This window comes from Poecilia mexicana, unplaced genomic scaffold (assembly GCF_051168715.1).
Source record: "Poecilia mexicana isolate PSO_F unplaced genomic scaffold, ASM5116871v1 scaffold_12, whole genome shotgun sequence".
In the NCBI taxonomy this organism is placed as follows: domain Eukaryota; kingdom Metazoa; phylum Chordata; class Actinopteri; order Cyprinodontiformes; family Poeciliidae; genus Poecilia; species Poecilia mexicana.
The window spans coordinates 24,348,382-24,492,041 of record NW_028263381.1 but is presented as its reverse complement, the minus strand read 5'-3'; the positions used below and the strand labels follow the sequence as shown (position 1 = coordinate 24,492,041).

Sequence of the window (143,660 nt, the reverse complement as noted above, 5' to 3'; positions counted from 1 at the left end):
ATTGTGGTAAGATCATGTACATTTTTCTTAAATCCATAAAAACTCAGTAACTTGGTGAACAAACTGTCAAACTTGTGCCTAATTTCACATTATAGTCCATAAACTAAGCCTGGGATCAAAAAATGTATAGAAGATATCAGGAACAGAGACAAATGGTTCTACTGAGACTTGAACTCAGATCACTGGATTCAGAGTCCAGAGTGCTAACCATTACACCATAGAACCACCAAGTGGCATTTTGAGTAAAGTAGCCTCGATTTCAAAGATGCCTGCAGTGAAGTCGATTGGCAAATGAACAATCACGAAAAAACAAGACTCTTGTATCACAAACACCCTGTGAAAAGCACAACGTACAAAAGCTGTTTCTGTCTGGTTTCGAACCAGAGACCTTTTGCGTGTTAAGCAAACGTGATAACCACTACACTACAGAAACTGAACTTCTCTGCTTTGTTTCAGTTGGAGGATCCAAATCTGAAGATGTCAGATGCAACGCATCAAGTATCCACAGAGGTTTGCACTCAGATGCCTGGATTCAGAGGACACACCGCTACACCATAGAATCCTTGCTGACCTTTAACTTTGCATAACCTTGCATATGGCCGGGTAGCTCAGCTAGTCACAGCGTGCTGTTTGTAATGCCAAGGTTGTGGGTTCAATCAACACTTGAAAATGAGAAAGGGTGGTAAATGATAAAAACACTTCAAAATTAAAAAGGTTGTAAAATAAAATGAATACTTGAAAATACCAAACTGTTTTAAAGTTAAATCAACATTTCAAAAATAAAAGAAAGATGGAAAATATACCTCTATGCAAGGTGATTGTGAAAAACATTAGAATATGAGGGCTTTTTTTCAAACCTTCAGTGGTAAAATCATGTACGTTTATCTTAAATCCATGGAAACTTAAAATTCTGTGTGGCTGGTTAGCTCAGCTGGTCAGAGCGTGGTGCTAATAACGCTGAGGTCATGGGTTCAATTCCCGTGCTGGGTTGTCAAAACATGAATTTACTCATATAATGAACTTCAACATAGCAAGAGGATTTAAGTTAAACCTTTTCATACATCGATTTTGAAAGACAGGAATACGAGCTCTTTTATCAAATCTTCATTGTGGTAAAATCATGTAAGTTCTTCTTAATTCCATGCAAACTCAAAATTCTGTGTGGCTGGTTAGCTCAGCTGGTCAGAGCGTGGTGCTAATATCGCTGAGGTCATGGGTTCAATTCCCATACTGGTCTGTTGAAACATAAATTGATTCAGATAATCAACTTCAAAGTAACAAGTGGATTTAACTTAAACATTTTCACACATTGAAAAACAGGAATATGAGCACTTTTATCAAATCTTCAATGTGGTAAAATCATGTAAGTTCTTCTTAAATCCATGGAAACTCAAACATTTTTAAGGTAGGTCAGCTCAGCAGGTTGGAGCGTAGGACTGTTACCGCCGAGGTCATGGGTTCAAACCCAGTACGGGTCATTTCATATCTAAAGTCTTTCAGACAATCAACACTTCAAAATATAAAAAGGGTGAAAATTAAAATCAACACTTCTAAATACAAAAAGGTTGAAATATAAAAGGGTGAAAACTAAAATCAACACTTCAAAATATAAAAAGGGTGAACAATAAAATATAAAAAGGGTGAAAATTAAAATCAACACTTCAAAATATAAAAAGGGTGACAAATAAAATCAAAACTTCTAAATAACAAGCAACACTTTAAAATCTCTGGAAAATAAAATATTATGCATGTTGATTTTGAAAAATATTAGAATAGAAACACTTTTCTCAAATTCCTTGTGTTAAGATTATGTAAGTTGTTCTTTAATCCGTGGAAACTCATCATTATCATCATTATTATTAGTGTGGTACTATTAATCCTGAGGTCATGGGTTCAGTCCACATACTGGCCAATTCAAATATAAAAGCTGTTAAGATCATGTACGTTTTTCTTAAATCCATGGAAACTTAAAATTCTGTGTGGCTGGTTAGCTCAGCTGGTCAGAGTGAGGAGCTAATAATCCTGAGGTCACGGGTTCAATCCCCATACTTGCCAGTTGAAACATAAACTGTTTCAGACCATTAGGACTTTAAAGTCTCAAAAGGACTTAAGTTAAACCATTCCACATACTGATTAAGAAACATTAGGATACCAGCACTCTTCTCAAATTTTTATTGTGGTAAGATCATGTACATTTTTCTTAAATCCATAAAAACTCAGTAACTTGGTGAACAAACTGTCAAACTTGTGCCTAATTTCACATTATAGTCCATAAACTAAGCCTGGGATCAAAAAATGTATAGAAGATATCAGGAACAGAGACAAATGGCTCTACTGAGACTTGAACTCAGATCACTGGATTCAGAGTCCAGAGTGCTAACCATTACACCATAGAACCACCAAGTGGCATTTTGAGTAAAGTAGCCTCGATTTCAAAGATGCCTGCAGTGAAGTCGATTGGCAAATGAACAATCACGAAAAAACAAGACTCTTGTTGTATCACAAACACCCTGTGAAAAGCACAACGTACAAAAGCTGTTTCTGTCTGGTTTCGAACCAGAGACCTTTTGCGTGTTAAGCAAACGTGAGAACCACTACACTACAGAAACTGAACTTCTCTGCTTTGTTTCAGTTGGAGGATCCAAATCTGAAGATGTCAGATGCAACGCATCAAGTATCCACAGAGGTTTGCACTCAGATGCCTGGATTCAGAGGACACACCGCTACACCATAGAATCCTTGCTGACCTTTAACTTTGCATAACCTTGCATATGGCCGGGTAGCTCAGCTAGTCACAGCGTGCTGTTCGTAATGCCAAGGTTGTGGGTTCAATCAACACTTGAAAATGAGAAAGGGTGGTAAATGATAAAAACACTTCAAAATTAAAAAGGTTGTAAAATAAAATGAATACTTGAAAATACCAAACTGTTTTAAAGTTAAATCAACATTTCAAAAATAAAAGAAAGATGGAAAATATACCTCTATGCAAGGTGATTGTGAAAAACATTAGAATATGAGGGCTTTTTTTCAAACCTTCAGTGGTAAAATCATGTACGTTTATCTTAAATCCATGGAAACTTAAAATTCTGTGTGGCTGGTTAGCTCAGCTGGTCAGAGCATGGTGCTAATAACGCTGAGGTCATGGGTTCAATTCCCGTGCTGGGTTGTCAAAACATAAATTTACTCATATAATGAACTTCAACATAGCAAGAGGATTTAAGTTAAACCTTTTCATACATCGATTTTGAAAGACAGGAATACGAGCTCTTTTATCAAATCTTCATTGTGGTAAAATCATGTAAGTTCTTCTTAATTCCATGCAAACTCAAAATTCTGTGTGGCTGGTTAGCTCAGCTGGTCAGAGCATGGTGCTAATATCGCTGAGGTCATGGTTTCAATTCCCATACTGGTCTGTTGAAACATAAATTGATTCAGATAATCAACTTCAAAGTAACAAGTGGATTTAACTTAAACATTTTCACACATTGAAAAACAGGAATATGAGCACTTTTATCAAATCTTCAATGTGGTAAAATCATGTAAGTTCTTCTTAAATCCATGGAAACTCAAACATTTTTAAGGTAGGTCAGCTCAGCAGGTTGGAGCGTAGGACTGTTACCGCCGAGGTCATGGGTTCAAACCCAGTACAGGTCATTTCATATCTAAAGTCTTTCAGACAATCAACACTTCAAAATATAAAAAGGGTGAAAATTAAAATCAACACTTCTAAATACAAAAAGGTTGAAAAATAAAATATAAAAGGGTGAAAACTAAAATCAACACTTCAAAATATAAAAAGGGTGAACAATAAAATATAAAAAGGGTGAAAATTAAAATCAACACTTCAAAATATAAAAAGGGTGACAAATAAAATCAAAACTTCTAAATAACAAGCAACACTTTAAAATCTCTGGAAAATAAAATATTATGCATGTTGATTTTGAAAAATATTAGAATAGAAACACTTTTCTCAAATTCCTTGTGTTAAGATTATGTAAGTTGTTCTTTAATCCGTGGAAACTCATCATTATCATCATTATTATTAGTGTGGTACTATTAATCCTGAGGTCATGGGTTCAGTCCACATACTGGCCAATTCAAATATAAAAGCTGTTAAGATCATGTACGTTTTTCTTAAATCCATGGAAACTTAAAATTCTGTGTGGCTGGTTAGCTCAGCTGGTCAGAGTGAGGAGCTAATAATCCTGAGGTCACAGGTTCAATCCCCATACTTGCCAGTTGAAACATAAACTGTTTAAGACCATTAGGACTTTAAAGTCTCAAAAGGACTTAAGTTAAACCATTCCACATACTGATTAAGAAACATTAGGATACCAGCACTCTTCTCAAATTTTTATTGTGGTAAGATCATGTACATTTTTCTTAAATCCATAAAAACTCAGTAACTTGGTGAACAAACTGTCAAACTTGTGCCTAATTTCACATTATAGTCCATAAACTAAGCCTGGGATCAAAAAATGTATAGAAGATATCAGGAACAGAGACAAATGGTTCTACTGAGACTTGAACTCAGATCACTGGATTCAGAGTCCAGAGTGCTAACCATTACACCATAGAACCACCAAGTGGCATTTTGAGTAAAGTAGCCTCGATTTCAAAGATGCCTGCAGTGAAGTCGATTGGCAAATGAACAATCACGAAAAAACAAGACTCTTGTTGTATCACAAACACCCTGTGAAAAGCACAACGTACAAAAGCTGTTTCTGTCTGGTTTCGAACCAGAGACCTTTTGCGTGTTAAGCAAACGTGATAACCACTACACTACAGAAACTGAACTTCTCTGCTTTGTTTCAGTTGGAGGATCCAAATCTGAAGATGTCAGATGCAACGCATCAAGTATCCACAGAGGTTTGCACTCAGATGCCTGGATTCAGAGGACACACCGCTACACCATAGAATCCTTGCTGACCTTTAACTTTGCATAACCTTGCATATGGCCGGGTAGCTCAGCTAGTCACAGCGTGCTGTTCGTAATGCCAAGGTTGTGGGTTCAATCAACACTTGAAAATGAGAAAGGGTGGTAAATGATAAAAACACTTCAAAATTAAAAAGGTTGTAAAATAAAATGAATACTTGAAAATACCAAACTGTTTTAAAGTTAAATCAACATTTCAAAAATAAAAGAAAGATGGAAAATATACCTCTATGCAAGGTGATTGTGAAAAACATTAGAATATGAGGGCTTTTTTTCAAACCTTCAGTGGTAAAATCATGTACGTTTATCTTAAATCCATGGAAACTTAAAATTCTGTGTGGCTGGTTAGCTCAGCTGGTCAGAGCGTGGTGCTAATAACGCTGAGGTCATGGGTTCAATTCCCGTGCTGGGTTGTCAAAACATGAATTTACTCATATAATGAACTTCAACATAGCAAGAGGATTTAAGTTAAACCTTTTCATACATCGATTTTGAAAGACAGGAATACGAGCTCTTTTATCAAATCTTCATTGTGGTAAAATCATGTAAGTTCTTCTTAATTCCATGCAAACTCAAAATTCTGTGTGGCTGGTTAGCTCAGCTGGTCAGAGCATGGTGCTAATATCGCTGAGGTCATGGTTTCAATTCCCATACTGGTCTGTTGAAACATAAATTGATTCAGATAATCAACTTCAAAGTAACAAGTGGATTTAACTTAAACATTTTCACACATTGAAAAACAGGAATATGAGCACTTTTATCAAATCTTCAATGTGGTAAAATCATGTAAGTTCTTCTTAAATCCATGGAAACTCAAACATTTTTAAGGTAGGTCAGCTCAGCAGGTTGGAGCGTAGGACTGTTACCGCCGAGGTCATGGGTTCAAACCCAGTACAGGTCATTTCATATCTAAAGTCTTTCAGACAATCAACACTTCAAAATATAAAAAGGGTGAAAATTAAAATCAACACTTCTAAATACAAAAAGGTTGAAAAATAAAATATAAAAGGGTGAAAACTAAAATCAACACTTCAAAATATAAAAAGGGTGAACAATAAAATATAAAAAGCGTGAAAATTAAAATCAACACTTCAAAATATAAAAAGGGTGACAAATAAAATCAAAACTTCTAAATAACAAGCAACACTTTAAAATCTCTGGAAAATAAAATATTATGCATGTTGATTTTGAAAAATATTAGAATAGAAACACTTTTCTCAAATTCCTTGTGTTAAGATTATGTAAGTTGTTCTTTAATCCGTGGAAACTCATCATTATCATCATTATTATTAGTGTGGTACTATTAATCCTGAGGTCATGGGTTCAGTCCACATACTGGCCAATTCAAATATAAAAGCTGTTAAGATCATGTACGTTTTTCTTAAATCCATGGAAACTTAAAATTCTGTGTGGCTGGTTAGCTCAGCTGGTCAGAGTGAGGAGCTAATAATCCTGAGGTCACAGGTTCAATCCCCATACTTGCCAGTTGAAACATAAACTGTTTAAGACCATTAGGACTTTAAAGTCTCAAAAGGACTTAAGTTAAACCATTCCACATACTGATTAAGAAACATTAGGATACCAGCACTCTTCTCAAATTTTTATTGTGGTAAGATCATGTACATTTTTCTTAAATCCATAAAAACTCAGTAACTTGGTGAACAAACTGTCAAACTTGTGCCTAATTTCACATTATAGTCCATAAACTAAGCCTGGGATCAAAAAATGTATAGAAGATATCAGGAACAGAGACAAATGGTTCTACTGAGACTTGAACTCAGATCACTGGATTCAGAGTCCAGAGTGCTAACCATTACACCATAGAACCACCAAGTGGCATTTTGAGTAAAGTAGCCTCGATTTCAAAGATGCCTGCAGTGAAGTCGATTGGCAAATGAACAATCACGAAAAAACAAGACTCTTGTTGTATCACAAACACCCTGTGAAAAGCACAACGTACAAAAGCTGTTTCTGTCTGGTTTCGAACCAGAGACCTTTTGCGTGTTAAGCAAACGTGATAACCACTACACTACAGAAACTGAACTTCTCTGCTTTGTTTCAGTTGGAGGATCCAAATCTGAAGATGTCAGATGCAACGCATCAAGTATCCACAGAGGTTTGCACTCAGATGCCTGGATTCAGAGGACACACCGCTACACCATAGAATCCTTGCTGACCTTTAACTTTGCATAACCTTGCATATGGCCGGGTAGCTCAGCTAGTCACAGCGTGCTGTTCGTAATGCCAAGGTTGTGGGTTCAATCAACACTTGAAAATGAGAAAGGGTGGTAAATGATAAAAACACTTCAAAATTAAAAAGGTTGTAAAATAAAATGAATACTTGAAAATACCAAACTGTTTTAAAGTTAAATCAACATTTCAAAAATAAAAGAAAGATGGAAAATATACCTCTATGCAAGGTGATTGTGAAAAACATTAGAATATGAGGGCTTTTTTTCAAACCTTCAGTGGTAAAATCATGTACGTTTATCTTAAATCCATGGAAACTTAAAATTCTGTGTGGCTGGTTAGCTCAGCTGGTCAGAGCGTGGTGCTAATAACGCTGAGGTCATGGGTTCAATTCCCGTGCTGGGTTGTCAAAACATGAATTTACTCATATAATGAACTTCAACATAGCAAGAGGATTTAAGTTAAACCTTTTCATACATCGATTTTGAAAGACAGGAATACGAGCTCTTTTATCAAATCTTCATTGTGGTAAAATCATGTAAGTTCTTCTTAATTCCATGCAAACTCAAAATTCTGTGTGGCTGGTTAGCTCAGCTGGTCAGAGCGTGGTGCTAATATCGCTGAGGTCATGGGTTCAATTCCCATACTGGTCTGTTGAAACATAAATTGATTCAGATAATCAACTTCAAAGTAACAAGTGGATTTAACTTAAACATTTTCACACATTGAAAAACAGGAATATGAGCACTTTTATCAAATCTTCAATGTGGTAAAATCATGTAAGTTCTTCTTAAATCCATGGAAACTCAAACATTTTTAAGGTAGGTCAGCTCAGCAGGTTGGAGCGTAGGACTGTTACCGCCGAGGTCATGGGTTCAAACCCAGTACGGGTCATTTCATATCTAAAGTCTTTCAGACAATCAACACTTCAAAATATAAAAAGGGTGAAAATTAAAATCAACACTTCTAAATACAAAAAGGTTGAAATATAAAAGGGTGAAAACTAAAATCAACACTTCAAAATATAAAAAGGGTGAACAATAAAATATAAAAAGGGTGAAAATTAAAATCAACACTTCAAAATATAAAAAGGGTGACAAATAAAATCAAAACTTCTAAATAACAAGCAACACTTTAAAATCTCTGGAAAATAAAATATTATGCATGTTGATTTTGAAAAATATTAGAATAGAAACACTTTTCTCAAATTCCTTGTGTTAAGATTATGTAAGTTGTTCTTTAATCCGTGGAAACTCATCATTATCATCATTATTATTAGTGTGGTACTATTAATCCTGAGGTCATGGGTTCAGTCCACATACTGGCCAATTCAAATATAAAAGCTGTTAAGATCATGTACGTTTTTCTTAAATCCATGGAAACTTAAAATTCTGTGTGGCTGGTTAGCTCAGCTGGTCAGAGTGAGGAGCTAATAATCCTGAGGTCACGGGTTCAATCCCCATACTTGCCAGTTGAAACATAAACTGTTTCAGACCATTAGGACTTTAAAGTCTCAAAAGGACTTAAGTTAAACCATTCCACATACTGATTAAGAAACATTAGGATACCAGCACTCTTCTCAAATTTTTATTGTGGTAAGATCATGTACATTTTTCTTAAATCCATAAAAACTCAGTAACTTGGTGAACAAACTGTCAAACTTGTGCCTAATTTCACATTATAGTCCATAAACTAAGCCTGGGATCAAAAAATGTATAGAAGATATCAGGAACAGAGACAAATGGCTCTACTGAGACTTGAACTCAGATCACTGGATTCAGAGTCCAGAGTGCTAACCATTACACCATAGAACCACCAAGTGGCATTTTGAGTAAAGTAGCCTCGATTTCAAAGATGCCTGCAGTGAAGTCGATTGGCAAATGAACAATCACGAAAAAACAAGACTCTTGTTGTATCACAAACACCCTGTGAAAAGCACAACGTACAAAAGCTGTTTCTGTCTGGTTTCGAACCAGAGACCTTTTGCGTGTTAAGCAAACGTGATAACCACTACACTACAGAAACTGAACTTCTCTGCTTTGTTTCAGTTGGAGGATCCAAATCTGAAGATGTCAGATGCAACGCATCAAGTATCCACAGAGGTTTGCACTCAGATGCCTGGATTCAGAGGACACACCGCTACACCATAGAATCCTTGCTGACCTTTAACTTTGCATAACCTTGCATATGGCCGGGTAGCTCAGCTAGTCACAGCGTGCTGTTCGTAATGCCAAGGTTGTGGGTTCAATCAACACTTGAAAATGAGAAAGGGTGGTAAATGATAAAAACACTTCAAAATTAAAAAGGTTGTAAAATAAAATGAATACTTGAAAATACCAAACTGTTTTAAAGTTAAATCAACATTTCAAAAATAAAAGAAAGATGGAAAATATACCTCTATGCAAGGTGATTGTGAAAAACATTAGAATATGAGGGCTTTTTTTCAAACCTTCAGTGGTAAAATCATGTACGTTTATCTTAAATCCATGGAAACTTAAAATTCTGTGTGGCTGGTTAGCTCAGCTGGTCAGAGCGTGGTGCTAATAACACTGAGGTCATGGGTTCAATTCCCGTGCTGGGTTGTCAAAACATGAATTTACTCATATAATGAACTTCAACATAGCAAGAGGATTTAAGTTAAACCTTTTCATACATCGATTTTGAAAGACAGGAATACGAGCTCTTTTATCAAATCTTCATTGTGGTAAAATCATGTAAGTTCTTCTTAATTCCATGCAAACTCAAAATTCTGTGTGGCTGGTTAGCTCAGCTGGTCAGAGCGTGGTGCTAATATCGCTGAGGTCATGGGTTCAATTCCCATACTGGTCTGTTGAAGCATAAATTGATTCAGATAATCAACTTCAAAGTAACAAGTGGATTTAACTTAAACATTTTCACACATTGAAAAACAGGAATATGAGCACTTTTATCAAATCTTCAATGTGGTAAAATCATGTAAGTTCTTCTTAAATCCATGGAAACTCAAACATTTTTAAGGTAGGTCAGCTCAGCAGGTTGGAGCGTAGGACTGTTACCGCCGAGGTCATGGGTTCAAACCCAGTACGGGTCATTTCATATCTAAAGTCTTTCAGACAATCAACACTTCAAAATATAAAAAGGGTGAAAATTAAAATCAACACTTCTAAATACAAAAAGGTTGAAATATAAAAGGGTGAAAACTAAAATCAACACTTCAAAATATAAAAAGGGTGAACAATAAAATATAAAAAGGGTGAAAATTAAAATCAACACTTCAAAATATAAAAAGGGTGACAAATAAAATCAAAACTTCTAAATAACAAGCAACACTTTAAAATCTCTGGAAAATAGAATATTATGCATGTTGATTTTGAAAAATATTAGAATAGAAACACTTTTCTCAAATTCCTTGTGTTAAGATTATGTAAGTTGTTCTTTAATCCGTGGAAACTCATCATTATCATTATTATTAGTGTGGTACTATTAATCCTGAGGTCATGGGTTCAGTCCACATACTGGCCAATTCAAATATAAAAGCTGTTAAGATCATGTACGTTTTTCTTAAATCCATGGAAACTTAAAATTCTGTGTGGCTGGTTAGCTCAGCTGGTCAGAGTGAGGAGCTAATAATCCTGAGGTCACGGGTTCAATCCCCATACTTGCCAGTTGAAACATAAACTGTTTAAGACCATTAGGACTTTAAAGTCTCAAAAGGACTTAAGTTAAACCATTCCACATACTGATTAAGAAACATTAGGATACCAGCACTCTTCTCAAATTTTTATTGTGGTAAGATCATGTACATTTTTCTTAAATCCATAAAAACTCAGTAACTTGGTGAACAAACTGTCAAACTTGTGCCTAATTTCACATTATAGTCCATAAACTAAGCCTGGGATCAAAAAATGTATAGAAGATATCAGGAACAGAGACAAATGGTTCTACTGAGACTTGAACTCAGATCACTGGATTCAGAGTCCAGAGTGCTAACCATTACACCATAGAACCACCAAGTGGCATTTTGAGTAAAGTAGCCTCGATTTCAAAGATGCCTGCAGTGAAGTCGATTGGCAAATGAACAATCACGAAAAAACAAGACTCTTGTATCACAAACACCCTGTGAAAAGCACAACGTACAAAAGCTGTTTCTGTCTGGTTTCGAACCAGAGACCTTTTGCATGTTAAGCAAACGTGATAACCACTACACTACAGAAACTGAACTTCTCTGCTTTGTTTCAGTTGGAGGATCCAAATCTGAAGATGTCAGATGCAACGCATCAAGTATCCACAGAGGTTTGCACTCAGATGCCTGGATTCAGAGGACACACCGCTACACCATAGAATCCTTGCTGACCTTTAACTTTGCATAACCTTGCATATGGCCGGGTAGCTCAGCTAGTCACAGCGTGCTGTTCGTAATGCCAAGGTTGTGGGTTCAATCAACACTTGAAAATGAGAAAGGGTGGTAAATGATAAAAACACTTCAAAATTAAAAAGGTTGTAAAATAAAATGAATACTTGAAAATACCAAACTGTTTTAAAGTTAAATCAACATTTCAAAAATAAAAGAAAGATGGAAAATATACCTCTATGCAAGGTGATTGTGAAAAACATTAGAATATGAGGGCTTTTTTTCAAACCTTCAGTGGTAAAATCATGTACGTTTATCTTAAATCCATGGAAACTTAAAATTCTGTGTGGCTGGTTAGCTCAGCTGGTCAGAGCGTGGTGCTAATAACGCTGAGGTCATGGGTTCAATTCCCGTGCTGGGTTGTCAAAACATGAATTTACTCATATAATGAACTTCAACATAGCAAGAGGATTTAAGTTAAACCTTTTCATACATCGATTTTGAAAGACAGGAATACGAGCTCTTTTATCAAATCTTCATTGTGGTAAAATCATGTAAGTTCTTCTTAATTCCATGCAAACTCAAAATTCTGTGTGGCTGGTTAGCTCAGCTGGTCAGAGCGTGGTGCTAATATCGCTGAGGTCATGGGTTCAATTCCCATACTGGTCTGTTGAAACATAAATTGATTCAGATAATCAACTTCAAAGTAACAAGTGGATTTAACTTAAACATTTTCACACATTGAAAAACAGGAATATGAGCACTTTTATCAAATCTTCAATGTGGTAAAATCATGTAAGTTCTTCTTAAATCCATGGAAACTCAAACATTTTTAAGGTAGGTCAGCTCAGCAGGTTGGAGCGTAGGACTGTTACCGCCGAGGTCATGGGTTCAAACCCAGTACGGGTCATTTCATATCTAAAGTCTTTCAGACAATCAACACTTCAAAATATAAAAAGGGTGAAAATTAAAATCAACACTTCTAAATACAAAAAGGTTGAAATATAAAAGGGTGAAAACTAAAATCAACACTTCAAAATATAAAAAGGGTGAACAATAAAATATAAAAAGGGTGAAAATTAAAATCAACACTTCAAAATATAAAAAGGGTGACAAATAAAATCAAAACTTCTAAATAACAAGCAACACTTTAAAATCTCTGGAAAATAAAATATTATGCATGTTGATTTTGAAAAATATTAGAATAGAAACACTTTTCTCAAATTCCTTGTGTTAAGATTATGTAAGTTGTTCTTTAATCCGTGGAAACTCATCATTATCATCATTATTATTAGTGTGGTACTATTAATCCTGAGGTCATGGGTTCAGTCCACATACTGGCCAATTCAAATATAAAAGCTGTTAAGATCATGTACGTTTTTCTTAAATCCATGGAAACTTAAAATTCTGTGTGGCTGGTTAGCTCAGCTGGTCAGAGTGAGGAGCTAATAATCCTGAGGTCACGGGTTCAATCCCCATACTTGCCAGTTGAAACATAAACTGTTTCAGACCATTAGGGCTTTAAAGTCTCAAAAGGACTTAAGTTAAACCATTCCACATACTGATTAAGAAACATTAGGATACCAGCACTCTTCTCAAATTTTTATTGTGGTAAGATCATGTACATTTTTCTTAAATCCATAAAAACTCAGTAACTTGGTGAACAAACTGTCAAACTTGTGCCTAATTTCACATTATAGTCCATAAACTAAGCCTGGGATCAAAAAATGTATAGAAGATATCAGGAACAGAGACAAATGGTTCTACTGAGACTTGAACTCAGATCACTGGATTCAGAGTCCAGAGTGCTAACCATTACACCATAGAACCACCAAGTGGCATTTTGAGTAAAGTAGCCTCGATTTCAAAGATGCCTGCAGTGAAGTCGATTGGCAAATGAACAATCACGAAAAAACAAGACTCTTGTATCACAAACACCCTGTGAAAAGCACAACGTACAAAAGCTGTTTCTGTCTGGTTTCGAACCAGAGACCTTTTGCATGTTAAGCAAACGTGATAACCACTACACTACAGAAACTGAACTTCTCTGCTTTGTTTCAGTTGGAGGATCCAAATCTGAAGATGTCAGATGCAACGCATCAAGTATCCACAGAGGTTTGCACTCAGATGCCTGGATTCAGAGGACACACCGCTACACCATAGAATCCTTGCTGACCTTTAACTTTGCATAACCTTGCATATGGCCGGGTAGCTCAGCTAGTCACAGCGTGCTGTTCGTAATGCCAAGGTTGTGGGTTCAATCAACACTTGAAAATGAGAAAGGGTGGTAAATGATAAAAACACTTCAAAATTAAAAAGGTTGTAAAATAAAATGAATACTTGAAAATACCAAACTGTTTTAAAGTTAAATCAACATTTCAAAAATAAAAGAAAGATGGAAAATATACCTCTATGCAAGGTGATTGTGAAAAACATTAGAATATGAGGGCTTTTTTTCAAACCTTCAGTGGTAAAATCATGTACGTTTATCTTAAATCCATGGAAACTTAAAATTCTGTGTGGCTGGTTAGCTCAGCTGGTCAGAGCGTGGTGCTAATAACGCTGAGGTCATGGGTTCAATTCCCGTGCTGGGTTGTCAAAACATGAATTTACTCATATAATGAACTTCAACATAGCAAGAGGATTTAAGTTAAACCTTTTCATACATCGATTTTGAAAGACAGGAATACGAGCTCTTTTATCAAATCTTCATTGTGGTAAAATCATGTAAGTTCTTCTTAATTCCATGCAAACTCAAAATTCTGTGTGGCTGGTTAGCTCAGCTGGTCAGAGCGTGGTGCTAATATCGCTGAGGTCATGGGTTCAATTCCCATACTGGTCTGTTGAAACATAAATTGATTCAGATAATCAACTTCAAAGTAACAAGTGGATTTAACTTAAACATTTTCACACATTGAAAAACAGGAATATGAGCACTTTTATCAAATCTTCAATGTGGTAAAATCATGTAAGTTCTTCTTAAATCCATGGAAACTCAAACATTTTTAAGGTAGGTCAGCTCAGCAGGTTGGAGCGTAGGACTGTTACCGCCGAGGTCATGGGTTCAAACCCAGTACGGGTCATTTCATATCTAAAGTCTTTCAGACAATCAACACTTCAAAATATAAAAAGGGTGAAAATTAAAATCAACACTTCTAAATACAAAAAGGTTGAAATATAAAAGGGTGAAAACTAAAATCAACACTTCAAAATATAAAAAGGGTGAACAATAAAATATAAAAAGGGTGAAAATTAAAATCAACACTTCAAAATATAAAAAGGGTGACAAATAAAATCAAAACTTCTAAATAACAAGCAACACTTTAAAATCTCTGGAAAATAAAATATTATGCATGTTGATTTTGAAAAATATTAGAATAGAAACACTTTTCTCAAATTCCTTGTGTTAAGATTATGTAAGTTGTTCTTTAATCCGTGGAAACTCATCATTATCATCATTATTATTAGTGTGGTACTATTAATCCTGAGGTCATGGGTTCAGTCCACATACTGGCCAATTCAAATATAAAAGCTGTTAAGATCATGTACGTTTTTCTTAAATCCATGGAAACTTAAAATTCTGTGTGGCTGGTTAGCTCAGCTGGTCAGAGTGAGGAGCTAATAATCCTGAGGTCACGGGTTCAATCCCCATACTTGCCAGTTGAAACATAAACTGTTTCAGACCATTAGGACTTTAAAGTCTCAAAAGGACTTAAGTTAAACCATTCCACATACTGATTAAGAAACATTAGGATACCAGCACTCTTCTCAAATTTTTATTGTGGTAAGATCATGTACATTTTTCTTAAATCCATAAAAACTCAGTAACTTGGTGAACAAACTGTCAAACTTGTGCCTAATTTCACATTATAGTCCATAAACTAAGCCTGGGATCAAAAAATGTATAGAAGATATCAGGAACAGAGACAAATGGCTCTACTGAGACTTGAACTCAGATCACTGGATTCAGAGTCCAGAGTGCTAACCATTACACCATAGAACCACCAAGTGGCATTTTGAGTAAAGTAGCCTCGATTTCAAAGATGCCTGCAGTGAAGTCGATTGGCAAATGAACAATCACGAAAAAACAAGACTCTTGTTGTATCACAAACACCCTGTGAAAAGCACAACGTACAAAAGCTGTTTCTGTCTGGTTTCGAACCAGAGACCTTTTGCGTGTTAAGCAAACGTGATAACCACTACACTACAGAAACTGAACTTCTCTGCTTTGTTTCAGTTGGAGGATCCAAATCTGAAGATGTCAGATGCAACGCATCAAGTATCCACAGAGGTTTGCACTCAGATGCCTGGATTCAGAGGACACACCGCTACACCATAGAATCCTTGCTGACCTTTAACTTTGCATAACCTTGCATATGGCCGGGTAGCTCAGCTAGTCACAGCGTGCTGTTCGTAATGCCAAGGTTGTGGGTTCAATCAACACTTGAAAATGAGAAAGGGTGGTAAATGATAAAAACACTTCAAAATTAAAAAGGTTGTAAAATAAAATGAATACTTGAAAATACCAAACTGTTTTAAAGTTAAATCAACATTTCAAAAATAAAAGAAAGATGGAAAATATACCTCTATGCAAGGTGATTGTGAAAAACATTAGAATATGAGGGCTTTTTTTCAAACCTTCAGTGGTAAAATCATGTACGTTTATCTTAAATCCATGGAAACTTAAAATTCTGTGTGGCTGGTTAGCTCAGCTGGTCAGAGCGTGGTGCTAATAACACTGAGGTCATGGGTTCAATTCCCGTGCTGGGTTGTCAAAACATGAATTTACTCATATAATGAACTTCAACATAGCAAGAGGATTTAAGTTAAACCTTTTCATACATCGATTTTGAAAGACAGGAATACGAGCTCTTTTATCAAATCTTCATTGTGGTAAAATCATGTAAGTTCTTCTTAATTCCATGCAAACTCAAAATTCTGTGTGGCTGGTTAGCTCAGCTGGTCAGAGCGTGGTGCTAATATCGCTGAGGTCATGGGTTCAATTCCCATACTGGTCTGTTGAAACATAAATTGATTCAGATAATCAACTTCAAAGTAACAAGTGGATTTAACTTAAACATTTTCACACATTGAAAAACAGGAATATGAGCACTTTTATCAAATCTTCAATGTGGTAAAATCATGTAAGTTCTTCTTAAATCCATGGAAACTCAAACATTTTTAAGGTAGGTCAGCTCAGCAGGTTGGAGCGTAGGACTGTTACCGCCGAGGTCATGGGTTCAAACCCAGTACGGGTCATTTCATATCTAAAGTCTTTCAGACAATCAACACTTCAAAATATAAAAAGGGTGAAAATTAAAATCAACACTTCTAAATACAAAAAGGTTGAAATATAAAAGGGTGAAAACTAAAATCAACACTTCAAAATATAAAAAGGGTGAACAATAAAATATAAAAAGGGTGAAAATTAAAATCAACACTTCAAAATATAAAAAGGGTGACAAATAAAATCAAAACTTCTAAATAACAAGCAACACTTTAAAATCTCTGGAAAATAAAATATTATGCATGTTGATTTTGAAAAATATTAGAATAGAAACACTTTTCTCAAATTCCTTGTGTTAAGATTATGTAAGTTGTTCTTTAATCCGTGGAAACTCATCATTATCATCATTATTATTAGTGTGGTACTATTAATCCTGAGGTCATGGGTTCAGTCCACATACTGGCCAATTCAAATATAAAAGCTGTTAAGATCATGTACGTTTTTCTTAAATCCATGGAAACTTAAAATTCTGTGTGGCTGGTTAGCTCAGCTGGTCAGAGTGAGGAGCTAATAATCCTGAGGTCACGGGTTCAATCCCCATACTTGCCAGTTGAAACATAAACTGTTTCAGACCATTAGGACTTTAAAGTCTCAAAAGGACTTAAGTTAAACCATTCCACATACTGATTAAGAAACATTAGGATACCAGCACTCTTCTCAAATTTTTATTGTGGTAAGATCATGTACATTTTTCTTAAATCCATAAAAACTCAGTAACTTGGTGAACAAACTGTCAAACTTGTGCCTAATTTCACATTATAGTCCATAAACTAAGCCTGGGATCAAAAAATGTATAGAAGATATCAGGAACAGAGACAAATGGCTCTACTGAGACTTGAACTCAGATCACTGGATTCAGAGTCCAGAGTGCTAACCATTACACCATAGAACCACCAAGTGGCATTTTGAGTAAAGTAGCCTCGATTTCAAAGATGCCTGCAGTGAAGTCGATTGGCAAATGAACAATCACGAAAAAACAAGACTCTTGTTGTATCACAAACACCCTGTGAAAAGCACAACGTACAAAAGCTGTTTCTGTCTGGTTTCGAACCAGAGACCTTTTGCGTGTTAAGCAAACGTGATAACCACTACACTACAGAAACTGAACTTCTCTGCTTTGTTTCAGTTGGAGGATCCAAATCTGAAGATGTCAGATGCAACGCATCAAGTATCCACAGAGGTTTGCACTCAGATGCCTGGATTCAGAGGACACACCGCTACACCATAGAATCCTTGCTGACCTTTAACTTTGCATAACCTTGCATATGGCCGGGTAGCTCAGCTAGTCACAGCGTGCTGTTCGTAATGCCAAGGTTGTGGGTTCAATCAACACTTGAAAATGAGAAAGGGTGGTAAATGATAAAAACACTTCAAAATTAAAAAGGTTGTAAAATAAAATGAATACTTGAAAATACCAAACTGTTTTAAAGTTAAATCAACATTTCAAAAATAAAAGAAAGATGGAAAATATACCTCTATGCAAGGTGATTGTGAAAAACATTAGAATATGAGGGCTTTTTTTCAAACCTTCAGTGGTAAAATCATGTACGTTTATCTTAAATCCATGGAAACTTAAAATTCTGTGTGGCTGGTTAGCTCAGCTGGTCAGAGCGTGGTGCTAATAACACTGAGGTCATGGGTTCAATTCCCGTGCTGGGTTGTCAAAACATGAATTTACTCATATAATGAACTTCAACATAGCAAGAGGATTTAAGTTAAACCTTTTCATACATCGATTTTGAAAGACAGGAATACGAGCTCTTTTATCAAATCTTCATTGTGGTAAAATCATGTAAGTTCTTCTTAATTCCATGCAAACTCAAAATTCTGTGTGGCTGGTTAGCTCAGCTGGTCAGAGCGTGGTGCTAATATCGCTGAGGTCATGGGTTCAATTCCCATACTGGTCTGTTGAAACATAAATTGATTCAGATAATCAACTTCAAAGTAACAAGTGGATTTAACTTAAACATTTTCACACATTGAAAAACAGGAATATGAGCACTTTTATCAAATCTTCAATGTGGTAAAATCATGTAAGTTCTTCTTAAATCCATGGAAACTCAAACATTTTTAAGGTAGGTCAGCTCAGCAGGTTGGAGCGTAGGACTGTTACCGCCGAGGTCATGGGTTCAAACCCAGTACGGGTCATTTCATATCTAAAGTCTTTCAGACAATCAACACTTCAAAATATAAAAAGGGTGAAAATTAAAATCAACACTTCTAAATACAAAAAGGTTGAAATATAAAAGGGTGAAAACTAAAATCAACACTTCAAAATATAAAAAGGGTGAACAATAAAATATAAAAAGGGTGAAAATTAAAATCAACACTTCAAAATATAAAAAGGGTGACAAATAAAATCAAAACTTCTAAATAACAAGCAACACTTTAAAATCTCTGGAAAATAGAATATTATGCATGTTGATTTTGAAAAATATTAGAATAGAAACACTTTTCTCAAATTCCTTGTGTTAAGATTATGTAAGTTGTTCTTTAATCCGTGGAAACTCATCATTATCATCATTATTATTAGTGTGGTACTATTAATCCTGAGGTCATGGGTTCAGTCCACATACTGGCCAATTCAAATATAAAAGCTGTTAAGATCATGTACGTTTTTCTTAAATCCATGGAAACTTAAAATTCTGTGTGGCTGGTTAGCTCAGCTGGTCAGAGTGAGGAGCTAATAATCCTGAGGTCACAGGTTCAATCCCCATACTTGCCAGTTGAAACATAAACTGTTTAAGACCATTAGGACTTTAAAGTCTCAAAAGGACTTAAGTTAAACCATTCCACATACTGATTAAGAAACATTAGGATACCAGCACTCTTCTCAAATTTTTATTGTGGTAAGATCATGTACATTTTTCTTAAATCCATAAAAACTCAGTAACTTGGTGAACAAACTGTCAAACTTGTGCCTAATTTCACATTATAGTCCATAAACTAAGCCTGGGATCAAAAAATGTATAGAAGATATCAGGAACAGAGACAAATGGTTCTACTGAGACCTGAACTCAGATCACTGGATTCAGAGTCCAGAGTGCTAACCATTACACCATAGAACCACCAAGTGGCATTTTGAGTAAAGTAGCCTCGATTTCAAAGATGCCTGCAGTGAAGTCGATTGGCAAATGAACAATCACGAAAAAACAAGACTCTTGTTGTATCACAAACACCCTGTGAAAAGCACAACGTACAAAAGCTGTTTCTGTCTGGTTTCGAACCAGAGACCTTTTGCGTGTTAAGCAAACATGATAACCACTACACTACAGAAACTGAACTTCTCTGCTTTGTTTCAGTTGGAGGATCCAAATCTGAAGATGTCAGATGCAACGCATCAAGTATCCACAGAGGTTTGCACTCAGATGCCTGGATTCAGAGGACACACCGCTACACCATAGAATCCTTGCTGACCTTTAACTTTGCATAACCTTGCATATGGCCGGGTAGCTCAGCTAGTCACAGCGTGCTGTTCGTAATGCCAAGGTTGTGGGTTCAATCAACACTTGAAAATGAGAAAGGGTGGTAAATGATAAAAACACTTCAAAATTAAAAAGGTTGTAAAATAAAATGAATACTTGAAAATACCAAACTGTTTTAAAGTTAAATCAACATTTCAAAAATAAAAGAAAGATGGAAAATATACCTCTATGCAAGGTGATTGTGAAAAACATTAGAATATGAGGGCTTTTTTTCAAACCTTCAGTGGTAAAATCATGTACGTTTATCTTAAATCCATGGAAACTTAAAATTCTGTGTGGCTGGTTAGCTCAGCTGGTCAGAGCGTGGTGCTAATAACACTGAGGTCATGGGTTCAATTCCCGTGCTGGGTTGTCAAAACATGAATTTACTCATATAATGAACTTCAACATAGCAAGAGGATTTAAGTTAAACCTTTTCATACATCGATTTTGAAAGACAGGAATACGAGCTCTTTTATCAAATCTTCATTGTGGTAAAATCATGTAAGTTCTTCTTAATTCCATGCAAACTCAAAATTCTGTGTGGCTGGTTAGCTCAGCTGGTCAGAGCGTGGTGCTAATATCGCTGAGGTCATGGGTTCAATTCCCATACTGGTCTGTTGAAACATAAATTGATTCAGATAATCAACTTCAAAGTAACAAGTGGATTTAACTTAAACATTTTCACACATTGAAAAACAGGAATATGAGCACTTTTATCAAATCTTCAATGTGGTAAAATCATGTAAGTTCTTCTTAAATCCATGGAAACTCAAACATTTTTAAGGTAGGTCAGCTCAGCAGGTTGGAGCGTAGGACTGTTACCGCCGAGGTCATGGGTTCAAACCCAGTACGGGTCATTTCATATCTAAAGTCTTTCAGACAATCAACACTTCAAAATATAAAAAGGGTGAAAATTAAAATCAACACTTCTAAATACAAAAAGGTTGAAATATAAAAGGGTGAAAACTAAAATCAACACTTCAAAATATAAAAAGGGTGAACAATAAAATATAAAAAGGGTGAAAATTAAAATCAACACTTCAAAATATAAAAAGGGTGACAAATAAAATCAAAACTTCTAAATAACAAGCAACACTTTAAAATCTCTGGAAAATAAAATATTATGCATGTTGATTTTGAAAAATATTAGAATAGAAACACTTTTCTCAAATTCCTTGTGTTAAGATTATGTAAGTTGTTCTTTAATCCGTGGAAACTCATCATTATCATCATTATTATTAGTGTGGTACTATTAATCCTGAGGTCATGGGTTCAGTCCACATACTGGCCAATTCAAATATAAAAGCTGTTAAGATCATGTACGTTTTTCTTAAATCCATGGAAACTTAAAATTCTGTGTGGCTGGTTAGCTCAGCTGGTCAGAGTGAGGAGCTAATAATCCTGAGGTCACGGGTTCAATCCCCATACTTGCCAGTTGAAACATAAACTGTTTCAGACCATTAGGACTTTAAAGTCTCAAAAGGACTTAAGTTAAACCATTCCACATACTGATTAAGAAACATTAGGATACCAGCACTCTTCTCAAATTTTTATTGTGGTAAGATCATGTACATTTTTCTTAAATCCATAAAAACTCAGTAACTTGGTGAACAAACTGTCAAACTTGTGCCTAATTTCACATTATAGTCCATAAACTAAGCCTGGGATCAAAAAATGTATAGAAGATATCAGGAACAGAGACAAATGGCTCTACTGAGACTTGAACTCAGATCACTGGATTCAGAGTCCAGAGTGCTAACCATTACACCATAGAACCACCAAGTGGCATTTTGAGTAAAGTAGCCTCGATTTCAAAGATGCCTGCAGTGAAGTCGATTGGCAAATGAACAATCACGAAAAAACAAGACTCTTGTTGTATCACAAACACCCTGTGAAAAGCACAACGTACAAAAGCTGTTTCTGTCTGGTTTCGAACCAGAGACCTTTTGCGTGTTAAGCAAACGTGATAACCACTACACTACAGAAACTGAACTTCTCTGCTTTGTTTCAGTTGGAGGATCCAAATCTGAAGATGTCAGATGCAACGCATCAAGTATCCACAGAGGTTTGCACTCAGATGCCTGGATTCAGAGGACACACCGCTACACCATAGAATCCTTGCTGACCTTTAACTTTGCATAACCTTGCATATGGCCGGGTAGCTCAGCTAGTCACAGCGTGCTGTTCGTAATGCCAAGGTTGTGGGTTCAATCAACACTTGAAAATGAGAAAGGGTGGTAAATGATAAAAACACTTCAAAATTAAAAAGGTTGTAAAATAAAATGAATACTTGAAAATACCAAACTGTTTTAAAGTTAAATCAACATTTCAAAAATAAAAGAAAGATGGAAAATATACCTCTATGCAAGGTGATTGTGAAAAACATTAGAATATGAGGGCTTTTTTTCAAACCTTCAGTGGTAAAATCATGTACGTTTATCTTAAATCCATGGAAACTTAAAATTCTGTGTGGCTGGTTAGCTCAGCTGGTCAGAGCGTGGTGCTAATAACGCTGAGGTCATGGGTTCAATTCCCGTGCTGGGTTGTCAAAACATGAATTTACTCATATAATGAACTTCAACATAGCAAGAGGATTTAAGTTAAACCTTTTCATACATCGATTTTGAAAGACAGGAATACGAGCTCTTTTATCAAATCTTCATTGTGGTAAAATCATGTAAGTTCTTCTTAATTCCATGCAAACTCAAAATTCTGTGTGGCTGGTTAGCTCAGCTGGTCAGAGCGTGGTGCTAATATCGCTGAGGTCATGGGTTCAATTCCCATACTGGTCTGTTGAAACATAAATTGATTCAGATAATCAACTTCAAAGTAACAAGTGGATTTAACTTAAACATTTTCACACATTGAAAAACAGGAATATGAGCACTTTTATCAAATCTTCAATGTGGTAAAATCATGTAAGTTCTTCTTAAATCCATGGAAACTCAAACATTTTTAAGGTAGGTCAGCTCAGCAGGTTGGAGCGTAGGACTGTTACCGCCGAGGTCATGGGTTCAAACCCAGTACGGGTCATTTCATATCTAAAGTCTTTCAGACAATCAACACTTCAAAATATAAAAAGGGTGAAAATTAAAATCAACACTTCTAAATACAAAAAGGTTGAAATATAAAAGGGTGAAAACTAAAATCAACACTTCAAAATATAAAAAGGGTGAACAATAAAATATAAAAAGGGTGAAAATTAAAATCAACACTTCAAAATATAAAAAGGGTGACAAATAAAATCAAAACTTCTAAATAACAAGCAACACTTTAAAATCTCTGGAAAATAGAATATTATGCATGTTGATTTTGAAAAATATTAGAATAGAAACACTTTTCTCAAATTCCTTGTGTTAAGATTATGTAAGTTGTTCTTTAATCCGTGGAAACTCATCATTATCATTATTATTAGTGTGGTACTATTAATCCTGAGGTCATGGGTTCAGTCCACATACTGGCCAATTCAAATATAAAAGCTGTTAAGATCATGTACGTTTTTCTTAAATCCATGGAAACTTAAAATTCTGTGTGGCTGGTTAGCTCAGCTGGTCAGAGTGAGGAGCTAATAATCCTGAGGTCACAGGTTCAATCCCCATACTTGCCAGTTGAAACATAAACTGTTTAAGACCATTAGGACTTTAAAGTCTCAAAAGGACTTAAGTTAAACCATTCCACATACTGATTAAGAAACATTAGGATACCAGCACTCTTCTCAAATTTTTATTGTGGTAAGATCATGTACATTTTTCTTAAATCCATAAAAACTCAGTAACTTGGTGAACAAACTGTCAAACTTGTGCCTAATTTCACATTATAGTCCATAAACTAAGCCTGGGATCAAAAAATGTATAGAAGATATCAGGAACAGAGACAAATGGTTCTACTGAGACCTGAACTCAGATCACTGGATTCAGAGTCCAGAGTGCTAACCATTACACCATAGAACCACCAAGTGGCATTTTGAGTAAAGTAGCCTCGATTTCAAAGATGCCTGCAGTGAAGTCGATTGGCAAATGAACAATCACGAAAAAACAAGACTCTTGTTGTATCACAAACACCCTGTGAAAAGCACAACGTACAAAAGCTGTTTCTGTCTGGTTTCGAACCAGAGACCTTTTGCGTGTTAAGCAAACGTGAGAACCACTACACTACAGAAACTGAACTTCTCTGCTTTGTTTCAGTTGGAGGATCCAAATCTGAAGATGTCAGATGCAACGCATCAAGTATCCACAGAGGTTTGCACTCAGATGCCTGGATTCAGAGGACACACCGCTACACCATAGAATCCTTGCTGACCTTTAACTTTGCATAACCTTGCATATGGCCGGGTAGCTCAGCTAGTCACAGCGTGCTGTTCGTAATGCCAAGGTTGTGGGTTCAATCAACACTTGAAAATGAGAAAGGGTGGTAAATGATAAAAACACTTCAAAATTAAAAAGGTTGTAAAATAAAATGAATACTTGAAAATACCAAACTGTTTTAAAGTTAAATCAACATTTCAAAAATAAAAGAAAGATGGAAAATATACCTCTATGCAAGGTGATTGTGAAAAACATTAGAATATGAGGGCTTTTTTTCAAACCTTCAGTGGTAAAATCATGTACGTTTATCTTAAATCCATGGAAACTTAAAATTCTGTGTGGCTGGTTAGCTCAGCTGGTCAGAGCGTGGTGCTAATAACGCTGAGGTCATGGGTTCAATTCCCGTGCTGGGTTGTCAAAACATGAATTTACTCATATAATGAACTTCAACATAGCAAGAGGATTTAAGTTAAACCTTTTCATACATCGATTTTGAAAGACAGGAATACGAGCTCTTTTATCAAATCTTCATTGTGGTAAAATCATGTAAGTTCTTCTTAATTCCATGCAAACTCAAAATTCTGTGTGGCTGGTTAGCTCAGCTGGTCAGAGCGTGGTGCTAATATCGCTGAGGTCATGGGTTCAATTCCCATACTGGTCTGTTGAAACATAAATTGATTCAGATAATCAACTTCAAAGTAACAAGTGGATTTAACTTAAACATTTTCACACATTGAAAAACAGGAATATGAGCACTTTTATCAAATCTTCAATGTGGTAAAATCATGTAAGTTCTTCTTAAATCCATGGAAACTCAAACATTTTTAAGGTAGGTCAGCTCAGCAGGTTGGAGCGTAGGACTGTTACCGCCGAGGTCATGGGTTCAAACCCAGTACGGGTCATTTCATATCTAAAGTCTTTCAGACAATCAACACTTCAAAATATAAAAAGGGTGAAAATTAAAATCAACACTTCTAAATACAAAAAGGTTGAAATATAAAAGGGTGAAAACTAAAATCAACACTTCAAAATATAAAAAGGGTGAACAATAAAATATAAAAAGGGTGAAAATTAAAATCAACACTTCAAAATATAAAAAGGGTGACAAATAAAATCAAAACTTCTAAATAACAAGCAACACTTTAAAATCTCTGGAAAATAGAATATTATGCATGTTGATTTTGAAAAATATTAGAATAGAAACACTTTTCTCAAATTCCTTGTGTTAAGATTATGTAAGTTGTTCTTTAATCCGTGGAAACTCATCATTATCATTATTATTAGTGTGGTACTATTAATCCTGAGGTCATGGGTTCAGTCCACATACTGGCCAATTCAAATATAAAAGCTGTTAAGATCATGTACGTTTTTCTTAAATCCATGGAAACTTAAAATTCTGTGTGGCTGGTTAGCTCAGCTGGTCAGAGTGAGGAGCTAATAATCCTGAGGTCACGGGTTCAATCCCCATACTTGCCAGTTGAAACATAAACTGTTTAAGACCATTAGGACTTTAAAGTCTCAAAAGGACTTAAGTTAAACCATTCCACATACTGATTAAGAAACATTAGGATACCAGCACTCTTCTCAAATTTTTATTGTGGTAAGATCATGTACATTTTTCTTAAATCCATAAAAACTCAGTAACTTGGTGAACAAACTGTCAAACTTGTGCCTAATTTCACATTATAGTCCATAAACTAAGCCTGGGATCAAAAAATGTATAGAAGATATCAGGAACAGAGACAAATGGTTCTACTGAGACCTGAACTCAGATCACTGGATTCAGAGTCCAGAGTGCTAACCATTACACCATAGAACCACCAAGTGGCATTTTGAGTAAAGTAGCCTCGATTTCAAAGATGCCTGCAGTGAAGTCGATTGGCAAATGAACAATCACGAAAAAACAAGACTCTTGTTGTATCACAAACACCCTGTGAAAAGCACAACGTACAAAAGCTGTTTCTGTCTGGTTTCGAACCAGAGACCTTTTGCGTGTTAAGCAAACGTGATAACCACTACACTACAGAAACTGAACTTCTCTGCTTTGTTTCAGTTGGAGGATCCAAATCTGAAGATGTCAGATGCAACGCATCAAGTATCCACAGAGGTTTGCACTCAGATGCCTGGATTCAGAGGACACACCGCTACACCATAGAATCCTTGCTGACCTTTAACTTTGCATAACCTTGCATATGGCCGGGTAGCTCAGCTAGTCACAGCGTGCTGTTCGTAATGCCAAGGTTGTGGGTTCAATCAACACTTGAAAATGAGAAAGGGTGGTAAATGATAAAAACACTTCAAAATTAAAAAGGTTGTAAAATAAAATGAATACTTGAAAATACCAAACTGTTTTAAAGTTAAATCAACATTTCAAAAATAAAAGAAAGATGGAAAATATACCTCTATGCAAGGTGATTGTGAAAAACATTAGAATATGAGGGCTTTTTTTCAAACCTTCAGTGGTAAAATCATGTACGTTTATCTTAAATCCATGGAAACTTAAAATTCTGTGTGGCTGGTTAGCTCAGCTGGTCAGAGCGTGGTGCTAATAACGCTGAGGTCATGGGTTCAATTCCCGTGCTGGGTTGTCAAAACATGAATTTACTCATATAATGAACTTCAACATAGCAAGAGGATTTAAGTTAAACCTTTTCATACATCGATTTTGAAAGACAGGAATACGAGCTCTTTTATCAAATCTTCATTGTGGTAAAATCATGTAAGTTCTTCTTAATTCCATGCAAACTCAAAATTCTGTGTGGCTGGTTAGCTCAGCTGGTCAGAGCGTGGTGCTAATATCGCTGAGGTCATGGGTTCAATTCCCATACTGGTCTGTTGAAACATAAATTGATTCAGATAATCAACTTCAAAGTAACAAGTGGATTTAACTTAAACATTTTCACACATTGAAAAACAGGAATATGAGCACTTTTATCAAATCTTCAATGTGGTAAAATCATGTAAGTTCTTCTTAAATCCATGGAAACTCAAACATTTTTAAGGTAGGTCAGCTCAGCAGGTTGGAGCGTAGGACTGTTACCGCCGAGGTCATGGGTTCAAACCCAGTACGGGTCATTTCATATCTAAAGTCTTTCAGACAATCAACACTTCAAAATATAAAAAGGGTGAAAATTAAAATCAACACTTCTAAATACAAAAAGGTTGAAATATAAAAGGGTGAAAACTAAAATCAACACTTCAAAATATAAAAAGGGTGAACAATAAAATATAAAAAGGGTGAAAATTAAAATCAACACTTCAAAATATAAAAAGGGTGACAAATAAAATCAAAACTTCTAAATAACAAGCAACACTTTAAAATCTCTGGAAAATAAAATATTATGCATGTTGATTTTGAAAAATATTAGAATAGAAACACTTTTCTCAAATTCCTTGTGTTAAGATTATGTAAGTTGTTCTTTAATCCGTGGAAACTCATCATTATCATCATTATTATTAGTGTGGTACTATTAATCCTGAGGTCATGGGTTCAGTCCACATACTGGCCAATTCAAATATAAAAGCTGTTAAGATCATGTACGTTTTTCTTAAATCCATGGGAACTTAAAATTCTGTGTGGCTGGTTAGCTCAGCTGGTCAGAGTGAGGAGCTAATAATCCTGAGGTCACGGTTCAATCCCCATACTTGCCAGTTGAAACATAAACTGTTTCAGACCATTAGGACTTTAAAGTCTCAAAAGGACTTAAGTTAAACCATTCCACATACTGATTAAGAAACATTAGGATACCAGCACTCTTCTCAAATTTTTATTGTGGTAAGATCATGTACATTTTTCTTAAATCCATAAAAACTCAGTAACTTGGTGAACAAACTGTCAAACTTGTGCCTAATTTCACATTATAGTCCATAAACTAAGCCTGGGATCAAAAAATGTATAGAAGATATCAGGAACAGAGACAAATGGTTCTACTGAGACTTGAACTCAGATCACTGGATTCAGAGTCCAGAGTGCTAACCATTACACCATAGAACCACCAAGTGGCATTTTGAGTAAAGTAGCCTCGATTTCAAAGATGCCTGCAGTGAAGTCGATTGGCAAATGAACAATCACGAAAAAACAAGACTCTTGTTGTATCACAAACACCCTGTGAAAAGCACAACGTACAAAAGCTGTTTCTGTCTGGTTTCGAACCAGAGACCTTTTGCGTGTTAAGCAAACGTGATAACCACTACACTACAGAAACTGAACTTCTCTGCTTTGTTTCAGTTGGAGGATCCAAATCTGAAGATGTCAGATGCAACGCATCAAGTATCCACAGAGGTTTGCACTCAGATGCCTGGATTCAGAGGACACACCGCTACACCATAGAATCCTTGCTGACCTTTAACTTTGCATAACCTTGCATATGGCCGGGTAGCTCAGCTAGTCACAGCGTGCTGTTCGTAATGCCAAGGTTGTGGGTTCAATCAACACTTGAAAATGAGAAAGGGTGGTAAATGATAAAAACACTTCAAAATTAAAAAGGTTGTAAAATAAAATGAATACTTGAAAATACCAAACTGTTTTAAAGTTAAATCAACATTTCAAAAATAAAAGAAAGATGGAAAATATACCTCTATGCAAGGTGATTGTGAAAAACATTAGAATATGAGGGCTTTTTTTCAAACCTTCAGTGGTAAAATCATGTACGTTTATCTTAAATCCATGGAAACTTAAAATTCTGTGTGGCTGGTTAGCTCAGCTGGTCAGAGCGTGGTGCTAATAACGCTGAGGTCATGGGTTCAATTCCCGTGCTGGGTTGTCAAAACATGAATTTACTCATATAATGAACTTCAACATAGCAAGAGGATTTAAGTTAAACCTTTTCATACATCGATTTTGAAAGACAGGAATACGAGCTCTTTTATCAAATCTTCATTGTGGTAAAATCATGTAAGTTCTTCTTAATTCCATGCAAACTCAAAATTCTGTGTGGCTGGTTAGCTCAGCTGGTCAGAGCATGGTGCTAATATCGCTGAGGTCATGGGTTCAATTCCCATACTGGTCTGTTGAAACATAAATTGATTCAGATAATCAACTTCAAAGTAACAAGTGGATTTAACTTAAACATTTTCACACATTGAAAAACAGGAATATGAGCACTTTTATCAAATCTTCAATGTGGTAAAATCATGTAAGTTCTTCTTAAATCCATGGAAACTCAAACATTTTTAAGGTAGGTCAGCTCAGCAGGTTGGAGCGTAGGACTGTTACCGCCGAGGTCATGGGTTCAAACCCAGTACGGGTCATTTCATATCTAAAGTCTTTCAGACAATCAACACTTCAAAATATAAAAAGGGTGAAAATTAAAATCAACACTTCTAAATACAAAAAGGTTGAAAAATAAAATATAAAAGGGTGAAAACTAAAATCAACACTTCAAAATATAAAAAGGGTGAACAATAAAATATAAAAAGGGTGAAAATTAAAATCAACACTTCAAAATATAAAAAGGGTGACAAATAAAATCAAAACTTCTAAATAACAAGCAACACTTTAAAATCTCTGGAAAATAAAATATTATGCATGTTGATTTTGAAAAATATTAGAATAGAAACACTTTTCTCAAATTCCTTGTGTTAAGATTATGTAAGTTGTTCTTTAATCCGTGGAAACTCATCATTATCATTATTATTAGTGTGGTACTATTAATCCTGAGGTCATGGGTTCAGTCCACATACTGGCCAATTCAAATATAAAAGCTGTTAAGATCATGTACGTTTTTCTTAAATCCATGGAAACTTAAAATTCTGTGTGGCTGGTTAGCTCAGCTGGTCAGAGTGAGGAGCTAATAATCCTGAGGTCACGGGTTCAATCCCCATACTTGCCAGTTGAAACATAAACTGTTTCAGACCATTAGGACTTTAAAGTCTCAAAAGGACTTAAGTTAAACCATTCCACATACTGATTAAGAAACATTAGGATACCAGCACTCTTCTCAAATTTTTATTGTGGTAAGATCATGTACATTTTTCTTAAATCCATAAAAACTCAGTAACTTGGTGAACAAACTGTCAAACTTGTGCCTAATTTCACATTATAGTCCATAAACTAAGCCTGGGATCAAAAAATGTATAGAAGATATCAGGAACAGAGACAAATGGTTCTACTGAGACTTGAACTCAGATCACTGGATTCAGAGTGCAGAGTGCTAACCATTACACCATAGAACCACCAAGTGGCATTTTGAGTAAAGTAGCCTCGATTTCAAAGATGCCTGCAGTGAAGTCGATTGGCAAATGAACAATCACGAAAAAACAAGACTCTTGTTGTATCACAAACACCCTGTGAAAAGCACAACGTACAAAAGCTGTTTCTGTCTGGTTTCGAACCAGAGACCTTTTGCGTGTTAAGCAAACGTGATAACCACTACACTACAGAAACTGAACTTCTCTGCTTTGTTTCAGTTGGAGGATCCAAATCTGAAGATGTCAGATGCAACGCATCAAGTATCCACAGAGGTTTGCACTCAGATGCCTGGATTCAGAGGACACACCGCTACACCATAGAATCCTTGCTGACCTTTAACTTTGCATAACCTTGCATATGGCCGGGTAGCTCAGCTAGTCACAGCGTGCTGTTCGTAATGCCAAGGTTGTGGGTTCAATCAACACTTGAAAATGAGAAAGGGTGGTAAATGATAAAAACACTTCAAAATTAAAAAGGTTGTAAAATAAAATGAATACTTGAAAATACCAAACTGTTTTAAAGTTAAATCAACATTTCAAAAATAAAAGAAAGATGGAAAATATACCTCTATGCAAGGTGATTGTGAAAAACATTAGAATATGAGGGCTTTTTTTCAAACCTTCAGTGGTAAAATCATGTACGTTTATCTTAAATCCATGGAAACTTAAAATTCTGTGTGGCTGGTTAGCTCAGCTGGTCAGAGCGTGGTGCTAATAACGCTGAGGTCATGGGTTCAATTCCCGTGCTGGGTTGTCAAAACATGAATTTACTCATATAATGAACTTCAACATAGCAAGAGGATTTAAGTTAAACCTTTTCATACATCGATTTTGAAAGACAGGAATACGAGCTCTTTTATCAAATCTTCATTGTGGTAAAATCATGTAAGTTCTTCTTAATTCCATGCAAACTCAAAATTCTGTGTGGCTGGTTAGCTCAGCTGGTCAGAGCATGGTGCTAATATCGCTGAGGTCATGGGTTCAATTCCCATACTGGTCTGTTGAAACATAAATTGATTCAGATAATCAACTTCAAAGTAACAAGTGGATTTAACTTAAACATTTTCACACATTGAAAAACAGGAATATGAGCACTTTTATCAAATCTTCAATGTGGTAAAATCATGTAAGTTCTTCTTAAATCCATGGAAACTCAAACATTTTTAAGGTAGGTCAGCTCAGCAGGTTGGAGCGTAGGACTGTTACCGCCGAGGTCATGGGTTCAAACCCAGTACGGGTCATTTCATATCTAAAGTCTTTCAGACAATCAACACTTCAAAATATAAAAAGGGTGAAAATTAAAATCAACACTTCTAAATACAAAAAGGTTGAAAAATAAAATATAAAAGGGTGAAAACTAAAATCAACACTTCAAAATATAAAAAGGGTGAACAATAAAATATAAAAAGGGTGAAAATTAAAATCAACACTTCAAAATATAAAAAGGGTGACAAATAAAATCAAAACTTCTAAATAACAAGCAACACTTTAAAATCTCTGGAAAATAAAATATTATGCATGTTGATTTTGAAAAATATTAGAATAGAAACACTTTTCTCAAATTCCTTGTGTTAAGATTATGTAAGTTGTTCTTTAATCCGTGGAAACTCATCATTATCATTATTATTAGTGTGGTACTATTAATCCTGAGGTCATGGGTTCAGTCCACATACTGGCCAATTCAAATATAAAAGCTGTTAAGATCATGTACGTTTTTCTTAAATCCATGGAAACTTAAAATTCTGTGTGGCTGGTTAGCTCAGCTGGTCAGAGTGAGGAGCTAATAATCCTGAGGTCACGGGTTCAATCCCCATACTTGCCAGTTGAAACATAAACTGTTTCAGACCATTAGGACTTTAAAGTCTCAAAAGGACTTAAGTTAAACCATTCCACATACTGATTAAGAAACATTAGGATACCAGCACTCTTCTCAAATTTTTATTGTGGTAAGATCATGTACATTTTTCTTAAATCCATAAAAACTCAGTAACTTGGTGAACAAACTGTCAAACTTGTGCCTAATTTCACATTATAGTCCATAAACTAAGCCTGGGATCAAAAAATGTATAGAAGATATCAGGAACAGAGACAAATGGTTCTACTGAGACTTGAACTCAGATCACTGGATTCAGAGTGCAGAGTGCTAACCATTACACCATAGAACCACCAAGTGGCATTTTGAGTAAAGTAGCCTCGATTTCAAAGATGCCTGCAGTGAAGTCGATTGGCAAATGAACAATCACGAAAAAACAAGACTCTTGTTGTATCACAAACACCCTGTGAAAAGCACAACGTACAAAAGCTGTTTCTGTCTGGTTTCAAACCAGAGACCTTTTGCGTGTTAAGCAAACGTGATAACCACTACACTACAGAAACTGAACTTCTCTGCTTTGTTTCAGTTGGAGGATCCAAATCTGAAGATGTCAGATGCAACGCATCAAGTATCCACAGAGGTTTGCACTCAGATGCCTGGATTCAGAGGACACACCGCTACACCATAGAATCCTTGCTGACCTTTAACTTTGCATAACCTTGCATATGGCCGGGTAGCTCAGCTAGTCACAGCGTGCTGTTTGTAATGCCAAGGTTGTGGGTTCAATCTCCATACCACCCCATCAGACAATTGACACTTGAAAATGAGAAAGGGTGGTAAATGAAGATACACTTCAATATTAATAAGGTTGTAAATTAAAATTAGTACTTCAAAATACAAAACTATTTTAAAGTTAAATCAACATTTCAAAAATAAAAGAAAGCTAGAATATATACCTCCACGCATGTTGATATTGAAACACATTAGAATATTAGGGCTTTTTTTCAAATTGTCATTGTGGTAAAATCATGTACGTTTTTCTTAAATCCATGGAAACTTAAAATTCTGTGTGGCTGGTTAGCTCAGCTGGTCAGAGTGTGGTGCTAATAACGCTGAGGTCATGGGTTCAATTCCCATGCTGGGTTGTTGAAACATGAATTTACTCATATAATGAACTTCAACATAGCAAGAGGATTTAAGTTAAACCTTTTCATACATCGATTTTGAAAAACAGTAATATGAGCACTTTTATCAAATCTTCAGTGGTAAAATCATGTAAGTTCTTCTTTAATCCATGGAAACTCAAACATTTGTAAGGTAGGTCAGCTCAGGAGGTTGGAGCGTAGGGCTTTTACCACCAAGGTCATGGGTTCAAACCCCATACGGGTCAATTCATATCTAAAGTCTTTCAGACAATCAACACTTCAAAAATATAAAATGGGTGAAAATTAAAATCAACACTTTAAAATAAAAAATGGCTCTGAAATACAACCTACACTTGAAAATACAAAAGCTCTGGAAAATAAAATATTATGGATGGATCGTTGGATGGACATATGGATCCATCAGAATCCAGTTTAAATATCCCTTAAAAATGAAAATCTGTTTTGTGATTATTTTTTATGAAAACCACATTTCTACATAAATCTAAGATTTTTTTGTATTTTGACTGAAAATTAGAATTTTGAGCAAAAAAGGGTTTTTTTTGTTATCAGGCCCTTATGTTCTTCCGTAGCTCTGCCACCAGTGCTAGGCTAATGACTAATGACGGCTCATTTTTAATGACTCAACCAGCCGAGGTTCATGAAACATCAAGATTTATTTTGACTCCCTCTGTGACAAACATTTCTCTCTAATAAAGTCATTCTGCAAATTAAATTATTTTCCTTCAGAAGCCAAACAGATTACATTTTCAAAGACGTTTTACATGCAAATTACAGCAGATATCTACAACAAACACCAACGCTGTAAATCTATCACACGTCATCACAAAGAAAATGAAAAAGTGATTTGAAATAATGGAACTTGGCATGTTTTGTCTGTTTGCTGTGACACGTTTTTATTTCAGCAGTGTGATGGGCGCGTGGCGATGAGCTGTCTTTGATGATCAAAACAGAAATCAGAGCTCGTTATGTTGATGATGATCCGCCATCTTGTTCTGTTTCATGATAGTGATGATCAGCAGCTTCTCTCTGGGAATTTTATGAGTTTACCAGGAGCGCAACATGTTAGGACCCCATATTATGACAATTGTACAAAGAAAAAAAACTATATATTTCCACCAAACACTGAAATATCTAAGTCTGAAATGTAGAAAATTTACTAGAAAAAAAGTCAGACATATTGAGATTAAGCTAAGAAATCTTCTAGAAAAAAACTTGGAAATGTCTGAGTATAAAAAGTAAAAAAAAATTGCTAGAAAAGACTCAGAAAAGGTCATTTAAGATTTTTTCTAGAATTTTTTTCTTTAAATTCCTGTTTCAAAAGTCAAAAATGTCCTGGGAAAAAACCCAAAATTTGGAGATTAATCCCAGAAATTTTTGAGAAAAAAATGGAAATTTTTGATCTGGAAAGTCAGATTTGCTAGAAAAAACTAAGAGTTTTTTAGATTAATATCAGAAAAGTTTGAGAAAACACGGTTTAAGAAGTCAAAAAATTGCTTGAAAAAGCTGAAAATATTCCTAGTTACAAAAATAAAAAATTCACGACTTCTGAAACTCTGAAAATTTCAAATTTTTGTCTCAATTTCTGACATTAAACTAAAAATTCTTGAGATTTTTTTGTTTTTGGAGCAAATGTTTGGCTGTTCAAATTCAGAAATTTAAAGAGGAAAAAAATAAAAAAAACAATTATTTTGACTATTTTCTCAAAATTCTGTCAAAAAACTAAAGTTAGAATTCTCCTTTTTCAGTTAGAAATTTCTAATTTTTTTCTTGAAAATGTCAGATTCATCTAAAAATTTCTGAAATTTTCAAGCATTTTTCGACTTTCCAAGTGTTTTCCAGATTTTGTTTCTGTTTTTTATATATTACTGTTTTGTTTTAATTAATTTGAGAAGATGTTTTGACAGAAACGTACTCCTCTAATTTCTCTGCCACATGGAAATCATCCTGCAGTCTGTCTGCCTTCGCTCTGTGAGGTAATTAGTAGCTTCTGCTGTCAGGATTGAGGCTCCTGTTTATCTTTGTCACAGATTGTCCATTAAACCGTCGTTAGTCGACTAAATTCTGCAGGACTTCGCCCGTTCGCAGAGTTACTGCCAAATATCGGTCTCATCTTGTAATTGATGGCTCCGGTTTGCTCAGGCGGATCTGTTTTTTCTGAGGTTAATGCAAACTACAGAAACAGGAGGACACTGAGGGTCCGTCCACATGAAAGCAGGACGAAGCGAGACATAAATCCTCGCTGCTCATCTGCTCTGAATCCGGAGCTTTTTAGGATCTAATAATCTGTGAGGCCTGGGGTCGTTTTATGTTTGCTTCTTTTCATTATTCATCATTCGGCGTCTGAGGCTCGGACTGCAGCAGGACTGTAAATCTATAGACGACCATGCAGGTTATCTGAGCCTAATGCTAACTTTGGCACGGCGTCAAACTGCAAATGTTGATGCTAGCATGCTGAGGTTTATGGGAGGCTGTTAGTAGTTACACTGTCAAAAATCAACAGTAATAATTTGGATTATTTAGCCTGTCATAAAAAAAATGAGGTTAATTTATCACCATTTATTTAATTCATTTTGTAAATGTCAGTTGTTGGCAAACAAAATGTTTTGTAGTTAAATAATTTACTTGTTAACAATACCTAGTTTGAAGCAAAAATATTAGCTTTAATCTAGGTATTCATTTTGGAGCTAAATATTTCATTTTCTAAACAAATACTTGTATGTAGTTTCCTTACTAAACAAACATTTTGTTTGGAGTTAAATATTACCTTTGTTAACTAAATTGCTAAGGGATTTTGCTAACTAAATATTTAGTTTGAATCTACCTTGCTAGATACATATATTATCTGGCTAACTATTTTGTTTGAAGCTAGCTTGCTAACTAAATATGTAGACAGAAGCAAAAGTTTATACTTAGCATGTTAAATTGTGTGATTTGAAAACTAGCTTGCAAACTAACTATTGAATTTGGAGCTACATATTTTGCTTGTAAACTAAATCTTTCACTTGTAGCTAGTCTTGCTAAGTACTAGCTACAAGCTAGCTACCTAAGTATCACTTTGAAAAATTAACCCTCATTTTGTTCTCTGACAGGCTCAGTAACTCAAACTATTGTTAATTTCTGACTGTGTATCTTTACAACTGGAACCCCTTAGCAGTAAGATTAGCATTTCCCCATACTGCTAGCTGTTGTGATTTTGTGTTTCTTTCCTGTTTTCTCAGCCCAGAGCAGACAAAGGCTGGTTCTGAGCCTGGCTTTGGTGCTTTTGTAAGTTTTTCCTTGTAGAAATGGAGTGGTTCCTTCCTATTGTCAGCCAACGACTCGGTTAAATCGGTTGTGATTTGACTTCGTCTGGTTTTCACAGATAACTGTCTGTTAGTTCTGTCTCACCAGAACCTGCTGGTGTTTCTCGTAAATACCTGGAAACTCCGCAGATGTGCTGGGATCCAAACGTCTTCCTGTTTCAGCGTTTTACAGTCCGTTTTATTGCCTCACTCCGCTGCAGCTCGGGTTGTTCTGGAACAGGTTCTGCTCCCTGAACAGATGCAAACATGCTGCAGCATTACTGCTGGTTTACCAAATGATAAAATGCAAAACCAGAACGTTAAACATGACGTTCAGGAGGTCAAAGATCCATTCATTAGGGAATTGCCATTGGTAGGCACATTTCAGCTAAAGCACTAATAGCAGAGCTAAGTTTTTGTTTAGCATTTTAGCTAACTTTGAAAACATTAGCACAGAGCTTCCCCTAAAATAACTTATTCCTGATCATTTCTACATTTCTCATTTACTCAGTTATTTTGTAAACTTTCAGGTTAATAAGTTGCAACAACTGTGTTGAAGTTTTGGTTATAAACTGTAAAAAATTCTCCAAGTAGTGAGACGTTTAAATTCATGCACTTATTTTGAAGTCTGTTTACACAGCAGTTTTGTTTCCTCTCCTCATTTTCTCTCTTTCCCCCCCAATAACTTTATTTAAAATAAGAAACATACATATGGAGGGCCAGAACTGACATAATTAATAAATAAAACACAGACAGTAGAAAACAAAAATACAATGTTTAAGGAAAATATAGAACACATAAACTATGATGTCAAAATTAAATTGGTGCTTGACGGTTGAAGTCTTTAAGGGGAGATATAACTTGAATTAAAGTTAGTGCTTTAGCATTAGCTTCAGCTAACTACCATGTTGATGTGACGCTTTAGCGGTAGCTTCCGCCAAATACTGTGTTAGCATTAGAGGAAGAAACATCAATGACCAGTGTTTTAGGATTAGCATAATTGGCTTTGTAGCTAGCGGTGAATTTTTGAGTTTCGAAAATTCATGTGTTTTTTTTTTATTCCTGTGTTAAAAAAAACACAGGAATTTTAATTTCAGAAATTTCCAGAAAAAAATTGGAAATTTGAGTTTCAAAAAACCAAAATTTTTGAGAAAAATGTCAGAAATTTTCTAGAAAAATACTGCAATTCTTTTATTTTAAAAGTTGAAAATGTGTAAGAAAAAATCTCAGAAATTTTCTGGAAAAACTTGGAAATTTCTGCATTTCAGAAGTTGAAATTTGCTAAGACACAGAAAATTTCTATAAGTCAAAAATGTTCTACTTTATTACATGAAAAAATGTCCATGTCTTTTGTAGAAAATACATGAAATCAATCTTAAAATTTCTGACTAGCATACCTTTATGCTCTGATTCCATGGCTGCTTTGGAAGAGGAATGTTCCTGAAATGATGATCTTGTGTTAGCAACAGCAGGCATCAAAACATCCAAGAAACAGCCGTTAAAAAGAGTTTCAGCTGCAGAGAAGAAAGGCTCAGGACATCCAAGAGTCTCTTTGTCCATAAAAATGATCAATTTGGCTGAAATTACATGTACATTTTGTTCTTTTATCCTTATTTTATCTCATCTTAAGTTCATATATTTTACTTGATATCTGTTGACGCCTTAAAAACTGAGCCAAATTCCTCTTTTGTGCATCACAGTCTTGGCAAATAGAGCTGCATCTCCTTCTTTTCTGTGATGGATCCTCCCTTTGATTGATTGAGACGTGGAAAACCCCTAAAAGGAAACAAGTGTGTAGCTATCAGAACCAGAAGTTTGACCAGACAGAAGAAAAACTGGAAAATATTTACTCTGTGGATAAATCTGCTGGGAACTGATATCCTACATCTTTAACCATTACTATAGAATGATGCAAGATGCACAATTAACATTCATCAGCATGAATTCTCCTGTTTTTTGGCATGAATTGTCCCCATACGACTGTATCATGCATACAGGTGATGATTACATATTTTCCTGCAGACATGAATCAGTCTAAAGAGGATTATCTGTTGTAATAAAAGCAGCGAGGTTCATCCAGACTCTCCTTCCTGCTCATCATGAATCAACTCGGTTTGATTTGGTTTTGCTCCTGGGTCAGAAATTTGATTTTAGCTTTAAGTTAAAAAAAGCATCGATATATTGACTTTCCACACATTTCAAAGGGGTCAAATAAAGGTTTCATAGAGATGGCGGGATGTACTAATGGTGCCTGAAAATGTAGTGATTAATAAACAGCCATCAGAGGTCGCCTTGCTACACTGTAAAAAATGTTTTCTTGGTTCAACTTAAAAAAATTGAGGCTGCAATTTCCACTCAGCTTTTTAAGTTACCAACATTTCCTGTTATTAAAGACAACCTATTATTGTTTGAACATGTTACATTTTTACACAAAATCCTTCTTAGATAATGAGATTTTAGTCTGTTCAGTTCAGAATGAGATGTTTTAGGGCGTCTTGTCACTTAAATCCAATCCAAATCCAAACCCAGCTCTACGTTTACACTCGCATGTGAAAATGGATCCAAACAGATACACAATTACATCTTTGAAAAGCAAAAGTGGCGCCTCCTGCACAGCCAACAAGAATACAGTGAGAACAATTTGGGAATTTCCAAGTTTCAAAAAGTCAAAATAATTTGGACTTTTTTTTTGCTTGCAAATTTTTGACTTTTCAAGCTCAGATATTGTGTAGTTTTTTTTTCTAGAAAATGTCTGAGATTAACCAAATTTTTTTTGGTGAAATTTACTCTACAATGGTCCTATTGTTGTAGTTAGTGCTGCTGCTTCGTCCCTCTAACAAAAAAAGTAGACACGCTCCTGTTTGTAATCTCATTTTTAGAAAAGAAAATGAAAAAAAAAATTCAAATCAGAAATCAGATGAGTGAGGAAAAAAATTTTTCCTAACACATCTGGAGGTCAGTTCATGGTCTGGAAGGGAAATAAAACCTCCTGTCTGACTGTAAAAAGACCTGCAGGAAGATTCTGCAGCTGCACCTGTGCAAATATCAGCTTCACAAGAGCAACAAGAAGGAAACCTTTGTTTTTGACCTCGCCGCGGCTTTCAGCAGCAGAATGGACAGACTGGGTGTTTGTAGATATTCTCATGTGCAAACGTTAAACCGAATCCCTCAGGACAAGCAAAGCCTCAGCAGAGCGTCCTGCAGACTCTCAGCTTGTGTTCGGACATTTTTCCGCGTCGGGAGCTCGCGCCGCCCTTTCTGTCTGACATTCCTCATCTTCATTAGCGTCTGTGTTTTTATTACCGGGCTAATTAGCATAGCTTTACAGTGACACCTGGCTCTGTTTCCCATGCTGCACTACATACAGTACCAGGCGGTCTGGCTGCTGTCAGATGTTCACATGGTGTAACAGATGAGAAACAGAGATCCATTTGTCAACTGGTACCATTAAACAGCCACCGTTCCCAGTGTCCCAGACCGCTCAATGCCACAAAGTCATGTGAAAAAATCCCCTGAAATATTCAGTGTCTTTATTAATAAATGCTGATACAGATGTATTATCCTTTTCTTACTTATCTGAAAAAGAACATAATCTAAAAAGAAGAAAAAAACACAGAAATTAACATTTTTAGTCATTAATACAAAAAAAAATCAACCAAAAAAATCAACAAAAATTTTATTTTAAAGGAAACCTAAAATGAAAACGTTATATTTTGCACGTTTTATACTTTCATTTTGGTCTCACCTGTTTCTAAAAACAGTCCAATCACTTAAAAAAATGTATGAGTTTCTTTTGGCAATAAGTTAATGAGCCGTTTCAAAAAACTTCTTAATGTTGGGTTACATTCAACTGGCAACGCGCCGTTACCTAGCAACCAAAGCTGAGCCCCATCACATTTTGCTACCTGGTTTTCTTTCTGTTTGCTGTACAATGGCTGCTGGAATATATAATTATTTTGTTGACTTACCATCAAGAAACCAACTAAACTCTGGGTATCTGCAGGTTTCAGCAGGTCAAATTTAAGACTTTTAGACTTTTTAAGAGCTGTTTTAACGCCGCCTTTAATTAAATTTAAGACTATATATATATATATATATATATATATATATATATATATATATATATATATATATATATATATATATAGGGAATGGTTGGGGCATCCTGCTGTATCAAGCATAGCAAAAACAGTGAAACTTATGGGGTCTTTTTGTTGTTATTAATAGTAGCTTTGTGCTTTTTACTCTGTAAATATTTATCTACAGTTTTTACCTCCCTAGTCCCTAGCTTAAACGTTTTTTTACGTAGTATCTCAGATGGGTTGGCAACAGAAGTGAATCAGTAGCAAAAACAAACGCCGTCCAGGCAAATGGTGATAAATTTGCTTTCATTCATAATAGATGCCAAAAAGCTAGCCAGCTACCAAGGCTATATTAGCAGCTAGTTAGAGGTAGCCTCAACCACTGACTTAAACTTTTGCCTGACAGAAAAATCCTGCGAGGAAAAAAAACCTACATAGAATATTTGAGATTAAATAGTGATGGAACGACATAATTTAAGACTTTTGATTAACATATTTAAGGCCGACATACAGTTTTTTCAACAATTTAAGACATTTTAAGGCCTTAGTTTTAATTTTACTCATTCAGACATCCCCAAACGAACTGGACTAAACTGGTGGGAATGCAGCCTTACAGCCAAACAATCATGGCTGCTGATAAATGCGATAGTTTCACCGAGTCAGGACGATTAGCTCAGCATGGCTGTGGGCCTCTCTGGTTTCCTTACATGGTGTTAAATTGTCATGTGAACTTCTAACCTTTGGAATGGAAATATTAAAGTGCATGGCATTAAATGGCATTAAAAATAATTTCTGTTCTGTCTGGAGGTTAAATCAGATGGAACGTCGGGTTTGCAGATGTTTTCAATGACTTTATCCTCAGACATCTGGAATTATCTGGAAATGCTAACGTGTGGAGTCACTGTTGACTCATTTGACTGTCTAGGGATGTGGACGCTTTAAAAATCTAATGAAAGTAGATTTAATAACCAAATAAAGCCTTTTATTCATCTACTTAATCTTCAGATGAGTTGGAGTCTGCGGTGGTGGCATAAAGTTTCCGGCTGCTGGTTCCTGCAGAGCCGCTCCTGGCTAATAATTCAAGCTCACCGTGGAGTGAAAGGGAATATTTGCTTTGGCTTTCAACGTGTGGAGAGAAAAACAGCAAAGAATGTCAAAGCCTGCAGTAACACATGGACACATTACACTTGATGAGAGGATCGAAGTGAGCTGGAAGGAACAGAGAGAAACCATGCGGGTTCAGGCCTCTGGACGGTTAGCATGTAGCTAAGGTCAAGGTTCAACCTCATCATAGTGCTTCCCTCTGCTGAGCAGACAGCTGTGTTATTCAAGATGCTAATGTCCAGATGTACCAGCATAGGAAAGGAAACCAAAAATTTCAGAGCAGACTGCAGTTTGTTTAGCACTTTAGCGTGTTAGCATTTTGCTAGCTTAATTTTTCCAGCCAAATCCTAAAGCGCTAATTTACTTGGCCGTTTTGTAACCTTTCAGTTAAATAAATTTCAGTTGTAGTTTTGGTTGTCAGCTTTTAAGAATACTGCAGGTAGTTAGATGTTTATGTAAATGCTCTTATTTTGAAAGGGGTGAAGACTGTTTACGTAGCAGTTCATTTCCTTTCGTTGTCTCTCTATTTCCCCCCACTTTATTTAAAACATAGAGTCATATTATTACGACTTTATTCTCATATTATTTTGACATTGTCATTATTTCAACTACATTCTTGTAATATTATAACTTTATTTTTAAATTTAAATTTTTTCTTAAGACTGTCCTAATACTTTGTTGTAACAAGATGCTCAAGAATCCTCATGGTAATTTTTTTTTACACTTTTGTGTTAGAGTTTTCATGAAGTTACTACTTTATTTTCCTAATATTCAGATGATATTCTCATTATTTAAAAAATGCTATTTTAGTTTGACCCAAAGAAACAAGATGGCCGCCACGGGCGCACTGACATCACTTTGAACTTTAGTAAACCAAGGATAAAAAAGTGATTTTCCAAAACGTTTACAGAGGTTCTATAAAAAGTCTTTGCTTTTTCAATGTTGATTTAAAAACTCATATTTGACTTAAAGACTGAATATTAAGTCCATTCACACATTGGTGCTTCCAGTGAAGAAAAAAGGTTTTGCTTTTATCTGACCAAGGAATAAAAGCCAAAGATGGCGCTGGTGCATTGTCAGGCTGAAGACATAATGAGATTTTTCTGAGTCAGCCGCTGAGAGTTTCTTCCAGCAAACGTCCGGGGCCAGCCACAGGTCAAGCCTCTCTTTGTGATTTATGGTTTTCTTTATCAGGCATAATGATTGCTCTCACAATTAGCTGGAGACACGCTATCAGAGCCCAGCTCTGGCTCAGGGCTGACCCTCGCAGACGCAGCTGCCTCTTAACGACAGCAGAATCGGGGTTTTTGGTTTTAATGGCCGGAAATCGAGGCTTCAAGCGCTCGTTTCGCCACCTCAGAGGAACGGCTTTACCTCGTCACCGCAGAGCAACGGCGGTGATTTCTGCACGTGTCACGCTGCGCCCTTTGAGGTTTTTAGTGGCCCAGTAAATCGTCGTTCTTAGTACTTCCTTGCTGCTTTTAGGTTTCGGTGAAGGTGAATTTTTAAAGCTTGAGATAAATTATAGGCGCCATGAGTCAGGGTGAAATGTAAAGTAGCAACACAGGCAGGAAAAAGGAGTGAAAATATGGCCTTACTTACTTTTAGAATTAAAATTCACCTTAAGGGAACATTTGAGAAGTTTCTCTTGAGGGTTAGACAGAACACAACCTTCAGAGAAAGTTCAGGCAAGCCTCTCTGAAGGCTGCAGGTTTTATGACCTTTAGGTAAAGATATCACAAACCCAACGGTGCATATAACAGTCAGGTAACCTTACACTGATTCTGAAATAGCAGTTTTTTATGCAACAAATGGGAAACATTCACTAATGTTTAGTGTAAAGTTTCCTGAAGAAACAGTGAATCATTTGATAAGCATTACAGGAATGTCAGCTGCAAACTTTGTTGACATGAGAACATGTCTGGGGAATGTTAGCTTCTGCAAAACCAATGAAACATTCGCTAAACGTTACAGAAAGGTGAACATTTTACCAAAACTTTACATGTAAAAATCAATGTTTGGTAAACAGCCACTACAATCTGCAGCCTGAGTGTTTTCAGAGCTGCAGCTAATGTTCTGTCAGCAAAACAATTTGGTTAAGTGATGTTTGCTAAAGACTACCGAAAACTTAACTGCAGCTTTCAGAAAATTGTTTCCAAACATGTTGACTTAAAAAAAGGCGAGGAAATGTCTGGGAAAAGGTTGCTGGAAGGTTAGTGTCAGAGTCTAGCAAACTGTTTCCAAATAGACATGTTTACTAAAACTTACCAGATGATTCACTAACGGCGTCCAAACAGGAAAATATTCTGGTTCGGCTAAGATTCTGCTAACACAAACTTGCTAAACGCTGATGGACAGTTAGTGTTTAGAGCATCAAGCAAGCCTTTTGTAGAAACTGTTGGCATAAAATATAAAAATTAGGTGAGCAGTTTGGAAACATTAGCTGAAACTTACTCAAAATAAAGTCTTTAGGAAATGTTTCAGAATTCATAGTGGTTGGAAAACAAAAAAACAAAAACTAAAGTTCAGGCGATGAAACATCTGGAAAATTGGCTAAAAGCCGCAAGAAATTTACCTGGAAACGTTTTGTATTTACTTAGTGGACATAAAAAAGATTAAGATTGAGTAATGTCCTGTAAAGGAGTTCACTTAGCAAACCTCAGTTGTTTTCATAAAAAGGTAAGATGAAAAACTGGCAAATTTGGCTAAAAGAGAAGAAACATTTCCCAAATGCTTACTGGACATAAAGAATAAAAGTCAGGCAAATGTTTAGGAAAGTTTGATAAAGATTACTAAGAATGTAACTGCAAAGCTTTGGGTACACTCAGTAAAAAAGTTAGGTAAACATTACCAGAAATTTATTTACGACATTTAGCTAACCTTTAAAAAATGGTCAATTGATATAAAAAAAATTAAAGTTAATAAGAACTGTTAGCCAGAAGCTAGCTCTCAGCAAAAGATCTCTGAACTGGGCATTAAAAAGATAATCTGATCTGGGCACTGACTGCTGACAGTTACTTACTTTTTGGCTGCAACCTTAACAAAATTTCAGTTAAAAATAAAATGTACCGATATTTTCAAAGGAAATTGTAATAAACCCTCAGGAGAACCTCACAGCGGACGCTAACTGAAGATCTCCAGCCACAGCACAACTAACATTTAGTGAATGTTTACAAAACAAGTAAACAAAAAACATTAAAGAAATAAACTGACAGAAGACGTAGGAAGATGGTTAGTGTGATTATATATTGGAAAAGCACAGCCGTTCTCCAAGCTGCAGCTTCTACTATCTGCTGCAGAAAACACTAATAGCCCTCAGCCCCACTGAGTTTTGAAATAATTACCGATGATCATGTTGTTGCAGAGCAGCCGTCTCCTGGAGTTCATGTAGACGTTGCTTTGACATGACCTGAAAGATCCCGGAGCTAAACGCTGGAGAACATCGAGCCGCTTCTGCACAACAAGGGGAAGGTTATTAGCATTACAAACAGGATTTTAATATTGTGGCAAATTCATGTCAATTATTTAATGAAAGGCAGTTTCTCTTAGTCATAATTTAACAAAACGATGCCCTCATGTCAGATCGAATCCCCAACATCTAGAAATAAAAAATTTAACTACACAATAATGATTAAGTACGAGGTTGCAGAAGCACTGCAGCTGAGAAAAAGAGATGTTTCAATTCACAGTGCAAAGAATTTTAATCAGTGTTAAAAGCCTGATGGGAAAGCTAATGCTGAACAGCAGAACAGAGTCCTATAATAAGTTAGAAAACAGGTTTATAGCCTCACTGTGAGGCATTTCATTGGCTTATCTGTGCAGAGATCGCCTTACAAAGATTCATTTCAGTTTCATCTTTCCCTGTAAATGCAACATGAGCTTGTTTTAATGTTCCTCCATGAAAAATTGCAGTTGGAGGAGTATATTTTTCGATCCAAAAAGAAAAATACACCATCACGATGCATTTAATTTAGTTAGAATGAAAACTAATCTGTTTAAAAGCCTCTTTTTTTGTGCACTTCATGTATTGTTTCGGCTGAGCTAATTAATATCCCCCAGCCTCGGGCTCCCAGCATGCATCGCAGCATGTTGCCCACTCAGCCAGACATCCTGGCAAATTGGGACTACACACTGTCACAAGTCGTGTCCACACAAACAAAAGCTTTTAGTGGCGCGTCGAGCCGCTGAGGACAGATGTTTACCCTGCGAGTCCTCTGCAGAAAACCACAGACATCAAGCGGAGAAAAGCAGCTTGAATACTACAGATTATTTAAAAGGTAATTTGTCAGATTCAGAGATTATTCCAGGCATTTCTATGTACTTTGTCCTCTTGTGTAGCTTTTCAACCTTCATTAGCTTGATGTTATCAAAGGATACATATGTTTTTTATTAAAATTCTTAGATATTTGTAGTGGTGGACACTGCTAGATAAAAAACTATCTGCGTTACCCAAAAATGTACATTGATGTATGTTTAAATTTTTTTTAAAAAGCTTAAATATGAGCAATGATGGACAATGTTAGCCAAAATGTTAGCTTAACTACCCAAAAATGTGCATCTACATATATCTTTTTAAAAACCTGCTTAAATATTTGCAGTGGTGATCAAGGCTAGCTAAGAAGCTACCTGCACGACCCAAAAATGTACAATTATATATGTTTTCTTTTTTGTTTATTTGTTTTTAAAATCCTTATATATTTGCAGTAGTGGGAAGTACTAGCTAAAAAGCTAGCACACATGTTTTTTTAATTCTTAGATATTTGGAGTGGTAGAAACTGATAGGTAAGAAGCTAGCTGTGCTAAATCTAAAGCATTAATCATAAACAATTCTGCTAACATGCTACATCTACACAGTATCTGGCAGAAGCTAATGCTAAAGCGCTAAGCAACAACAGCTTTTACCATGACACAGTACAATGTAGTATATTGCCCTCAACAGGATTAAATTTATAATTAAACACTTGCAAGAAATGAAACTTTCACTTTTCTGACAACAAAATGGATTGTTACATTTTGAAATCTACCAATGGTTTTACTTTAATTTATTTTTATCCACAGCAATGGCTTCTGCTTAGATAAAGCCTTTAACATATTCTAATGACTGGAGTGTCAGTAGAACAAGAGTTAATTTATTTCAGTAAGTCAGATAGGCTTTGATAACAGAAATGAACTTAAGCTAATTTATCTGTTAAATTGATAATTCTTGTTTAAAATCAACGAAAATCTAAAATTCTGTTTCTCAGATTTTTTTTACATCAAGTGAAGCCAATTAAAAACAGATTGTTCAGACAGAAATGTACTGACAGAAAAGTGGGCACTAGATGTCGGTCCTTCATTCTTCATGGACCAGTTGGATGGTTTCCTATTTAACAAGCGTTTTAGTCGTTTTATCGCAGTAAAAACAAATGAAATAAAAATCCAAACCACTGTTGGTCCAACACAAAGACCAAACTCTGTTTAATAGTTGAGCTTGTAAAAACATGCAGACGCTGCCAGTCAGATAATTGGTGTTTGTCCTTTTTCATTAAATTTGCATTAGTTGGTCCTCCCAATTGCCGGCCATTGATTTCTAAAGACCAGACTGAACATAGAAGCATATTTCCTTTTTGCCTGCACGCTGTGGGCTTGGTTGTCAACTTAAATATTATTTGAAAATCTCAGCACAATGAGTCATTGTGCTGAGATTTTCCACTTATAGTCCCGTTCTTCAGTGACATTCACAGACCCCTGCCATAAGCCACTGGATCTCTAAACAACATGTAACTAAACTGCATTTACAAAAGGTTCAAATCCCCATGAAACCACACAGTCAGTGTTTCCATTTAACATTAGCAGAAGATGTAATTCTATATGCATCTCTGTAGAGTTTCATACCAGCAATATTAGCAGAAGTTTGCTTATTTTTTCCTTCTGCAGACCGTTTTACCCAACAAAACCAGAGCAAACTCTTCAGAAAACACAAACAGCAGCCAGGACACAAAAGAATAAACATTAGTTTGGTTTCCAAAGTGGGAAGTTCACATTGTAAGAAGAATAAAACAAAGATGAACAACAAAAATCTCCCAAAAAGACCACAAAAAGGGAATTGCTGCAAAAATATTCATGGAAGCCCAAATGTGACTGTTTACATAGGAAAGCTTCCTATGTAAATGTGTCTTTTTTTCCAGACAATTTATGAAATTAGTCTAAATATTTCAGATTTTATCTTGCAAATTGTTGACTTTTGAAACAGGAAAAGTTTTTTTCTTGTACATTTCTGAAATTAATCTAAGATTTTTGGCAGAAATTTACTTTTTTTGTCTTATCAACACAATGGAAAATGAGTTTAAGCACTTTGAATTGCTTTGTTGTTGAAAAAGTGCAATATAAATAAAACTTCTTTTTCTTCTTTCCATTTTGCTCATTAACTCTTTTTCGGACAGACCAAAAACCACATAAAACTGTTTTTGACATGCTGATTTTATGACAAACATAAAATCCCATTTTGTGGTTTTTTTTGGGAGATTTTTGTTGTTCATCTTTGTTTTGTTCAAAATCATTTTCTTTTAACCCAGAAAAGGATTTAGATCAGTCACTCTTTAGCTTATTTTATCAGAAACTGTAGAGTTTCACTGTTTAGAAATGGAATTAAATATTTATCAACGCTGAACAGGAGCATTTAGTTTAGAACAACATTAAATTAGTTTTCTTTCCTTTGGTTTGTTATTTTGTTTGTATTTCCCTTTAACTCATGTAAAGCACTTTGAATTGTCTTGTTGCTGAAAATGTGCTATATAAATAAAATTATCTTACCTTTTGAGGATGAAACTTTAAATGTTGCCTTTTCAATCAATACATCAAATTCACATAAAGGAAACGTTGAGAGAAGGAAGCAGCATCTCATTGTTCTGTGTAAACGCAGAAACGAGGCATCAGTAGACAGGACTCCTTGTTGCAAATGTGAGTTTCTGAAGTCGAGTCACCAATCGGCCATGTGGACATGAGGACATGTGGACATGAGGACATGTGGACATGTGGACATGAGGACATGAGGAACGTTGTTGGTCCAGTTACTGTACCAGTTTGTCTCAGCAGCGGCGGTGTGTGTTTGTGTTGTTATGTGTGTGTGTTGTTATGTGTGTGTGTGTTATGTGTGTGTGTGTTGTTGTATGTGTGTGTTATGTGTGTGTGTGTTGTATGTGTGTTGTTATATGTGTGTCTATGTTGTTGTATGTGTGTGTTGTTATGTGTGTGTTATGTGTGTGTGTGTTGTTATATGTGTGTGTGTGTTGTTGTGTGTGTGTTGTTGTATGTGTGTTGTTATGTATGTGTGTGTTGTTATATGTGTGTCTATGTTGTTGTATGTGTGTGTTGTTATGTGTGTGTGTGTTGTTATGTGTGTGTGTGTTGTTATATGTGTGTGTTTATATGTGTGTGTTGTGGAGTTGCCCCGTCTGTGAGCCGGCTCCTGGGACGCCGCGCCGCCACATGGCTGGTGTACTTCCATGCTGTTTGTGTTTGTGGGAGCCAGGTGGCCCCCGGTACCCCGGGCGGAGCGAACACCTGCCACTGCTGTCCCAGGAGCCTCAGCTTGTTGTTGTGTAACAGTTACTGTAACGCGCTGAGGGCTGAACGCTGCAGCTGCTGCATTGATCAGCACATCCTCCGTTTTTATCACTTTTATCGTCACCAAACTCCATGTTTCATGCTGAGGCTGCAGTTTCCATTCTAAACATGCTGTAAATACACAATGAACAGCCTGCAGTTGTCGCTGTGCTACACATGAATGTAAAAAGAGTTAAACAATTCAACAAGAGTTTTCTCCTAATTAAACACAAAACGCCATGAAGTTCATGTCAGTTTGAACTGAATGAGTTCGTTGTCCTGTTGGAACGACTTCCTCACAGAGACATTTTCTCCCAGGTTCTCCTCTTTGACGCCATCTTGTCCTCCACATGCAGCAGGTTTCCTGTCTCCAGGGAAGACAAACTGTCCCACAGCATCACTGAGCCAACACCATGCTTCTCTGTAGTAATTATGTTTGATTACAGCATAAAATCTCCTGATTTACTGCTGGTCAAAGTTTGAGTTTTCAGATGGATGAACAGATAAATGAATGGATGAACAGATGGATGAATGAACAGATGGATGAATGGATGAACAGATGAATGAACAGATGGATGAATGGATGAACAGATGAATGAACAGATGGATGAATGGATGAACAGATGGATGAATGGATTAACAGATGAATGAACAGATGGATGAATGGATGAACAGATGAATGAACAGATGGATGAATGGATGAACAGATGAATGAACAGATGGATGAATGGATTAACAGATGAATGAACAGATGGATGAATGGATGAACAGATGAATGAACAGATGGATGAATGGATGAACAGATGAATGAATGGATTAACAGATGAATGAACAGATGGATGAATGGATGAACAGATGAATGAACAGATGGATGAATGGATGAACAGATGAATGAACATATGGATGAATGGATTAACAGATGGATGAATGGATGAACAGATGAATGAATGGATGAATAGTTGGATGTATTTAACCTATAACCAGGTGAATAAAATTAACCAATCAGCTGGTGGTTTCCACCTCCCAGCTCATTTTGTCGCCCCTCCCCGCCCTGTTTCTGTGCAGTTGTTGGATGTAATCTGCTGGACTCGGCGTCTTCTGCTCCATCAGCAGATCCTCGCTCTGTATTTTTAGCTGAGCAGACTTACAGATGGCCTACATAAAACTGAATAGCGCTTCATTATGGCAGCGGGCAGAAATGGCCGCCGTGCCATTGTGTGGTCTCTATTATGGGAATACGGGGGAGTTCAGTAACACAGCCGCTCTCCTCTGATGATTTCTGAAATGAGTTTATCCTCTGGGTTTCCGAAGGTCGTCAGCTCAACTTATAGCATTTGGCTGCTGGTTCAAACCAGAGGAAAAACAATTCATTTACCTCGACCCGTCGCTCCGTTCCATCTGCTGGGGGATCAGATGGACGCAGAGGACATGGAGGAAGGTTTGGGAAATAAAGTGGAGGGGCGTTTCTCCCCAAATTAACACGAGACGTTCTGAAGACCAGAACCAGAGGAAAACTGATCAGAAAGCATCAAACCTGGAAACCACTCAGCTTAGATGTCGGTGGGGGATATTTCCCTCAGATCTGGATTTATTTAAACCCAGAACTTAAACCTGTACAAGGAGATTAATCCTACATTAAAGAAAATGTATGGAAAACAGTAACGTCCTGCTGTTTTCTAATCTGAATTTATCCAACTTTGCAAAAATGTTAGATTTTTAAAACTAAATTTGGATCTCAACTTTAGCAAATTTTGAGATATTTCACAACATTTGTGATAAAAAAAACATAAAAGTTTTAAATATTTTTAGACAGAAATTTTAAGCAAACATATTATTTGTATTACTTCCCCTCAGGAAATGAGAAGAGCTTCAGTATTTTCAAGAATAGCTGGAGGTGCTACATTCCCAGTATGTCTCAGAATGGCCTAGTCAAAGTTAACACCCAAAGTCCAATTGAGAGCATGTTATGGTTACAGCAAAGTTATCCTTACAGATATTCTCCATCCAGTCTGACTGGACTTGGAAAATATTTTAGTGTGTTTTAAACCAGATTTGAAACTGAATATTTAGCTTACTAACTAAATATGTAGTTTGGTAACTAAGTTTTTCATTTGTTAACTAAATATTTAGTTAGATATTAAGGTTTTGTTTGCTAACCAAATATTTGATTTGACACAATGTTTTGCTTGTTAACTAAATATTTAATTTGCTAGACAAATATTTAGTTAGCAACCTGAATATTTAGTTAGCAACCTGAATATCCAGCTCCAAACTAAGTATTTAGTAAGCAAATTAAATATTTAGCTCCAACATAATAGCAAATTAAATATTTAGCTAGCAAACGTAATACTTAGTTAGCATGTTAGATATTTGATGCTAAACGTTTACAAACATATAGTTTCTAAACTAAATGTTTAGTTTGAAACTGTGACATTTATGAATGAATGAATAATATGGTGAAAGTATGAGCCCTTGTTTTTATCTCATAGGCTAAATAATATAAATTATTGCTGTCCATTTTTGACTGTAATTTTACAAACAGCACCTCATATATTCTGAAATTTGGGTAAGAAAAAGTAAGAAATAATTGTTAGAAAATGGGGCGATTGTCTGTGTAACATTATATTAAACTGTGCTGCAGTATCAATAGCAATTTAACAGTCCTGCCTCTGCTGCTAATTTACCTCCCGCTGAAACGTCTTCCTTTGAAACCGAAGCCTGTTGTCCAGAAACGGGATAATTTGTGTTCAGCTGCATGAATGCAACACAGCAGTAACCCCAGACCAAACAAACATGTGGGAATATTTCACAGCGGTCCCTGCTGGATAATCAGCAGCTGCTTGAGTCTCTGGTTGATCTTTGCATCGGCAGCAGACGCTTTTGTCACAGAGAACACGCTCCAGGATTTACAGAAGAAGATCTGCGTCTTCGCGGCTGATTGTGACGAGGAGATACAGGTGTTTGGGAAACGAGAGGGAAAAGAGGCGGACAGATTTATTTTCTCAGACCCTGAGAGCTGCAGATAACAGGAGGCTGGTTATCAGTGGGAAGTCCAGGAGGAGACGTTCCCACAGTTCTCCACCTGACAGCATGGAGCACAAGCTCTACCGGAGCCAAAACACAGGAATAGATGCATGTTCATGTGCAGGTCTGTAGGTGGCACTGAATTTGGGTTTTTTGACTCTTACTGTAGAAAAACAGGTTTTTTAGACAAATAAGATTTTACAAACTTTTTCTTGGTTTGTCTGTTCTTCATTTACATTTGCAGACAAATTGTTGCAGATTTTGACAATACATCAATTTGTTTTTGGCTATATTTACCCAGAATGCCTTGAGCTACAGTCCACAAGTGGTTGCTGGTCTGCTTGGCATTCACATATGCATTCAAACCACACTAGAGTTCACTTCAGCCAAACCGAGACCAAGGTTTGAAGGCTGATCTTTGTTTGTTTGTTTTTTGTCCAAACTAAAGTTAAATTATGCGTTCACACATCCCCAAACGAACAGGACTTTCTGGGCAAACAAAGCAGAGTTTGATTAAAGCGGACTAAGCAGGGCTGGTGTGAACGCACATTTAAGGTATTTTCTTACTCCTGATATTCCGGTAAACTCAGTTGTTGGGGACCAAAATTACAACCTCTGTTACATTTTCAGCTAGCGACCTGTTCCCCTCCAGGCCTGTGGGGGCGCTGTACCAAGAACCACTGAAGGAAACATGAAAACCTCTGAAAAACACACTTTCGTCTTTATGAAATGCAAACAAAAATGGAGTAGTGTCAGATGCTGTAGGATTTCTCGTTTTAGTTGTATTTACCCAGAATGCCCTGCGCTGCAGTCCGCTTCCTGCCGTTGCAGCGGCCTCCAGTTCTCTTGGTGTTCACATATGCATTCAAACCGAACCAGAGTTCACTTCAACCAGAAGGTTGATGCTATTAGTTGTCTTTTTATTAGCTTCCTTTGTCTTATGATTTTGTAACAATAAACACCTCCGTCCATTTCTATTTTCAGAAACAGAGTGCTGATGTTTGACATCAGTGTTCTTCTTACATGCATGCGGGTCACTTTGGGGTTGTGCACCGTTCACACAAAAGTCCAATTGTGGTCACATTTAATTAGTAGTATGAAGGCCTTGCACAAAAAGGGTCTCGGCAAAAAAAAAATAAAATCACAATGCAGCATAAAGACCTGAGGTGTAAACGTATCAATGTTCAATATGGTCCACGATCCTGCTAGCTGCTCCTTTCAGTGGAGAGCACTGCCTGATGATTTGTCATCATATTTGTGTTGATCCTTGTTAAACACAATCCCATCTTTAAGTACGTGCAGCCGGTTACAGCAGGGAGGAACGAGGAGGTCTGACACAGAAAACGCAGGTGAAAAATTGAAGCCGACAGCAGAGGAGGCAGACCGGAGCGAGGAGCAACAAAACCGCGTGAGATGGCGTTTTCTTGGCAGAACTCCCCGAAGCGCTGCACATTCCCGCAAGATTAATTCAAGCCACTTCTGTTTTTGTTATTCCAGTCTGCAAATTACCCCCAGATTACAGGGGAACAGCTGTACAGCCACTTCAACCCCCAGACCCAACCAAGACAAACATCACACTCTCTGGACGTTTTTCCACTTCGCAACCTGGCACTCAACAGCAAGATTAATGAAACAGATCAGACACCGCAATTACAACCACAAAGAAGTATTTATTAAACCTTTTTTTGTTTCTTTCAGTTAGTCATAGCTGCTCCAACACGTGTATTTACAAAGACATGGCGTTTTTGTAGAAAAGTCTGGTGAGAGACGGAACGGGGGAAAAAGACGTTAGAAGAGTTTAGACGGGGCTCGTTTAGGCACAAGGTTCAGTCACTACAACGTTAAAACAGGTGTGCGGTTCTGTGCCACAGCCACGTCCTTCTGTGGTAGCAAAAATGTTCCCACCGACAAAAACACACATCCGATTATTAGATAAAGAAGAACAGAAGATGAAAAACAAGGAGGAGGTGGAAGTAGCTACAAGGTACCTAAATCAGGTGACAAAGAAGAAGTCCATCAGAAAACGTTTTCCACCGTCCATGTTGCAGATTTTCATAATAAAACATGAGTATTTGATGCAGAAACCAATGAAATCCAACCCATTAATTGGATTCTAAAACTGACAGATTATTAGGGCCATGCAAAGAAAATAAAAAATAAGATTACGAGAATAAAGTCATAATTTTAACAGAGAATACAGTCCTAAGAGAATAAAATCAAAATAACACAAGGATAAAGCTGCATTATTACAAAAATACAGTGATAATATTACAACGTTTTTCTGGTAATATTATGACTTTTCTCGTAATACTATAGTTTTACTCTTGTAATTTAATTTTTCCAAGAATGGCCCTGATTCTCTGCCATAAAAAACAGCTGAATGTGAAGAGAAAACAGAAACATCTCCAGCAACATGAAGCCTAAAACAGAAACAGTTGGACAGATCCGGCTACTTTTCACTCGGCTAATGATTGCAACGCGACCGTACTGCATGTCTGATACGTGCATCAGCTATTTGGACAAACATATCTACAGGTACGAGGCTGTTTGTTTTTCTTGTTTTATATAAAAGACATACAAAATGAAAGTCGGCAGGTTCGGTATCAAACTTGTTCATACTGTTAATGTGTCGACTGAGTCGTCCTTAAAAAGAGGTGCTGAAAGATACAGAGTGGGTTACAACAGACTAACCGCTGGGATACACAGTATCCAGGAAAAGATCCGACTGGTATTTGTCACTGTAGACTGACTGGAGGCCATCATTTAACCCCAGATGTATTTATAATGTTAAGTCTCAACAGGAAAAGTCACTCAACTATTTCACCTCCTTGACTCCATTGTTGTTTTTGAAGTATCATGACATCAGTTTATGAGTTAAATGATTATGTTTCGTCTTTTCAAGTGAATACCACAGTGGTCTAGTTTCACCCTTGGGTTTAAATTCAGTCCAAACAGTAATACAACTTTGCCAAGTATGTGAGGAAGAGAAAAAAATCCAGAAAAAGGTTGCTGACGGATGAAGGCGATAATTCTACCCAGTTAAAACAAACAAAATCAGCTCCAAATGTCGTACGCTGAAGGGTATTAGTAAAGAGATCTTGAATTACATTTTAAATTGGAACTCCAGCGGTTTTACTCATCAGTTTCAGTTTACCAAACATTATGAATGTTTTGATTTACTAGTTTAAAAAAAAGAAAAGAAGGGAGGGTTTAATGAAATGTTTGAGTTTTGGAGCAGTAGTGTTCCACCGTGTTGGAATTGGAAAAATGTTCCCTTTGATAAACACTTTAAGTATTAGGTGAAAAATTAAAGATATAAATTAAATATAAAATGTTTCTAAATGGGTTTGTGTTCAACTGTTGTCTTCTTTGGACTAGAAAGCTGGTAAATGTTATTTCAGATAAGAGAATCAAGGAGAAATTCTCATTGAGGCAGTCGAGCTAAGACACAATCTCTAAGCTACTCAGAGTTGGGCTAATAGCCATCAAAGCCTAGCTAAAACCTACTTAGAGTTGAGCTAATAGCATATCTTGATAGGAGCTAGCTAAAATATTGCTAGCAGCTACATAAAGTCAAACTAATTGTCAACATCAAGCTGATAGCAAATCAAATTGGAGTAGTCAAGTTCAGATATAACCAGGCTCAAAGCTACTCAGAGTTGGGCTAACAGCCACCAAAATCTAGCTAACAACTACTTAGAGTTGCACTAATACTCTTGATGTGGCTAGTTAAAATCATGCTAACACCTACTTAATGCTAAGCTTATTTCTGCTCTAGTTTGTCAACATCAAGCTAATAGCAAATCAAATTTAAGCTAACATCAGTATAGCTAACTACTCAAAGAAAGTCACTAATAGTTTTTTTAAAGTCAAGTTGACAACTACTTGAAGTTGAACTAAAAGCTATTCAAGTTAATAGCTAGCCAAGCATATGTATACTCAAGCTAACAGTAAGCTTACAGCTAGTGACAGTTTAGTTTATAGCTACACTCAATTTAAGTAACCAGTTTCGCTAAGCAGAGCTAAATGAAAGCTCCTAAATTTATCGGATCAGAGCAATTTGTGGTTCCACTTTTTAAAAAAGAAATATATAGCAAGAATAAGTGATTATGAAATTGATTATGAAAACCATTTTTTACTTTGACAAAAGTGAAAAATTAAAGTTTAGATGTTAGCTTGACTCCTCAATGGGAATTTCTCTGATTCTCTAAATAATACAAAAATTGAGCTTTCACAAAGGACATTTCTCAAAACTTTTATAGAAACAAATTTCACTTAAAATTAGGATAAAAAAGTTTATTTTTCTATTTTGTAAAAGTTTGTAAGCGTTCAAAAATGTTATAATTCTAACAAGACTTGTAATTATTACATATCTTACACTTATATGGTACATAATTACATTCTCGTAAAAATTATTCTGACATCTTATTTTTTTTATTTTATTAAAGCTTCTCTTTTAATATTTTTAAAAATTTATCCTGAAAACTTAAATTGTATTTTTAATGCAAAGTTTAATAAATTCACACTTAATTCAATAACAAAATTATTTTCTTAAAATGTGTTAATTAAAACATATGCTAACCTTAATTAAAATTCCCCAGTGACTCATTGTGTTTTTGATTTTCAGGGTAAATCCTGATTATTTTTTGTACTTTAACACTGGAGAAAGCAGCTAACACGAGGCTTTGTGCTTTCCCAGCTGACTGACTATGAATGGAGCGTAGCATTGAAACCATCTCCACGCGTTTTTACTCCCCCATTTTCCCCTCTCAGGTCCAGCACTGGTGGAGGCTCAGATTGCATCGACCACACTCTGTGTTTTCCTTCTTCTCTGGGGGTCAATTTTTCATTCCAGAAATAACCGCTACGCGGGGGTACATGGTGTATTTTCTGTTCAGACGACACGTTACCCAGGATCAAAGACAGAAACTGAATCACCCAACGCACAACTCTGCTGCCTGTGTTGTAAATTGTTTTTGCTGTTTCACTGATAAATCTCACCCAATATGGAGCCCAGGTTGTGCCAGATGTAAAAATAAAAAATATTTTTGTTGGGGGTGCCAATATTTGTGGGAAGTATATTTTGAAGATATTAACATACACTGCAAAAACACAAAATCTTACCAAGTATTTTTGATCCTATTACCTGGGAAAATGTGTATAAGTGAAATTGTCTCCCAATAGAACTAGTACTTTTTCATCGATATTAAGGAATTGTTTACTTAAGCAATCTCATATCTTGCTGAAAAGTTTCTTGTGAGTTAGTTTTGTCTTATCTCAAATATGCTAGAAACTAGACCAACATTAAGATTTTATGTTTTTACAGTGTATGAATAGCAAGACATTTATGGTTTTGGACATCAGGTAACATTTTATTTATTCAATAAGTTTAATAATTAAGGGTAATAATAATAATTTGGCTCCAGTTATTTAGATTTTTTTTTTTGCAAATGAATATTTTTTAATATTCCCAACTAAAGATTTTCGCTCCAGTTTATTGATTTATTTATTTATGAATCTTTTCCAGAAGTGCCAATTATTTCAAACAGTGTTTGGATGTGTGAAGTATTTGAAATATATTTACATTTAAAGCTAACATCTATGACACTTTTAGACTTCAGTGAACATATTTTTTAGATAAGTAAATCTGTCCAAACTGCTTACTAAAGCAATCTGCTTTAAGAATTGACCTGATTTTCCCCACTTTTAAAATCACTTCAACATCTGGCACTAACTGAGTTCCATATTTTTTAGTTCCATATTTTTTAAACTTACCTAAGGGAATTTTCCTGAAATTGTTTGTCAAAACCTGTCCCAGCAATTATTTATATTAGAAAAACATTAGCATTGATTATTTTCTCCAAGACTCAAAAAATGTGCCAAAATTAAAAGCTTGAGGTTTCAGAAATGTTCAAGCTGAAGTTGTGCTAGTGCAAAAATAGATTAATTTAAAAAACATTTTTCAACTCTCTACTCGTGTTGCTAATAATTGTGGAGGTGGAGAGGAGTGTAGATGTGATTTATTTTAAAGATATTAAACTTTTAAGTTTGAATTCGTGAAACATCAATATTTGTTGTTTGTAGAGGGAAAAATAAAAATATAAAATCCATAAGTGAAAATATTTAAACAGCTTACTGGGAGCTTACTATGACTTTAATTTTTTTCTTGGCACTAACTAGGTAACATATTCCTTTTTCAAGATGAATTTCTCACATTATTTTTTTATAGAGCGGCACCAACAATTTAGAAAAACATTTATTTATTGTTGTTTATTTCTTCATGAGTTTTCAACTGAGATCATTCAACCAAATTATAGGTTGAAATCATTCTACTGAAATTATGAATTGTTTTATTTATTAGACATTTCGAGGAGTGTTAAGTTGGGTGCTTGGTGTGGGGTCTGTTTTAAAAATATTAAATTGTGAAAGCAAAATAAGCAAATTACCAATAGTTTAAACTATTTCCCCACCTTCATCTTTTCTTTCTTTTTTTGGCAATTGGCCCTTGCTGAGTTCCGTACTTCTGTATTAATCAAGGGGAATTTCCCTCTAGATTGGCGTAAAAAGCTGTTCTTTTTATTGATCATGTTCGGCACGGATACATCCCTGAATTTTAAACTTGCCTGTATTTACAATAGCAGTGTAAATAGTGATCCACGAAAACAAGAGTGTAACAGCAAAACTACGTTCGTGACATTCATCAGTGGCAAATTCAAAACACAAATACTCGATTTCTACACCCTGATGCACACCAGTCTCTTCTTCTTTTCCTAAACTTTTGTTAAAAACAACTAGATCCATCACATGTGATCATTCCAAAACTGACACAAACTCTTTTTTTTTCCTTTTTTGTTTTTCCAAACGTAAGTGTAATATGAGCTAACATCCTGTGATGGGTGTTTGTTTGTATTGCCGTTATAACTGTACTTACAGACTAAACCAGAACAGAAAAAAAGCACAAGGACGTCACAATAAATAGGAAAAGAACATTTTGCCTGGTAAAACTCCTTGTCCGCTTCTGCTCTCCGTTCAAATATTTTACTGTACACCTGTGTTGGCTGCTACAATTACATGGTAAATAAAAAAAAAAACAACAAATAAATGCATTAATTGATCATTAAATTGATTCTGTCCAAACACTAAGAGATGAGTGCTTCCTTAATATTTTTCTAACGGCTCCACAGTCCGCGACGATGCGTCCTTTCTAACCTGAGAGGAAGGTTAAGTCATCACAGCAGCAGCGTCCTCCATTGTTCCTCCCGCAACGAAGTGACACGAAGTGACACGAAGTTCCCAAAAAACCAAAACAAAGGGGAGAAAAAAATGTCTGTAAACTTTTTTCAGGATCCTGCTGTGCTTCTTTGCTACTCGGGCTAATTAGTGTCGCGTTTGTGTAGACGGTGTCCCGAGTGGGAACGTTTTAAAAATAACGGTGAAGTATCTGCATACTGTGAATTACAGCGAAGCTCTTCCGCCGCGAAGAGTCACAAAGTCGACAAAAACAAGCAAAGGCTTCGCTTGTCGAAGTCTCTTCCCCTCTCAGACAGAGATTCTCCTCTGTTTTGGGTTTTTTTCATTTTATTTTTTTTTAAAGTGCTCCTTAAAGAGGGAGGTGGCGAGCTGTGGTCCAATCAGGACAGTCCTTTCCCCGGTGAAGAGCCTCGGCCGCTATAAAGACAAAATGGCTGCCAGGAGCATCAGGGCAGAGCTGAGCAGCAGGATGGAAAACCGTCGCCGACCGGCAGAGTTCACGTCCTGTCTGGCTGGTTCCGGCGACTCGTGATTGATTCCATCTGAAGAGAGGAAAAAAAGACATTTTTAATTAAAACCTGGCTTGTTTTTTACTGGTACTTTGAGTTTTAACCGTCAAAGTTAAACTAAAACACAATTATCCAACAAATCTTGACATTTTGTCTCCCTGTTAACAGTTTTCTGATATTTGGACATTACAGAGCCTTGGAAAAATACATTTTAACATGTTTTATTTGGACTTTATGTGACTACAATAGTGTTTTAGATATACTGTAGATAGAAAAAAAGAGGAGTAAAGTCATGAGAATAAAGTAATATAATAAATACTATTTTAGTCAGAGAAAAAAAACGTAATGACACTAATGCTTTATTCCCACAATACTGTGAGCTTATTCTCATTATATTACAACTTTATTCTTATATTTGACAGTTTATTAGGGCCACTGTAGATAGTTTTCTGGTGGAAGTTTACTCCTTTGTTTTCTAAGAAATTTTGAGATTAATCACAGAAAATGTCTAAATTTCACAATTTTTTTCCCTAGAAAATATTTGACTTTGTTTTGTTTTGTTATTCCCAGAATATCTCTGAGATTAATCTGAAAATTTCTGAATTTCTTTTAGTGTTTTTGGGGACTTTTCAAACTCAGAAATTTTCTAGAAAGAAAAAACAAGGACAAATGTCAAGGACAAAATCTTGACATTTTGTTCTCAAAATGTCAAGATAGAAAGAAAAGAAGTAAATTTCCTCTGAAAAAAAAAAATTAAGATCACAGAAAATGTAAAAAGTTTTTTTCGCAGCAATTTTTCGACTTTTCAAACTCAGAAATTTTCGTGTTTTTATCTGGAATATTCCTGAGATTAATCTTGAAATATCTGGGCTTTTTTGTTTTTTTCCACCAATTTTTCAATAATATTTTGAGAATAAAGTTGTAATATAATGGCTTTATTGTCATAATATTATGACTACTTTCTTATTTTTACTTTTTTTTTGGCTTTAAATCTCTGTTATAGAAATCTGCCAAACTGGTAAAAACGTAGATTTAACCGTCCAAATCCAGTCAGCATTTTCAGTAAACTCTCACTAACCTCTGGGTTCAAGCGAGTTGTGACTGTTTTCGTCAAATTCGACTCCTTCCTGCGAGCTCCCAGAGTTTTTCACACAATTGTCTTGAGAAAACAAAGAGGAAAGAAAGAGATTTGAAGATTAGATACGTCAATCGTCACAGCAGCCAGATCACAAGCCGAATTAAAGCGAAGGAACTCCAAACAGAACGAGAAATCTGGTGATAGACACAACAAACTGCTGCTCACTTTGGGGCCTGACGAAGACCTTGAGCCGAAGGCAGCTCCTCCTTCCTCTGACGTCGGTGATGGAGGCTGCAGAAAACGTGACAAAACGTGACAACGTGTCAGACCAGAACACCTCAGACACATTACCTCCACTTCTACATGTTAAAGGACCCCCCGTGAACTAATCTGCAGCGCTGAGCATGGAAAATGTCATTAAAATGTCAGTCTAAATGTCACCGTCATTACTGCACTTGAACCTAATTCGACAAAAGACATAATGAACAATGAGTGATATAATAAAATGAAGGTTTTTCAGCCTCTCAGGCATCAGCACTGTACTTCCAGCTGATTCTTACTCTTTGACTCCTCGAATCAGTTTATATTTAAAACAGTCATTTTTGAATTAAACGTATATAAAATGAATTCAGTTGGGCAGTAGCATCATCTACTTACCCAGTGTAAATCCCCAACCACCATATGATCAGGTTTACTGTCCTGAAAAAGATGCTGACAAACCTGCAACCTGGGTCTACATGTGAGGAAATGCGGCATCTTTTAATACTTTTTATGTTCTCTTTTTGTGAATCGTGTGTCTGTATGGGGCTCTGTAATCCACAGTGTTCTGCTGCATCAGAACAAGAAATGTAACTTTAGCTGGGATGTTTAAAGTTATGTAATTAGGAGAATAAAAGTCATAATTAGTAGCCTAAATGTGATAAGTTCCAGAGTAAATGTCAGAACCACAATTGATTTTTTTAATTTATGGAGAAAGATTATGATGTTTCTGCAGTCACATAGCTATATTGACATTGTACAGGGAGTCATATTTAAAATATGTTTATGAAAGTTTCCTAAACTCTGCTAGGCTCACATTTTATGACATTTCCCACTTTTTATGCTTCAGAATGTCATGTAAAAGTAGCAGAATACCAAAATACATATGACAGCTTAACAAAGCCCCAGATTTGAAGGGCTTAACGCTGGAAACCCTCTTCCATAAGATCTCTTCACTCACTAAACCTACTTTTAGTCAAAAACAGGGGGAATGGACAATCCGACAAGGTCGATGGTTTCTTCATCAGAGGTATTCCTCACTTATCCATGTTTTTAAAACCCGACTGAAGAGCTTCATCTCGCTGTCGGAGCTCGCCGCTCGCCCTGATGTGAGTGTTTCAGCCTCCATATTTTATGTCAATGTCACCCTCATATTTCCAAGTCTAATTTGGCCAGGGGCAGTCATTTCTGCTGCTGTCTGGCACGGCGTTATGCTCACCTGCAGAATCTCATTTCCTGTGTTTCCTGATTGTGAAAGGCAGAGATTAAAACCCTTTCTTCTGAATTAATTTTCAAGTAGCTTGTGCTTTTGTCAACAGTGTTTTTAACGTGAACTTATCCTCTGTCGGCTCTTTCAGTGCCAATGCAAACATGTTACAATTACATGACCTCTTAACATTTTCTGCAAGTCAACAGGGGAGGTGGGCAGAGCAGCAGTGGCAGATTGTAGTGAAGTAAAAGTAGCACTACTTTAACGCTAAATTACTCCAGTAAGAGGGAAAATGTATTTGGGAAAAAGTTTACTCAAGTACTGATTAACGGATGAACTTATCAGTCATTTGATATTTAAAATTTACACAATCAGGCAGACCAAATTATAAAGATGAGTGGAAATTTTGGTATTTTAAAGACCAAAGTCTTTAAAAAGTGAGAATCATTTGTATAGACCCTTTGAGGTGTGACGTCATGCAGCCATTTCCCGCTGGAGGGAAAAAGTTGCTAGCTGATGATGACTAGCATTGGTTTTAGCTGTTAAGTTGTCAATATAACATCTTAATATGTACGCCTGACAGAAAAGAAAAAGTGACGCAGTGCTTTGCTACGAATTGTCAACACCATCACAACAAGGTCAAGAAAAGGTTTTAATTAAGAAGAACTAGAGAGGCAGAGGGAAAAGTTCAGGTATGCTAACCTTAACATGTAGATGTGGTGTGGAATTGGGAGTGTTATGTTCAATTAAAATATATATAAAAAAGGCGACCTAAACAACATCAGAAGCGCACTGCAGTAAATTAATAATCCCTACATCTCCAGGTGTCATTTAAGAGTCGCAATACTTCATAATAAAATTACTAAAGTAAAAGTAAAAAGTACAGTGCAGTAAAAATACTCCAAAAGTATTGTTCCCCCAAAAAAGTTACTCAAGTAAATGTTCCTACCCGGCTCTGGTCAGGAGTCTCAGTCTCCACTGATCTGCTACCAGACAGCCTTTAAGGCGTCTGGGTATTGTAGCGTTTGTACGTGTGTGTATGCCGGTTGTGGTTTCCCACGTATGTGCATCTGTTCGTAAACGTGTCCGCGGTTTGTTCGTGATAGATTCTCGCCAGAGGTAAATTCCTGAAAGAGGCAAACTGTGTCACGGTTTCCACCGACTCGGCTCTTATTTCAAAAGACACTTTATTATCAGACGTGGAGTGAGGAGAGACAAAAATCCTCGCTAAGCGTCAACACGAGAGGAATATTGGCCGGGAAGGAAATGAACGAGAGAAGCGCTGTCAGTCACAGCAGGGATCGAGTTTCTCCTCTGGATCAAAACCTGACTGAACTAAACTGTCTCTTTCTTTTAAAGTCGCTCTCTCATCCAGGATTCCCTGACAGTCTGTTGGGGAATCTCCTGTAAAAACGCACATTACTCCATTTTTGTATGGAAGATCTGAATCAGTCAATTCTTCCAATCTCCTATAAAATACAGGATGAGCTCTGGAGAGTGAATTCTGCTACAAATAAATATGTTCATTTTAACATTTGTTCATTGCCTAAATACTAAATTTCTAATGCAAATAGCTTTATACACTTGAAATAAGACAAAACAAACTTATAACTAACTTTTCATCTTGCTTTAAGTCAATACTTCCGTAAAATTGATGAAAAAGTATTAGCTCAATTGTCAGATTAATTCACAAATAACAGAAAAAATGTCTTGTTATAAGTAAAATAATCTGCCAGTGGAACTAGAAGTTTTTTTTATCAATGCAATTTAAATTAAAGCAAATCTAAGTTATATATATATGACAAAATGGGTTTTGTATACATACACATACATCATATAGCTTGGAGTACGTTGGTTTTTATTAATACTTGTGTTTTTTTATTGACCTTCCAATACATATTTATAGCTTTGACAACTTGTTGCTAGATGCTAGCATTAGCAAGTAGAGCAAAGTTAGTAAAGGAAAATAGTAGAATATATTAGAAAAGTCAGAAAAAGTTATTTAAAAAGTAGCAAAAGAGAGGGAAGTAGCTCAGTTATGCTAGCTTGACTTTGACAACCTTAACATGAATATGTGCTGATTAATTTGGTGTGTTTCAGTTCAGTAAAAAAAATGGTGACCTCCACACCGAGTCTAACAGTTCGTCAGTAAAGCAGGTATATAATTAACTAATCAACCACTGCTGTGTTCAGATGATCCCTTACTAATAATCACAAAATAAACATCAATCCTGAAAACATAAAACTAACAGACAGAATGTTCTGTTGTTCTCTGCATTTGGGCATTTCTTGGTGTTGAATCCTGATACGCTAAGTGGAGCTGTTGTCGGTCAGTTGCTATGGCAACAGGCCAGTGCGTAGTGAGAAAAAAGAAGAATACGAGCGATTAACGTTTTTTTCTGCGTTATTTTCCCCTTCGTTGTGGCGCGCTGCACTAAATAATAGCTACATCTCCAGGTTTCATTTTCTTAACGGAAATGTTCTACTCCAGTAAAACAATCGTCTCTTTGCCCTGCAGCGTTGTGCACCTGTGCGTGAAATTTCCGGATGTATCAATAAAATGCAACGTGTCTATGCAGGTTGCCATGGTAACAGGTGTTACATCGTAATGCTAATTAATTCAGTGTTGATACAGTCTTCACGTGGCGCGTATGTCGTCTGTTGAAACTGTAACACACTCAGGTTGTTATTAAGCTTGGAAATAAATGGTTTGTAAAATTAGATGATGAAACAAAAAATAATCAAATGCAGATTTAAATCCTGAGAAGGTTTTTATGTTCACAGTTTTAGCTTCATTAGCAGATCGTTTTCTGTTTTTCTAATAATTGTTATTCCCATGTTTCCCACCTCTCCGCCCTCCCCTCCCAGATTCCAACACTCTCACACGCCATCCGACCGTCTCTCCTCTTCTTCCTCTCTCACGTCTGCCACCGAGGTCAGAGTCTGGCTTTTCTGTCCTGCAGCGACGCGGCCTGTAACTCCAGCTCTGCCTGCAACTCTACACCGCACTGCCGGTCGGGTCATTCGTGTTGCCGCCCCTCTCCATCACGGCGGCATGAAATTCCTGGTCACGCATTTCTACATGTTCAGTCATGTGCTATTGCGCCTTATCGCGGATCAGAAGACAGGATTTGGTGACTGTGGGGTGAATTAGAACGGATCCTGATATAAACACCGGGTTTTTCTCCTTGTGATGATCAGGTTATCTCGGAGAACAAAGCCTTTTGTGTGTGTGGGATTCGTCATTATCGATGTAGATCTGCGGCGACTGTACAGAGCCGGCGTTTGAAGCACAAAGGCTTTGCAGGGAGACAGTCATCGCTCTCACACAGGGAGAGCCAGACTCTCAACTGTCTCCTCTGAAAATTGGATTTCTATCCCCTGAGATTAGGATCAGGCTTCCCCAGCTCCACTGCGGCTCTCTTAGAAAAACACCAGACCACAAGGAGCTCATAGCTCACCGCTCGTTGTCATCCCGCTGACCTTTGACCTGCATGGACAGGCCGTAACGCTGAACCCAAACCGGGTCGGGGTTCCCCCAGGTGTCTGTCTGGCAACATGAAGACCCATCCTGTCTTCCTGATGAGCAAATGAGCCTCACAGAGCACAAAGAGGCGCCTGTCTTCACTGAGACGTATTGTTTGTGTTTAAACAATGGTCAACATGCAGTTTGACACGACTGCAGTGCCTTGGAAAGTAACCTTAACCTGCATTTGTTGTAGAGAAGCTAAATTTCTGTAAACACTTTTATTGAGCGTTAGAACTGAATCAGAGCTTCAGGATTATCAGGTGTTTTCCCAAACGATAGTCCAGTATTTTCAGTTAGATTGGGGACCAAAGTTGTGATATTAGTTACATTTTCAGCTGCTGTGGTTCTCTTTCTCATTGCAGTGAGTCAAACAAACCCAAACCTTTGAAAGACTTATTCCCCTCCTTGCCTGGGGGGGGCGCTGCAGAAAGAACTACTGAAAAAAACGACATGAAAACCTCTGAAGACACTGAGCGCAACTTCCTTCTTCAGAATATGTGAACACAAATAGAGTAGCGTCAGATTTTAGTGTTTGTAGGATTTATCTTTTGTCTTTAGTGTAGTAGAAGTAAGAAATGCTGCCACCTGCAGGTGGGAGTCAGAATCACTTAAAACCAATGTTTTTGTTAATTTTTGTCAAACTTGAAAAAATTGATCTACGTGAAAAACATTTGTAGAATTGTTGATTTCTGCAATCGTGCAATCACAAAAAATTGGAGGATTAATGGGAGATATGTAACCAAAGTAGTAACGCGCACAGATCTGCCAGTGCCACCATCTTGGTATGATGCCCACTGTTGACGATGCATGCTCTGTTCCTCAACAAGGCACCAATGTTCAAAGGCGCCCAAACCTTTCTGCAGAAACACGCTATCAGAGGAACCTTGTCAATCTCATGACAAATGCCTTACAGTGTACACTGAAAGTAAAGGCGGACATCTGTTGACTTTGGCTGGATTTCCATGATTGTGTAATCACGAAGAAAACAAAGTGGTAACATGCATACGTCTGCTACTACACCCACAGTTGACGACATATGGTTGGTTTCCCACAGAGATGGAAACGGGCGTCAACTCTCAAAGTTGTGTGCAACTCTTGCTTTGGGGAAACAAGAACCAGGAAAACTTTTAAAACCAACTGGCAGTACCTCAAAGGTCCCTTGAGAGAAACAGTCATAGGCTCCGTGACCAAATCCAGAAAACACATGTAGACCGGACAACCAACCCTGTGCAACTCCTTCTCCTGACTGAGCCAGAACAAGGACAGAATCCGCACCGCTCCCAATGAATCTGAGGTTTGGCTACCGGATGGAGCCTCCTTTCCAACATCCTACACTGTCCCTTTGGAGATGGGAAGTACAATCTGTGGTTAGTTGGTGGAGACTCTCCAATCAAGCCCTGCATGCAGCTTAAAACAGGTGTCAATCACGACAAAGACTCAATGATGTCCATGACTTGGTGATATAATCCAAAAGGGACGCTGCTTGTGTCGCCAAAGCCTTTAAGAACACAACCATCCAAAGGTTTCCTTGTTTCCGTGAAAAGGAACGAAGGGGAACTTGGACGTTACATTAGCCCATGATGGCAGGTCTGTATGTTCTGACATTTTCCCAGAGGTGTTTTCTCCTCGTTTGTCATCTCTTCCTGCGCTCACAAAAGATAAAACAAAGATCTTACAGATGAGTCACACATCTGAGTCAGCGCAAGTGGCCCAAAAACCACCCAAAGGCACACGGACTGTCTCTGGGTCGCTCTGGCTCCTTAGATGATCAATCACCATCAAAGACAAAACGGGCCTCGCCTTCACAGAACTCTGAGCCAATTGGACAAATAAAGCTGAATTTGGAAAGCCATGAATTGACTTATTGACTTCCAAGAAATTACGGCAACATCAACAATTCCCTGGAATGAGTCTAACGAGACCACAGCCTCTCTAAACAATGCAGCCTTACAGGCGACTCTTGGGGATGTTTTATCTCCAAACATCGATCAAAAGAGCAAAACAGCTTATAAAACACCTTCACTGACCGTAAACCAGGGCCGGACAATAGGGCTTAAACACAGAACCTACTGATTTTTATTCCAGATTTAATTTCTGATTCCTTTTGTGAGTTTTATGGCAGACTATTAGGGCCAGAATTACTTTTTTTTATTACAAGAATATAGTCATATTAGCACAATAAAGATGGTTTTACCAGAAGAACATCATAAAATTAAGAGAAAAATGTTTTTCTAGAGTGATTTAAGGCCAAAACCTCACCAAAGTACAACTTCACAGGATGCTCAACATTCCTCATTTTATTTTGCTGGGTGATAAATTGTCCCAGTAATTATGGCGATAAACAATAACATTGTTGTTTTGAGACCATTTTAAAGCAATATAATGGTGACAGCGTAATAATAATAAAAGAACAGATTCTCCAAGACCAATAAATTTTAAATCCTAAAGAACATTAAACATTGGAACTGGAAGGTTTTTTAAATATTCGTAATAAACGAAACAACAGAAACAACAAATAAAGTGAATATTGAACGCAGTAAACAAAACTGTCCTTTAAAAATTGGCTAGTTGACGCCAAAGAACCAGACTGAAGACTTTTATCGTCCAGTTTTTGGTAGAAAAGGAGAAACACTGCAAAAACACAAAACCTTACCAAGTATTTTTAGTCTAGTTTCTAAAGCAAATATCTTTGTTCACTTGAAATAAAACAAAACTAACTTTTTAACAAGATGAAGGAGCTTGTTTAAGGCAGTTATTCCTTAATATAATTGCACTGGCAGATTATTTAATTTATAACATGACATTTTCCTCATAAGTGAAATAATCTGCCAATAGAACTGACACTTTTTTGTCAATATTAAGGAATTATTTACTTAAACAAACTTGCTTAAAAGTTACTTTTAAGTTGTTTTTGTCTTATTTTAAATGTACTAGGATATCTGCACTAAAAATACTTGGTAAGATTTTATGTTTTTTGCAGTGCACAAGAAAACCAAAACATTTTAATTTGTCATGTGATGAACTGATTAACTTTGACAGACTTTGCTGTTCTCATAAAGTTACTGCTTCACTTTCCTAACATTAAGATTTTATTTTGGTAATGTTGCTTTATCCTCACATTATTGTCTGTAATGTTACGACTTTATGCTCATAATTAAAACATTTTACAGACTCACTCTGGTCCTAGTAGTTTGGTTTATACTTGACCTGAATTAAAAATCCAAACAAATAGAAGCTGTAAAAGTTTCTGCCCTGGTTACACTGACATCCATAATCTCCAAAAGCGTAATTTTACTAATTGATCAAATGTAATTTATCGCCCGACTCTAATTTTTGGAGACGCTTACAGAGCTTCAGCAGAGCAGCAGGACGTACATGGATATAAAAACAACCTCCTCCTCCTCAAAGTGTCTGGTTATCCCTGTTTTCCTCTGCGCTCTGGTGCCAAAACATGGCTGCCTCACTCCACTTTATTACTGGTTCCTGTTAAAACCCTTGAAGTCTCAGGCTGACCTCTGATGTCAGCCAAATGTCTCCAAACCCACCACTGTGTCTTATTTAGTCCAGCGCTTCTCTCCCTGCAGGGGCCTGACTTCACTTATGAAAACACGACTTCCCTGCTGCCTGTTTGGGTGAGTCTTCTCAGGAGGAGCAGAAAGCTGAGCTGATTTCAACAATATCAGTCTCCTCATGTATGGAAGGCTAAATGGGACAAAATTAAACGGATGATTTTGATGGTTGACTAATATAAATGGATGGTGATTATTTGTATTACATATAATTTCCATTTTAATGTTTTAGTGACCTATTTGGACATTTATTTATTAAATTAATGATTTAATGACATGCTTACTGATTTAAATTTGTCCCTTGTAACTCTCCATAGTTTAAAGTTTTGGTTTTGTTGTGAATTTTTAGTATTGCTCCAAACTGCCACCCAGAACGAAAGCGTAGCTGCGCAGAGCTCCAGTTTCTAAATTGAGCTGTTGGTCACTTTAAAAATCAATTCATTATCTTCCAGTTTGATTTTGTGTTAGCTGCTACTAATGGTGTTAGCTTCTGCTACTAGAGTTAGCTTCTGCGAATTGTGTTACATCTCTTGTATGATGACATGAAAACTTTGAGCTAACCAACATAGCTAGCTTTGAATTCTTGTTTTTTATTTAAAACATCTAGTTCACTCTAATCTACCCAAGTTTACTTCAAAAATCATCATTTTTGAAGTAATTTTGAGTTTTTGCGTACCACAAACAACAACTTTCAGGTAATTAGGAAGATCACAGAACCTTAAACCAACATATATACTCACAGATGTAATAATACTCTCTGCCGGGGCGAAACTCGAAGCCTAAGGAGAACGGAGTGAAGAGCTGGAACTTCTCGGAGAACTTGAGCGGTCCGTTGGGCGACAGAGGCCGGTTGCACTCCCAGCGCTTGAAGCCCTTGGCGGTGTGGTCGCAGGAGCTGTAGCCGTCGTAGTTCACCATGTAGAGGACGTAGCGCTCGGCCCGATCGTCCGACACCGGGCTCACGTAGTGCGGACAGTAGACGTCCAGGTAGTCGTTGATGCAGACGTCGATGTGGTAATCGCCCCGGTAAAATCTAGAGGGAAACAAACAGTTATGGTGAGTGTTTGACGTGGAAAATCAGCAGATCTGTTGGTTTTTAAGACGTTTACAAGCCTTTTTCCAGGAACAAACCCAGCCAGATACACTTTAAAGCTTTTTGATTTGAACATTTCAGTCTTTTTATGCAATATTGGAAATACATTAGAAGATGTAAATAGGAAAATAAGCATTTATTGCCTAAAATGCAGAAGCAACAATTAGGGAATTTGAACTTGGTGAAGCTAAATGAGGAGTTTTAGCTAAAACATATTTACAGACAAATGTCTTTTTTATATTAAATACAAAATGTGTTTATGTTTGTGCAGTGGTGGCTTAACTGCTGTTCTGAATAAATAATTTTTTTTCCAGCAATTGGCCTGTTTTTTTGAGTCAACTGAAAGTCTACAAAACATTCAACAACAATTTAAAATCTAAATTATAGAATGTATTCACAAACATTACTTTTGGAAAAACCAATTATACTAAATATTTTCAAAGTTAGCAAAAGTGCAAAATGACAAGCTTGCTTAGCTAGCTTTGCTAATAGTGCAAATTGCTAACAACAACAACAGTCTTTCAAAAAAACAAAACAACAACAAAACAAATTTTTTTTAGCCTGATTGGCCCAAACTGCTGATTGACCAGTTAAAAAAAGATTTTTAAGGAATGTTATTATTTATATAATATATTCCTATATTACAACACAATCAGTCTGCTGCTTTAGCCCTGCTAGCTATGCTAACCATACAAAATGCTAACTTGGGCCACTTGAACCAAACCCTGTTTTACAGCAGCTGCATCAAAATAACTGATGGCTACTCAGTAAATAAAGGTCAGAGTGCTCTTACATCCTCCTACATTGCAGTTCTTAAAAACAAAGAAGATTTACAAACACTAGAGATCAAGAATCTGGAGGTAAATCCTAATCAGTGCATCTCCTGTAAACATCTTTCAGGAAATCCTCAAATTTCCTTTGGAGGAATCCTTTAATTGTTTGGTTTGGGAGATTTCCTTACTATTACAGGAGAACTCGAGGACATAAAGACATCAGAATGAAAGATGGGCAAAGACGCAGAACGTCTCGGTATGTCAGTCTGAACCTGTAGCAATTACCTCCCAGCAGAAACCTTTGATGGTCTTCACTCGTCAGTCTTTAGCCATTTATCAATGCTGGCACTCAGCTGAGATGACTTATGCTGCGGCTGAAATTAAACTCCCCCAGCGTTGCAGAGCTAATCCCCTGGTTAGGACGGGCCTTTAGCAGCTTTAGGAGGATCCCGCCGCAGACTGAGATTTTCATTAGCCACAGATGACAGCTCCATGTACGAACCCCGAACCCTCCAAACTCTTGTTAAATCTGTGAGAAACAGGCCTGTTCCCAAGCCTACATACAGACTCTCCGCCTGCTGTTTACTGTAAACCGATCGGACAAGAGTCAGGGGGAACGAGTTGGAACCACAGGATATGCCAGGTATTCATTCCTGAGGTGGAGTGATTGGAAACACATATTCCCACCAGTGCAGGAGAGGCTGAGGTCTTTTCAGAGCCTGAACCGCCTGCAGCTGCTAATGACCTGCGAACGCGTATCACTGACATGCTGAGGATGTCTTCAATACTCCAATGGTGTCCATCGACACGTTGGGCAGCCGTGGTGGAGGGAGTGGTGAGGCTCTCATAGCTACAAGCTACAAGAATTTCTATTTAGCTATTAGATTATAGTCAAATTAGCAGGATAAAGACACCATTTCACCAGAAGAACATCTTTAAAATTAAGAGAAGCTTCTAGAGTTATCAGGATATGACGGTTAAAACTCAGTGAGTTTTGTTTGTTTGCCAAAGTACAGAGGTGGGCAGAGTACCCAAAAATCATAAACAAGTAAGAGCAGCACTGCTTCAATGTGTTTTTATTCAAGCAAAAGTAAAAAGTAGCTGTGAAAGAAATGACTCAAATAAGAATAAAAAAGTTTTTGGTAAAAAGTCAACTCAAGTACAGAGTAGCTGATCAAATTATTAAACATTTAATCTTTAAAAATTACATCATCAGATGGACCAGGCTTGGGTTGCTAGGTAACGGACGGAACTCCGCTGGGTGCTAGGTAACGGACAGATTATTTCACTTGTAACAAAACATTTGACCCATTTTATAAGTGAAATAATGTGACAATAGAACTTTTTCTGTCAATATTAAGAATTTATTTACTCCTATTTCTTGTTGAAAAGTTATTTGTAAGTTAGTTTTGTCTTTTTTCAAGTGCTCTAAAATGTTTGCAATAGAAACTAGACTAAAAATACTTGGCAGGATTTTGTCTTTGCAGTGTGAACAGCTTTAATTGATTTTCCTGCACTGAAAACACAAACAAAATGCTGACCACCCAGGTTTATTTCAGGTTTAAGAGCAGAGTGGAAACCTAATGAGTCGCTGGAGACTTGCTTTGAGATGCTTGTTAACACTGCAGACACAGTATGGATGGATCCAAACGTCTCCGTCTGAGCCGGGTCACCGTGACTTTCACAAACTATTTCACACCTTTCTCCCACAAACGGATTAGTCAAACCCCTTCCCAATCCCGGCTAAGCTCAGGTGTTACTTCTGTTGATTGACAGCAGTTGACACAAACAAAGCGGAGGCCGACATCAACGTCTTAGTGCGGATAGCGGACAAAGCGGGATATCCTGATACCGACGGCTTCAAGTCATAATATCAGCAAGCTCTGGTGAAACTGAGGCTGTCCAGAGCCAAAGCAGCCAGCTGGGGGCGGAGGGAAAACAAGGGCTTTGGTTTCACATTTTACTGGGCTATAATTAGAGAGGGGGTGGACCGGAGAATGGCCGAGGATGCTGAGAAACTTCCACTGGTGGGCTGGGTGTTCCTCCTGATTATGAGGCTAAATGAGCCGCTGAGTCACCAACACAACCTCAGGAAAAAATCTGAAATCTTCAGGTTAGTCTCGGAAACTTTCTGGAAAAAAAAAAAAAAAAAAAAAAAAAAAAACGTGGAAATTTCTGAGTTTGAAAAGTTGAAAATTTGCTGGTGAAAACTTTGAACATTTTCTAGAAAAATATGTGGAAATTTCTGAGTTTGAAAAGTCAAAATATCCTCGTTTTGAAACTGACATTTTGAAGTGTTTTCTATAAAATATGTTTTTCTAGAAAATTTGTGACTTTTCAAACTCAGAAATTTCCACATATTTTTCTAGAAATTTTGGAAAACCAAACATGGAAATTTCTTAGTTTGAAATTTGGAAAATTTTAGATTAATCTCAGAAATTTAGCAGAAAAAACATGGAAATTTTGGAGTTTAAAAATAAACCACTTTGTCTTTTGATACTCAGAAATTTCCAAGATTTTCTATAGAAAAATAGGTTTTTTTTCTAGTAAATTTGCAACTTTTCAAACTTTTTTATAGAAAATCTTAGTTTTTTTTTCTAGAATAAAACTTGAAGATTTTATAGCCAAAAGTAGAAAATTTCTGACCTTTGAAACTCAGAAATTTCCAACTGTTTTCTAGAAACTTTGAGTTTTTCAAACTCAGAAATCTGAATGTTTGTTTTTCTACAAAATTTCTGATATGAGCTCCAGGACGTGAAATAATCAAATACATTTTTATCAATATTTAGGAATTATTGGCTAAAATCTCCTATAACTTGTTGAAAAGTTACTCATAAGTTAGTTTGTCTTATTCAAGTTTACTAGACTAGAAGCTATTTTATGTTTTTGGAGTTGACGAATATCTAAAAATTAAATCCACTTGGAAATAAAACTGTACACAAACTTCTGTGACTGACATTTCTGAAAACAATATTTCTGGAAAATGTCAGTGTGAAAATGTAAAGTAAATATACCCCCAAGCAGGGGGAATGGACACGGCATGTTGCTTTTCTCAGCTGGATTCTAAGTTAAAATCTGATTGGAAAGTCCGACTGAATCCCACCCACCTCTACAGCCACAACAGATCAATACAAATTACTGTAGGGCGCTGCAGAAATATCACCAGAGATCAGCCGGGGTGTTTATAGCAAACAGACTGAAAGATTTCACCGGGGAGAGATGGAGAGGAGGGCTGCAATGTGGCGAAATAAAGAAAACAAATAAAGCCGTCTTTTCGTGGTGGTTTCTGCAGCCTAATGGTCTGAAATCCCCTCTGGATTTCACCAGTCAATACAGGTCAGCATGAAGGCTCACAATGCAAAGGATGCACCACTGCTTAATCAGCCTAACCCTCATATTTCCAGTTCATTCAACCTGGTAGGTGCACAAATTACCTCCCACACAGCTCAGGATGCACTGTGTAAACATTTTAATTAAAGGCGCTCACACTTGAAGTATGCCTCAGCCTGATCCCTATCATTTCGTAGAGGCAAAATTAGAAAGCTGCTAACCACCATCTACCCACAACTTGGATTTATTTAAAAAAAAAAAAAAAATCTGGTTAGAAATGGTGTCCCTCAGGGCCGAGTTGTTGGTCCCATTACTTTTTTACATTTTACCTGCCTTCAAATTAAAATTGGGCCATGAAAAAAATAAACTTTTTTTAAAAAAATCAGAATCCTGACCAAAAAATTATTGAATTCTGAGAATAAAGTAAAGATTTTGACAATAAAAGTCAGAATTCTGAGAAAAAGTTAGAATTTTGGGTAAAAAATCAACAAAAAAACCTCTGTATTAGAATAAAGTAAGAATTCTAAAATGTAAGTAAAAATGTAGACAAAGACACTCGGAATTTGGAAAAAAGATTTCTAAATTAAACTTAAAATTCTGGGAAAAAGGTCAGGGCTCTGAAAAATAAGTAAAAATTTTAAGAAAAAAGTTAGAGTTCTGAAAATAAGAATTCTAAACAGAGAAGAATTCTAGAATTAAAGTAAACATTTTGAGAAAAAAAAAGTAAAAAAGTCCAAATCTGGAGAAAGATATTTTAAAAATCAAAGTCAGAATTATATTTTCCCCCAGTGGACATAATCCTCTTCTGTAATTTTGGACCTAGTTTGACATCAGATGATTTCATTTAATGTTGAAAGAACACAATTTTGCAATTGTGTTATTTCCATTAAATAAGAAACAAATAAAATCAGACGTGTATAAGTTTGTTCACACCATAACCCATTAAAATCACGCGGCACCATCATTCTCCTACCCCTTCCTGTTGTCTTCTTTGCCGTTTCCTCCAGTAGTAACATCCTGTTGCCTGACTTGTGTGTTTCCATTGCAGTTTTACAAAAACACTAATTTCAATACAAAGAACCTCAACCTTGCACAAGAACGTAATTGAAAACGTGTTTTATTTTTAATTAGGTAAATGTATTTCCGTGACTGTGAGGTGAATGGAAACGCAGCTCGTCTGCTTCGTGTTTTTCCTCCATCTTGTTTTTGTTTGAGCCGTGCAGCTCAGAGTCGGTTTGTCGGGTCCAGACGGTTCGGACTGCCTCCAGAGATAGAAAAGCACCAGCAGATGAGCAGCTGTTTGCCAGATGGAGATTTTTGAGTGGCACAAGTGAAATATTGAAAAGAACCAGAGCCATAAACATCCAGACCGACTAGAGACGTAAAGCGGCAGAAGACATTTCTACAATCCCAGCCTTCTGCTTTCCTCCTTTAATCCCGTTTTCTCTGAAGAATTAATTCATTCTCCTCAGCTTTCTTTGTTTTTATTACAGGACAGATTTATTCCTCTATTTCTCTAAATTGCTTTGTTGTTGTAGGCATTTTAGAGAATCATTAAGGCCTATTGAGACAATTTCACCAGTTGAGTTTTTCTCCTGAGCAGCGGGAGGTGAAGAGAGTCGAAGCTTTTTATTAACGCAGGCGGGAAGAGTGATGAGCAATAAAAAAGAAGCATGCTTTAGTGGCTGAGAATCAGTGATGGATATGTCATAATGAGCCAAACAAAAGCCTCTAAATCCTAAATGCATTTGTTTTGGTGTTTAATCTTCCCTGATTGGATGAATTAGTCACTTTGGAGGAGCTAATCGATGAATCAGTAACCGGAGCTCTTAACAAAGCACACATCAGGGCTAATCCCTCTTTTCTGTCAGCTGCCCCCCAGACCTGTTTGCTTTCTTTGAGCCCCATCTGTTGTGTTTGTGGCCTGGAGCAGGTAAGGAAACTCAGAGAGGACATGTCTTGTGTTTTACTTACTCCATCAGCTGTTTCATTTGATTTTCTGCGTGTTTCTTGTGCAAACCTACAACTCAGCCAGACGTCAAGCCGCTTTCTGGGAGATGTTGATGGAAACTCTTGGAACTGAGAGTAAAAGTGTTTTATTTCCCAACTTGAAATGCATGAAAATATTGTTTCAAGTTGTCTGAATGATGGCAGTAATTACATTCCTCACTGTATTTATGTTTATCTTCATCGGATCACGATTCAAGATTACAACAATCTGCTGAATATGAATAATTGTAGGCTATAGATAGATCTTTAAAAAGAAAACATTTCAACGCTCAAAGTAAAAAATCTGATAGAAAAAACTCAGAAGGTTTGAAATTTCAATTTTTGACTTTTGAAAGTCAGAAAAGAAATATTTTTCACCAGTGGTGAGCTCAGCTAACCAAAAACGTATATTCACTAACCACTAATTGCCAAAACAAGAATCTTATATTTAAAAAATTAGCAGAAGCTAACGCTAAATTGCTAAGCACATTAAAACAACTAGCAGAAAACAAAGCTAAACCACTAATGACATAAAAGACCTGGCAGAAGCTAATGCTAAACAACTAACATATAAAAACAACTAGTAGAAAATAAGGCTAAACCATTAAGTGCATAAAAAATTAGCAGACACTAATGCTAAATCGCTAAACACATAAAAACATTAGCAGAAGAAGCTAACACTAATCTGTTGCACATAAAAATTAGCTGAAGAGAACGCTAGACCAGTAGGCACCTAAAATAATTTTAAGGAAATAATGGTAAACCCCAAAGCACATAAAAAACTAGCAGAAGGTAACGTTAAACAGCTAAACATAAAAAGTGTGCAGAAGCTAATGCTAACCATTAAGACAACTGTCAGTCAGTTCATCTCCTTCTAGTTGGAGACGGATGTGAGACTCACAAACAACAAACTCCTCAGTTTCTGATTTTGCTACACAATATTACTATAAAGTTCTATAAACAGACAAAAAGGCAAAACTTTATATGGCAATAATTGATTAAACGCTCAAAAATAGCAGCCATATCAAAATACAAGTAGATATTTTTATGCTCGTCTCGACTCTTGAAATATTTTTTACATTAATGTGTTGTGTTAAAACGGGCAGAGAGAAGACAATGTAAGACGTAATGGTGGATGCAATCTAAAAAGACGGATAGAGATGAAAAGAAACGATGACGATGAAAAATGGTGAAGGCCTCATGGGAGGAGAGCAGAAAGAAATGAAAAGGAGAGCAAAAGATAATTTGTAAGAAGATGAATGTTGACAAAACAAGGGAGCAGAGGAAGGTAAGAGGGAGGCGGAGAGCAGCATAAAGCCTCCCCGTTGTTTTCCTCCCGGACACGGCCGGGTCAGGACAGGGGCAACTTCTCTGGGCAATTCAACATTCAGCGATATCGGAGGAGATTTGGGGTTAGGGAGATTAACTATGGAGGACCAAAACTGACTTGAATAAACAAAAAAGCAGAAATATGGGATTTTTGTTTGGCTTTTTATCATACATGCATTTTTTCATGAAAAAATATACATTTTGTTTTTCCTTCTCCAAAAAAATATATTTTGGTCGGCGCTAACTGAACGGAAAACAAACCAACAAATCCAGCAGTCCACAAACTACTAACTGCACTTCCACATCGCTGCCTGTAGGGGGAGCCGTATAAAACAAGAGTCTGGCCATCTCGTTCCACCTGTCCCATCATTCACAGCTCTGCACCAGCGGGAAGTTCAACTCATTACAACTTAACTGGTTAATCACACACACACACACGCACACACACACACACACACACACACACACACACACACTGCGTCAGCCAGAGGGCCCGGTTGGTCCGACTGGGCGCTGACAGCAGACCGGAGCCTGTGAACTGCAGACAGTTGTCTGAGTCTTTGCTGGGAACAAAACCAGAGGAGGTGAATAATTGGGCTCAGATTAAAAACACATTTCGGCTCGTGGGAAGACATCCGAGATGGTTGAAAACACAACAAGAGGCGGGAAAATGGATGCATCCTGGTGGTCCTGACCGCCTAAAATCACCAACAGGAACAACTTCAAGAGACCAGAGACACAGTCGTTTCAGTGTGCAACTGAAGACAAAAGGCCATAACATTCAAGTAATCAAATCCAGAATCCTAACGAAGTCAAAACCAATCCCACTGACCAGAGAGCTGGTCATCAAGCTGAGAACAAAACAATTTGATTGGACATTAAACTCTGTCAGCAAAAAAGAGTAAACTTGGGTTTAGGTAAACAGTATAAATACGACTCCAACAACACAGGAAAAGAAGATCGATTTGTCACTAATTGGACTCCGTATTAGGCGAAAGATAACTTTAAAAAGAGATGCAATGTTTCCTTAAATTAGTGCCATTATGGAGTGAGAATAGTTTGGGACTCAGACCAGAGCCTTGAGGTTCTCCAGAAGAGACCTGGAGACACTCCAGAGAAGTGTGACATCCCGTCATCGTCAGGTCTCCATAGCAACCATTTGACGATTTATGTAACTGTGTTTCCATCAGCCTTAAATAAATAAATAAATTAATAAATATGGATTACGAAAAGAAATTTACTTATTGAAAACACGACAATTTCGAAAAAACTTGCTGAAAGGTTTTCGTGTTTGGAGGAGATGGTTTTTCAGCCATATTGAAATTACCTCATTCAGTCAAAACTGCAATGGAAACAAGTTTTTTCACATCACACGTGTCACAAGATCAACAACAGGAAGTTACTGCTGACAGAAACGACGAAGAAGACAACAACAGGAAGTGGTAGGAGGGTGACTGAGCGAATAAATTTATTCACTTTGTGTTTCTTATTTAACAGAAACAATGCAACCATGAAACAGTTTTTTTCGGCATGTTCAAGACGTCAACAGTTTTTAGCAGAAACTGAAGTGAGATTTTATTTGCCAAATTATGTTTTGTGTGTAAAGGAAACGCAGGCTGTCATGTCAGGAAAACATTTAGTGTTTTTGCAGTGTAGCTGCTGTTATCATCTGATCTGACCCGTCAAGATGAATATTTCACAAACTGACTGAGACAAGTGGAAGAAAGCAGCAGGTTAATTACTGACCGGGTCGTTCAAGGTCAGAGGTCAGAGGAGTTTAGCGTCAGTCATCTGTTAGGCAAACAGCAGCGCTCCGTCGCTCAGACCCAAAGGGAACCAATCGATTGAGATTACGGCAAAAAGGAGAGAAATGTCTGGATTTATTCGTCGAAACTCATCGCCAGAATGACTCAGAGTTAGCTTCTCTACAGATTCAGTTTGGAAATGTGACGAAAGCAGAAACTAAAGCTGCTGAAACTTTTAACTTTAACAGAGTTAAACTCTGATGGGAGAATTTAAGGAAAGATTCAACAAGTTCTTATGGAAGAAAACCAAACTATTCCTGATGTTTCACTGATACCAGAAGGACAACATTCGGACCTTCCCCGTCACCAGCGACTCGCGTTTTACTGCCGAGCCCGTCTCCATGGCAACAGAATCAGTTCTGGACTCCAACCTTTCCACAGAGATGCTGCCTTGCTCAATCAAAACTCACCGCTCAGTTTTATCATTTAAACATTTCTGAGTAAACGTCTCGACCAATCAGATCGCTCCTCAGTCAGACTCTGACCCTGATCATCATCATCATCACTGAGCGAGCTGATTATCTTCCTCCGCTTCGTATCGATCCGACACCTTAGACTCTGAGATGAGGTCAGAGGTCACTGACAGCCAATTATTCAGCCTGAGAGCCGCTGTTTGGTCTGAGCCTGGGAGACGACCTGACCTCGCCGCCATGTTGGACTTCACCAAAAAAATAAATTAATAAGATGATGAGGCTGCCTTTATCATCTCCTACATCAGCTGGGATCTTATTCTCCCACTTTTATTACAAATTTGGTTTTTAATTAAACATTTGGGTTTGTCCACGTTTTGGATCATTAACCTGTTAACAAAACCCCAATAGAAACAATTAGTCACAATTAACTGATTATTTAAATAATCACGAACTAATTTAGTAACAGATCAATCATTAACTGGAGTTTACAGACTGGAAAAAACATTCAGGATAGTAATTAAACCAAAACTGTATAAATCGTTTGTCTGTAAACATGAAAAGCGCTAATTTACTTGGTAGTTTTGTAAATTGTCAGTAAATTGAAGATATTTTTGTTTAGCACTTTAGCGTTTTTGCTAACTTTTAGCATTTGGCACATTTAGCTTCCCGTATGCAGTAATAAAAACATTCAGTTGAATAAATAGCGACATTTGTGTTGAAGTGTTGATTATCAACTCTTAAGAAGTTAGCCTGTTGGCGCCTTAGCATTAGCTTTTAAATAACATGTTGCTGTAGCGTGTTAGCATTAGCATAATTCATGTTTCTGATGAGTGCTTTAGGGTTAGCGCAGCTAGCTGTTTAGTTAGCGACTCCTACACTGAATAGATATAATTTACATAAACGAAACTGTTTTGGGGAAACATGCGAAATTAAAAAGCAGGTGAAAATAGAAAATTTAAATATTACAATATGTTGCATACTGCTCTAGCTAAAGTCTGCTAATTTAGTTTCCAGTCTGATTAACTTAAAAAGTAAACAATAAGTTCTTTAGTTACATTAATATATGGCATGTTGTTGTTGTGAGTCCAGTGACTCTGCCGGTTTAATCCAGAGTCAGAACCAGCTAATAAACCTTTGGCATCGGTTCTTTCTGCATCGTTTTATCTTCTTACGTAAGAATGCAGCAGATTGTTTCCGTGCCGCTGAGCCTCATTGTTCCTCCCGTCTGCAGGCGACTGATGGCGAACCGGAGCTCATGTTCCTGCCGCCGAGTCGTAAAGGAGAAAATGGACACAGATGCAAACCGTCGGTGCATTTAGGATGAAGCCACAGCAGATTTCATCCAGTGTCTGTTTTTATTAAATTAACTTCCATAAAACCAGTTTTAGCATCAACTGCTCCCAGAGGGAAGCAGAGATCTGTTAATAGCTGGATTATCTTCACTCCCTATTCCCAGGGTTCCAGGATAATAATCTGAGCATCATCTGGTGATCCCAACGAGCTTCCAAATGGATTTCATTTAATTCAACACAAACTCAACTGAATTAGCACCAAGTTATGACAATAAAACACTTTTAAAATGTTGTTTCATTAAAGCTGCTCTGACTGTAGTTATAGGAAATGATCTTATAGACACATGTTCTTTAGTCGTTCCCATTTTGAATCGTGTTATTTTGACACAAAACAAGAAGAGATGGTTCACAGAAACACCTTCAAAAACATTTTAGATTTAGTTGAACACTCTACTTTTATCCCTAAATAAATGTACTTAAATTCAGTCAAAATAATTCAAGAAAAAACTTGTTATAATACGATAATAAAGTTATAATATCACAAGATTAAAGCTGTAATATGAAAATAAAAGAAGAAAAAAGTTGCAATATTATGAGAAAATTGTAACATGGGAACAAAGTCATTAAGAGAACAAAGTCCTACTAATACAAGAATAAAGTCGTAATATGAGTTTAAAATAGAAATAACATGAGAATAAAGTCATTTTACGAGAATAAATGTGTAATAACACGTAAAAAAGTCATAATGTGAGAATAAAGTTTCAATAATACAAGAATAAAGTCAATATTGTGAGGGTAAAGTCATAAATTGAGAAAAAAGCCGTAATAATAAGGATCAGTCATAAAGAATACTTTACTTTAATTTACTGCAATATTTCTCTTAACACAGCAGAATTTAATTATTATCAGTTGCAGGATTTTGAAACGATTATGGAGAAAAACCTTCAGAGCTGGTCAGACCAGATCCTGATAACCGCATCAAAGTTTTTCTTGTAATTTTACGTCTTTATTCTCAAAATGTTCACAGTTTGTGTTTAAGGTTGAAAACTTCGGCGTTAGTGTTGGCGGGTAAAAACCCGACCAGAACATCTCTTACGTTTAGGAACATTTGTGTCAACATTAAATGTTTACCAAAGGAAAAAGTAAAATAAATCTATTAGGAAATCAGTTTTTTTTAAACCAATAATTGGTTTTGACTCTCCGACTTTATTGTAAAAACATAAACTTTGGCTCCTAAGAGGAGCAGGACGACCCGGAGATCCAGATGTTTAAGCAGCAGGAAGGCCCCACCTGAAGCCTGTTTGGCTAACACGGCCCCAACGCTGACCTTTGACCTCCCTCCCCGGGGGCGAGCCGGCCCCCCCGCGCGGCCCTATCGCTTTACTGGGCCCCGGGGAGCCGCGCCCCCGCGCGCCCGGGGCCGCCGCACTCTGAACTCCGAAAAACCGGGGGCAGAGAGGAACCCGCAACGTCTGGACTCAATCACCGGCTGTGATAAAGCAGAGAGGCTTTCTCACACACACACACACACACACACACACACACACACACACACACACACACACACACACACACACACACACACACACACACACACACTCTTTTCCACCAGTGAGGTCTCCCACACATCTACAGCGATCTGCAGTCGGCGAAAACCTGGAAAAACGTTTCAGTTCAACCGTAGCGAAGCTCCGCCCACAACGCGCTTCACACCAAAATATTCAGGCTTAAATATTTAAATTATTATGTTCATATATTTAACTAAAATGTCTGAACAGATATAAGACGTGCAAAAGTAATAAATGTGATACAGAAAAAGAAGAAACTTCCTCAGGGGAAACTCCAGAGGTTTCTGACACGAGTTTAAAGCTTCAATAAATAGTTATAAAATTACAACTTTATTCTCAAAATATTATGACTTTATTCTCGTACAAGTTTGTTCTTGTAATTAGTAGTAGGAGTGTAAGGACCATCCAAATAAAATAAAAAAAGACAAATGAAATTACAAGAATAAAGGCAAAAGAATGCAAGGAAAAAGTAATATTTTCAGAATAAAGGCGTTACATTACGAGAATTAAATCATACTATTGAAAGACTAAGTTGAAATAATGACAATAATAAATAAATAAATCATATTTTAAGAATCAATTCATAATATTACAAGAATAAAGTAATATTATAACTTTATTCATGATACGATATGATTACATTATTATAAACTTTATGATAATAAACTTTAGTGTAATACATTTTTATAATTTAATATATTATTGTCATGAAATAATTTATAATCTAATACAGTAATAGAGAATAAAGTTGTTATATTGCAAGAATAAAATCATAACATTACGACTTTATTCCAGTTATTTTCTCACAATAACTCTAGTTCTGTTGTGGAAATGAAGAGAAAGGAATTACTGGTCATTGGGGGCCACAGGGGGCCTTTGGGCCCCCAATCGGCTTCCTCCGGCCCTGTTCTGGGACTAAAGCCTGAGAGCTGAAAAAACAGACGAGTGAGTGAAAGAAGCGGAGGAGGTGAAACGATGTGAGCAGAAACTGAGGGAACATGTTTGATTTAAATCTCCCACTGGTCCAGTACGCGAGCTAGGCGGTCTGCACATGAAACCATTCTGCTCCCAGTTTATTTGTTTGGCCCAGTTTCACACACGATGTCTCAACAGGCCCAGAGCATCTCCAGTTCCCATCCCTGAACAACGGGGAGAGAAACACCAGCTCTCCCTGCTGGTTTTCATCTTTTACTGGAAAAAAACCAGACAAAAGCTTCTGAAAGGCTTTTATTTTGCTAATTCCCTGTAAAACTTTTGTTCTGATGTCTTTACAACTCCGCAAATTACAAGGAAACAATAGAAAGTGACATTCTGGATTAATGCTAATTAAAACAGCTAATGGAGAAAGAGTTTGTCGCAACATTAGGCCTCCAAATTTGTTTAAAGCCACATAATTAAAATTCTTAATTCTTCATTAGATGTACTACACAGATCCGTATTTAAACCTTTTTTCTTCCTTTTCGCTTTAAGTTCAACTTAGAGCTTAACGTTAAAGTCAGTCTAAAGTTTAACTTCACAACATTCATCTTTTTGATATTTTATTACTGTTTTATTCTTGTTTTATTTCAACTGTTGAATTATTCAGACATTCTGGTGATATCGACTTTAATCTCGTATCATTACTACCTTTGCCTCGTATTATCATCACATTATTCGTATTATTATGACTGTTAGCTCAGCTAATAGCAGCAGAAGCTAATTATCACAACAATCACTTATTGATCATCGCTAAATAAACATTAAGCCTGAAAACATAAAACGGTAACAAACTGAATCTTCTGTTCTTTGGTTTGAGTGTTTTTGGTGTTGAATCCTGACATTTGGTGGCGCTGTTGTCAGTTGCTATGGCAACGAGCCTGCGTGTCATAACCGACAGAGAAAAAAGTGGGTTTGAGTTATTTAACGGGTTTTCTGGATTGTTTCCCTTTGCTGTGGTGCAGAGCAGCAACATCTCCAGGTTTCATTTAGTTTTCCACCGCAGCAGCGCAGCTGCAGACAGCAGTAAGATAATCGACTTTTTACCCTCCAACTTTGTCACATTTTAATTTGTTGAAAGTTAAAATTTGTAAGTATTAACTCACGATAAAAACCGACTGATTGAGGAGCTAAATGTGGTTGGGAGAGAACAGAGTAGGATAGCAACTACTTACATTTACTCAGTTACATTTATTTGAGTAACTTTTATGCAAAAATGCACTTTTAGAAGAATTTTTACTACGTTGTACTTTGAGTATTTTTATTATAAAGTATTTCTTCTCTTGAGTAAAATTTCTGGATTTTCTACCCACCGGATGAAAAACAAACATGTTTTAGCTAAAAATCCACCAGACAGACACAGATCTGCAGTTTCTGTTAACATTTCTGAAGTTTTATACTGAAATAAAATAATTTAGAAAAATTTTATTTTGTTATTTTTTGTTACTGATATGAATTATTGTCATTTTGATCATTAAAAATTTTCACTTAGCTTTATCTTTTGTACCATTTGATGATTAATTGATTGATAATCTGATCAGTTACTCAGTAGTTTACCAGACTTTAAATGTTTTTCCCTCTGACCTGAGGACAGTTTCTGGGCCCGCCGTCTCTTGGACCCAGAAAAATCCGGGCCTGCAGCGTCGTGTAGAGCAGCTAAATTTAGCCGCAGGCGGCGCGTTCCCAGCATGCCATCGCTGCTCCGCGCCACCTGGCCCGCTCCATCGCTCGGCCCGGTTCCCTGTCAGAGTCTCGTCCATCAGCTCCAGACCAGAACCGCGGCTCAGATTCACACCTTCAGAAGTCCGGGCCCGGTTTCACAGGCTGTATATTACATCCGCACCCGCTGGACAGCTCCGCTGATAACGGCCCGTCGTTTGGAAACTCGGTGTGAATTAAATGTTTTCCAACAGAGAGAAGCTTTCAAGCAACTGAAGATAATTCACACAGAGAGAGAAAAAGCTGGAGCTGAAATTATGGCAGGAAATGAGGAAAAGACAAACTTTACGACTAATTCTTCCCCCGTCTGACATGCTGTTATTTAGCATCATTTTTAATGTTCAATGCAATAAATAACTTAGCTTTACAACATTCATCAGGACGTTTTTCTGCTATTCAGTTCAGTTTTTATTCATATTATTGCGACTTTATTCTGGTTATATAATTTAATTGTTTTGCTAGCAGTAGCTAGCATGATTCCTTCTGCTTATGTTAGCGCTGCATGCTAGCTGTTAGCTCCTTGGGATCATAACCATACTGCATTTGAATATTATTATTTCACTGTTTGACATTTTTGTCTTGGGAATCTCATGATCCAAATGATTTTAATGACGATCTTGAAGCTAGCGTTAGCTTACTCGCTAACTATGTTGAGGTTTAGTTTACACAATGTTTTCATTCATGTTGTGTTTTCTGTTGCTGACATCTTTTAATCAATTTGGGAACAAAAGTTAAAAATTGTATCAAACTACAAAAATGGTTGAATGTGGTCATATTTAACCAAATTTACAAAATAAGAGCAAATACTGTTATGGTTCAGTTTTCAGGCTGATTAAGGTAAATATTTAGTCAAATAACAAGAATGAGTCCAAATATAATTAAAAAATCTACCTGAACTGTGTTCAAAGAGTCAATAATAATAATAAATTCATGGCACAAAACAAAGTAAAATCATCTGCAGCAATGTTAGTTTTTGCATTTTGAATTTAAATTTGCGGGTTTTATCCATCTTTATGTGCTTCACAGTGAGAATCTCCTGGTATTCTGACCAAAATGGCCGCAGAGAGAAGCAGAAATGTGGCTCTAGATGAAACAAACTGTTTTCCGTTGCTGCTTTCCAACAGCTGATCAGCATTAAATCAAAACATTCCTTCCGACCGCGTAAGGCTCCCATCTTTCCCACAGTCAACGCCGTACCTGGAGTCGGATCGCCAGTCAGCGCCGCGGGGACGGTTACCTCGGCTGAACCCGGCAAAATCGCTGGATAAGAACCACATGCAGGCAGCTTCGTGTCGGTTTGAAGAAGGATTTATGGCGTGGATGTGATGATGGAGAGCGCCATAAAGGAGGAACACAGGCGGCGCTGATGGATCGCCTCCCCACCTCACCGGCGGCGTCCAGACAGATGTGTGTCTCTTTTCCTGACGACCTCACAGCTGAAAGTTTGCCTTTATTTCTGTTTCCAGGCTCACTGCACCTCTGCTGCAGGAGCGTCTGGGTTAAATTACAGCCAAATCCCGTCATTATCGCCGTATTTTAGGGTGCAGACCGCAGCGATTAGCCCCGGCCCCTGAACCGTGGACCCCTCATTTAACACAACACTTCATGTAATTGTTATTGGAAGTGCAGATACAAGCCTGCAGCTCAGACTCTTTTTCTTCTCTTTCCTCCTGGTGACGCAATTATTGCCTCGGAAATGAGACAGAAAATTCAACAAAACATGGGATTGTTCATCCCAGTTCACCAAGCAAACAAATTCAATTTAAGTCCAAAACAATTCAGTTTAACAGAGAAATCTTTAACAGCGTATTAAAGCCAATAAAGATACAAAAAAGGTCTAAATTTCTGCCAAAAAATTCTGAAATTTTCAAGAAAAAACAAAGAAATTATCTGATTTTGATGGGTCGTAAATTTGTGAGAATCCCCAGCCCCCAAATTTTGAGAATTATTTCAGAAATGTTCAAGAAAAAAAAAGAAAGAAATGATCTACGTTCAAAAAGTTGTACATTTGCATGAAAAATGTCAGAAATGTTTTAAATGTATTTCAGAAATTTTCAAGAGAAAAACAAGGAAATTCTGAGTCCATGAGTCATAAAACTGTGAGGAAAAAACTCAGAAATTTGACACACTTTCAAAAAGCAAAAGGGAAATTTTAGATTTTTGGAGCTCAGAAAATTTCCAAAAGTCAAAAACTCACGAATTTTCAAAATTCTTGTTTTTTCTAGAAAATTTCTGAAACTCAACTAATTTTTTTTTTCCTAATTCATGACTTTTCCAGCTCAGAGAATTTCCTTGTTTTTCTGAAAAATTATTGAAGTTAATGTAGAAATTTCTGAGTTTCTTTGAATAAAATGGAAAATGAAAGATTTATAAGAAAAAAAAGAGGCTTCTCTTCCAACATCAGTGTTTGAGCTCAGAAATTAATTTTGGAAGAATGTTTGTGTTATTTTCTGACCATACTCAGAAAGTTCACAAACAGTCATGTTGAACATGTTTAGGACTTTCATTTCACAGCTTCTTTTACAAAGAAAAAATGCCAAAAAAACTAAAAAGGCAGATAAATGAAACTGAAATTGAAGGATTTAAAAGAAAAAAGAGCCAAGCCTTGTTGTCCAACATCAGTGTCTGACCTCAGAAATAGATTCTAAAATAATAGTAAAACATTCATTTTAATGGTCCAGTCCAGAAATAATCAGATGTTCCTGTGGTGGGATATCAGAGGTTTTACTAAAAAACATAAAAAAGTGAAAAACCGAATGAAATAAATTGAAAATGACAGATTTAAAGAGAAACGGATCTCAAAAGGCACTAAGCTCATTAAATGTGAGTCCAGGGATGGTGAGACTATATAAATACCCTCCCCTCTATTGAATGATGATGCTGTCATTTTTCAGACCCCCTGGGGGATGTAGAGCCCCGCTGAGCTGGACCTGGACCTCCTCTGGTCCGGCCCGCTCCGCTAGCGCTGTTAGCAGCTCTGACGTCCAACATGCCGTTAGTGGAGAGAGGCAAAGAGCGGCGCCGTCGTTTTCATACTGGTCCATAACCATTAGCATCGCTGTAAAAAGATACAACCGTCTGACGGGAGCGAAGCCGCAGAGCCGGACTGCTCAGCTGCTCGCCAGAAGACGTCATTATTTTTTACGACTTTCTCTTCTTCGGATCTTAATGTCCCATCCTTCCTGTCCTTTAGTGGCTGAGGCCGGAAGATGGAGGAGATTAGTGGCGGGAGAGACCATCCGGTTAGCAAGACAGCCGGAGGTTTGATTTTCTTTACAATTACCAGAGTTCTGAGATGACTTTGAGTCCAATCGATGCCGCCGGGCCAGAACCTCCATAAATCTGAGTCCTTTAATGATGGAGGATTCACTTCCATCCAGAGGAAAACATTGGTTTGATCAAGCAGACTGGGATCGTTTGAATTATTTCCTTTTAAATTATGGCTAAATAGCTAAACTGTGGGTGTTCAAAGTAGGGGCCGCGGGCCATTTGTGACCCCTGAACTGACTGTGGTGGCCCTCTAACAATAATTCAAGAATAAATGAAGACAAAACTACGACTTTCAATCGAAATCTACTCTGAAATATATTACATACAACATAATGTGTAGGCATTAATTGATTATTGAAATAATAGTCAATTAATTTAGAAATTGATTAATTATTAACTGGGGACATGGACTCAAAAACACAGCTTTTATTTTGATAGTACACTTCCGGTTATCTAAACTTGAATTTGTAAATTAGCTAAATACTCAATTCTGAATTAAATATTTAGCTTGGAAACTATAATTTTGGCAAATATGTTGTCAGAAACCCTCTTTATAAGACTATCATAAAACAACAAGGTGTCTTCTGTCAGAGGCGTTTTCACGGCTGCTGTGATACTGACTGCTACAGGAGATCCTGTCTACTGCTTTCAGCATCTACAAAAACATTCAACATTTAAACTCTGGGGTTGAAGTATTCTTAAATTTCAAATCTGTTTTGCGATATTTGTAAATAAACGTCAGTAATTATCATCCAATGTAACCATGGCAACAGTTTAAATGCTGAATGATTTGTGTTTAATGTGAGAGTAAGGTGATTTTGGGAGGATAGTTTTTGGTTTTGCTGAAAGCACATGGTGCCACCTGTCGCCCAGGTCAAAGAGTTTTAACAATATTTACACTTTTAAACAGTAATTTTACATATTTAACCACATCACACGAGAATTATTTGGTGTTTTATGTTGAAATGATCATAAAGTGGAGAACGGTTGGATATTAGAGTCGATTTTGGAGTCAGAGGGTTTAAAGTGACCGACATCAGTCGACACTCACAGAAAACACTTCACGTCCTCAACACGTCTCAGAAACTGTTTACTCTCCGAACAACAGCCAATTACCCGGACAGGGCGGCTTTCAGCAGCTAACAACCGCACAGGCGCAAACATTTGGACGTACTCCGTGTTTTCCACACGACGCTGTTTGGTTTTAATTAAGCCGAATCAAAGCAGCGAACATTCCTGGCTGTAGAAATAAATACACAGTTGAAACCATTTCTCAACACAGACCTTACTGTTAAACATGCCCAAGTCTTTCAGTGCCATCGTTTCTCAAATGGACTATTTTCTCCCGTTTTCACAGGACTTGTTAAGCACTTTGATGAAAACTGTCATACAAACGTAATTGGGAGGGCGGCCATATTAACCCTGCGAGGGGCCCTGGCCAGCTGGGGGCAGTTACTGCCCTCTTTGTTTCCCCGTCGCTGCAGGAATATTTGCCAAACACCTCGACCATGTGCTGAGTTTCCCTAAACAAAACCTGGAGCTGAAAGCTGCTTCTTCCCCTTCAAAACATCAATTTGCACCAAATTCTTACCGTGAAAACAGAATATCATGTTATATTATATGCAGATGATAATCTAATATTTATTATAAAACCTTTTTTTTTAAAAAAATATGATTGGAACTAAATTATTTTAGTAATTGATTATTTTTGATCATTAATTTGATTAAAAAAAACTGGCAGCTTACAAACATAACTCAGAAAATAATTAAATTCCTATTTTAAATAAGAAATAAAAGAATTTTATTGCCCAAACTGTAGTAATGCAGCATAACTTTAGTGAATGTTTGATCATCTGTCGCTAAGAAAATACTGTCTACTAATCAATTTAAAAAATATATTTATAGGAGATTTTATTTACAGAATTTGAAACTATTCTGGTAGAACAGATTCACAGAAAAGAAGGTTGTTTTCATCTAAATTGAAAAATGTCTATATTATTTGTATAAAAAGTGAAGAACCCTGACAGGAAGAAGCCGAACATAGAGCATCTATACTGATTCTAGTATAGATGCTCTATTCAGAGTGATAACGCACAAACTTTATGTTAAATAAAATCCTCTGTGAATCATCACAATATAACAAACATACAAACAGAGTGACAGCACATGAAGAGTTAATGTCCTGAAGAATTTCAGCTATTTCAGCAAAAATATCAAAAATAAATTATGAAATCTCTTATTTACCGTAGAAAATCTGAGATTAAACTACAATCCCTGCTGAAATAATCAGGGTTTTATGAATTATCAACCATTTGATGCCCATCAGTGAACTAATCAACCAAGCAGCAGCTGTCTTTTACTTTTGCTTCAACAACTGTTTACTTTTCCCACCTTGTATTTCACATCAAGCGTTTACAACTCAACCCAAATAGGAAGCCATCTCTTATGTTCACCCGGTCCAGTCGTAGAACCGGGCCGTCCCGGTTGAGTAGAGGCCTCAGTTTAACACCTGCGGGGCACAAAGTGCACCTCGCCTCCGTCGCTAGGCGCTAGCTGAGGGTGGAAACCCGATCCGCGCCCTGCAGGCGGGTAATCCGCCTCTTTCCTGCCCTGACAGCCCGGCGATCATCACTCAGGTAATACAAACGGCTCTGACCCGACCCGTGTTCACACAGGTGTGTGAGTCTCTGTGGCTTTACATGTGAAACATGTCCAGACCCAAAGCTATGCTAGCTGCAGGTACCAGCTGTGATCAGAACGAAAATAAGAAACGTTTTAACAGGTAAAGGTTCAAATACTTGTGAAAATAGAGCCCAAAACAGCAGCTTACTGCTAATAAGCTGATTGGTAGAAAATGCTGCATAGTTGATGGTTACAAACCAAATTATGTTGCAAAATAAAGTTTGACGACTTCTTTATCTTCAGGTTTTTGGTCTATGACTGCAGATTAATGACAAAAACAATCATTTAACCAACTCAGCTTCATTTATAAAGCAACTCCAACAACAAAACAAAGACATTTAGTAAATATGTATGGAGTGAAAATTCACACAAAAATAAGAACAAAAAGTAGGTTAAAATACGGCCAAATTAGCATAAATCAGATGGTAGAGATAAGTTTAAGTTTAGTCACTAGTTCTGATGAATACAGTGTTTATGAAGCACATTAGCATTAGCTTCCACTGAATACAGCGTTAGTGTAGCGATTAGTGTAACTAATGTTTATGATTACTGTTTACGGTTAGAAAACCTTTTTGCTAGCAGCAGTAGCTAAACATTGATTTATTCTGGTGATATTTAGCTGGTTTAAACTTTGAATGCTGTTCCTACAGTTTGACGGTTTGTCTGTAAACCATAAATCATGAGAAGAAATGCACTAAACAGTAAATATGTGAGCTTCCATGCTGAGGATTTTCATCAGCAATAAAAGAAAAGATGCTAAAGGAGATCCGGTTTCAGAAACAGCAGATATAGGCTGAGAAAGCTGCGCAAACAAGAACTTCCTTTATTAAGCTGGATGAAGCAATTCTTGGCTCATATGTGAGGGAACACACACACACACACACACACACACACACACACACAGCATTCCTGCGTGCCTTCTGGCTCTCGTCCCACCACACTTGTCACCGGACGGCGCAGAGGGCCCTGCAGTGTGTGCCGGTCGGCCTGAAGAGGCTTTCACGGCCCTCTTAGCATGCAGATGGTGTCAGGTGACGAGACCCGGAGCTGCGGGACACAGATGGGTGTGTGTGTGCGTGTGTGGCTGCTGGAGGCCCCCAAATCGAGTGCTTGTTTCCAAAATGAGACACCAGCCTCGGGGAAAACCGCTCCGACCCGCTAAGAGCTGAAGAACATCAGCTGGAGCGTCTCTACGAATGGAAATAAACTCACCATTTCTACAACATTCAGGTTTCTTTTTTAAATCCTCCTGGAAATCAGCAGTTGGGTAACAACTACTTACTTTTTTTTAAAAACTTTTACTTGTGTAATCTTATCATGAAGCATTGTTTCTCTTACTTGAGTAAAGTGTTTGTAAATGAATCCATGATGAATCTGGCGGTGAAGACGTTCGTCCTGTGCTTTAATAAAACCTCCGTCGGCGCGAACAGAAACAGAAACAGAAACAGACGGACTCTGATGTGTTTGTTTGAGGACGGCTGCTAATTGGGCGGAGCAGCATTTGCTCTTTTCAGCGCTGCAGCAGATGTGAAGCAGGTTTCACAGGCGGCACATGAGCAGAATGTAAATGACCTCGTTGACCTTCATCACTTATCAGACGCCGGGGATGTCGGCCATTTTTTACCACTGAACGCAGGAAGCCCTTTCAGTTTGTTCACCGATTCACTTCGGTCTGTAAACGTATTTTATTACTCGTATTATTTCAGATTATAACAAAACTATAATGTACACTGCAAAAACACAAAATCTCACCAAGTAATTTGGTTTTACTAACTTACAAATAATCTTTCAGCAAAATACAAGAGCTTGTTTTAATATTAATTCCTTAATATTGATGAAAAATTTCTGCTTCCATTGGCAGATAATTTAATTTATACCAAGATATTTTCCCACATTATAAGTGAAACTAGAACTTTTCATCAATATTAAGGAATTATTTACTTAAAATAAACTCCTAAATGAAACATTTAGCCAAATATTCAGCAGACAAACTGCAGTTTCTGTTAAAGTTTCATCAGGATTTTATTGAAAGAAAATTATTTGGAAAAAACTGTTGGTTCTTAAAATACAAACATTTCAACTTTATCTTTATCTTGGTCAGGTTGAGTTTTTACCAAACACTTTTTCAGTCTTGAGTAATTTCTTGGTCGGTTGAAGTGGTTCTACTTTTACTCCAGTATAATTTCTGCCCACGTCTGATGGTGAGTTAAAGAGGAAGGACCTGAAATAGGATTAAAAACTGAAACGTCCACCTCAGACTCTAAATTGGCAGCGCCAGCATCGTTTTCCCCCAGCCCCTGGGTTCGCTGTTCGATCTCTCGCCGTTTCCCTCCTGGCAGGATGCAGGACGATCAGATACGGAGCGAAATGAAGGGCTGAGAGCAGCTGGACTCACTGGCTGCAAACCAGGCAGAAAACAAACTCAGCTGTGTTCAAAACTACAAACTTTATGGCCCCAATTTAGCTCCATACAGTCTATTGAGACATTTATGTCTCCAAAATACAACTGAACTTTGTTTAGAAGCATCAGAGTAAGAGGAGATGGACACAAATGCAGGCCACACTTTACAGATTTTAATCTGGAGGGAAAGTTCACTTCCTTTCATTAGAATAAAAATCCCAGTGAAACAAACTGAGGTTTGTGTTCAGCATAAAACTTTTTCCTCTAAAAGAGAAAATATTCCTGGTTCAAATATTGATTCATTTTACAAAAACCACAAATAACAAACCGATTTCTGAAACTTTCACTGTTTCATGCGAGCAGCGGCCATATTGGATTGAAGATAATGTCGACCTCAACCATTCACAGTTTGAATTATTGACCTCAAAATGAAACTTTAAGGTGTTTCTAAACGGTAGAAATGATTTTGATATGTTTTTTCTGAGCTAATTTATAAACCTGATATTTAATGAGGAACAAAATTGTCACCAGACGACGAAGATCTGAAGGGAGGAAGTCGGTTTGGTTTGTAAACTTCATGTCTGCTGTAAAAATTCAACAACATTTATAATCAAGAACACAAACTGAAGAGGATGTTGAATATCTAAATGTAAAGTCGGCTCTTAATGAAAGCGACGGCGTCCAATCAGGAGTCAGTCTATTTTTTTTCACAGCTCTTTTATTGTGAAAGTCCTTCCTGCGTTTTCTCACCCCAGGTTCGTCTCCATAAGGAGGAATTTCCCTCGTTTGGAATAAATATTCACCTTTGTGTTTTCTCTCTTTGACACCGGAGATGAGACGGCTACGCACACACACACACACACACACACACACACACACACACACACACACGCACACACACACACCTCGCAGGCAGATCTGCTTCTCATTAACACTCTGCAGAGAAGCTGCAACACCCTCATGCCAAACAATGTGAGCGCATGTTGCAATCTGCCAGCGAGGATCCATCCAGCAGAATCAGCCCAATTTGTTCACAGTTTATTATTTAATACTGTTTGTGTTTTTCACTTCCAGCACAAAAATCTGAATCTGAAGTCAATAAATTACGAACAAACACATCAAAAACTGCTCCGGTAAGCAAAAACTGACAGTTTCTAAACGTTTTCTAAATGTTTCCCAAGCGTGTTTTTGTGTTTTTATTAGAAAGTCGCTGCAAACTGATGATGAAACATGAGAATAAAACGACTCAAGGAGAAACAAATACGATGAAAACACCAAAACTGAGCCGCCATCTTTTACAGGGAAACGTCAAGATGTTTCCTGAATTTAGAAGGTGAAAACTAAAAGGTTTTGTGGAGATTTAATGTGATAAAAGTGAAACATGGATGTGAAGGGAAGAGAGAAATCTGCACCGATTGCTTCTGCCGGTGCAGAATTATGTCCATTCAGGCTGCAGACGCTTTGAAATCTATTGTTTCTGATTTAATTCCACATATGGAAGAGACTCAAATCAGATGTTTGAGGTGTGAAAAGATCTATCGTTCAGACTGCTGGGAAAAAGTGGGATATGGGACACATTCACCCGTCTCCCAAATGTGAAGGTATTGAGACGCCTTGTGCAGTTTAACGCTGCAGAAATGAGACGTGGATGAAGGAAGCGAAGGTTCAGTTCAATCTGATTTCCTCTCTTTAAATTCAAATGATAGCAGCAGGTATGAGCTGCAAAACCTTCCCAAATGTTTTAGTCTAGTTTTTAGTGTCAATAACTTACTACACTTGAAATGAGAGAAAACAAACAGCAGGATGAAGAAGCTTAAAGGGGCCTTATGTTGGAAAATCAATGTTTTTTTATCTTTACATTGTGTTATTTTTCATTCATCAAAAACAAACAGAGTGTTTCCTTGATTCTTTCACCCATGTCTTATAAATTATTTAATCTCCATGGCAACCAAACACCTGGGTGGACCTAGCCCCGCCTCCGAGGACAAAACTCCTCCCCCACCCAGCTCCTTCAGACTAGCCAGCAGCAATTAGCAAACACCTGCTGAGCTCATTATAGGAGCCACTTCTCAGTGAAATGCTGGTTAAAATGTCGTTAAAGGGTTAATGGAGGAGCCATGTTGGGATGACTTCCTGAAGGCGGAGCTTCAAGTAGAGCAGAAGCTTCTTAAAGAGACAGAGGCCCAATTTCAAGGCGTTACATTACAAGGTAAAACTTCTTCCAAGTCACATTTGTCTCAAAGACCAAACATGCTGTATCTGATATTAAAAATGTGTAAATATTTAATATTTAAGGATGAGAATGTGAAGTTTAAGTATCATTTAATGTGGGGATGATTTCAGAGTTTATCTGCAGATTTAAATGTTTGTAGGTTAAGAAAGGGAACAGAAATCAGAACACCTTTTATCTCCCACCTGATTCTTTTCTAACAAATTATGTGGAATTGCATGTCAAAGGCCAAAATAGCTTGTTTTTTTTTTTGTTGTTTTTACTTTTTGTCTGTTTGAAATAAATATAACATTTTCATAACAACTGAAGTAAACTAAATAAAATGGTACATAATGCTGCTTTTTAAGTAAATAGTGGAGTTTCTCTGGACTATTTCTCTAATAACATGGGAAAAATGTCTAATTAGTAATAAAACTGCTAATTTAACTAGAACTTTTTCATCAATATAAATGAATTATTTACTTAAAATAAGGTCCTATATTATTTACTATTTAGTTAGTTTTGCTGTGGTTTAGGTGTAATAAGTTATTTGCAGTAGAAACTAGACCAAAACTAGTTGGTAAGATTTGGTGTTTCTGCAGTGAAGCATGGATTTACAGTTTGTGTTGGGCTGAAACTTGACCTCCGTTGTGGATCAGAGATGTTAAAGCGGCAGCAGAGAAACGCTCTGCGGTCGGTGGCGAAGCGGCAGCCGAGGCGCTAATCCTCGGCAGAAGGTGTCGCCGTAGAGAGGGAACCTGTCAGCGCCCAGAAACGCCGCCTTCGCCTCTTTTCGCCCTCATTCCTCAGATAAACACGAAGCCGTCGCCATGACAGGCGTATCTCCGTCCCTCGTGTGTGCCAGACAGAACCCATTTGTTCCTGGTCTGCTGGGCCTGATTCGGGCCTGACAGCTCGAGGTGAGCTGTGGAGGACCAGCGACAGGCCGATGGACGACGAGATAAGGAGCAGAAAGGTGCGGCGGGCCTTTCTTCACCACACAGGCAGGGAGGCCAACACAAAACCCACTGGAGACGGAGCCGCCACACCGGGGAAGAAAGGAAAGGGTTCTGGTGTTTTCTGTCAATTACAGCAACATTTAGTTTTATTTCCTGTTTCATCATTTCTCTACCTGTGAAGCACTTTGATCAGCTGATGTTGTTATAAATGTGTTATATGAACTTTGACTGGGCAGCATTTCCATGTTTTAAACGTTTTATGCTTTCACTCATTTCCTTCAGGGTTTGTTTGTCGACAAACGGTCGTAGTTTTACAATAAATACCTTCAGTTCCTTAACAATAACTTTAGGAACTGAAGTTGTTTTCTCATCAGTAGATTCGGTTCGACGGCGACCAAAGCTGCAACATTTGTTAGATTTTCAGCTTTCACAGAGTCCAAAGAACCAAACTCTTTGAAAAGCAGTTCCCGTCCTGGCCTGTGGGGGCGCTGCGTGGATAGAAAGAGACGTGACGGTTCAGACTGCAGATGCTTTGAAAACAATCAGATAGTTCCACAAAAGGAAGTGGCACAAATTGGATTTTTTGGGGCTAAAAAAATTGGAATTGGGAGAATATGTGGCGCATTTGCCTGCCCTGCTTAACCCCAGGGCATTCTGGGTAAATCCAACCAAAACAAGTGCATAAGTCCCAATAGCAGGAGAAATGACTAGAGAGGGATCCTACAACCACTAAAATCTGACACCACTACCTTTTTATTTACATTTCTTAAAGAAGGAAGATGCACTCTGAGGTTTTCATGTAGTTTTTCTCAGTGGTTCTTGGTGCAGCGCCTCCGCAGGCGAGGAGGGGAACAGGTTTTTCATTTAGTTTGGTTGGTTTGACAGTGTAAAGCGAAACAGAACCACAGCAGCTGAAAATGTAAGAAATGTTCCCAAAAGGAACCGAGTTCACCAGATTATCAGGTGTGAAAATACCTGAAAACTATTGGATACACATCTGACACAAATTAGATTAGTTGGGAGGTAAAAAGATTGTAATTGTTCCGTTCAGACTGCCATGAAAAGTCAGATTTGGGTTGTGTTAGCCTGATGTGTCCTTTAGAAAATCACTTCAATAAGAAACAATGAAGTCTGGCTGATAAAACCAGAGGCTCCAGACATTTCAAGCAGACTTGTGTTGTGAATAAAGTGATTTCAGAATAAAGGTGCAGATCTGTCAGCTGTATCTGTAGCTGCTGAGCAGCTGCAGGCTGAGGCAGCTGTCTGCAGAAAGCCAGGCGGCATCCAAGTAATGCTACAGAAGCTGCCGCAGAGCAGCGCGGCTAACGAGGCGGAAGAGGCGTGTGTGGTCCCGGTACCACCGGGCTGGCACCGCCGCGCTCCCCGAGGAGCCGCCGCCGCTGCCTGGCGGCGCCGGGACGGTCGGCCACGCTGGATGAAAGCACCAAACGACGGCGCAGAACAAAGAGCAAGAGGAGGAAACCTGGACTCTCTCTCTGTCTGAGTGTCGCTCTCTTATCCCTCATAATCCGCTCCACAAACACCGAGGAGGAACTCCTGACACACTCCGCTTCCCCCGCCGGGGATTTTCTACCTAAACAAACAGCCAGAGCCAAACGCACACAAATAAATAAACTGTGGAGATGCAGCCGCTGCCGTCTGCTACCAGATCCACAGAATGATGGTTACTCTGGTTCCTGGGAATCTGCTGGAGGATTACAGACTTCATGGTTTTAATGTTAGATGACAACATTTACTGAGATTCCTGGATTTGATCAAAGTTTATGGAAAAAACTTCAACAAAACAACAGAAGAGGATCTGAAAATGATCTTATGTGTCTGAAATATGACTGAGTAAGAAAAACTTCATTAATTACAAGAATAAAGTCATAAAATTATAAGCTGTATGAAAAAAGTCAAAATATTGAGAAAAGTTGTATAAAAATGAAGTTGAAAAATTCAGAGAATAAAACCACTTTACGAGAAGTCGTCCAAAAACAAAGAATAAAGTCGTATTACAACAAATAATTGGTAACAATATGAGAAAGTTGACGACAATAGATTCAATATTTCAAGAATGAAGTCATTATACTGGGATAAACCACAGTATTATGAGAATAATGTAATTTTACGGCATTTTTTCATCCCTGATTTATCTAAATTAATAAAACATTTACCAATATATAACTGAGTGTTTATTTGGGTTTTGCTCACATTTTGTTTGGTTTTTAGATAATTTATTCCTGAAAAGCAGGTCATCCAGCAGCATTCCCAGTATTCCCAGTATTCCCAGTATTCCCAGCATAGCTCCAGACCTGCAGCTCTCCAAGTGGGACCAGCAGAAAGACAAAGCGGCCATAACTCTCGGTCGGTCGTTACGACAACAGGCCATTAGCTAAATGGAGGACGAGCTGCGGCTAAATAAATCTGAGTCTCACCCTGACCTCTGCCACACATCCCGGGTTGCCAGGTTGGGCAGGTTTTCACCCAGTTGGGCTGGAAAAAACAGCTGAGAGCTTATTAATGTTTTTGTAAAGGTTTCAGAGGAAAATAGTCATCGTGTGGCAGAAAAGCAGAAAACGTTTGATAAAATGTCATTGACATCGTTAATGATTAGTAAATGTTTAACCAAGTGCAGCTGTGCAGTGAGATTGTAAAACAAAAATCCCACAGAAACTTTATGATTTAAAATGACATATTGACACAAAAACAAAAACTGTTTTCAGTCCCAGTTGGATCTGGTTCTGGTCAAAGTACCAAAAATGTTTTGAATTATCACAGCTCTATAAATGTGGCCAATAATACATATTATGTGTATATATGTAGAGAAAGATAGTTATTAAGACTGAAGCAATTAATTGGGCCACTGAAGGTAGAAAAAAGGAGTAAATTTCCACCAAAAAACTCAGAAACTTTTGGCACTTTGAAAAGTAAAAAAATTGCTGGAAAAAAATAGGACATTTTGAGATTCATCTCAGAAATGTTAAATATATAAACAAAATTATTTCTGAGTTTGAAAAGATAAAAATGTTTTAGAATAATCCCAGGAATTTTCTAGAATCCATGAAATTTAAAAAGTCTGCTAGAAAAAGTTAAAAAATGTTGAGATTTACCTCAGAAATCTTCTAGAAAAAACATTTATGAGCTTCAAAAGTCAAAAATTTGTCAGAAAAATGTTCAACGTTTGGAATTTTACTGAGTTTATAAAGTGGAAAGTATTTGACCTTTGAAACTCAGAAATATCCAAGTTATTTTCTACAAAACTTTAAGAAAATCTCAAAATTTCTCAGTTTTTTTTCTCACAGATTCTTTTTATCTGGAGCTCAGAAATTTCTTTGCATTTTCCAAAAATAAAATCAGAGATTAATCCCTAAATGTTTTTCAATTTTTTACACTTAGAAACATTCCCTTTCTGAACTAGAACATTTTCTGATTATTCTCAAAATTTGAGCTTTTTCTAGCAAATTTTCAACTTTTCAAACTCCAAAATTTGAGTTTTTGGTGTAAATTAACTCCTCTCTCTCTGTGTGGGTCTGTTAACATGAGCTTTCCTGAACTTCAGCAGGTTTTACGTTGTGTTTGCTTGAAACTGACCAATCTGGCAACCAGCAGCCATCCTTCAGCAGTAAACCGGGGACCTTTTCCCCATCATGGCAGCCTTTCGGTCGGCTCGCTGTAAATCTCAACCGGACCGAGTGACTCCTGGAGACGCTCCTGCTCCAGCAGATATGGAAATGTCACCGACTCAAACTGCCGGCGGCCAGGAAGTGACCTCCATTTTTACTTTTCGCCTCCCTCCAGGGAGGCAGAGGGAAAAACTAAGCGTAGCTAATAGCCGTGTTAGCTAACGAGTCACATGTGCTGAGGGGTTACTCAATGACTTCCCCAACACACTTTGAAACAGATGACGGCTGTTACCGCACGGCTAAACACAGGGCATGAATTACGGAGGAGTGTTGGGGCGAAAATAACGCGTTTCTTCCACCGCTGGTAAACTAAACCTCAAAAATCCCCAAATAATGGCAGCAAGACGAATACCAAAGACATGAGCTGGAAGTAGGCGGACAACACGGCCCACATCAGAGTGATGATGTGATCCAATTCGTCCGGATTTGTTAACGATTCAAAGGGGAAAAAAGACACTTCTGGCAGCTTGAGTGCTGATGGTTTTAATTTAATTTGGCACACATTGTCTCTGGAAGCTGTTTTGACAGAGCAGAGGTTTGCTATGCAGTGAAAATGACCGTTTGTGTGCCAAATGAACAAAGACATAATCATTCACAGGGTCACTTTTATGTTTAGAGTTTTCCACAGGGGCAGAGCCAAGGGGTGGTCATGAGGGGGCCGACGCCCAGCAGGAAATTCACGTACCTTCAACAGGAACCGACTGGAATGCAAAATACATTACAGAATAAAAAATACAAATATTTTCACGAAGGTGAGCAAAGTAGCTCATGGAAATTTAGATATGCTGATAAAATGATCTTGTTTTGTTAATTGTTGTTTTGTTTTTTGGTTTTGTTGAACAGCAGTACAAGAAATTTTAGTTCTTAAATCGAAATCTGAATCGTAATCCAACCATCTGTTGCTTAAGCGTGTTAATCACTGATTCTCTGTTAGATTAATTTATACATAAAAACAGACAAAATAAAAATCTGTACTTGGGTCCAAATAAAATAATGTTTAAAATATTCTTTTGTTCAAACATAGAATCTGATACTGGTGCAAATTTATCATATTGTTAATGGTTATAGTGAAAAATTTCTTAGACTTTGTCGTAGCGCTAATCTCGGTGTGCTAGTCAAAAGGCTAACGCTAGTAAGTTCTCATTTGGCAGCAAAAGCCACTCAGTAATTGATACTAATCTATCATTAATCAGATCAATAGCTAGCTTCCAGATGGATGTAGCATCCTGTGAAAAGTAGCCACAGATGGAATGGGATGATGAGAAACTCATTAAAATAAGAAACTTTCACAATACAACAGAATACAAAACTAGTTAAAATAAGTTTTTTGTTATAACGGGATGCCCAATGAGAAATGAGAAAACTTAAGGTTATAATTAAATCTGAAACTTGTTAAAATGAGAAACTCATTTTAAGGAGATACAAAACTTGTTCACAAAGGAAGTTTTCACGTAAGACAGAAAAAAGAAAGGAAGTCAGACACCAAACCCCGTCAACGCCTGTAGATCTTCCAGATTGTGTCACTTTCACACATTTTGGCTCCATTAGATGTGAATCCTGATTAGAGAAATCAAAGTGTGCCAACTCTGTGTTTTTAACGGGTTTCCATAAATCAAAGAAGAAGAAACCGGACGCCCACAGGTCGATGACGCCTCCGCCCCGCCACCGTGCACCGTTTCATCGGTTATCGGCTTCCCGCGCGCTGCCGGGCGTCCCGCCTGTTCAAAGCGCGGCGCTGAGCGGCGCATCGAGCCGCTGCGGAGGATTTCCTCTGATCCTCTTTGTTTGGGTCGGCCGCTGAGTTTTTATTGACCGTCTGAGGAAGAGGGAGGAAGAGGAGCTGCGATAAGGTCACGACCCCCCGCTCGCGCCTCCACTGATAACGCAGGACTCGCTCTGGACTTCAAACACAGATAACGCGCCTCGTTGTTATCTCCGTCTGAAACGGCTTCCTGGAAATCAGGTTTTAATCAACCGAAAGAACGAGGAAACAAAAAACAAAACATGGATGGAAAACAAAGACTGGGAGGACAGAGGCCTAACTTCCAGTTTTCTTTCAGTTTTACTGTAACAAACTTCACATCATTTATGCTCCTATGAAAAGATAAAATACTGAAATTCACTCTGAATGGAAGGAAGAAGTTTCTACAGCGCAGGAATCAGAAAAACTGCAAAAATGAAACTGAAAGAAGGAAAGAAAGAAGGACTAAAACAACAGGATGGAACAAGGTAAAGACAATAGGAAGAAAGGCAGAAAAAAGTAAAAAAGAAAGAAGGATGGACAAAAGGAAAGGAAAAAGGATGCAACAAAGTAAGGAACTAAGGAAGGAAGAGAGCAACGAAGGACGATATGCGGTAAAAAAGAAGGAGGGAGGATGCAGCACAGCATAGTTACTGAAAAGCAAAGAATGGACAAAATGAAGGAAGAAAAGACAGAAAGGAAGAAAAGGAGGAATGGAAGGAAGGAAGGAAAGGACACACCACTTGAGGAAACTGAACTCCAAACTTTCCCTCACCTCCAGCTAGCTTAACGTAAACGGCTGTTAGCGGAGCCGCCGCCGCCGTAAATCAAGACGCTGAGCTGACATGAAGACGAGACCACAACCAGACAGACAGGAACTCTGATATCACACACACACACACACACACACACACACACACACACACACACACACACACACACACACACACACACACACAGCATACATAAACACACACACACTCAGCTCACAATGGCGCTCCACACGCCAGACGAACACGGAGAGATCACAGGCCGGCTGACATAGTTGTGTACACGCTAATTATCCACGCTGGCTCGCCCACAGCGGGCTTTTCATGAACAAATCACACACTCTCTCTCTCTCTCTCTCTCTCTTTCTCTCTCTCTCTCTCTCTCTCTCGTCGGGACTGCCGCCATGTTTGATCCGGCTTTGATCCGGGGTGAGAAGTCCTCCACCCCCGACGGTAAAAACAAAACGAGTTGTTGTCGGGGCGCTTGACAGCCGAGGATGCTGCGTTTTGTTCCGGCGCTCCCTGAACAGCCGTTTTGTTTGAAGGATGACATCCGGACAATGGCCGCCATCGCACAAAAGCTTTTGAATAACACCGGGGTCGCGGGGTCAAGACCGTCCGACCCCTCGTGACACGAAGGCGACGGAATAACAGAGAAAGACGAGCCAATAAAGCCTCCATGTTGGTTTTTCCACTTAAAAAGCTGTGTGATCTGACGTTGACGCCATGTTTCCTGCTGTCGCCACGGCGATCGAAGGGAAATCCAACCTCATCCGATCTCCGAGTCGTTTCCGGTGAAACATCCAATTTATTCTGAAAACTGACGAATCAAGGAAGGAAAAGTTGAATGGATTTTTTCTGGCAGATTTTTAGTGAACGGAAAAAAAATTAATCATAAGCTACATTTCTTACGACTGAGGATTAGCTTAAAAAAGTAAATTACAAGATTTAGTCACATTATTAGAAGAAAATAGCCGTATGACAATAATGTCAAAATACTACAGAATAAAGTCGTAATATTAGGAGAAAAAAGTAATAACTCAAGAATAAAGTCATAATACTAAGAGTAAAGTTATATGCTAAAAATATAAAATGTTAGCATGCGAGTTTCACTCGCATGCTAACATTTTATCCACTGATTTGGGTCGATTGGATCCACTGATCCAATCGACCCAAATCAGCAGGCCCCTTTTTAATTTCTTTCTTTTTTCTTTGGGATCAATAAAGTATTTTTGAATTTGAATAATGTGTCCTTCATGACATTCAACCAATAAAATTCCTGTTTAATTTTTCTTTCTGCTGGATAACTTCTCTGTCGCTGATTCTTCTGTTTTAAGGCGTCACAGTTAGCATTAGCATGTTGCGTACCTCAGTGAAACTAAGGTTTTCTCCCATCAGACTGATCAGAGTATTATTCCACATCTGGTTTGCACAGGCGAATGAAGAGGAAAGTGGAATGTGTGCCTGTCTTTGCTTATCCACATGTAGCACTGGGAGCTTGCTGTGAAGAAATTCTTTGGATTTTTTTGTTGTTGCTGGAGAGAAGAAGCACTTTTAACCAGCTTGATTTCAACAGGGAGACACAATAATCCTCCAAACATCAACACAAACATGCTTCAGATCTCCTCCAGGAGATCCAGCTCACCTGTTTTCTATCAAACATGACAAATTTACAGCCATGACGTAGCTGGAGAAGGAAAACTCCTGTAAAAGTTGCAGGAGGGAAAGTGCTATCTCAGCAATCAGACGACACTTATGTGGCTAATCTCGGCCTGAGTGGGTGATCAAACAGAAACCAGCGAACAGAACCGTCAACATCGTCTGTTCACACTGAGACACTAAACATCTGTGAGCGTGGGAGTCCATCTGCGCTTATCTCTGAGGCCGATGGCGGTGATAAACGCCTGGCCGGGTCGTTACACAGACGTAGGTGAACAGCAGTCGAGTCGCGGCTAATCGCCGCACGCGGAGAGTCGGATTGGAGCAGCGTCAGCTCAAGCTGCCAGAGCGTGACGAGTCGAGTGGCGGCTGGCGTCAGATCAGGTCGTGATTCTACGCCCGGCGAGACTTTGGGTCGTCTTAAATAAAGCGGTGACACATTTTATGACGAGTTGAAATGAGGATACAAGAGGATTCAGTTCAAGAATTCAACTTTCAGCTTCTATGCACCGCAAATCTGGAACAAACTGACGGAAAACTGAAAAACAACTGAAACACTGAGTTCCTTTAAATAAAACTAAAAACCCAAACCGTTTAGAGCAGCTTATGAACCATGATAAATGAAACATCGTCCAACGAATCTGATGCATTAACAATCACTTGTCAAATACAACGTCTGCTGCTGGTTTTCACAGTCGTTTAGTTTCCATGATGTAAATCACTTTGAACTGCCTGAAATATGTTATACAAATAAACGTGATTGATTAAAGATGATCTATTATGTTTCTTTGAACAGGTTAGAATACGTGTATGGCCTATGCAAAACATGCTCATTACATTTTTTGTTAAAAATCATTCTTATATAATGAGATTTTAGCTGTAGTAGGGCATCCTGTCACTTTAAATCTGAATAATCAAAACCTCCCAATTTAACATTTAAACTCACATCTGACAATGGCTGTAAACAGATGCACAATTATACAACCACAGTTCTTTGAATAGCATTAGTAGAGCCTCCTGTGCAACTAACAAGAATGTAGCAAGTGGTTTCAGGATAACTCACCAAAAAAACGCTTCTCTTTTCCAGCAGCCATTGAACAGCACATACAGAGGTAAAACCAGCTGACCAGAAATGCTGGAGCTCAGCTTGGGTTGCTAGGTAACGGGCAAGTTCCGCTGGGGTTGCTAGGTAATGGGCGGAGTTCTGCTGGGGTTGCTAGGTAATGGGCGGAGTTCCGCTGGGGTTGCTAGGTAATGGGCGGAGTTCCGCTGGGGTTGCTAGGTAACGGGCAGAGCCCGCTGATTTATGGCTTTACTTTCCGTAAGTTTTTCAAACTGCTTGTTTTCCAGACACTAAAAGCATTAAGTTATTGCCAAAAACTGTCTGGGTGGGTTTTTAAGTGCTTAGACTGTTCCTAGAAGGAGTAGAAATGAAAAAGAATATATTTGTTTTTATTTACAATCAATCAAATAATTGATTGATTTATCAAAAAGTAATGTACAACCATTACTTTTTTGTAATGTTTGTACTAACACCACAAACATTACAAAAAAGCTATAATTAAATAATTATTTACTATTTAAAAAGTACTAGCTACACTGGCAGGCAATTTTACTTATAACAATGCATGTTCTGATCTTATAAATAAAATAATCTGAACTTTTTTCATAGATATTAAATTATTGACTCATAAGCTGCTCCCATATGTTGCTGAAGTCACCTGAAAGTTAGTTTTGTCTGATTTAAGACATTTGCATTAGAAGTGAAACCAAAAATACTTGAGATTTTGTGTTTTTCAGTGTAGAACCTGACAGAACCACCTTCTAAATGAGTAAAACTCAACAGTTTCTTCCTTCTAATTCCACTCATTTATTTTTTTAAGCATATTTCCCAAATCAAAGCCAGTCCATGTGGATCCCAGGCCATCAATTCGCCTCCGATTCGTCTCCCGGTTTAAACAGCTCATCAGGAACAGCCGCTCTCCGTAGATAGTAAATAAAATAAACAGTTGTCTGCACCGAGTGTTTTCTGGCTCATCAGCTGTTTGAGCGCTGCGGTAAAACGGACTCACATGTTTGGCTCGACATGAGAAAACTCTGTCAGAGGAGAGCAAGACGTGAGAGAAGAGGAGCGGCTGGTTTTACTGGTCGGCCTCCAGCTCTGACCAGCTTCAGGAGGTAAAGAGAAACACATTTTATGGGACGTTTTACTGGGTGTTGACAGAGCCGGGCAGAAACTAGTTACGTTTACCGGAGTAACTTTTTAGAAAAAAATTATTTTCACTACGCTCTGCTTTGAGGAATTTTATTATGAAGTATTTCTGCTCTTACTTGAGGAAAATTTCTGGATTTTCTAAACACTGAATGAAAAACAAACAAGTTTTTACCAAAAACAGAAACACACCTGAAGTTTCTGTTAAAGTTTCTGAAGTTTTTTATTGATAGAAACTGATTTGGGAAAATAAATAATTTCCTGATTTTGTTATTTTTTCATTATTTATATGAATTATTGTCATTTTTGTCCTTAAAATACCAAAATTTCCACTTAACTTTATATTTTGGTCCATCTGATGATGTAATTTTAAAATATTGAATGATTTATAATTTGGTCAGTTACTCAGTGTTTGAGTAACTTTTTACCAAATACTTTTTACTTTTACTTGAGTTCAGGTTTCGTTTCTCTGCTCACCTCTGGAAATAAGAACCAACCAGTTACATTCACATTAGTCACTATTTTTGGGAAAAAATTTTACTTTTATGAACATTTTTACTACGTTGTACCTTTCATAGTAATTTGTTAGATGGCTACTTTTTACTCTTACTTGAGTAAAAGTATGCTGAGGTAGTACTCTGAGTTGAGTAAATGTTTGAGTACTTTACCCTCCTCTGCACTGCAAAAACACAAAATCTTACAATTGAAATAAGAGAAAACTAACAAGCAACTTTTCAGCAGGAAATATGAGTTTAAGTCAATAATTTCTCAATGTTGGTGAAAAATTAATAGTTTCTTTTGCCAGATTATTTCACTGGTAACTTGGGAAATAAGTTACCAGTGAATACGTTAAATAATCTGCCAAGAACTAGTACTTTTTATCAATATTAAGGAATGACTGACTTAAAAAAAGCTCGTATTTCTTGCTGAAAAGTTACTTATAAGTTTGTTTTGTCTTGTTCTAAGACATTTGCAGTAGAAACTGGAGTAAAATTCCTCGGTAGGATTTTGTGTTTTTGCAGTGTTGGACCGGACAGCAGAGCCAGAAGGACTCAGAGTTTTTGTCTTTTTTATGTTTGCGGTTAGTTTTACCACCGGTTTAATCTCAGGGACTTTTAAAAAGTCCATTAAGGCGAGTCGGGGAGACGTCCGTCACCTCCGGTCCCTCGGCATCGCACACCCAAAAGGAAAGCTTGTAAAGAAGAAGGATGGTGAAAGCGCCTCCTTTGTCTCCAATCCTATCAGTGTCACAAAGGTCACGCTCCTTCAAGATAACCCGGGGCGATCGCTGTGAGCGCCGGACCGTTTTCCACCCCGTCTGCGCTCCGTTTTCTGATTAGGTGTCAGCAGAATTTCCTTGGTTTGCAGACGATGCCTTTCAAGTCGCGGGTTTCTCATGGGCCTGGCGGCCCGATTCGGACGGCGGGGGGTTTCACAATGTCTGGACGCACAAACCAGGGTCCATATTTATCTTTGCAAATTCAATGCAGCACTTTGCAGGGTTGGCTTGGCAGCGTGAAGCTATTCTCTCTAAATGCCGTTGAGTCTGGAGCCCAACAGGTGGAAAAAGGTCAGGGGACCCGAAGGAGAAAACTTTTCTCTGAAAACGTTTTGGCCGATTTCTGCTGTGAGGAATGCAGCAGGAAAACTTTGAGCAGGCTCTGCTCCTGCAGCCACTTAGACACAAGGTGGTTTGGTTGGTATTTTATTTATTTATCATATCAAATATCCAGAAAATCCAGCATTTCCTCCATCTGACTCTCTTCCAAAAACACTAAAGCTTCTGGAAGTTCCTCTACTAAAGAAATATGAGTTTTAAAGTTGGTCCAGTTCATTTCAATTAAATAATTATACAGGTTTTAGTGCAATTAATTACTTTTTTTAAAGTTCCCAGCGGAACCTTTATATTCGCATGTTTCTGGTTCTCCTTTAAATCAGACGCACAAGCGACGTCTCTAACCCAACTGGTTAATTTTCGCTTTTTTGTCGATAAATAGTTTTCAATAATCTGCGATTAATTAATTACAGACCCTGAAATTAACTCAGTTAAAATTTTATTCAGTCCCACCACTTATTTAAAGATTTGACTTTATTGTTAAAACTATTCTAGCACCAAGTTCAAAGTTGTGTTTTTACATTTTTACTACATTAATAAAAGCAGCGTCTAGTTTTATCAAAACACAAAAACAACCAGAAACTGAACATTAAAAAGACATCAAACAATTTAATCCTTAACTGGATTTTAAAGTTAAATATGAAAGTTTTCTTAACATTGCTTCCTATTGTTAGCTAGTTTGGCTAACTTTACATACTTAGCTAATGTAAATCATCCTTAACTGGATTTTAAAGTTAAATCTTACAGTTTTCTAAACATTGCTTTCTATGTCCAGCTACTTTACCAAACTCAGCTAACATAAATAATCCTTAACTGGATTTTAAAGTGAAATATTAAAGTTTTCTGAGCACTGCTTCCTACAGTTAGCTAGTTTGGCTAACTTTACCTAATTTAGCTGATGTAAATAAGTGTTTCGAACTAATTTCTCGCATTACAAACATTTGGAAAGTGTTTTCTTGTTAGCTGTAAATCCTCTGGTACCTACAGCGACATCAGAGAAAACCATTATGGTTTTTTAATGGACTTCCATGTTGGGGGGCCAAAACCCCAAACCGTCCCATAATGTGAGGAGCCTCCTGGCCAGGCATTGCGTATGTAAATGCGAATGTGATTTACCATGGGAACTTTGCTGCATTCCTCTTGTTTTGTATGGCTGTGAAAAGAGCCGGACCGGAGCCAGCTGAGGGGAACAGAGAGGTCCGACGGCCAACAATCGGCTGCACTCAGGCTAAATTGAGAACAACATATAAATCTCTGGGTTTTTAGAAACACGCAATCACTCACACATGTGTGAGCCGCACATGAGCTGCAGGAGAGCGCAGTTCATCCCCAGCCTGCTAAGTAGTAGCGCCTGAAAAGCTGGAGTGCTAATGATGGTTGGTTCTCAAAAAAAAACCCAAGTTGGCAAACGAGGCAGTGGTGAAACACTAAAAGGTGTCCTGTAGCTACACCAGCATGCAGGCAGCCGTGTGAACGAGGGAAACGAGGCAGTTGGTGGAAGGAAGCAGGAAATCAAAGAGAGCGAACAGCAAAAAGTGACAAATCCACACAGCCACGGAGGCGCTAACGCTCACCGCAGGAAGAGATGTCAGGAAAACTGGAGAGAGACGTGAGGCAGAGTGATGGGAAGACTGGAAACGGACAGGAGAGCAGCTGAAGAGTCAGAAAATCCTGATCACAAGCGACGCTTTCACAGAAAACAAGAAAATATTAGAAATACAGGTTCATTCTGGCGATCAAAGCAGCTTCCTGAGTAATACTGACAGAAAACATGAATGATTATTATTTATTTTAAACAAAAGGCCAGTTTTGAAAACTAAATGCTATTGAAGAAGAAAAAACTATTATGTTCTGATTAATCACCTAAAATTAATTAAAAAAAAACATAATACAGATAAATTGTAAAATATTAACTTGTAAATTAAAGTCTGTTCTGGTTTTGACAGTTTTCATAAGATGGACTCCTATTTGAAAGAAATCCAACATAAAGAGTCCAAAAAGGTTTTCCTGTCACAACATGACTAATGAAACAAATTCCTCCCAGATAACCTTTGACCTCCTCCGATTTGTTTTGGCCGTCATGAAATCATTAATAGTTTTCCTCTTTCATCACTTCAAACCGTATCATGCAGCACATTTTCAATTAAACCATAAAAATATCACTTTACCAGGATGAAAGGAGGAGAAAAACTTTCACGTCTTCCACAAATTATTTAAAAAATGACTGGATTCCTGATCAGCAGGTCCATTTATAAAACGAAGTCGGTCCAAAAAGACGTTGTGAAATGATGAACACGACGCAGAAACTTCTAAAAGAACCACATCAATTTATTCCAGCTTTTCCCCTTTTCATTTTATTTCCAAGAAAACGTATCAGAAACCACATTTCCACTGACGTTTGACCAAAAACGTCACAGGGGGAATTTTCCATAAGTGGCTGTTTGTACAAATCCTCGAGATGGAAGAGAAACTGCAACACATCAAATTACTAAAAAAACACAAATAAAAGAAAAATGTATGAAGGAATTGGAAGATGATCTAAACACAACCTTATTTTGTGCTTGATGACCAATTTACAGAGGAAAACAGTCGGAGATTTGAGCAAATATTTCAGTCTGATTTATAAAAATCGTTCCAAAATCAAATCTTATAAACACTGCGAGAATTTATAAACACTACCGAGATTTATAAACGAGCTAAATTTATAAAAACTGGCAGGATTTATAAACACTACTGAATTTATTAAAACCAGCAGGATTCATAAACATCATCAGATCCACAAACACAACTGGATTTATGAATATAGACTGGATTTATAAACAAATGGATTTACAAACACCAAATTCACAAACACAAGCTGGATTTATAGACATAAGCTGGATTTATAAACACTACTGAATTTATTAAAACCAGCAGGATTCATAAACATCATCAGATCCACAAACACAACTGGATTTATGAATATAGACTGGATTTATAAACACCAAATTCACAAACACGAGCTGAATTTATAGACATGAGCTGGATTTATAAACACCAACACATTTACAAACACCAGATGAATTTATAAATATGAGCAGGATTCATCAGCTGGACTTAAACCAGATTTATAAACATAAATCATAAATAAATCAACAATGTTTAATAGTTAAGAAAGAAAATTAGATATTATTTTGTTTTTGACCTCTTTGATGGTCAGAGTCATCATGATATTAATATATCAGTTAATAGTTGATTTATATTCATCTATCAGTCTGGAAAGTCGACATTCTTTCATTTTGGTCTCAAAGCCTCTCAGCTCGCTGTGCTTTGTGCTGCGTTTGCCTACCAAGATGGCGGCTCGGTGACCAACTTTTTTGAGAAAATGTACTTTTTACTTTTACTTGAGTAATTTTACCATGAAGTATCTCCACTTTTCTACCAACTGAATGAAGAACAAACATGTTTTAAGCAAAATTCACCAGACAGACCAGCAGTTTCTGTTAAAGTTTTTTATGGAAAGAATCATTTTCTTTTGCCTGATTTTGTTTTTTTGTTCCTTATATGAATTATTGTTGTTTTGGTCCTTAAAATACCAAAATTCCCACTTAACTTTACATTTTGATCATCTAATGATGTAATTTTAAATATGAAATGATTGATAATTTGATCAGTTACTCAGTACTTGAGTAACTTTTTACCAAATACGTTTTACTAAGAAACATGTTTTAGTGTTGCTGCTGTTATGGAGTAAAATTGTTGTGAACTTTACCCACATCTTGTTTCTACCACCAAATTATTCCATGTTATATTATATGCAGATGATAAACTAATATTTATTCTTACAACTTATGGGCTCTCCACTCTGATAGTTTTTATTAGTTATTATCAAACACTCTAAAACCTAATTAAAACTCACTGAATTAGACTAAATGAAGCTAAAATATGAAGTAAAACTCTTTATATCTTTGCCTCTTGTTTATTTCCTGCTCTGGGTTTTCCCTTCCTTCTCCATCAGCACATGCAAACTGACGGCCGAGGCCAAAACCGCCGCAGGGATTCAGCCGCCGTCCGACGACACTTCCCCGACCGCGGGGCTCCGCCCTCGCCGCCTGCAGGAAAACGCTTCCTGCTCCCCAGATCCACAGAGCTGAGCAGACCAGCAGGCAGGAACCGAGGGTAAACCATGAGATGAGGGGTAAAAAACGGACGCAGAGGCCAAGCAGACTGAAGCAATGCTGGCGTAGCACCAACACACACACACACACACACTGTGGGTACGCAGCGAAGCGAGGTGTCAGAGCCCGTTACAGGCCGCTGGCTGGACGCAGCCCCAGAACAAGCCGGACAAAAGCGCTGCCTGTCTCCCCTCATTAAGTGATTTAAGATCCCATGTTCCCTCCGTCCTTTCATCGCCGTCCAAAGTGAACACACTTAAAAAGCCCAACCAGAGCGCCAGGGCCTGCTGACATGAATGGGGCAAAGAAAGCCAAGTTCATGGCGGAGGACGAGGGCCTAAAGCTGCGCTATGCTAGCCGTGGCCATTAGCCGCGCTGCAGATGGAGGCGGGGCGAGGTTCGATCCCCGGTGGGAAACAGCAGACACTTAATCCATTATCGCTTCTTCCTCCACGATGGAGCGACGCTTTTCCCATGAAGTTGAGCAGAAATGGGGCGCTTCCACATTCCTGGCTAACAAGGAGGCGCTAACCGGCGCGGAGGAGGTTAGCTGGACGGAGGACCACCGCCGGGTCCAGATCCAACCTGACACGAAACCTCCAGATATCCTGGCTCTAGTGCAAACGTCTCAGTGCACTTAAAAAAAGACAAAACTAACTTATGAGCAACTTCTCAGCAAGAAACAGGAGCTTGTAAATAATTAATCGATCCAGATGGAAACGTGTTAATTCTACCTGCAGATTATTTCACATAACATGGAAAAACGTCTGATTATAAGTGAAATAATCTGTCAATGGACAAGCATGTTTCAGCAACATTAAGTAATTATTTACTTTATTTTGCTGAAAAGTTACTTTTAAGTTTCTTTTCTCTAATTTGAACTGATAGCAGCTACAATGGGCTCCTCGCCCAGCAGGTGTCTCTAGTTTAATTAGTTTTTACAGTGCGACTCTTAGTTTTTATTAGTTTTAGATTCAGTTTAGTTTTCGTTTGATATAGTAGTAGTTTTAGTAGTTTTAGTTTTTTAGTTTTAATGTAGATAAATCAGAAAGGTTGTGGTTATATAAACATCGATTCAGTAACGATACTCAACAGAACATATCAGTTTTCAAAAAACTGAATTTGTTGTTGAAAAAGTGACTGATTCTGATGTTTTCTCCCAACTTTTGCTGTCGTCACTTTGCAGACATTTAGCCGCTACGATGATCATGCAGTGTGATTAGCTGACAGCTGAGCTAAACTGATTGTGTGGAAACAAGCAGGTCAAACAGCTGATTAATAGATTCATAAATATTCATAAACACCAAAACAAAAGATTTTACAGAGATATTTTCAGTATGTTTTAATTTTATAAAAGATAACACGGTAAAATCACTTTATTCTTGTACTATTATGACTTTATTCTTGCTTTATTATGATTATTCTGGTTGATATCACTTTATTCTGGTCGTATGATGATTCATTGTCATTATTACAACTTTATTCTGTTATTATCACTGTTATTTCCATATTATTGACTTTATTCTCATATGATCATGTGTGTTTTTCGCTCTGCTGATGAAACGTTTCCAGGCTGAACCACCTTTGCCTCAGCAGCTTCTCATCCGATGCTCCATATGTGAAACCTGCGGACGCCAAAACGCGCTCGCCTAATTGGAAAGCAGCAGTTTGGTTCAGAGGGGACAGCAAACTGAAAATGCACTTTCTGGATTCGCAGAAACGCCGGTTTGAGGCAGCCAAGGTCCAATTAGTGGTGGTACACCATGTGGGATCCAAACATTTGTTTACAAGGAGGCTTTTTTTCCTCCTCCGCAGGAATGAGCGGCGCTTCAACGCAGTGGGTGTGGCCTCGCCGCACAAACCGCTGGGCCTTTTGACATTACGCCGCGCAACCATGAGGTCAGAGGAAGGCTCTTTCTTCCCCGACACAAAGGGCCGATTTTTCACTCGCCCCGTGAGAACACCGGTGAATAATGGGCCCCGGGCCCCTGGTATCACGTTCGGTTTCACACGCGTCGAATCCATTCTGCAGCCACAACAAAAGGGGGGCAGTTTGTGGGGAGGAACCGGTGAGCCCAGGACACGCCATGCTGAGTGGCTCCGACGCGTTTCAACGCCAGCTGGACTCGCATGATGAGGAGGAGGAGGAATCGTTTCAGTCAGAACCGAGCTGAACAAGCTGAGCTTCTGAGTCAGAAACAAAGAAAATGTTCAACTCAAGAGAGAAAAATCAAGAGTGACAGAGTTTCCTGGAAGAAGTTACATTTATTTGAGTAAAAAACAAACAAATCCGTTGGATAAGAAAGAAATCAGCAACAATCTGGTTACAGACGTGTGAAAACTTTAATCACTAGCTAAAACGTTAGCTGCGCTAACCGTAAAGTGCTAATTATAAACGTTATATATGATATTAACTTTATTTAAAAGGGACAAACTGAAACAAATGTCACCATTCGAGGCGCCGCATCAGATTACAGCAAAAGCTAATTAGCATCTGCAGTCCTGCTAACGCTACAGAGCTAAAAGAAACAATCCTGATAGTTTTAGTGTTTTACTTTGTCATTAAAACCACAAACTTCAATGTGTTTTATGTGATTTAATGTAATATAATGTGATAGGCCAACACATTTTCTCATTTTATCACATTTTAGGACTGGACTTTGACTAGGCCATTCTAATATATTTTAATGTAAACCATTTTATTGCATCTCTGGCTGTAATTTGATGATCATCGTCCTGCTGGAAGTTGAACCTCCATTCTGGTCTTAAGACATTTACAGCCTACAGCTCCATCGGGGCCTCGGCCCCCACAGCATGATGCTGCCAACACCGTGTTTCTCTTGCGTGAGCCACAACGTCAAACGTTGCTCTCCCTGACCAGAGCGCCTTCCTCCATGGGTTTGATGCTTCCTACGTGTCAGGAGACAAACTGAAAGCTGCACTTCTGTAATTTATCTGGATTTTTTGCATCATTTTTTTCTCCTTCTTGACTTTTAGAAACAGAAAAATCAGCCAGACGCTCCGCAGAAACACCTGTGACTCCAGTGAGGCCACAGAAACCAGCAGCTCAGTCGCGCCGCTCTGTCACGAAGCGCTTGAAGAAAGGCCAGACGGATTAGGCTGCAGCTCCCCTGACATGAAAAGCTGCACTTAATTCAAAAGCTCTCACGGCTGATTAATCACAAATTATGATCAAACAGCTGACTTACAGGATAAACATGCGACAGACACCCTGCTCACGAGTCTGCATGTGTGTGCAGGCATGCGTGGCCTCTGAGCGAGATCCCACCGTCTCCCCAAAGTCTGCAGACTCGCTTCTCCAGGCGGATTAAACGCGCCTGCAGCCGCAGAACCGGCAGCAAATTAAACCGACGCAGCCGAGACTTTACAGCGAGGAGGAGAAAAACTGGGTCAAACTTCGGATCAGAAGAGCGAACAGGACGAACGCCGGGCGATCCGGGTCAGGAGGGACGGGGAAGTTCAGCATGCAGCAGTAAAAAGTTCATTTAATCATTTCGGAAACTTTAATTCCCATGTTAGATTTTAAGATTTTACATTAAATTCATTCCTTTAGGATAAAATACTCACTTTTTCCACAAAACTTTTATTAGAAAGTTTTAACATTAGAAAAATGTTTTGATGGACAAAAGATATAATTTCAAAAATTTTCATTTGAACATTTTATGAAACAAAAGATGTATAACTGCAAACTACAAAATCAATAAAAAATATATAACTAAAAACCATATAGCTTCAAACTGACACCATTACCAAAGAACTAAACATCTAGCGGGAAAATATTTTGTAATTTTTAAAATAATTTAAAAAATGCAACTGAATTCAAAAATATCTTGCAGATTACATCACAATGATCCACTTTAGAAAAAATCTAAATATTCAGTTAATTATCTTTATTGGCATTGTAGAAATGACTAAAGCAACTATTTTTGGATTTTGACTGAACAATTGAAAAGATAGATTACGTTTTAAAATTTCTGCAGGATTTTTGCAGAATTTACACCAATTTATTTAACTTTCATGCAACTTTCTTGTTTACTTCTATTAATACACCATACATCTGACATAAAGCTGAAACTTTCTCATTTATTTCATTAAATATTAAACACGATAAAAAGCTCCAGTTTTAAAAGTTCTGTATCAAAACTGATATTTAAGGCTTTAGGTGATGACTGGACATATATTTTACACGGTTTCTGCAAATGCTACAACTTTACCAAAAAAAATGTTTAATTTTCACAAATATTATCAAGTTTAACTGGAATTTTTTACCAACAAGATTACAGCTGAAAAGTTTTAAAAATTCAAACAATGCTATGCTACATTTAATAAACAAACTTTAAAAATGTATCAAAAATTTTAGTAATTCATAAAACTAAAAATATTACATCATTTTAAGTTTTTTTATTTGTGAATTTTTTAAAAAGTTTAATTTTTACAATATTAGGTCATCCCATGATTTGCAGACTGAACGTGTTTCCATATTGACTTAAAGCTGCAGAATTCGTTTTTCTCCATCGACACTAAAAATCTGAATAAAATCGAATTTAACTCTTTAGTTTCTGTCCAGGTGTTTTCATGTGTGCAGATATTTAAAACTCATGGCAGATATCTAGCAGTAAACTGACAGGAAGCTGATTTTCCCGTCCTCGTCGGAGCTCATAGTGACCGAACGCGTCAACACGCTGCTGCCACGGCAACACGCTGCTGCCACGGCAACGGCTAATCACGTCGCATTAAACCAGCCTGGCTTCCTTCAGGCCATCATTATCTCCTCGCTGGCGTTTCTGGTGCAGGTTTGGTTATCCGGGTTCCCAGGGGCCTATCAGGGCTCAGCTGCTTCGCGCCTCATTGGCTACCAAACGACTACGAATCGCCCTGATTGGTTGGATCTCAACCTGTTTATTTTTAAAAAACGGTGGATTGAATTAGCATTTTTCTGGTAGCAAACTAATTTTTTGGATGACTTTGTGTCATGATTAAGAAGATTTGAAAGTTTTAAACAAATTTGAGGTGAAAATTTGCGCAGAGTAAAAAGTGTGTCAACCGTGAGTGAACGGCTCGGTTGCTGGGCAAAGTTTGGAGCGGGCCGGCCTCCGTACGGCGGTGACGCGGCTCCTCCAACCCCCCTGAGCATCGCGTGTCTGGAGCTCGACAGGAAGGAGACCATGTGACCACAGGAGCATCTCCAGCCTGATGCGTTTCTCTCTTCAATCAGATCTTCAGCGACGCGTCGAGACGTGAAACTGAGGAGCAGCGACAGGAGGAGGAGAAATTACAGCAAAAACTAAAACATTTTCTTCATATGTGGGTCAACAGCTGCACAAGTTCATGTCTAATGACGTTTGAATGAAAACGTAAAATAATCAGAATCTCTTTTTACAGCGATTCTGCTCCATTTATGTTTAATATTTTCTCAATAGACCAAATTCATTTCATTTACTTCGGTTATCTTTTCAATGTTACGTTAAATATTAAATATCTGTATTTAAAAAATAAAGAACCATAATTATAATCTTCAACCCGAGAGATATCGACATATAAAGGGCATTTTAAATCAAATCTACTATTTTTATTATTTATTATTACTTTAATCTTTAAGTTGTTTTTACAATCAAAGCAAACAGAAAATGTGATAAAAATAATAAATTTAGTTTATAGCAGAAGTTAATGCCTCAACGATTTAAAATATAAAATATTTACAAATGACGGTGGTAAAAATAGTTAGCTAGTTTTATTTTATTTTTTCTTAGTTTTTGCTAGTTACCAAATTACATTTTTACTTATTAACTTAAATTACCGTTTAAAGTTTTAGACCTGGAAGCTTCATCATCGATTAAAAAAAATATGATATTTATAAATTACGCCATCGTGAAATATAGTTTCCAAGTATTTTTCTTAGTTTTTTTAAGCTTTATTACATATTTGCTTATTTGTTAACTTGATTTATCGTGTAAAGTTAAAGTCCAAGGCGTCAACGCCTCAACGTCGGTAAAAATATATTTACAAATTACGCCAGAGTGAAAAATTGATCACTAGTCTTATATTTCTTAGTTCATCCTATATCCATATTTTTTACTTATTAACTTGATTGATCATTTAGTTATTATAATATTTTACTTTTTTCTTGCATTACCTTCTAATTAAAGTTTATTTTCTGTATCGAACATTTTAAATGAAAAATCCAGATGAAAACTATATTTGTATGTTATGTATTACATGCAACTTATTATTTAAAATTATTTTTTCAGAAAATTCCATTTTAAAAGTGAAACATAATTTATGTGCAGATGTCTATAATGTTCCAGAAATCATTTAAAATATGTTGTAACAGGTTTTCTGTTCGTTTCTGACGTTGGTTGTTGTTTATTGATCTGTCTGGTTTTTAAAGTCAGACATTTTATTCCACCAACCATTAAAAAACATCATAATGTGACCAACAGTCATTTAACAAGCATCACTCTGCAGTTATGAGTCCATTCAGGAAGAAAAAGTGATCAGTGAACTTTCTGTGACCAGACTTAGCTACTTACTGAAGTCCACTAAAACTTAATGTTCACCTCCGTCCAGAGACAGAAATATGAGCAGCGAGCCATAAAGGTTTCTGATGGAAACCTAAGCAGCCGGCACACTCAGGAAACAAATAAAACATCTTTATGAGCTGCATTTTATGATCTTAATAGGCTCGCTCCGGGTCTAAGTGCTCCGCTTGGACAGATCCGAGATTTCCAGGCGACTTCAGCTACTGTCTGCGAGACGAAGCTCCACGAAACTCACTGTTTTCACTACGGAGAGCCAAGCAGCTCGAAACTTTCTCTGCCTGCAATAAATCCTCATTAGAGACGAACCGGGAGGGGAAGGAAACGAACCGATGAAAATAAAGGCAACAAGTTTCTAATTGATTCTCCTCAACAAACTTTTAGCTACAAGGAATAATCCCCTCAGTTTTATTGGTAAAATAAACTTTTTTAGCATTTTCTTTGGAATTAAGATGAAACAATTCAGCAATAAATACAATAATAAAATGTTTGAAAATTAAAAAGAGAAATAAAATCACTGAAAATATGTGACTGAAGTTTATTTTAAAAAATAGTAAAAATATTAAACTGTTTCAAAAATAAAAATAAGTCATTTCAAAATAATAAAAATATTTTAAAATTAATTTCACTTTATTTCGCACATGATAGCAGAATAATAAAATTATATGAAAAAAAGTTAGTGAAAAGTCAAATCATTCCAAAATGTGAGATAAAGAAAATAAAAAAGATTTCCTATTAATATTATTTTTTAATTAAATTCTGTAAAGCTAAACAATAAATAATAAAATAGTGTAATAATTTATAAGAAAAACTTTAAATTAAAAATGTTTGAGCACGAATTGAGGTATCGCCCATTTGATCCTTTAAATGTAAAAAAAAAAAATCTGTTTTCAGGTAAATGAGCCAAACGGTGGAAATTACAGCCTCATGACTGAGTTTCTAACTTTCTAAAGCGTAAAAACTTGTTTGTTTTAAATGTTTCTTTGTTGTGAAATCAGTTTTTCCTCTGATCTGCTCCCTGCCGAGCCGCTCGGTGTCTCTGAAGCCACGAAGGCAGGTTATCTGACCTCGGCTCTTTTGTTTGGCGAGACAAAGCGGCTTGTTGGGCCGTTAGCTTCTCTTTGTAGCGGCTCGTCTAGGTGTGATATCCACCATGTTGGCTCTGAAAACCCAAAACCGAGCTAAAGAGAGCAAAACAAAGCCTGGTGAGACAATCTGGAACTTAAAACCACCAGAATAAAGGAGCAGTGAGGATGTAGTACTCTGCTCCTGTGGAGACGCATGATTGGTCGAGGAGAGCAGGGTCGTGATTGGCCAAGATGGCTGACGAGTCGGCGACCTGTTACGCCAGATGCCCTCCTCTCGTCCCCTGCAATGTTTGCAGCCCGCCGCACGCGATCCCCCGCTCCGCCTGGCTGCACCCTCTCATCGCATTACTTCTGCTATTCTAACTCCTCCATCAATTATGCACTAGAATAACTCCGGGCCCTGATGGAGCCAAGACATGAAAGGAGGAGGGGGATCGGCGGCGCGAGGCTAATGCTAATGCTAACACCAGCAGCACCAGCAATGTGTTAGTAGGTCAGGAGAGGCTGGAACTGGGAACACTGGGAATAAAACCAAACACAGGAGCTTTCCTGTAGCACAGCTGTTCAAAGCGCGGTGCAGGGGCCGTATGTGGCCCTTGGAATGGATTCGTGTGGCCCCTGAAAAATGGTGCTAGTTTGGCCATGCAGCTGAAATGGACACTAATTGTTTCACTGTAAGATTTCCACATCCAGTTTATATCTTAAATGTAAAATTTACTACATTATCGTTATCATAGCATCACTGCAAAAACAAAATCTTACCGAGTATTTCTAGTTTCCAGGGCAAATATCTCAGCACTCTAAAAACACGACACAGGAGCTTGTTTTAGGTTGGTTCCTTAATACTGACAGATGTTCTGGTTCCATTGGCAGATTATTATAACAGTTTATCAAAGTTAAATAAAATATCGATTTAAAACAAGCTCTTATAGCTTCATGAAAAGTTACTTTTAAGTCAAGTTGTCTTATTTCAAGTGTACAGAGAAACTTGCACTAGACCAGAAACACTTGGTAGATTTTGTGTTTTTGCAGCATTAAGTCGCTCCAGCAGCTTCTCAGCTGGGCGTCTCGCAACAAAGGTTGGGAAAGAAATTTATCATTTTTATTGCTGGAAATGAACCAAAACCAACCAGGAAAATGGCAAATAATTGGCCCAAAAGGTTAAATAGATGTAAAAAATGAAGGCAAATGTCAAACTAACGGTGGTTTTGGTAAAAATGCTGATTTTGGACTTTCAATCTGGTGACAAAAGTTTGGAAAACTGGTGTTATAAACACGAATACGAGTCTCTACATTCAAATTCTGACAAACTCAGCATTTCTTTTTGCTCCTAATGTATCGTTCATAATTACGCAACACAGAAATTTGTCACTAATGTCAGTAAATGTATGACGACGTAACGTTTGTTTCTCAGTCGTTGTTTGTCTGATGGTTTTATGATGTGAAACACTTTGAACTGCCTTGTTTCTGAAATGGTTCATACAAATAAACTTAACTGATTAAGCAGAACCAACCAGTTGGACCAAAACTTTTTGTATAAATGTGTTTATTCTTTAATGCAAAAAACCTGCTTAAATTTAACAACTTAGCATAATTTTACATTTGACTTAGTAGCTAAATAACTTTATAATTTAGTTTTTTGATAATAAACTTTAGTTTTAGACAAATGAAACAGTTTTGAAAGGCAACAAATGAAAACATTGTTCCAACATTCAACCAGAGTCATTATGATGCTGAGAAACGTTTCCACACTCAGCACTTCAGTGACCTTTAACCTTTAACCTTTTTAGGTTTTGCCAAATTTTGCTACTGAAATTTCTTCAAATTTGTAAACATATCAACTTAACATAATAATTGTTTGAATTGTTCAATTTAAGACAAATGAAAAAGCCGGAAATAATAAAATCCCCATAAATTTTAAAATTGTAGCAAAATTCAGTCAAAAATGTCCAAATTATGAAAGAAACCGATAAAAACTCTCCGGTTCCCAAACTTCAATGTTTTTATTTGTTATTTTGAGATTTAATAACATAATTTCAGTTTGTATAAAAGTTATTGTTTTCACAATTACAAAAATCTAAAATCTGAACAACTGGGGAATATTTATTTACATGTTTGTGAAAACTGACTTAATTTGCTTTTATTCATAAACTGGATTTAACTGCTGCAGCAAATATTTACATTAAATGATGTTGATTAATGTCTGCTGTGTATTGACAAATAAATAATTAATAAAATTCATTATTGTAGTGGCTCCAGAGCAGTTTATTCTTTATACATTTACATAATAAGTTTACTAAACATTCACTTTCTTCTATTAGCCATGAATTTTATTCATTATGTTCATAGAAATTTGACATTGAACTTGATCCAAAACAAAGTTTTTATTGATACTTTTTGTAGAAATTATTATTTTCATCTACAAACTGAATCTTCAGAAACAAAATTTCCAATTAAACGGAAATAAATTGCAGCAAATATTCACTAAAATAATCCTTAATAACCTCAGAGATGAGCACTGATGAAAAGATGACGCTCAAAATAAATAAAACTTTTATTACCTGGACCTTGGTTTAAAAAGGTCGACTTTAATCAGAATTAGGAAACTAAATATTGTTACTTGAAGGTTTTTTTTTTATTAAAATCTAAATTTCACCACTTTCAGACCTGAGATTTATATTAAAATGTCACAGAGTAATAAACCTGTGTGATTTTTAACCACAAATAAAAGATAAAAGTTCATACAAAAAATTCTAATTTACATCTAAATATTTAAATAAATTTTAGAAATGAGAACTGAAAACGTTGATCAAACAGTAAAGGTAAAATTAATGAAAGTTAAAGTTTACTTCAGTATTTCATCATCAGTTTTTTATTATTGTTGCAAAAATATTAAATTTTAATCCAAACTGTCAACAGAAACAGAGAAATCTTTTCTACGAAAAACAAAATATTTTCTCAAGTTGAGAAAAGTTTAAGTCGTTAAAATGTTTTTTTTTACTTGTAAATCCCTAAAATAAAAACGTTAAAGATTTTCGCTTTGACTCAGTTTGACTTTAACGACTCCGAAACGACACAAAGGACTAAAGCGGCTGCAGGTTTTCCTCCTTCGTCAGATCAGGAGAGATTAGGAAACGTTCGTCTGACGTCCAGATTCTGAACCTACTTTTATTCCCTCAAACAAGATGGAGTCCAACTTGGAAAATGGCTGCCGCGCTGCGCCGCACGACGCCGAAGGCAAAGGGAGAAGACGGAGATGTTCCGAGTCAGGGATTACGATTAATGACCCGTTAAGTTTAAGCTGTCCAAAATAAATTTTATTAAAGTGATTCTGTCCAGGAGGGGATTTGTTTAAACGAAGGAGCAAATTTAAAAAAAGAAAGAGGAACGTCGACCCCGGTGTTAAAGCCGTGACCTGGATTTCTCCTGGTTGCGTGTGAAGGTTTGTCAAAGCTCTATCGAGATCACAAACAGCGTTTTGAATATTTCATGGGTCCCAGAGCTCAAAGTGAGCAGAAACCCAACATGAGGAAACACATTTGGCTTCCAACGGGCCGCGGATCCACACGAAGGTCCGGCCCGCCCGGCCAAGTTCAGGGAACAAACTGCTGATAAATCAGATTCACAACAAAAGGTTCATACCTGAGGAGCTACACAGTCTGGGGACTAAAAGACGCTTCATCCGAGAGGTTCTGGTCTGTTTGGGTCGTCCAGAGCTTTGTCACCCTGATTCATTGGGAAACTCATGCACTCCCACATCAGCTTTTCCTGATTCCCTCCAAGAAACACAGAAAGCTACAAGTCAGCAGCCATTAAGCATCAGGAAATATCGTCCCAGCGAGAAGGCCTGCGCGCTTCCAGCTTCAGGCGTCGCTCCAAAGCCGCACTGACAAACTCTCCACTTCCAGAAAACTTTCACTCTCGGACCCAAGCTGTCAGAATGATCAGGACTTTGCTTTTTAATCAAGCGGTAATTGTGAACGATGTGGCCCCCAGTTTATCCCCATTACCTCCATTTTACTTGAACCAGATGAGACAGCAAAGATTTTCCCTTTCAGAGTGAAAAAACAGCGACGAATTGGACGCAGAAGCGGTTAAACTGAGGTCCAAGATTCGACTCAATGACGCTTGAAAGAAAATATCTGAGTTCTGAATCATTCAGCAGGATTAAAAACTCTGAGCCAATTTACTGCCTGTGTTTCAAGAATAAGGGAGACAAACTGTGACAAAATTGTAAAAAAGCACAACTTAGTTGCACATCATGTTTCCAAAACTTTGGATTGTTCTGTTTCTATTGATTGTGGATCTGATCTAAAAACTGACATTTTATGACCTCTGATCAAATCACAGCTAGTAATCCACTCCGGTTGACGGGATCAATCAGTCATAAAACTACATCTCCTTACAGCAGAAAATACCAAACACCCAGGAGGAGGGAAAGATTTACCCGATTTAAAATATTCCTTCACATATTGTTACTTTTTTTACTCTAAATAAATTGATAAGAAATTTATATTGGAACTCGCCAAATCATTCTGCATTTTGAGTAAAATATAGAAATTTATTTTGAACTGTAGATGATCAAAACAGCGATGAAAACCTCACCGTAACGGGTAAAATGAGCCTTAATGGGGGTAATTATTCCCCAGTTATTGGCCGTTTGCTCCTTTTTGTATTAAGATACATAATCCAGCTGCTTCCAACGTGGCTCGTTTTCTTTCTCGAATTAGTAGAAATGAAATTAAATCTAATTCATAAATCATTTGGAGTTAAATATAAACAACGGCAGGTGGAAACTGAACAACAGGTGTCTCATTGATCCTTCGTACCCAAAGGAGTTGTTTTTAAAATTCATATTTAAATTCTTCCAGTTGATGGTGATCAAAGTATGAAAAGTCACCAAGATGGTAAAAATCATTAACCGTTTCATCCAAATGTGGTGCAAATTCTGAGCAAACTTGAAATTTCACAAAAGATAAAATGTGAATCAGGTGTTTTTCCATCCACCATGTTTGGAAGCAACCAGGATACAGAAAGTGTGTTAATGTCAGACGGTGACGATGCAAATGGCTGATAAAAGCAGAAAAATATTCACTACGTCAGAATTTACTCAGTAAATGTTTCCATTTAACCTTCAACTCATTTTCAGAAAAATCAAAACTCACCACAAGCATAAAAACTTTGCTGTGAATTTGGGAAATTATTTCCAGTTTTAAACGTTTTCCATCAACCAGCTAACATTCAGTCGGTACAAAATTTCCTGCAGCGAAAGACGAGCTACTTTTAGAGAGTTAAAAACTTTAACTGTATGAAATGGCAAAGGGGCAAAAGTCCAGGTCAGTGACCTGTTAAAAACATCTTCTTGATAGACTGAGCAGGTTGTAAGGGGTGGATGACATAAAGGGAAACTTTCAGGATTCATTTAAAGTCCCATTTTGGGTCCCTTACCAAATATCACACTTTTTCGATGCACTTATAGCCCAGTTGCATAAAAGTGCATCTTTGTGATGTATTTAAGATGTGACCCATAAATATAACCACCTGATGCAATGAATGGGTCCTAATTGGTAAATGACATAAAAATTAACTCTTTTTTGGCATATTTAGGGTAATATACCAAAGAACACTTTCTATCCTTGTGCAGCTCTGCAGGCGTCATCATAGGGTAGCGACCTAGAAATATAACCACCTGATGCAATGAACGGCTCCTTATTGGTTAATGTTTTAAAGGGGAACTTTCTTTATGTATGGAAGGAGCCATTCTGGGTAAAATACCAAAGAAAACTCCTTTTGGATGCACATCCTTATAGCCCAGTTGCGTAAAAGTGCATCTTGGTGATGCATCATGATAGAGCCGTGACCTATAAAAGACGTCTTCATGTATTGAAGGGTCTTTGTAGGTATTAGATCACCTTCTTGATGCTTCAAATTGGACCTTGTTGACTGAAGAGGGAACTTTCATTATACAGAAGCTGTTATTTTGGGTCACTTACCAAAAAACTCACTTCTTTCTGCAGATCTTATAGCTCAGTTGAGTAAAAGTGCAACTTCAAGGTGAGCAGTGACCTATGCAGAAAACTTCTTGGTGTATTGAAGTCGTCCTTATTGGTAAATGATCTATAACGAAACCTTCTTGATGCATTGAAAGTCTCCTTGTGGCTCGGTTACCTGTAACAACACCTTCATGCATCAAGGAGATTGAAAGAGTCTCAGCTCAAGTTTTAGATTAGATTTAGTGGGGATTAAAGAGGAGCTGTTGGGATGGATGAGCCCCCAGCCGCCTATCTTTGATGCTTAGTGATGCCCTGCAAACAGCATCAGCTGTGGCCAGTCTGTTAGCAGCTTAGTGGCTCTTTAGGACCTTTTTGGAAGCACTTTTCAGAGGCTTTCCTGCAGTCATTAGGCGCTAAGGCTGATTAATGTGAATGGTCAGGCAGGGCTTGGCTTTCTGAGTGAGGAACAGAGAGGGGTGAAGGGTCCCACAGGAAGTGTTTTGTGTCTCCACACAAAGGGAAGACTGACCTCTTAAGCCCCTTAGAGCCTCTTTGCTAATACCCTCACCGGTGCCTACAAAGACACAGGGGATGCCATTTCACCACTCGCATTTAACAGAGTACACACACACACACAAAGAAGCCCCCACTAAGATTAAAACGGCAGGAAAAAGTGAAGCTGTGTGCAGCGGGGTGAGACTGGCAGAGATTAGACCTGAAGAAGCCAAACTGTTTCACATCTGGACACAATGGGTCGCATCGAGGCATTGTTTCCTCAGTTCACACTCCCAGCTCTCTGCCGCATCTTCTTTGGAGATTCCAGAAACTGAACTCAAACGCGTCCTTGGAAACTTTGATAAATTAGTTCAACAAACATTCTTGTAAGCAGCGGTTTTAGAAGTTTGACCAAATTTGGAGGCTTTTCTACTGACCAACTGTGAATTCAACATCAAAGATTTGAAGTAATTTTATATGCATTTCTTATAGTCTAGAGTAGGAAACCATTGATTTATTGCCTTAATAAGCAACATCTATCAGTGGGAGTTCACTTAAGGGTTGATTTAGTTTGATCAGGCATCATAATGTCTCAGATATCCTGAGTCCAAATGGATCCAAACCACAGCAAATGGAACCGGGGAAATATAAAGTCTTCAGAGGATAATATACGGCTAAATGAAATCCGAGATTTAATATTATAATTCATAATTCATTATAAAAACAAATTAAAAATACCAGTGAAGAGACTCCAAGTCTCTGATAACTTTCAATCCAATAAATTCAGTTATAACCCACAAATTAGCTCTTATTACGAGGAATGTGCTTTTTATTCTGGATGGTTGTTATATTAAAACGGGCCTCTGTAAATTTCAGAACTGATATTTTCACCTTCTGTTGGTTAGCATGGAGAGTTTACTAGGTAGTTAATTGAACTCGTTAGTTTCCTGCAGTGGGAAACTGCAGGAAACTGTCAGGCTCTTGTAGAAAGCCTGACAGAATGGCTGTTTATTTTAACATTAGCTTCGTTAGCATTCATAAGCTAGTAAATGCTGTTGTCAGGCCTGAATGTTAACTGAACTAGCTAATGTTTATTTCACCATTAGCATTAAAAAAAGAATAAAGATAGATAAATTAGTGTTAACTGTTAGCATTAGCATTGTTAGCACTCATGTGCTAGGAAATGCTGTTCTAAAATCTAAATGTAACTATTTTAATACGGCTAATAAACATTATGTAATGTTTACTTTAACATCAACTATACTACCTTTCGTTTATTTTAGCATTAGCAGCGTTAGCAGCGTTAGCAGCGTTAGCATTCGGCTGTAAATGCTGTTATCAGTTTGAAATGTTACAGGCTAACTAATGTTTATTTACCACAAACATAAAAATAAACTACATATTAAAGTTATTAACTTTAGTATTTTATAATCTTTTCCTTAATGTTAGCAGTGTTAGCACTCACAAGCCAGTGTGCTGAGTTTTGCTATTTAACGCTAACGTTTGGTAGGTAATTACATTTATTTGCTGAAATACTTTGAACTAAAAATGACAATATGTTTTCATTAAGAAGAATGAATGTTTTTATATAAATAAATAACCTCCAAGTCATTTCTTAGATATCTAATTATTTGCAACATTCTTCTGTGTTTTACGTTTAATAAAAATCCAATTTAAGACCAAATTTAGACCAAAGTGTTCCCCCTTAAAGTCATATTAAACCACTTTTAAAAAGCTTTATTAGGTTGTTTTGTCTTTTGTCACACAGTCACTGGGAAATAAACCGACTTAATTTGTCATTTCTGTGAGTAATGATTCTTTTTATTTCATTTTTGGCAAATACAGCATGTTTTTTTGTGTAAAGCCAGTTATAAACCCAATAAAATTAAACAGTAAGAAGTTGTTTTGGTTGTTAACGTGTCCACAGAGCCGCTGCCGCGCCGCAAACTGCAGCAATAAAAGCTGCCGTTCTTATTAGCAGTCAGTCGTTTCTGTCAATCACTCGCTGGCAGCCTCGGGCCTTTTGCCTTATTAGTCAGAGCATGAAGGGTGTGGAGGTCGGGGGGCGGGGAGGTCGCAGGCGGCTAACCTCTGCGGGGACGGGGGGTGTCGGGTGTCGCCTCATGACGACGCCTCCCCTCCGCTGCTGAAAGCCGAGTGTGAAATTCACAGCTTACCTGACCAGAAAGTCGAGTCTCTGAGTGGATTATGTCGGGTAAAACTGATCGGCAACCTGACAACATGAAGTGTGGCGAAGGAGGCATAATGCTGCGGGCTTCTGTAATGAAACGGGAGATAAGGCGGCGCTCTGCCTCTGTTTATTGGCGGTTTGTGAAGCGCTCGGCGGCAGGAAATCACATTCACTGCGCTCCCTTTGATGCCTCTGGAGATTGACGCTTCCTGCGGGTGGAAACGCGGAGTGTGACCCCACCTTCAGACTCCTGGGCCCGGGCGCCTCGGGTTACAGCCTCCCCTCACACACAGCAGCTTCCTACGGTTTTCTCATCGCAGCCGCAGACGGCATTGTGTTTTCTCTGGGTTTCATGTCAACAAACACAAAGGAGTGGAAAATTCTCCCAATCTAGAAAAACTGGGTCGTCCATTTACAGCTCAGAACCACAATTTGCATCTGTTACGAGTCTTTCCACACATTCTCAGCCTGACTTGGACTAGACCATTCAACAATATGAGGATGGATCGATCTGAACCGTTCAATTCAACTCCTTCTGTGTGTTTAGAAGACAAAACTCCAAATGGGTCTCAACTCTTTTCCATATTCTGGTTTTATCCAGGATTGACCTAATTTAGCTCCATTCAGCTAATCAACTGAGATGAATGGATACATTTAACCCTGTAGGGGGCGACATACCACGATGCACCACATGGTGTCATTGACACACGATGGTTGAATTTAGTACTACAGCTTCTGCGAAATATCATAATGATTTGGTACATTAGCTTCTGCTAAATACTGTGTTGGTGTAGCGCTTTAGCCTTAGCTTTAGCTAAATAACACATTGGTATAACATTTCAGTCTCAGGTTCTGCTAATCACCATGTTGGTAAAGCGCTTTAGCCTTAGCTTCCAGTAAATACCATGTTAGTGAATCGCTTTAGCTTTAGCAGAAGCTAAATACCATGTTAATATATCAGATTAGCAATAGCTTCTGCTACATACCATGTTGGTAGCGCAGCTAAAGCTCATCATTAGTGATTTAGGGTTAGCGCTGCTAACTTTGTAGATAGTTGTGTTCACCAGTGATGATCAATATAAATATAAACTGGTTCCAGTTCCACATCCTTTAAATACGGTTCTGGGTTCCAGAGGAAAAGGGAGCTAAATGCAAATGCCTGCCTCACTTTTCAGATTTTCCTTTTTTAAAATAAATGGAATCTTTGTGTTGGACTCATGAAATAGGGGCCAAATATTAAAGTTTGTGGTTTTATGTTAAAATATTAAAAGATATTTCTCCTGTGGCAGGAGGAGGGAGGCGCCGCTGACTCCACGGCGAACAATGGCCGCTTTCAGCCGCTCCGGCGTTGGGAGAAACCTCGCCGTCCCGAGTCCCAGTCAATATTTGGACGTGGTTGGCTGTTTTTTTCTCACTTTTTTGTGTCCGTTTCTTAATCCGAGCGGAACCGAGCGGCGGGGAGCCGGGAAAAGGCTGAGAGGGGAAAGCGAGGGTAAACAGTGGGAACAATGCAAATGGGGCTGCTCACAATGCCGCTGGGAAACTATCACAACCCGGCGCGAAAAAAACACGGCGTCCAGCCTCAAAGTGGAGATTAAAAAGAGAGCGGAGGAGCAGAGGTCAACGTGGGAAAATCTGAGTCATCTCAAAGGACTTTTCAGCTCAGATACGAATATTTTAGTGATTCTGATTTTTAGTCGCGATCCGATTCACAAACGATTTTTCTGTTCAAACGGTTTAGATTCTGTTTAAATTATGTGACTGTTAAATTCATCAGATTACTTCATTTTATATTTAAAGAAAAATAGATTTGTGCATAAAAGTAACTTGTTGTCAGTTGCTATGGCAACGATTGCGTGCAGAGAGCGAGAGAAAGAGGAAAACGAGTGATTTTCAGTTATTCTTCCATGGTTTTTCCCACATTTGCTGTGGCGAACTGCAGCAGAACGACACTGTTTACATCTACGATACGCGTTAAATAAATCTGTACTTAACAAGTTCGTTGTTTCCTGTATGCAGAGCTGAGTTGTAACCAGATACATTTACATGAGTAACTTTTTTTGGTAAGATGAACTTTTAGGAGTATTTTTACTATGAAGTATTTCTACACTTGCTTGAGTAAAACTTCAGGATTTTCTACCCACTGAATGAAAAGCAAACATGTTTTAACCAGACACACACACACACCTGCAGTTTCTGTTCAAGTTTCATCAGTTTTTTACTGAAAGAAACTGATTTGGAAAAATGTAATTTATCCTGATTTAGTTTTCCGCACTACAAGGCGCACCTAAAAACCTTCAATTTCCTCAAAAGCCGACAGTGCGCCTTATAATCCAGTCCTTATATATGGACCAATATTGAGCCACAACAGGTCAAGTAACTACGGTAAGCAGCCGCCGACTTCATTTTCGCCCGTAGAAGAAGAAGTGCGCGGTGCATGCTGGGATAGTTGTCAGAATGCTGGTTTGTTAATAAAGTTTGACTGACCTATCTACCTACCGACCTGATAATCAGGTGTCTGCAGGTCATCTATCACCAGGTTCTCCACCAACATGCTGTGGGTGAACGGAGCAGGGTGACCATCGTCCGGCCTCGCCCCGACCCAGGAAGGCTCTCCTCGCCGACCGGAGTCGGACTGTTTTGTTGACATTCTTTATGTCAACAAAGTGGCTTTAGACATTCATCCTGGGCTTCGGCTGGGGTTACCAAGGGACCAGCCCCTATACATTTAAAGCTGGAGGGGAAAGAAGGACTGCTGCAGTTGGTCTACCCAGAAAGCAGTTGTCCCAAACTGTAGCGTCTATTCTATGCAAAAAGTTTTGAAATAGGCCGTTCATTGAAGCTGCGCCTTATAGTGCAGAAAATACGGTACTTATGTGAATTATTGTCATTTTGGTCATTCAAATACCAAAATTTCCACGTAACTTTATATTTAGTTCCGTCTGATGACGTAATTTTTAAATATTAAATAATTTGACCAGTTTCTCAGGACTTGATTTGACTTTTTATCAAATACTTTTTGCTCTTATTGAGTATAATTTTACTGTATGAATAGGAGTCATTTTCCTTTAGTTGCTGTTTTCTGCTGCAACTAAATCAGATCATTTCCATTTTAACTGCTTGGCAGAAAGAAGAACTGCGTGTAAAACTATATTTCAAGCTAACAAAGTTAGCCGCAGTGATTAATCAGATTATTTCTTAGATCGATTGACAGAACGTAAAGCAAACGGCAACCTGAGCAGATTCCTTAATTGTCTTGAGGAGGAATATGTTGCATCTGCTGCTGCAGCTCTGGTTGGGAATTATCAGGGATTAAAGGAGACCCCTGGGGTGACGCTGCGCTCTCTCTCCCCCCAGCTGTCCGGGTCGCCGTCCCACCCAGCGAGCCTCTTTCATGACGGAGCTGGTATCAGTTTCCATGGCTTCGGAGACACAAACAGCCAGCGAGATTAGGGAAGGAACTCCGACTCCGATTCTCCGCTGATCCGCCTATCAGCAACAAATAAACACCTTGGGCAACAGGCAGCGGCTGCGAGCGGACCATATGGACCCGGGTGGGCTCTAATGAAGCAGCTAAAGAGCCGCTGAGCGGGGAATTCACTAATGGCTGCCTGTCAGAGCAGCAGTAAATACCCGACTCTTACACTTTACTCCACCGTTTGGGTTCCAAGGCGGCTGACGGCGAACATATGGGCCTCATTTCACTTTCCGCCTGGAAAAAGCTGCACTTTGTGTTTTTCCTGGTTGGATTTCTGGGGGTAATTTCCTTCTGGTGCCACTTTCCAGTTGAGCCCATTGAGAGTGGGATTTGTAATTTGTCCCACGACTGTTAGTAATAATCTACAGATTAAAGGCAACACGCTCCACGAAGCTCGGTCCTGATCCCGACTTCACTGCAGTCGGTGTTTATTCTGGTCCATCCAATTCATTCCAGGGCAAAGCAAACTTCACCAAGACTTTATAGAAACTGAACACATGCAGTCAAACTTAATCCAGATACCAGGCAGAGGAGTCAGAGATGAATTCAGAGAAAACAGGATTCAGTCAAACTTCTTTCTAAAAGTGCAGAAAATAAACTTCTGACTTTATTAAACAACAATAAGATCCTTAAACACCAACAGGACTTATGAGAACTCGATGGATTTATAGAAACCAACTGGATGTATCAAAACCAGACGGATTATAAACACCAACAGTAACTAACATCAGAGTTACGGCTGCACCGATTTATCGCTGCCGATTTCCTTAATTTCAGGAGATCGGTGATATTTCTACATGTGAAGCTGATCTTATCGATTGATGTTATCAACCTCGGCAAACATCTAATAATCATCCACTGTGCTTTTCTTTTCTCCCGTGAGAAAAGTTTGACAAACCGGCCGACCAGCTCATGTCTGCACATTTACAGTTAATAAGTCGCCCCATTGCTGCCAATTCAGTAACTTTCTTGATATATGGAGCAACATTTCAGACAAAAACATGGTTTCGGCCAAAATCGGAATCGGTAAGTTGGGCTTTTAAAAGATCGGTCGGTGCACCAATAATCAGAATCAGTTTTATTCTCCAACTTCTGTCCAAGTAAAAAAGGAATCTGGTTCTTATGATCTTATATTTTAAATCCAGATGAACATGCAGCCCGTCGACTCAGTGATGTGGAAAACTAAAGCAAACAGCAGAAAGTTGAGCCACAGCGATCTCTGGTTCCCATCGTTATCTGATTTTATATGTAAATATTGTGGTTGTTAGTTTGCTGGTATCCATGAACTGTAACCAGTTTGGTTATAAAACATCTTTTAAACCACTAATCTTTAGCAATGATACGTTTTTAGAGACGTGAAGAACAAGAGGAGGATTTAACTTAACATCAAAGAAACATTGAAGTTTGAATTTAAAAACAAAAAGCTGCTTAACTAAAGATTAAAGTTTATTTAAACAACAAAATGGACTCAGATGAAACTGATTTTCCAACTATTTCTAAGTTTATGCTCAGCAGAAACTCAACACTCGTGTTTGAGGGTTTGGACTGAAAGTTTTACTGTTATAGTGATAAAAGTGATGATAGGAATTATTTATTACTTCTTTTTTATGTGACTGTGAATGTGACTGCATGCACCAACACAAACGCTGCTTTGGAAATAAATCCATTTGTAATACGATTCTTTGGGACACCAGTCGCATAAAAAGTGATTTGTGTTCAATCTGCTCACAGGAACTGCATTTCATCATGAGAAAAAAAAGAGAAAAAACTAAAAATACCAACAGTTCCTCCCAGAACTGCTTGTTCTGGGAGGATTTGATAAATAAAATTATCACAATAAATGATAAACGATACGATAAAAACACGATACGATAAAAACATGCCTCTAGTTTACATCAGATCTGTTTATTCTGCTTTAATCGAACTTTAGAAAGTCCAAAAAAGTGAACTCTGGTTCAGCTTGAACGCCAAGCGGACCAGAGACAGCTCCAAAAGCAGGAAGTGGACTACAGTCCAGAGCATTCTGTGTAAATACAACCAAAACAAACGTGTTAGCTTAGCGCTACCAGTAGAAATGGCTCATGGATTTTTACCAAACACAAAAGAGAAATCCTGCAATCTAACTTCAGTTTTGTTTATATTTCATGAAGGTGAAAGTTGCGCTCAGTGTCTTTTTCAGAGGATTTTGTGTCGTTTCCTTCAGTAGTTCTTGGTGCAGCGCCCCCACAGGCCAGGAGGGGAACAGGTTTGGTTGGTTTGACACAGTGCAGAGTGAAAATGTAACAAATTTTGCAATTTTGGCCCCCAGTCAAAATAAATCTACAAAGTGAAAACACCCTGAATGAAGTAACTCTGACCAGAAACTGAAATGCTGAAGATTTCAGCTTCAGATCCTTCCCATCAGCGCGGGAACGTTTTCTCTCTGTGATCAAAGCTTTACAAACGAGAGCTCATGTTTATCTAAATTACAGAAGGAATCCTTTCAGCTTCTTTAAAACAATAGGGTGGGGAGGGGCGAGGAAGGCATGAAAATGTCAACGCATTTCCATTTTTCACGACTCAGTTCCCATTTCAATTCCAGAGTTCCTGTTGGGGGATTTCATGAATGGCTGAGTGTGGACTGCCGGTTCTCCTCCGCCACAGAGAAGAAGGAAAACAAGAATCAGGAGAAGAAGAGTTTGGGGTTTGGGGGGAAGCAGCAGGTTGCTACACCGACTGAAGCTGCATTAAGCAGCGGGCACCGCAGCGCAGGTCAGAGGGGCCCTCCGTGCCTCTAGCATGGCCCTCGTTTACATCATACAGCTTCAAAGTCATGAATGAGAAAAGGGAAAAAGTCATTTGGAGTTACTCATTTATTCGCCCTCCATTCTGAGGGGACAAAGCCCAGGCGGGGCGCCGCGCCGGGGCCCCGCGGACGCCCCGTTTCTGACCCTGACAACGGCCCCCTCTGCGCCGCTTAACCCGCGCCGCGCCTGGTTACAGCCGAGTGTGTGACCCCGGCATGCGGAGCTCCCACAGGGCCCGAGGGGGGCGAGGGGGTTTGGACGGCAGCGCATGGCAACCCAGAAACAAGACTTGGACGCTGGGAAGAGATTCAACGCCAGGAAAAAGTAGAGAAACGAAGGACCTGAAGTCAGTCTCATGGTAAATTTAACAGTTCACCTCCATCACAATAAATGGACGAAAATAAAACGATGTGATAGGCCAGAATAAATACTTTACAGAGTTATAGTGACGCTTTGATTCCTCTGGACCGGTTCTTCAGTTATTTTTACTGCCACTTTAATGGATTTTAAAGAAGAAATAAAATTCACGTTTTTGTGCTTCTAAAAACGACTCAACAAAAAAAAAAACACCCAGGTGTTTATTAATTTCTGGAAAATGAGTCGTTTCAAAAACCTCTTGAATGCAATGTCACAAATCAGCAGCCACTGTTACCTAGCAACCACAGCGGAGTTCAGCCCGTTACCTAGCAACCCCAGCGGAATTCAGCCCGTTACCTAGCAACCCCAGCGGAGTTCAGCCCGTTACCTAGCAACCCCAGCGGAGTTCCAGCACGTTTGGTCGGCTGGTTTTATTGCTGAAAACAGTAATACGGAGCACAGTAAGTGCTAAAACAAACATTACATGTTATGTCAGTTACGTTAAGGGAAAAGTCAACATTGATTTAAACGGCTACATTTAAAGCTGAAAACAGCCTTTACTGGGTTTAAAGTAAACATTAGTTTGTATCGTTAATATCAAATTTATTTTAATGTTTATGCTAAATTAAACAGTTGTGGCTAAATTTTACCTGAGCTAAGAACAGAATTTATTAAGCCTGATAAAAACAAGCCTCTTGTTTTATGCCATTTCGTTCATCTAAGGATCTGATCTCTCGGCCATCAAGACACAATTTTTTCCTGGATTTTTGGCCGCAACATGTGCAATGCACCAGTTCAATGCACCAGAAATTTCCTGTGCTGTAAACAACCATCCTCCCCTGCAAACCCAGAAGTGCCGAGTCGAACAAGATGGCTGTGAAAGTGGCCGACATGGACTGAACGGCTTCCTTCACTTCCTCCACCACCGCTGCTAAAAGTACCGGCAAAATGCAATCCTAAAACAGTGCCGAAAATCAACATCATCATTCACAACTTGTCCTTCTGTTCCTGTTGGTCTGGTTGAAATTCTACCAGAGGGAATGGGAGAAAGTCCAGACTGAGCACCGAAGGGAGATGAGAATCGAAGAAAACTGTAGGAAGGCGACGGCCAGGAAACGGCAAAACAGACAAAAATGATTTCCATGACTTTTCTTTTTTTAAACACAGAAACACAGACGAGGACAAAATGATGCTGGTCATAATTTTCAGTTTTCTAATTTTCACTTTATCACCCGGATTAGCAAGTGGCCTTGGAGTTTCCATTTATCTTAAAATTGCGCAAAAAAAAAAAAAAACTTAGCTTGATGTTACACCAAATATGTTTTTGATCAAAAGTTTTTGACATTAGTAATATGTTTTTCTTGGCTTAATAGAAATTGGTTTATTTCTGCAATGGAAACATTTTTCACATCATGAGTCATGATCAACAACCAGATGTTACCACTGCCAGAAACGACAAAGCCGATGACAGGAAGTGATGGGAGGATGATGGCACCTTTTTTTATGACATCGCGGGAACATTCACACTGTGTCTCTTCTTTAATGGAAAAACATCAAAATGTTGTTTTTTTTCCACATTAGCGAAATGTCGAAAAAGTTTTACACACATTTGTAATGAAAAAGCGGCAACAGAAACACAAACAGCTTTTTATTGAGGGCCAACAAACACGTTTGTTATCCTGGAGGAAAAAAAATGCTGATTTAACCCCAAACGTCTGCAGAAACACACACACACACACACGCACACACACACACACACACACACACACACTTGCTCCCACAGTCACTGTGTTTTTGGTGAAACGCCAAACATGTGGCACTGACTCATGAGGGGAGGCGGCCTGCAGCTCACAGCACCAGAAATGTCACTCCAGCGCAGTCTTAAGCCTTTCAGTCAACAAACACATAAAAGTCTCAAAGCAAAGCAGAAACTTTGAAGCAACTGATAATCAGACTCATAAAGCCTCCAAACAGCAGCTTTAAAAACTGCAGCATGGAAAAACCCACGGCTGTGGAAGCTCAGATCCACGAAGGCCACATCCTGACGGCGGATCGAGGCTCCGGCCATCAACACAAGCAGGTCACTGGACAACGCTCTGCTTTCCAGGGAAACACTCAGACTGGTCAGACTGATTACAGATTCAATAAAAAACACATTTATGACGTGAAACGTTTATTTTAGGAGTAAAATGAAAATAATATGAACATTTTGCAGCAGAACCGCCTCAGATTGGGTCCAACATGATCTGAACTGAATATAAACACTTAAACTGGCCGAACCTGGACTTATTTATTCCATATTAAAAACCATTTATGCTCCGTTTTAAGTGTTTATTTTATGACAAAAAAGGTAAATATATATGAATTAAAATCTAGAACCAGCTGATATTCAGTCAAACCTGCTTTGAATTGTTTCACACAAATTAGAGATAACAAAATAAAATCCACAAAATGTTGGATTTCAATAATTATTTTGCTTTATTAAACTTCATATTGAGGTTAAATCTTAAAACTTTAATGGTTGAGTCATATTACAGGTTTTAGTTTATGATATTTTTACGCGTTTTAGGGTCCAAATTGAAAATCTAAATGATTCTAAGACGCCTACAAATGTTTCCTAAAGAGTTTCTGATCTGGAAAAGTTTTATTTTATCGGTAAGAATCTGAAAAACCTTGAAGTTTTGTTTCTTTCTGTATTTATGCAACATTATCGATGAAATTTGGATAAATTTACTGCAAAGTGGAGATGAGCCAATCAGACGGAGATTAAAAACAGTCAGTAAATTAAATTAAATTAAAAGATATCATCATTTTCTGTATATAAACACAACAACCTACTGAAGTCATGTTTGATTAAAAAATTATACTAAATGTTTTGCATTCTTCCTTTTCCATCTGATTCCTGCCTCAATCAGAGAAACTTCAGCTCATTTCTTTGTTTTCTGAGTTAAAGTCGTGTAAAAATCGGTCCTGCTGGAAATCTGATCGGTGCGTCTCTGCAGAAATGAGTTTAATGCTTCGCGTCTGAAAGCATTGGAAACACTTTTTCACGGATCGTAAACTGGATTTTATAGAACCTGACTTGAGTGCAGAATAAATTGGTCCAATTTTGACAATTGCTTCAATCCAAAGTGGTTTTAATGCAATAAAAACGAAACTTTCCTCAATTTCTGCATGTGTTGTAAAGAGTTTGTCTCTAATTAGGTACTAAAAGTACTGAATTACACTTTATGTGTTTGACCAGTGAGTATGTTGATTTCTTCAGCTATTCTCAATCTAAACCATTAAATTGTGTCATTTTTTGGTGATTTCTCCTTGGAAATAAAAAAATAAATCAGTTTTTTAAAAGAGCTTTAAGAAAAATGGAAACAATTCAGTCCAGGTTTGAAAATCAATGCATGAGCAGCGCTGAAAATGCTAAATTTTTAGTGTTTTCACAACTAAAATAAAGGTTCCATAAAATGTAAAATGTGTTTTTCAGAATCTGTAATCAGTGCAGAATGATCCGGTCCCGGTTCGGTCGGTCAAACGGATCCAGATCCCGAACTGGAGCGGATCAAAGTTCCTGCAGAGTCCCTTAAAACGCGGTGAAATGGCCCTTTAGTGAAAGTTGAGCGCCGCGCCGGGGACTCCCGGTTCGGTTCGGGACACTTACTTTGGGTTGGTCCGGTTCCAGAAGACAGCGTAGCGGTCCGACACCACCTTGGACGCCGGGTCCTGGCCGAACACGCACATCCCAATAATGAGGATGAGGAACAGGATCATTTCCACCTGCGGCATGTCTGCGCTGGGCTGAGGTCCGGTTCTGGTTCTGGTTCTGGTTCTGCTGCGGAGCGTTAACTTAGCCTCCCTCTGCGTGTATCTGCTTGCTTTCTGTTAAATCAGCGGATCTCGAGTCGGTTCCGTTCGGCGTAACTCCGAGTTCAGCTGTCGGACCGACGAGGCGCACATGGAGCGCCGCTGCTCCGGTCCGGAGGCTTCAGGGCGGCCGAGGAGGGTCGGCTTTCTCCGGATCCGGGCTGAACTCTCAGCCGCTCCTGGTCCCGGCTTCTTGACGCAAAAAGAGTGAAGCGAGGCGGAAAGAAAACAACAGAATGACGCACGGGGTCTGCGCCAGGAGCGCACAGGACGCAGTGCTTTCGGGTCTAAGTGAAGGAGAACCAAGTCAGCAGCGCTGTGGCTGCCGCTGCCATGCTCTCTCCCGGACCAACCCCCTCCTCGCTCCCTCGCTCCCTCTCTCTCCCCCAGACTCCCTCCTACCGCACCAGCCGCCGCACGCTGGAAGAAATGTTCTCCTGTTGGGTCTTCAGCCTCATTTTCCACTGCAACTGAGAACAAATCCGTCCATCTGATTCCTCTACAGCAGCAGCTTTCTGCAGAAATCTGGAAAAATGTCGAAGGGGTATATGGAAGGTCAGAAAGGACAAAATTATATAAACAGATGCATTAAATTAGTATCATTAAATACATATATCATCAAATCTTTAAAACAAATATATCAGCAAGTTTCCTGCTGACATCAGGACAAAAATTGAAGGAAACTATGAAAGGTCAGAAAAGACAAAATTAAATAAATTAAACTTTCAAAAAATATGTAAATATTTGATAGAATTTATTGCATATATCAACAAATATGTAAAGCATATATAACAGCAGTTTTCCTGCTGAAATCTGGACAAACATTAAAGGAACATATGGAAGGTCAGAAGGGACAAAATTATATAAATATGTCCATTAAATGTATCATTAAATAAGTAGATGTCTGTCAGGTAATTATTCAATATATTATGAATTCATTAAAATACATGTAGCAGCACTAAATGCTTTATGTATCATTAAATAAATACATTTTTAATAGACAGTGAATTTATTACATATCTTATAAAATCATTAAAATGCTAACTTTGTTGTTACATTAGCTCAAATCAGAAGCTACATTGAATAACATTGTGTGTCTGTGTCTGGTTATTTTTATGTTCCCTCTTTTGTCCCAGTGGTTGATTCTATGGAGGGCCAAAGGGAATAAAATTAAACAAATAAATAGATCATTGATTAGATGTACCATGATTACCGTGATAAGCTTGCAACAGCCAATGCAGATAATTAAACACAAATAAACATTGTGTTTAATTATTTCACAAATCAAATCACCCATGAAAATCCTCCACCACAACAGCGGCCATGTTTTTTTTTTTAAAGAGTCAGATTAAACTGGTGGAGTAACAGATCAGCGTTTCCCCCACCTCTTGTCTTTGATGGGCTAATTTGATTGATAAAATCGTTAATGTTACAGGACCACAAACAATGAAATAATTAAATATAAATTAAATCAATTATCTTCATCAGCGATTAAAAGTTTGCTTTTTAATGTTTAAATAACATTTAGTCAATTAATTTTCTAATAAATAAATTATCAAAGCATTTGTTTAATTATCTATTTATTTAATTATGTCCCTGTTGGTACTCCATAAAAATCAACCGCTGGAACACCAGAATGAAAATAAAAATATAACCAGACACACACTGGGAAAAAAAACATTTTCTCACATTAAATCAGATAGAAATTATTCCTGTTATCAATAAACTATAATCTCTAGTTTAAATAACTGAACTGGGTTATTGATTAAATCATAGTTTGAGATTGGGGTGGTTGCCCAGGGCGCCGTTCTGCTCGGTCCGCCCCTTCGCCTCAGACAGCCTGGCTGTGATTCCTCTGCTGTTTGTTGCAGACATTTCTTACAGCGTGGAGCTTCGGGCTGCGCTGCTCCTCATTGGCTTTGGGGTGTTTGAATGGCAGCAGCTTGACTTACTAAAGCAACATGCTGCTCTGCCTGCAGCATTCCCAGACCTGCTCACTGATCCCGGCCGCTTCCTGCCACAGCATCGCTTCATTATGATTCACCTTCATCTGGCGGTTCGATCCGTTTGGTCAAAACTCAATAAAACCCTGAGTGGATAAAAACAACTCCGCTCCAGATGCATCATAAAAGATCTATTTACTTTTATGGTGATTTAAACTTGATTTTATTTGGATTTCTGCATAAAAACTCATGTTAAAGTGATGGCTTCTGACCCACAGCGCCCCACTGTGGTCAAAGTAGGAAAGGCTTCTTAAACTGAACATTTCTTGGGAATCCATTAAAAAAAACTTTTTAAAAGAACCTATTTTCTTCTACATATATATTTATTTTAATTTTATGAATGTCATGACTAACTACAATCCTCACCTTGCATGAAAATTTTTTTGTTTTTGTTTTTTGAATCCCTGAAATGCAGTTTTACAGAAGTTGTTGTCTTCTTTCCTGACGTTTTCTCTATTTTTTAAAATAAATTGCATCATTAGTTTCAGTCCTCCACTCATATAGGGATATGTTTTCTATCCCTAAAAATGCCAGATTTAATAAATAAGGCTCTTTTCTTTAAGAAACACACAAAATGTTTAACGCCATAAATGCAGTTTCTCATGTAAAACACTTAAAAAATGTGTCAAAAACTTTATACTGTTTTCTCTACCTTTCAAGTAGTTCATGAAAAAATATCTTCACAGCATTAAAAACAATAAAATATAAACTTTTTTGCGGATTTCAACATCAGGGAGTCAGAAGTCAAAGCCAATCAAAAATCACATGCAGTTAGCAAATTAAATAGTTAGCAAACAACATTTTTACTCTAAACTAAATCTTTATAAATTAGATTAATAGTGAAATAGAAAACTGAATATTTAGTTTAGAGTGAAACATTTAGCTTTGCATTCAATATTTATCTTCAAACTAGATGCTAACAGCTAAATATTAAGTTAGCAGGCCAAACATTTAGTTCAGAACTAAATATTTACCATAAAAACTAAACTTGCTGTTTTACTAAATCGTAAATAAGCTAAAAAAAATATAGTTTGGAGCTAAATATT

General features: G+C 37.7%; 1 protein-coding gene and 36 non-coding genes across 37 annotated transcripts; 4 read left to right on the top strand and 33 right to left on the bottom strand.

The window, feature by feature from the left end:
* Nucleotides 1–153: 153 nt before the first annotated feature.
* On the bottom strand, nt 154–225 carry trnaq-cug (transfer RNA glutamine (anticodon CUG)). Its single transcript has one exon. It is a non-coding gene; the product is annotated as a tRNA-Gln (tRNA).
* A 135-nt stretch (nt 226–360) lies between these two features.
* trnav-aac (transfer RNA valine (anticodon AAC)) lies at nt 361–433 on the bottom strand. The gene has a single exon. It is a non-coding gene; the product is annotated as a tRNA-Val (tRNA).
* A 1,893-nt stretch (nt 434–2,326) lies between these two features.
* Nucleotides 2,327–2,398, bottom strand: trnaq-cug (transfer RNA glutamine (anticodon CUG)). The gene has a single exon. It is a non-coding gene; the product is annotated as a tRNA-Gln (tRNA).
* A 138-nt stretch (nt 2,399–2,536) lies between these two features.
* On the bottom strand, nt 2,537–2,609 carry trnav-aac (transfer RNA valine (anticodon AAC)). Its single transcript has one exon. It is a non-coding gene; the product is annotated as a tRNA-Val (tRNA).
* Nucleotides 2,610–4,509: 1,900 nt separating this feature from the next.
* trnaq-cug (transfer RNA glutamine (anticodon CUG)) lies at nt 4,510–4,581 on the bottom strand. Its single transcript has one exon. It is a non-coding gene; the product is annotated as a tRNA-Gln (tRNA).
* A 138-nt stretch (nt 4,582–4,719) lies between these two features.
* Nucleotides 4,720–4,792, bottom strand: trnav-aac (transfer RNA valine (anticodon AAC)). Its single transcript has one exon. It is a non-coding gene; the product is annotated as a tRNA-Val (tRNA).
* Nucleotides 4,793–6,692: 1,900 nt separating this feature from the next.
* On the bottom strand, nt 6,693–6,764 carry trnaq-cug (transfer RNA glutamine (anticodon CUG)). The gene has a single exon. It is a non-coding gene; the product is annotated as a tRNA-Gln (tRNA).
* A 138-nt stretch (nt 6,765–6,902) lies between these two features.
* On the bottom strand, nt 6,903–6,975 carry trnav-aac (transfer RNA valine (anticodon AAC)). Its single transcript has one exon. It is a non-coding gene; the product is annotated as a tRNA-Val (tRNA).
* A 1,893-nt stretch (nt 6,976–8,868) lies between these two features.
* Nucleotides 8,869–8,940, bottom strand: trnaq-cug (transfer RNA glutamine (anticodon CUG)). Its single transcript has one exon. It is a non-coding gene; the product is annotated as a tRNA-Gln (tRNA).
* Nucleotides 8,941–9,078: 138 nt separating this feature from the next.
* Nucleotides 9,079–9,151, bottom strand: trnav-aac (transfer RNA valine (anticodon AAC)). Its single transcript has one exon. It is a non-coding gene; the product is annotated as a tRNA-Val (tRNA).
* A 1,890-nt stretch (nt 9,152–11,041) lies between these two features.
* On the bottom strand, nt 11,042–11,113 carry trnaq-cug (transfer RNA glutamine (anticodon CUG)). Its single transcript has one exon. It is a non-coding gene; the product is annotated as a tRNA-Gln (tRNA).
* A 135-nt stretch (nt 11,114–11,248) lies between these two features.
* On the bottom strand, nt 11,249–11,321 carry trnav-aac (transfer RNA valine (anticodon AAC)). Its single transcript has one exon. It is a non-coding gene; the product is annotated as a tRNA-Val (tRNA).
* Nucleotides 11,322–13,214: 1,893 nt separating this feature from the next.
* Nucleotides 13,215–13,286, bottom strand: trnaq-cug (transfer RNA glutamine (anticodon CUG)). The gene has a single exon. It is a non-coding gene; the product is annotated as a tRNA-Gln (tRNA).
* Nucleotides 13,287–13,421: 135 nt separating this feature from the next.
* On the bottom strand, nt 13,422–13,494 carry trnav-aac (transfer RNA valine (anticodon AAC)). The gene has a single exon. It is a non-coding gene; the product is annotated as a tRNA-Val (tRNA).
* Nucleotides 13,495–15,387: 1,893 nt separating this feature from the next.
* Nucleotides 15,388–15,459, bottom strand: trnaq-cug (transfer RNA glutamine (anticodon CUG)). Its single transcript has one exon. It is a non-coding gene; the product is annotated as a tRNA-Gln (tRNA).
* Nucleotides 15,460–15,597: 138 nt separating this feature from the next.
* On the bottom strand, nt 15,598–15,670 carry trnav-aac (transfer RNA valine (anticodon AAC)). Its single transcript has one exon. It is a non-coding gene; the product is annotated as a tRNA-Val (tRNA).
* A 1,893-nt stretch (nt 15,671–17,563) lies between these two features.
* Nucleotides 17,564–17,635, bottom strand: trnaq-cug (transfer RNA glutamine (anticodon CUG)). Its single transcript has one exon. It is a non-coding gene; the product is annotated as a tRNA-Gln (tRNA).
* A 138-nt stretch (nt 17,636–17,773) lies between these two features.
* Nucleotides 17,774–17,846, bottom strand: trnav-aac (transfer RNA valine (anticodon AAC)). Its single transcript has one exon. It is a non-coding gene; the product is annotated as a tRNA-Val (tRNA).
* Nucleotides 17,847–19,739: 1,893 nt separating this feature from the next.
* Nucleotides 19,740–19,811, bottom strand: trnaq-cug (transfer RNA glutamine (anticodon CUG)). Its single transcript has one exon. It is a non-coding gene; the product is annotated as a tRNA-Gln (tRNA).
* Nucleotides 19,812–19,949: 138 nt separating this feature from the next.
* Nucleotides 19,950–20,022, bottom strand: trnav-aac (transfer RNA valine (anticodon AAC)). The gene has a single exon. It is a non-coding gene; the product is annotated as a tRNA-Val (tRNA).
* Nucleotides 20,023–20,752: 730 nt separating this feature from the next.
* On the top strand, nt 20,753–20,826 carry trnai-aau (transfer RNA isoleucine (anticodon AAU)). Its single transcript has one exon. It is a non-coding gene; the product is annotated as a tRNA-Ile (tRNA).
* Nucleotides 20,827–21,915: 1,089 nt separating this feature from the next.
* Nucleotides 21,916–21,987, bottom strand: trnaq-cug (transfer RNA glutamine (anticodon CUG)). Its single transcript has one exon. It is a non-coding gene; the product is annotated as a tRNA-Gln (tRNA).
* Nucleotides 21,988–22,125: 138 nt separating this feature from the next.
* trnav-aac (transfer RNA valine (anticodon AAC)) lies at nt 22,126–22,198 on the bottom strand. The gene has a single exon. It is a non-coding gene; the product is annotated as a tRNA-Val (tRNA).
* Nucleotides 22,199–22,928: 730 nt separating this feature from the next.
* On the top strand, nt 22,929–23,002 carry trnai-aau (transfer RNA isoleucine (anticodon AAU)). The gene has a single exon. It is a non-coding gene; the product is annotated as a tRNA-Ile (tRNA).
* Nucleotides 23,003–24,088: 1,086 nt separating this feature from the next.
* trnaq-cug (transfer RNA glutamine (anticodon CUG)) lies at nt 24,089–24,160 on the bottom strand. Its single transcript has one exon. It is a non-coding gene; the product is annotated as a tRNA-Gln (tRNA).
* A 138-nt stretch (nt 24,161–24,298) lies between these two features.
* Nucleotides 24,299–24,371, bottom strand: trnav-aac (transfer RNA valine (anticodon AAC)). The gene has a single exon. It is a non-coding gene; the product is annotated as a tRNA-Val (tRNA).
* A 730-nt stretch (nt 24,372–25,101) lies between these two features.
* Nucleotides 25,102–25,175, top strand: trnai-aau (transfer RNA isoleucine (anticodon AAU)). Its single transcript has one exon. It is a non-coding gene; the product is annotated as a tRNA-Ile (tRNA).
* Nucleotides 25,176–26,261: 1,086 nt separating this feature from the next.
* On the bottom strand, nt 26,262–26,333 carry trnaq-cug (transfer RNA glutamine (anticodon CUG)). The gene has a single exon. It is a non-coding gene; the product is annotated as a tRNA-Gln (tRNA).
* Nucleotides 26,334–26,471: 138 nt separating this feature from the next.
* trnav-aac (transfer RNA valine (anticodon AAC)) lies at nt 26,472–26,544 on the bottom strand. The gene has a single exon. It is a non-coding gene; the product is annotated as a tRNA-Val (tRNA).
* A 730-nt stretch (nt 26,545–27,274) lies between these two features.
* Nucleotides 27,275–27,348, top strand: trnai-aau (transfer RNA isoleucine (anticodon AAU)). Its single transcript has one exon. It is a non-coding gene; the product is annotated as a tRNA-Ile (tRNA).
* Nucleotides 27,349–28,436: 1,088 nt separating this feature from the next.
* Nucleotides 28,437–28,508, bottom strand: trnaq-cug (transfer RNA glutamine (anticodon CUG)). The gene has a single exon. It is a non-coding gene; the product is annotated as a tRNA-Gln (tRNA).
* Nucleotides 28,509–28,646: 138 nt separating this feature from the next.
* trnav-aac (transfer RNA valine (anticodon AAC)) lies at nt 28,647–28,719 on the bottom strand. Its single transcript has one exon. It is a non-coding gene; the product is annotated as a tRNA-Val (tRNA).
* A 1,897-nt stretch (nt 28,720–30,616) lies between these two features.
* Nucleotides 30,617–30,688, bottom strand: trnaq-cug (transfer RNA glutamine (anticodon CUG)). The gene has a single exon. It is a non-coding gene; the product is annotated as a tRNA-Gln (tRNA).
* A 138-nt stretch (nt 30,689–30,826) lies between these two features.
* trnav-aac (transfer RNA valine (anticodon AAC)) lies at nt 30,827–30,899 on the bottom strand. The gene has a single exon. It is a non-coding gene; the product is annotated as a tRNA-Val (tRNA).
* A 1,897-nt stretch (nt 30,900–32,796) lies between these two features.
* Nucleotides 32,797–32,868, bottom strand: trnaq-cug (transfer RNA glutamine (anticodon CUG)). The gene has a single exon. It is a non-coding gene; the product is annotated as a tRNA-Gln (tRNA).
* A 138-nt stretch (nt 32,869–33,006) lies between these two features.
* Nucleotides 33,007–33,079, bottom strand: trnav-aac (transfer RNA valine (anticodon AAC)). The gene has a single exon. It is a non-coding gene; the product is annotated as a tRNA-Val (tRNA).
* A 21,328-nt stretch (nt 33,080–54,407) lies between these two features.
* Nucleotides 54,408–141,026, bottom strand: LOC106921599 (ephrin-A5b-like). The gene is made up of 5 exons (XM_014993383.2): nt 140,409–141,026; nt 70,902–71,194; nt 61,821–61,886; nt 61,596–61,676; nt 54,408–60,550 (listed from the first exon to the last, which is right to left on the bottom strand). Exons 1-5 carry the CDS (start codon nt 140,531–140,533, stop codon nt 60,426–60,428), a joined length of 690 nt encoding a protein of 229 aa, XP_014848869.1. The 5' UTR covers nt 140,534–141,026; the 3' UTR covers nt 54,408–60,425.
* Between the last annotated feature and the right edge of the window lie 2,634 nt (nt 141,027–143,660).

Excerpts from the sequence above, each read along its gene's own strand:
- LOC106921599 (XM_014993383.2), bottom strand. The coding sequence starts at position 140,533 with ATGCCGCAGGTGGAAATGATCCTGTTCCTCATCCTCATTATTGGGATG. Across the intron at positions 61,887-70,901 it reads CAGAGAGTATTATTACATCT|CCTCCATCACCGACGTCAGA; the intron begins GTGAGTATATAT and ends CGTTTTCTGCAG. Across the intron at positions 60,551-61,595 it reads CAACTCGCTTGAACCCAGAG|ATGGAATCAATCACGAGTCG; the intron begins GTTAGTGAGAGT and ends TCCTCTCTTCAG.